We start from the raw sequence: 115,445 nt of genomic DNA on the forward strand, positions 1-115,445 counted from the left end.
ATAGTATAGTAAGGCTTTTTTAGCCCGAAAAAAACGACATAGTATATAGTAAGGCGTTTTTAGGCCGAAAAAAACGACATAGTATAGTAAGGTGTTTTTAGTCCGAAAAAAACGACCATGTATAGTAAGGCGTTTTTAGCTGAAAAAAACGACACAGTATAGTAAGGCGTTTTTAGGCCGAAAAAAACGACATAGTATAGTAAGGCGTTTTTAGCCAAAAAAACGACATAGTATAGTAAGGCGTTTTTAAGCCGAAATAAACGACATAGTATAGTAAGGCGTTTTTTGACGAAAAAGACGACCATGTATAGTAAGGCGTTTTTAGCCCGAAAGAAACGACATAGTATAGTAAGGCGTTTTTAGCCCGAAAAAAACGACATAGTATAGTAAGGCATTTTTAAGCCGAAAAAAACCACAGTACAGTAAGGCGTTTTTAGTCCGAAAAAAACGACATAGTATAGTAAGGCGTTTTTAGCCCGAAAAAAACGACATAGTATAGTAAGGCGTTTTTTGACGAAAAAAACGACATAGTATAGTAAGGCGTTTTTTGACGAAAAAAAAACGACCATGTATAGTAAGGCGTTTTTTGACGAAAAAACGACCATGTATAGGAAGGCCTTTTTGACGAAAAAAACGACCATGTATAGTAAGGCGTTTTTAGACGAATAAAACGACCATGTATATATAGTAAGGCTTTTTTTGACGAAAAAAACGACCATGTATAGTAAGGCGTTTTTAGGCCGAAAAAAACGACATAGTATAGTAAGGCGTTTTTAAACCGATAAAAACAACATAGTATAGTAAGGCGTTTTTAGGCCGAAAAAAACGACATAGTATAGTAAGGCGTTTTTAGCCAAAAAAACGACATAGTATAGTAAGGCGTTTTTTGACGAAAAAGACGACCATGTATAGTAAGGCGTTTTTAGCCAAAAAAAACGACATAGTATAGGAAGGCATTTTTAAGCCGAAAAAAACGACATAGTATAGTAAGGCGTTTTTAGCCCGAAAAAAACGACATAGTATAGTAAGGCGTTTTTAGCCCGAAAAAAACGACATAGTATAGTAAGGCGTTTTTGGACGAAAAAAACGACCATGTATAGGAAGGCGTTTTTAGACGAAAAAAACGACCATGTATAGTAAGGCTTTTTTTGACGAAAAAAACGACCATGTATAGTAAGGCGTTTTTCGTCAAAAAACGCCTTACTATACATGGTTGTTTTTTTGTCTAAAAACGCCTTACTATACATGGTCGTTTTTTCGTCAAAAAAAGCCTTACTATACATGGTCGTTTTTTTTCGTCTAAAAACGCCTTACTTTACATGGTCGTTTTTTTCGTCAAAAAACGCCTTACGCCTTCATGGTCGTTTTTTTAGTCTAAAAACACCTTACTTTTTTCGTCTAAAAACACCTTACTGTACATGGTCTTTTTTTTGTCTAACAACGCCTTCCTATACATGGTCGTTTTTTTAGTCTAAAAACACCTTACTATATATACATGGTTGTTTTTTTTCGGCTAAAAACGCCTTACTATACATGGTCGTTTTTTTCGTCTCAAAACGCCTTACTATATACATGGTCGTTTTTGGCTAAAAACGACTTACTATACATGGTCGTTTTTTTGTCTAAAAATACTTTACTATACATGGTCGTTTTTTTCGTCAAAAAACGCCTTACTATACATTGTCGTTTTTTTTCGGCAAAAAACGCCTTGCTATACATGGACGTTTTTTTTTCGTCAAAAAATGCCTTACTATAGATGGTCGTTTTTTTGTGTAAAACGCCTTCCTATACATGGTCGTTTTTTTTAGTCTAAAAACACCTTACTATATATACATGGTCGTTTTTTTCGGCTAAAAACGCCTTACTATAGATGGTCGTTTCTTTCATCTAAAAACGCCTTCCTATACATGGTCGTTTTTTTAGTCTAAAAACACCTTACTATATATACATGGTCGTTTTTTTGGTCTAAAAACGCCTTACTATAAATGGTCATTTTTTTGGGTCTAAAACCACCTTACTATACATGGTCGTTTTTTTCGGCTAAAAACTCCTTAGTATACACGGTCGTTTTTTTGGGTCTAAAAACACCTTACAATACATGGTCGTTTTTTTTCCAGCTAAAAACGCCTTACTATACATGGTATTTTTTTTTGTCTAAAAACACCTTCCTATACATGGTCGTTTTTTTCGGCTATAAACGCCTTACTATACATGGTCGTTTTATTTTCGGATTAAAACTCCTTACTATATACTGTATATACAAACAAACAAATCTTTTTTTCCCCCACCCATTTCTTCCTCCCACCCCTTGCGGTCGACTTGGGACCAGTTTGCTGGCTCCCGGTCGATTCTGATCGACGTATTGGGCACCCCTGCCTTAAAATCAGAGGTAATTCGCTGACTAGCTTAGCGCTTAGCACCGTTGTTTGCGCATGAGCGGTGATGCAGTCATCTGATTGGTTGGCCTCTATGTCAATCAAGTAACGGGATTGATGATAGCCTGACTAGCTTAGCGCTTCGCGCCGTTGTTTGCGCATGAGCAGTGATGCAGTCATCTGATTGATTGCCCTCTATGTCAATCAAGTAACGGGATTGATGATAGGCTGACGTTCTGTGTACTTAGTTCCTTTTTTGAATGGCATCGCCACTGACGAGGCGTTTTCGACGCTTGTCATGTGAAAGCCCGGGAGCCGCATTGAACCAGCCAAAGAGCCGCATGCTGCTCGCGAGCCGCGGGTTGGCCACTGCTGCCTTAGAATATGCTACAAACATCACCATGAAAACAACTCCCAAATCAAACACAAATACCGGGTACAGTTAAGAACATCCTTTTATTCAATCAAGTGTTGCTCTTTTCAAACTGTTTTTTTTTTCATTATTATTATGGAAAAGAAACTTTAACACATGCATTTCACCAGGGGCTCATGGAAGTGTGTCTGAGGATGGATTACTGCTTTGAAGGGTAGAGGAGGGGAAGAAGCACGCTTGGTGGTTAAGGTGGTGGTGGTGGGTGTCTGGATGCGGCCCCTCCCTCAACCCCGCTGACCTGGACAACCTGTGCCTCTCCAATATGGCTTCTTAACCGTGGTGCTTGATAATACTGCTGCTGCTGGTACGTTTTAAAGGTGCTTTTTCTTCCGCTTGCCCAGGTCTGTGTGTACACACCACTTTGGTCTCTATGTTTGCAAACACACTGCTAATTTCGAGACTCCATATCGCAAGGCGGTGTGTGACAATTTTTTTTTGTCCCTCTTTTGGTTGTGCTTAAAATGACCCTTTCAGCCTCAATGCCATGGTAACGGTCTGCTTATAAGGTGCTATTAAAAAATGGGCTTTTTTTTCTTTCATCTTTTAATTTTAAATTTTAAAGTGGTTTTCATTCAACCACTTGAAAGGTGCAAAATTGAGTGCAGCGTTTTAGTGCTGCCAAGGAAAAGCAGCTGCAATGGGGGGGGGGGGTGTCAATAATCACGTCCAAATGAGACTATAAAATAGACACAAATAAGGAATAATCTGCCTTTAGAAGCAGTTCTACAGCACATCTCCCTCATTTAAACCCAAATATGATTGCTTGTTGCCTCTCTACCCCCCCCCCCCCCCCCACTCCGACCCATGACAGCCCACCTCCATCCTCAACTCAGCCCAGAGCCCACTGGTGTAACTTGTTCACTTACATTAGCGGTTGAATGGAGAAGCCGAAGAAGATGGGTATGGTAATACAATGTGAAGCATACAGATAAGAATAACATGTGAGCTAACTGCATTCTGCTCAGACAAAAAAATAAAAATAAAATAAAATCTGGTGGTTTTTTTTAAACCCCAACATTCAGAGAAAAGTGAAAAACGGAAAAAGGATGAGTGAGGGGCAGCTACTGACTACTCCAGTGTCCAAGATAGACAGAAGACAAGATACAGAGGAAAGAGAAGCTTTTTTTTGTCCGTTTTTTTCTGCATTTTTCTGCCTTTTTTTAATTATTCAACAATAAAAACAGGAACTAAATCACACCAATTGCCTTTAGTACAATGTATACTGCTTTAAAAAGGAGAAGAAGAGAAACAAGTGGATATAGAAAGATGAAGGAGGGGACTTTTTTTGTTGTTGTCTTTTTTCCTTTTGAGACGGGATTTCAGGAGTATATGAGATGGAATCTGTGAACAAAAGGCACTTTTTTTTCGGGACAACCTTTAAGATGCTCTGACTCTAGGACACTACTTCACCAAACAAATATTTATATTCATTTACAAGTGGGTGACGGGCGAGAAGGGGCGGGGTTCACTTGAATGGGTGACAGCACCACTCGGAGCAAATACAAATTTTCCGACATTATTTTTTCTTCTTTTTTTTTTTACACGGAGTCAAACAAAACTCTTGCCAGACAAAAAATAAAAATCATCATTCATGGTCTTTTTGTTCATCTCCTAAATGGGTAAGAGCTGGTCTCTGTCCCATATTTGAGATGAGATGATACAATCCATATGGCGACAAAAGTTCATGAGGGGAAAAATGCCTTTTGTTCCAACAACCCCCCCCCCCCCTTAACAATGCCCACCTGTAAATACAAAAAGACAAGTAACACACGTTTCCTAAAATGAGCGTTTACGATAAATTTTGTCATCGTGTGTCGTATGATTGATGGAGGCCAATCGGAAAGGACAAAGGTCTCTTCGGGCCACACCGAAAAACAAAGCGTGACGATGAGAATTCCAATTCATCCTTTCCACTGTCCTCAGCTCAACGGTGATAACATTCAAACGTTTGGGTCATCAAGGTGTAAATTCTCTTCAGATTACAAATGTAGGAAAATGTCACCTTTTCAGGGCTACCAACATCATTCTACGAATGCATTTTCTTTTGGGTATGGCTATAACACTCGACGTGAGAAAGCACCAGTTTCCGAGTTGCAAAGATGTTCCTTCAGCCCTCCCGCATGTTCAAAACAAATGATTAGAAATGAAGTTTTTCTTAAAAAAAAAAAAAAAAGGACCACAAAAAGAAGATTATAAAAACAATTCCCCCCTTACTTACAAAGAGTTGGATTTTTTTTTTTCCTCCGCTCTGATATTTAGAGTCCCAGAGCATACGGACTTGAAACACAAATAAGCGATAAACAGAAACAAAAGAGAGATTTGTCCCTCTTGCAACACCCTCAAACAATCGCAAACAAACACACAAATCCTCTCCCAAGGCATTGCACATGGCTCAATCGACGCACATCATTGAGTTTCAACAACAACGCTTCCCATCAAAACAAGAACGAAAACAACTCAATGTAAGCTGATCTTTTGTGGGGTTTTTGTTTTAAATTCATCAACATCATTTTTTCTCCTTTAATTATTATCGTAGTGTCTGCCTTCGCTTTTCTTGTCTAACCTGCCAGTTTGTGCAATTGAGAGGCTGCTACTTCGCTCCGATCAGCCGTTGCTGAGATGCAACCTAACGCTGCCATGCTTCAAAAAATAACTAGACTGCCACTGAGCTTATATTGCAAATAAAAACAAAAGTAGCTATCTATAAATATATATATATATGTGTGTGTGTGTGTATTATATATAAAGATGCTTGCGATTGTCTAGTGAACTGTTCTCTCCCCTCTCCTGCCATAGATTTTTTTTTTGTTGTTTTTCTTTTCCACCATTCACTATAGCTTATATATGAAAAAAGAACCTGAATTCATGTTTGACAAATTGCATAATGGGAATACAGAGGCACTTCCTTTAGATTAGAAAAGAAATGACAGAAGCCACCGTGAAGTGGAACTCGCTCTCTATGAGATGCTTGGCCAACTATCGAGCAGTGAGGAAGGAACGTGGCCGGGCAGTCCAGTTATTTTGTGAGGTCCGGGGGGGGGGGGGGGGGGGGGGTGCTTTCAATGGAACTTTTCCGACGGCCGTCTGAGACTTAAGCCAACCGCTGGGGAATATGGCGACGTTCAAGCATCAAGGCCTCATCAGATTGTCGACATTTTAAGACTTCCCTCTTAGAGTTTACGTGGGCAGCGCGCGCGCGCGGGTGGGTGTGTTTGCATTTAAGACGCATGTGAACACTGCTTTTTAATCGATGATAGAAAAGTTTGGCTGGCGTGTGATTGCTTTAGTGCATTTTTTTTGTTTTGTTTAATCAATAAGGGCTTATCAATTCACAATATACAGGGGCTGACATTACCGGCGACCCACACCTCCTTAAACTAAAGACTAATCCTGTGCATTCCATTCTTTAAAAAAAATAATAAAATCAGCTTTAAAAAAGAAGAAGAAGAAAAAAAGTGGGCACATTGCGACTGAAAACAGAACGATATGTCACATATTCATTTTTGCTCCGCAGTGTGGTTCCCTCCGCTCTTGGAGCAGCGGCCCGTCTGGGAGTGTAAACAACAAGGTAAACGTTTTCGGGAGACCGAAAAAGAGCAACATTCCCAGTTTCAGCAACCTTTCCCTTCTCTTCCATTTCTCTGACTCCGACACTTCGCCATTCGAGAGGTGGCGGCCATACGTGGTCCAAAGGGTAAAACCGCTTTTGTTGACCAAACAAGTTCCAGATATGTTTTCTTTTGATTGTCACAACCTTCTCGTTGGAAACGGTGCAGTTGAACGTTTGCAGGGTTCATACACCTTATTGGGGGTGAACAAAAAATAAATAAAAGGATGTTTACGTTTTCACACATTTTGAGATTGGAATTGTGAAGGGGGGGGGGGAGGGGAGGGGTCATCTTAATTTTGTAAATGGGGAGATGAGCATCATGGATGAATGATTCCAAAATGTCTCTCCCGGTTTGGTCAGAAGGCACGAGGCCCGCTCATCACAATTGCCAAACGTTGATCGAAAGAAGCTTTGTCAATGGTACTTGGGCCTTTAGAGTCCTCATCTTAACGCCAGAACAATAAGGAGGGGGGGCCCACCTCTCCGAAGGCAGCGAGAAAATGTTTGTGTGGTTCACGTAAAACTGTGACACGAATCTGAAACGCAAGCTCTCCCCTGGGGAATTCGGAAGGTGACAAAAGTCGGCGTCAATTCTCTGTTCTGATGCGTTCAATTCCCGAGCCAGTTTGCCACACCTTCGAATGGATCCGGCTACGCGGGTGCTTGTCGGCATTTTTGCTCCTAAAAGGACATGAATGGGCTCAAGGTTCTCGAGAACTCTGGGGAAGAAAGCAAAAGTCCCCCAAAACGTTTGTATTGTTTTCAAATCCCGACCGTGGGCTCGGCTCGAACCGCCTCGCTAAAATGTCCGACGGTGTTTCTTTATAAGGTGCTGTCATTCAAATACAAAAACAATGACAAAATAGTACAAATCCCAAAGGAATTCAAAGAAAAAGAACATGCACGAGATACCGAAAGCAATCACCCGCTTGACAAGAGGGCCAAAGGGAGGGCGATCAATAGCTGCTTATCTAGATTGGCGCGCGCCGATTCGACGGTGTCGCTTTGGACTGCTCATCGATTCGCTCGCGACGGTTCACCGGACTCGCTTTGTAACGACGCATCGCAACTCCGAGAAAGAGGACGCCGTGCCTTTCGAAATGGAGACAAACACCCACATTTTTTTGTTTTTGTTTTTTGGGGGTCCAGACGGGACAAACAAGAGTAGCAATGTGTCGGCTTCTTGTGCCTCGTTTTGTTTCTCCGACAATAAGAGTCGGAATCGGCCGGTCGCGTTGACCTTGTAGTGCACGTCGATAGGATTGGCGTTAATCGATTCGGCCTGGAGGCGCAAAGCCTTCAAGCTATGTTTTGGCATCGTGTCTTTTTCTTTTGTTTTAGTTAGTAGGAGGGCGGAAGGGGGCCGTTTTTTTTTTTCTTCCTATTTCTAGAGTCATTCCGAGAGAGACACGGCGGTCAACGTGACGTGACCGCTTTCGGGTGGAGTATGAAATGCAGCTTTCACGAACAACACGATTGAGTCAATTCACGGCGTGTTTTGTTGAAGTGTTGGTTTACTTTTGAGGCCACCGCGTCCTTGCAAAGAACTCGGCGTCGTTGTCATCCTCGGGATCCTCCCGCGCGGCCGCTGGCTTTCTTTTCAGGAGAGGCGCGCGCCCGCGGGCTGGCCGCTTTGCCGCCTTCGCCTTCACCGTCCTCTCGTCCGCGTCGTCGCCTCCTTACGGCTCCTTCCTCCCAATGAATACGATGAGCCCAGAGTTCCTCCAAATGCTGCGCAATTTTCCTGCGGTGCTTCGTCGGGTTTTGCCTTTGTGAGTGCGATGCGATGTCGTGGCCGGTCGCCGTGTTGATTGGAGGACAATTATCTGTTTCCGATTGTAAAGAAAGATTTCGAGTTGCTGGTTTTCACACAGATCTTGTCAGAGGAACCAAGACTGAAAGAGAGGAAACACAGGAAAGAAATCAGATGTTGTCAGCGTTGAAGGTGTCCTCTTAACTCGTTCAGTGCCAGCCAATTCTAAACCAAGTCCGAAAAGACGGATAAAAACGTCTTTGGGAGTGAATGACTTTTAACAGAGGATACAAAACATGGGACGAACCCATTGGCGACCAAATTAGGAAAGCTTTGACGAGCTCGCAATACAAACCATCGTTTCCTGTGAAGAATTCGCTCACCTTTAAAGTGACTGAAATAAGATAAAACAGCAACTCGCTAAATAAGCGCATGCATTTAATTGTGTTGCAAGAATAACTTCACTAGTCCAAAGTCAACGAGCCCGTGACAAAAAAAGAAGGAGCCCAAAGAACATCCAAGATAGTTGACGGTTTCTCGGATTACGATGGATGTCGTCGTATGCACGAAGTCAAGCCGACAATGTTCCATCAGTTAGCGCATGCGGGTATTTCGACAGAAACATAAACTACTGCTTGGCGGTGGCATTGCAGCAAAGCAGTCAGTCGGAATCCCCATCTGGGAACCGTCAGCATCTGGGCAGAGTTTCACAGCTCACCCAAAGTGAACACAAATAATCTCAACTGCCCCCCTGGGGGGGGGGGGGGGCTTACTGCAGTCGGGGTCATCAATCTCTTCCAAGTTTGAGACAATTAAAGCTTGCGTTAACGACGTTTTCCCCAAAGGTCTTTTTAAGTACTTCCAAGGATGTCTTTTCAAAAGTTTTGCGGCGATGAACATCAGGTGGGCCGATTATTGTGCAGGAATGCCAAGAAGGGATGGAACGCCGTGTTTACAGCCCCACTTTTCAGTTCATGCGCATCCAACTTGCCTTCTCTTGAACCTTTTTTGGAGTTCCGTGAATTGTATGACGGCGAATGTCAACAGAAGTGCATATTTTGCTTTTGTTTTTCAGTCCGTGTGGCAGGCCGGATGGTTTGCGCCGGTCCAGCGGCAGCACGTAGCGACATTCTAAAAAGCCAGCCTGGCAATATCTTCTGATCCTCTCGGGAAGAAGCCTTCGGTCCGGTCAGGCGAAGAGGTCGCATGACGACATCTCCCTCCAGTCCCGGCAGACGTCAACCATGGCAACATCTCCCTGTTTACTCTTGAGTGGCTAAAAGTAGCATGCAAAGCAGAGCTTTGAGCCGGAAGGCTACGCTCCAGTTCTAATTTTGGCTGCGGAGGCTGACCCCGCTGCGCATAGCTTCCTTAAAAGCCAGTTTACTGTTGGCGCCGACGCCGTCTTGCTGAGACCTGTCTGCTGGGCTCTTTCAATTCGGACTTTCCAGGGGGTGACCCCGTGATGCATCAAACTCAGCATGCACAACAGATTGGATCGGGATCCACGGACCCCCCCACGTCTGACTGATCCTACTCCTGCTCTGTTCTGTATTTTGGATGATTCTAGTGGTCAGCAATTTTTGGAATCCATAAAGCCATCAAAATTTGCTGATGACCAGTGTTATTGTTGACTGTTTTTATAATTTCCCTGGAACAAAGGGGCTTTCATTGATGCCAACCTTCCTCCCCTAAATCCTTGACAGCAGAATGTGGACGGTTCCTTCTCTCTTTCTCTCTCTTTCTTTCTTTCTGTCTGCCCAGCCTTTCATACTGATTTGAGGCCCAATCACAAATTCGCGATCAGCTGGCCATGCATGCCATGATGTGTCTCTCATTGCCAGTGCTTCTATTGTGGGTAATTCTGAAGCCACTCGCTTATTTTGTTTTGGGGTTTATTTTTTTTACCTTTCCCCTTTTCTGTTACATATTCAACTTGCCACTAGATGGCATCTGGAACCCAGTCATCAGCATCTCTGAGTCTGCCTCTCTCTCTCTCTCTCTTTTTTTTTTTTTTTTTAAAATCAAATGTATGCCATGCCCTTGAGATTCCTTCAGGTAATGGACTGCAATTCTAAGTAAGACTCGTAAAACAATATAAGCTTCATCTTTGCAGCACCTACTGGGATATTTTGTCCCCGTGTTGTTGTGGGGACGGTTCAGAAAAAAAACGTAGCAAGTGATTAGAACGCATGGTTAAACCAACATGGGAGATTAGGGACAAGGTGTTAGTTGTGAGAGGAAATGCAATGCGGACAATTTGGGAAATGCATTCTGGGTTGGAAACTGTGAGGAAAATGCAATCGAGACTCGCTACAGGCTTGGGTCAGCCTAAAAAAAAAATAAAAAATCCTCTCAAAAGTGTAAGAGCGAGCGGGCAGAAAAGAACGGCACTGGTGAGGAGTGAAAGTATGGAAGGGCAGAGAAACAAGGGGAGGGAACGGCAGAGGAGACTCAGATGGTTTCCATGTGTTCGTGGAGCGGAGCTGGCTCCGGGCGGGTGTGGTTAGATACTAATAAGAAAAGTACTGCTGCTAATGGGGGTGGCTTATGACCGGTGGGGGAACCGAGACGCTCTCTCGCGAGCGGCGGCTAGGGGACAAAACCGGATTGAGCAAGGAGACCGTTTCCTCAAAACGTGCGGCGTCACACTTGACGTCTCACCTGCGTCTGCTGCGGGATGTTCAGAAAGTTGTTGTCCCGTGATCCGATGCCGACAAACCTGTTGGGAGCTGCGGCGCCTGGCGCGGAGTATGCTAGCGAAACAGAAGGGGACAGAGAGCCATCAGTGCGCACAGAGACACAAACAAGCAAGTGAAGCACCGCGTCGCCGATCCGGCATCGCCCTCTAACGGGGCTTCTCTACCTTGTCCATATGGAAGCGCAAACTATTGCATGACAACAAAGGCCATTTCGTCTTTATTTGTATCCAACGTGCACACACGTTTATCGGAAGTCGAACCTTTGCTCGTCGGCAACGCTATTCTTGCCTAATGACTGGCTACGTGGGAGAGATTGTTGTCGTTTCGATTTCACAGATCCCCCACCGAGCGACTTTTTGACGCGGTTGCCGATGCAGACCTTTCTTTGCAAGGCCGTCCCCAAAGCTGAAGAAAACTTTTGCGTATCCCTTTCACAAAGATGGCTGCGAGTTTAGGGGAGGAGCGGCGGTGTCATTTTGGAACACCCGGCGGCGGAAAGGAAGGCTCCTAACGGATTGTTCGGGCAATCTCAAGGTTTGAGATTTTGTCGAAAGGACCGCGAGGCAATACTGAAGTCGTCCACACAAATCGTCCGGTGACACGAGCGGCAAAATGCCATCCAATCTTAAGTGGATGTCCCGAGTGGTCAGCAGCTTTATGAGTGATCTAGACCGTTTCAGGAGCGGGAAGAGGCTTGCTTTGTTGATGTCTTTGCAGAGCACAACAGGCCCTTTGAGTTTCGGCAATACCTTGGTGGCGCACCAAACCGATGCAATTTATTTTCTGTGGGAGAATAAGTTCCCAATTTAGTGGCAAGAGCATTTAACTCGCGATGAAGCGCGGCGTCGAACGGAGAATATCGGCAGGCGTGTCTTTTTGGGGCGTGTACATCTATAAATGTCCTCCTTAGACTCGTTGAAGCCAATGAGGGCTGCAATCTCGTCGACTCAAATGCTCCACAATATGGTGCGAGTCCAGAGCCCCAGATCGCTCCCTCTGTTTAACTCCCGTGGATAAACTCGGCGCTGAAAGTACTTGGGCACTCCTAACACGAACACTGAGGACCATTCAGGGACATTTATAGAGCGCTGGCGTCCAAGTGTGAATATAGGGACCATTCAGGTAGGCTTGGGAATCCACATTTTCAGAATTCACAACTCGGTGTGGAGACTTCAGCTCAAAGACTAAACTGAATATGTACCGTACATGAATACAACAGAGAGAGAGAGAGACAGAAGGAGAAGGCTGAGGTTCAGACTAGTTCAATGGCATGGAAACGGCATACATCCGTTTAGCGTATATCGGGATAACATACAAACGACATAAAGGACTCTCAGACACTGACCGGGGTAAACACAAAGACTACATCTGGAAAACCCGTTCAATTAAAAAGGTGCTCCATCCAGTGCCCCTCCAGTCGCAGGTGAGGAAGAAATTCCGGCTTCACCAAATCTTCGATGCAGGTTCGGCCTACAGCAAACTAACAGAAATAGGACACCGACGACAAGCCACTTTCTGCTGGAATTTCTTTGAAAATCGGTGCCTTCCTCACACCCAAAGTGAGAACCGAGTTCTTGGATTTCAGGTTTCCCCTTGTTGATGACGAGCCATGCGGGGACTCGAGGCTCATTCCAACTGTTGGGACCGGGTAGTGAACCCTGATGCACACCACCAAGGTCACTGTGACCTTTCCTTGCTTGGTCTTCAACTTTTGCAGACGTTTTGGTCTACCTCGCTGCTCTCCACAGTTATTTTGTCGGGGCAGGCCACACTTCCGAGGGTAAAGGGATGCGAGTTGTCGGTCAGACATGAACAACGGTGGCACCGAGTTGGAGGAAGAACAATGGGGATGGGGTGGGGTCGGTCCCTAAAGGGGGCTGCTTGTGTCAAATTCTTTTTCCGATTGCTGTTGGGGTTTTTTGTGGTTGTTTTGTTTTTTTTAAACTTTGATTTGGGTTTCAAAATGGGGTCACTTACACGGAGATGCGGGCGATGAGAGTCCGCCGTCAGGGGGCGTGCTGTTGGGTTTAGAGTCGGGCATAGGGAGGGGCACTGGGCGGGCCACTGGGGGAGGTGGAGGCAGCAAGAAGGAGCCTGGCATTTTGCTCTGGCCGCTCCCGTTTGGCTGCAGACAACACAAATAGGGTCAGGAGGGCGACATGCGACAATCCGCAAACACGGGATGGAAAAAATTAAATAAAAAATGAATGGACGCAGCTCGGGATGCCAGGTCCCCCCGCCCCCCCGAAAAAAAAAAATCCATGACGGAGGTGGGGGGAGGGTAGAGGCAGGCGATGGTGGAAGGAGGGAGAGGAAGGTGGTGGATACAACAACCAAAGGGATGACGTAAGTGGACGGCATCTTTAATGGAGGGGTGAAAAATAATACAGTAGTCGGGACAGGGTTTGACGGGAGCGGGAGCTGGAGCTGGACGTGAAAGGTTCCACGGGGGGTGGTCCATGGTGGGTGGAGGAGGTGTGGAAGAGGTCAGCGAGCAAATTATTGAGCGCCATTCATCCAGAAGATGGCAAGAAATCAAAACCATGAGAGACTACGCTTGGACACAACACGGCACCATCAACAGGACCGGGACCAAAGAACCAAAGTCCAACTAAAAGGGCAACCACAACAAGAGATGGAAACAAAAAGACAACACGGGACTCACATGCCGGACGACGCATGTATCGTGAGTGACTGTCGGTGCGCTGATGGCCGCAAAGTGGGTGGAGCCAAAGGAAGCCCCCTCCCCCCCGAAAAAAATATTTGGAATGCCTTTGTTGATATCACCAAACGGCAAAATGAAAATGACTTTGACTTGACCCATGACCTCGTAAACAAGGCATGCTGTGGAATGTGTTCATTCTTCCGTTTTAAGATGAGACCCGAATGATGCCGGTCGATTCGAAAACAAATAGCCCTTCCCGTCTGTTTTCGCGGTCATGACGACATCGACTACTTTCGGTGACATGTAATTGGGCCGCACCGCACGGAGATTTCGTGTTCTTCAGGTCGGGAAGAGGCGACGGAAGCTTACCTGTCCGCCGGCCTGCCCCGGGCCGTCGGCGCAGACGAACTGCACAAACTCCTTCAAGGGATCCTGTCCAGGGTGGTGGTGATAGCGGATGGTCGGGTGGGTGAAGTAGGGGCTCGACTGCTGGATGATGGAGGGAGACGGGAAGTGCAGGGCCGAGGCAGACGCACGGGGGCTCCCTGCGGACGGAGAGCTTTGCGTTACACCAGTGCGTGCGTGCATGCGGGGGGGGGGGGGCAACAAGGGACAGGCGGCGGCTCGCGCTCATTCTTACAGATGGCAAAGATGAACCACGCATGAATCATGCCTGCACGATGACCGCAATCCCAACAGGAATCATTCAAGTTTCAGTGCAAATCTAAAAATGCAAAGCTTGTTTTCCCATGAAAAGCTCTTCATAGAGGTTCATAGCGACGGCCAATGCTCGCAAATTTTAGGAGCACTCCAGTGATTCTAGAAGGCTTGACAGAGGACGGCGTGCTCTCTCTCTTTCACACATGCGCACACAACACACGCTGCTTTTCTGATGTGGACGCTAACACGCACACGCACACGCACACGCACACGCACACACACACACACACCTTTTAGTCAGCAAGTTTCAAAGTCATACATGGTTCACACAAGCAGAAAACCAAAACGTCCACACATTCAGAATTAGACCCGCAGAGCTTGTAAAAAAAATAAAAAAAGCAAATGCACAAAGAGATCATTGACTGGGGTCTTAAATTAGCAGTTGTTAATGCCCACGCACCAATGAGCTGTTTTGAGGCTGGGATTCATTGCCATCGGTGCAACTTGGCGTTGAGATCCGAGAGCAATATTTGATCTGACTCATTTCTTTTTTTTTTTTTTAACGGTAAAAGTCAAATCATTCATATACACTTCCAAATAGGCTGTCTCAAATAGACAAAGCCTCCCTCTGTCAGAGCGATATCTCCATTCCTAAATCGACTTGATTTATACGAGAGCCCCATCCTTCCCTTAACTGCGCCGGTCTGACCCCCCCCCCCCCCCGCGCCCCATCCAAGCCGACAGCTGCCCACGTAAGGCTGCCAACACTCTCCTACTTACGTCTTATACATTGTGCGCCTGAGTGTACTTCGTGAGAGTGCCAACCCCGATGCATTGCCCCCCAGAAAGGGGGCCTCTCTGCCTCTGAGCCCAGCGACACCGCGCACCCATGCCAGGCTGCCCGCACCCCATCGGCGCCGCCTCCCTGTTCCTATCGTCCCTCTGTTAATCCCATTAAGGGCTGGGGGAAGGCCAAACTATCTGGGAGTAGAAGGGGGGTGGGTTGAGAAAAGGTTTATGGCGGTAGGGGCGATGATGACGGGATGGACTTTGGGTCCTGCGACCTTCTACTCAGCTGAATGTGGGGGGCGGGGGGGGGGGGGAGCAGCACCTTGCAGAAGGAGTGCCGTGGGAGGGTCGCTCGAATGTGCTTCTCAATCCCACTTCTACGTCTCCGTAGAGCCCTTTGGGGCATGTCTTTCATTAAAAAAAAAAACGGCGATGATGGGGTTGAAGCGTTACCCCTGCATGGAAACAGCACCGGATTGAAGACGACAAACAACGCTTCGCATCTAATTCGTGTCTGCAAATTTGAACAGGCCACTGAAAAATGGATGGCGGGCAGCAAAAGGCCCCGGTCCGTCATTTAGACACCCCTGGTATACGCGAATGAGCGGATTTGCCGGAGCTGCGGCCGATCGGCAGTTAATGAGCCACCTCATCGCGTCAAATTGGATGGATGACTTGATAAGCCTTTCATGTACCCAAACTACACACACACACACAAAATAAAAAGCTCCTGGACAATTATTTACAGAGAGCTTCGTCTTTGGCTGGATTCACACGCGTCCCCTTTCCAAATAGAAGAAGACCCTCCCCCAGCCGCTTTATCTGCGCCGTGGCGATAAAATGAAGAGAGCTGCAATTTATTGTCTGGACTGGTTTGGCTTTGTTTGATATCTGCCGTTATCACGAGCTTCTTGCTTCAGCGTGAGGGACGAGCAGCTGGTTCACAAAGCATTTCGCTCCAAGTGATATTCTTTTGCTTTTGCCAGTCCTCAATAAAACAGATGCGATCGCTGGATCACTCGATCAATCGGTGTTTCGAAAAAAACAAAAACAAAGGCACATTCATCAATATATGCATACACTTTACGTATGACGGGCAGATGGCCCCACGGAAGCAGAAGTCACACGTTGGACAAAAACAAAGGCGCATTCATCAATATAGTAAGCGGCGATCCATTGAGAGGAAAGAAAGTCGATAACCAGCGAAAGTGTGACATGACACGACATCCGTGGCAACGGCAGCCATTTTCTGAGGTTGAAATGTTTAGCGACTAGCGACTTGACGTAAGCATTCATCTTTAGTTGACTGAGGATGATTAGTAGATATGGGCAATGTATCGATATCCATCCAGTTTTCGGATAGAAACACCCACACACCCACACATCATATTGATGTATTTTCCAAAGTAGAGGATGTCATTGCTCATTGAGCGGTTCGAATGCTTGATGCCGACTTTCGCACAGCCGGCATCATTCCCACTCAATGCCCCATTCATAACCGGTGAGTCAAACCAAGCATGAAAATGGTTGAACGTAAGCTACGAGGCTTACTTTTGGGAAGCAAACACTTGACATCTGACGGGCAGATGGGCCCGAGGTTTTTCACGCTAGAAGACAAACAGCAGTCCCCAAAAATTCTGCGTTTGCGTCAAACATCTCTGTTCATCATCTGTCCCACCACCATCTACCGACAGAGAAGCGCAGGAAAGGCACAGGCCCGGAATGCCCAGAGCTGTCACCGGTGTGTCCGAAACCCTCCGATATTAGAAGAGACAGACGAGGAGGCGGAGCCAAGCGCAGAAGAGCTACCTGCCAGATCCGAAATTCCCAGCCGCTCTCATTTCCCTCGAACCACTGCTCCCGCTCTTGCTTTTGGGGGTGGGGCTCAAGTGGTGGGAGTGAGTATGAGGATAAGGGGGAGGGAAGGAGGGGGGGTTGATGGGGGGGGGAGGAGGGAGCGATTAGGGTCTGGAGCTGGGTTGGTCTCACCTGGTCTCACTCCCGCCAGCATTGGCAGTGGGTGGTGGGTGAACGCCATGCGGGGGGACCTCGTCTGGGAGGACAGGGCGCTGAAATCGAATTTCCCCGGCTTCTTAAGAGAACCAGGCGATGACAGTCCTGGTAAAAAAAGGGGATCAACAAAATGGCAGAACAGAGACGAGGTTTTAATGAAACATGGCTGCGGTGCTGACTTTGACTCTGTTAATTAGGAAAAAAAAAAAGTGTCGCTTGAATTTGATTGCGAGAATCCAAAGATTACGATTGACTGAAATCAATGTGAGGTCATTCGAATCATCGTTGATTTAGTCGAGTGGCTTCACAGACCGATGGCTCGATGACACTCACTGTCCATATTTGGGTAGAGTTGGCGAGCTGTCGCCCCGCTGTCAAAATGGGGCGTAGGATGCGGGGGATGGGGGGGGGGGGGTTGGTGAGAGGCCACGTTTGAAGCGGTCAGCGTCAAAGGGAAGTGACGGACGGACGGGGAGGGCGAGGATCGTGACTGGGCGCAGAGCATCAGGAGACGGGAGAGCTGGGAATTGTCGTGGCGACCCAACATTACCGCGAGCGCGGCCAAAGCCCATCTGATGACTCATCCTGAACCTCGACAAGCTCCACCCGCGGCAAAGGGACGCACGGGAACGCACGACACAAGCAGCAGCTACGTTTAGCCTCTCCAAACGAATGAATGAGATTCGGCTTGGCCGGCGGGATCGAGCGAGGCAACAGCAGAGACGTTTCAATTCCATCTGGCATTTTCTAACGCCGCTTAAAGACATGATGGGTCACGTTCAAGTGACAGCGCACACGCGCACGCGCACGCACGGGCTGTTGAGGCAGGGTGGTGAGCACCGGGCAGGTTGCCACGGAAGCCTGCAAGAAGGCTGCAGATGGACGCGAGAAGGATTTTCGAAACCGGCCGTGTACAAATATATTCAAGTGCCCCCCCCCCCCCCCCCTGGCTATAAACGTCAGCTGAGGTGGGGGACCTGGATGAAACATCCGGCATTTTGATTTTAAAAAAAATAAATAAAAAAAAGGGGCATGCTTAGTACAGGCCCAGCTGACCAATGGACCAGAAAAAGGGCCCAAAGTGTGAGCGCTACGGTCGGCGCACCGAGCGAATTGATTTGGATCGCGGAAGGGAGCAATTTCGCATCTCGAGCTTTGAGGGCCAGACCCAAAGGCCGTAGTTGACCTCCGCAGCGTTGACATCAAGTGGAAATAAAGCTCCGGATACAACAATCCGCAAAGCCGGACAGCAGTTTGGGAAGTCAAAGTACAGAAGAGGATGCTGATGGAGTCAGGAGGACTGCATTTTGTTTCTCCGGCGGCAAACTATGCTCATGTTTGGCTTTTACGGCATTTGCTTCAGAGGACAATCATTCCATTGCGCAACTCGTCACAAAATCAAATCTTCTCATCATCGAATGAAACAAAGATGCGTGGGTGCTTACGATGACGAATCGCAGGCTGGCAAAAGTAGTTTGAGCGAGACCCCCCCCCCCAAAAAAAGCTTTCCTGGGGATTAGCCCCAGTGCTCGAATAGCATCGGTACTGAGCAATCTCTATTGGAGTGTGACATGTCAACAGGCTGGCAACCACCCAAGCCTCCGATCGTCGCGGTACAGGTGCTTAGCGCGCACACACATAAGTGCAAGAAATAGCAGAAAGGTACTTCACAAACACTCACTCAGATTTGCAAGGGGGGGAAGGGGGAAGAGCGCCCCCGATGAGCTGACTCGCTTTCACATCATCGGCACTCTTAAATGGCAACCAAGGGACTGCACTTGAGGCAACGTAAGGACACCATGACCACATGCATACACCCCAACACAATTGTCAAAAGTCCACAAACACTTTTACACAACGGTTGAGCAGCATTGAAGGATTTTCCCACCAAAGCGGGCGGAGAGAAAGAGAGAGAGAGAGAGAAAGTCACGATGAATCACATGAACACCTTCAGAGCTTTTCATTCAGGTTGAGCGGTACACCTCGAGAGCGGGCCCAGTCCTTTCCCTCAAGCCCCCCCCCCCCCCCCCCTCCATCACTCTCAACACCGTCACCGCCACCACCGGAGCAGATGTCTGCCGTAACCCAGTAGCTCCCTTCGCCGCAGACACATGGAGCCGCCATCTGGACTGGAACGCGGCCCCCTCTCCAGATTGCCCGGTGCGGATGTGTGAGTGCGTGTCACGGAAAGACAGTGTGATAAAATCACGCTTTTGCACGTGCGCCTTTACAAAAGGCGCACAACGGTGACCGAAAAAAAAAAAAAAAGGCTGCCTCGGAGACAGAAGGCATCGCGCCCATTGATGATACATCTGGGGGGCCTTTTACTCGTATTTGGTCGGGGTCACGTGCCATCGTTCAGAGGCGGGTCTGCGGCAGGTGGGACACCCTTCCGCGGCTCTGTTTAGACAATCAAGAGCAGGAGAGTCCCAAACGCTCTCGTTCAACAGTTCTCAAAACACACCCGAAGCACTGAGCCTCATCTCCTTGACAACTTGGAAGCGACCTCTTTTTTTTTTTTGCACATCATTCAAGATGCACGGCGGCGTGCTTCAATCTTTGTTTGAGCTCACGGCAGCTACATGTGCAGGATACGGTGGGTGTGTTTGTATCTAAAACATGATTTTTTTTTTTTAAATTTACAGGTCAGTAACCCATTTAATCCCAAATTTTTCCCAGACATGTAAAAGTCAAAATCAGCTGTCATTGGTAGCTCTTTTAAAGAATCAGTCATAAAAAAGCCTGTAAATTAAATCATTGTTGTCCTTCACAAATGTGACCGGCGGGATTAAAGCCAACCGAGCTAGTAGTGTGCAACTACCGATCTTAAATTTAATCCGGTCAGGTTTGGTTTTTAATAATCAGTAAATGTGATGGGTTTTCGTGCACTGGTGTTTGTTTGTCTGTTCGTTCGTGTTTTTTATCCCCCAGATGCCGCTCGGACAGAAAGACGGACGGGCGCTGACCGCTAAGATAGCGGGCGACCGAGAGGCTTCGCTAAATCCGCGGAGGACAACAGCAGAAAAATGGACCCCGGAGCCAGAAAACAAGACGCGCGGGCGACGGAGAGAGAAGCGCTGGCAGAGAAACGTCATCAAAGAGAAGAGAGGAAGGATGCGAGGTGACGGCGGCGCCAGCACACATATGAAGAGGAACATGTACACAGTAGAATGTTTAATGTTGCTCTAACCATGGTAAGGAAACTGCACTCCATCGCTCTCATGCTTAATCTTCCTCTCCTGCACACTGGCCAAATGGTGCTGCACTGAAAGGCCAAACAGGGGAGAAAGGGAAGAGTTAACAGTGGAAGACGGGGAGGAGAGAAGTGGACGGAAAAGGAAACAGATGGAAAGAGTGAGAGGGGGAGAAAGAGAGGTGGTGGTTAAATCGTGGACATCGAGGGGATTCGCGCCGCAGGGCGCGGCGTCTTCGCTGCCGCGCCGATATCGGACGGCGGCGTGTGAGCAGGGGTGACAAAAAAGACAAAACAAAAAACAGCATTTGGAAAAAGACATCGCGACGAGTACAATGCGAAAAAAAACGAAATGAAGATGAAAAATAGGACCGACTCTTGGTGTCGACTTTCGGGACTCCCTAAAGCACCGGTCGAAGAAATCTATTCAAAAAAAAATCTATCGTCCAACAGAACAAACAAACAAAAAAGTCCCTTTACTGTAGGCCGACGTTGAAAAGAGGAGTAAAACGCACGACAAAAGATTTTCCAATTGGAATCGGAAAAAAAAAAGAACGATCCGAACTATCCCGCGGCAGGCACAGTGGCAGACACGGCGGGACCGGAGTCTTTGTCAGACTCGTAAAGATCGCCCAAATCAGGCAGGAGTCGGAAAAACAAGTTGGAGCGTCGACGGTGCGCCAAAGGCTTGGATGGGGAAACTTTTGGGTCCACTTCAAGTCAGTTCTTTTTATTTGAAGGCACAGCCTTAAACGAATCTTTCTTTTTTTTCCTTCCCATTTTAAACAACATTTTGGATCTTTTTTTTTTTTTTTACTGGTCTCGAACAAAATGGCACATTTCGGATCAATTCTATTCAGTGTTTCAAAACAAAACTAGCGCAAACCTGTCAGGCTTGTACTGCCCCTTTTCTTTTCTTCTCCAAAGAGTTTCAATTGGTTTCGGTCGAGGCTCTGGCCAGGCCATTTGAAAGCGAAAAATTCATTCATTCATCTTCCGAACCGCTTTATCCTTACTAGGGTAACAAGTTTTTTTTTTAACATGAACTGGAAGGTGGCATCCGAGACCGCCAACTACCTCCCCGCATAGACGAACGAGCCCTCCGCCAGTCTACCTCTCTGAACTTAAAACACCGGCTCTCATCCAACTTTCCGCCACGCCAAGGTAGCAAATAGCCCCGAGTTCCGCGCAAAACGCCGCCGTCTCAATCCAACGATCGATGGTCTTTTCACGTCGGAACGAAATCATTCGGACATCGTGACGGTGATCTGACTTGAAGCGGGCCTCGTGTCCAAAGCGCGACGAAGCCACGTCCGGTCAAGGGACGGGGACGGATTACCTGCATCGACGTCGTTGGGCCAACCGCTGGACTGCGAGCTGCTGCCGGCTGCCGGCGAACGGCCCGAGTAGAAGACGTCGTCCACCGGGCTCTCCATCTCACTGTCGTCAATGGACTTGCGCTTGTTGGAGCTGAGGAGGAAGAACGGATGAGGTGGCTTTGAGTCTCCGTTGCGGCGGCGAAGTACGGTATCGATGACCTACGCTCAAGTTCAACCTCACGCCAAGTAACGCGAGTCCCGATTTTGAGTGAACATGCCGTATCGCGTTTCGCCCCGCCGCGAGAAACCGAACACACGAGCCGATGCGATGCCGGGATGCATTCCGCGTGTGACCGCGCGTTCTTATCGGCTCACACGTCCGCCAACCATAAAATATAAGGCGGCACAAAGCGCACGGGCGCTTCAAACTGCGCGCGCGTGTGACGGCTTGCTTGGCTTTTGTATGAGTGCGAAGGAGGGATCTGTGTTGCGTTAGTATCGAGGGAGATATGCTGTGGTGAGCGTACCTCCGTGGGAGACTTGCGTAAAGCTCCATTTCGGTCCTGCGGCGTAAGATGAGCAGGAGAGGACGAGGAAAAACATGACGGATGGAATTGGTCGGTCAAATGAAAGGAAATGAGAAAGGATTAATGATGAAGGAGGAACAACGGGGAGGAGAAAGCACAAGTGAAAAAGCGGAAACAAGCCGAGCGCAAGAGTACAGCGGAATTCGCGAATGCTGAGGATCGATCCGCACGCTAGCGGCGCGCGCTAGCGGCGCGCGCTCGGAACGCTCGCTCCAATGAGATTTGATACCAAAGTACGGAATAACGCTTTTTACAGAAATAACAGGAACAGATATTGCCACAATAATATCTCATCGATGATATTTTGCTTTGGGTTTGTTTGTTTTTTCCCCTCGGGCTGTGAGGAAAAAAGACGCTTTCTCTCGAGGCCACTTTTATCCTATCTGGAGGAAATCAAGACCCGGATGGCCCAAAACGTCTTGAATTTCAATGACCCAAGTGACCTCGCACATCCCATGCTGCAGACTTGGCCCCCCCCCCCCCCGATTGTTTTCTTGTTTGCTGTCGTATGAATACTTGTTGCTCCACACGCAGCGCTTTGTATACAGCGGCGATTGTTTGAAAGCGCTTTCAAAATACCGTTGACTCAAAATACCGTTGAAAAACAACAAAAAAAACCAGTCGTGTATTTTTGCATCTACGTTTCTCATCGCATCTCATCCGGCGGTTGTGCCAACAAATTTGCGTGCGCGCGCGTGTGCGTGTGAGAGCAGCCATCAGTTACCTGGTGGAAGGAGTGGAGGTGATGGAGCGCCGTCCCAGGGTGACCTGGTTGATGTTGTAGTAGCCGGGACTGTCCAAGTCGGCCAGAGAGAAGCTCGGGCCGGTCGCCGTCGCGACGGGCGCTGCAGAACGCCAGCGCGCAGGTCAAATGTCAAAGCAGCTCACGAGAAAGGCTCCATACATACATTTGTGATAGCGGGGACAATATTTTTAAGATGACGGAAGGAACAATTTGGCTCTTGGGTAAGAAGCCAGATCGTAAAGCTTTCTCGTCGGCGCGGAGCTGAGTGCGGCTTTCAAGCGATCTTCTTGGCACGACGGACTTTTACTGCTTGAGCACTTTTCCACCTTGGAGGCACTCAAAAAGCGTCTCCGCATTCATCGCTTTATGCGCGGCGTCCGGGGAGTCGCCATCTCGCCGAAGGCCGCCTCGGAACGGTCGCGGGGGTGGGTGGGTGGGGGGGGGATGGCTCTGAGTCCAAGACCAAATCTCCACGTGTGGTTTTTCTCGGTGGGACGAGAGCACGCTTTTTTTTTTTTTCCCGCGCTTGCATCTGACAACTACGGCACTTTTTCTCACCGCACATCACTGTGACTCAAAGCGGTTGTTTGCCATCGGAGCGAGCTCCTCTTAGGAACGCGCGGTGTTATGATTGGATCGGTTTTCAGCGCAGCGCCCAGTTCGAGAGCGCGGGCGGGAATGGAACCAGTTATATCGGCTTTTGGACGAACATCTGAAAGCGGTTAGTGAGCTCGACCAAAAATTGTAATTGATGTCATAAATGCGCATTACTCCCCTCCTCCAAATTTTTACCAGTTGTTGTAAAGAGAGCGGCCGCTTTTGTTCGCTCGGCCGCAAGGGCGTTTGAGTGGATATAGTGCAGTGTGCGAGCAATGATAGCAACTGCGTGTCTCTCCGGAGGGACTGACGGGCTGAATTATAGTCGTGACTCACTCTGTGACACGCGGACCAGCTCGGCTACGTTCCACACGCCTGAAGTCACAAAGCAGTCCTGGAAACTCAAGTGGCCTGCGCAGAAAAGCAGAGTGAGAGAGTGAGAGGGGCCGCGTGGCGCGTCGTCGACCGAGATGCGCCGACGGACACGCGAGGCCCCCGTTTCGCTAGTCCGGCACCCGCGCAGCCGGAATACAAACGGCCGCTCGGCGCGATCGCGGCCGCGGCCTCATTTGCAGTTCAATTGTGAATTCGGTAGACGCGCTACGCCTTTCGTCGGCGTTCCTGCTAAACGGCTAAAGTGCATCTGCAAATTGAATTCGCAAGAAGCTAAAAACATCTGTTCCTTTTTTTTTTCCTCCTCTCCAAAGCCACCCATCACAGATTTCTGAAATTCATTCTTATCGTGGACGGCACAACGGCGTTAGAAATGATGATGGCCGGATTGCATGCGAGGGATGATCAGCAACCGTTTCAGAGGCCGCAGTAGCAAGCGCGCGGTAGAGAGCGAGCGCGAGACCCTCGCTAGCGCTCGAGAACAACGGCGCTTTTTCCTTCCTCCTTTGCCCGCTCCTCCGACAGACGTGAGGTACGATTTACTTTCAAGACATTGCGGTGAGGACAAAAACACAGCAGCGAATACCGAAGTGACCAGGACGAGGTCAGAAGAAAAGAAAAAAGCCAAGCCAGTAACTACGGAGCCTCGACACAATCGAGATTTGCCATCATTTTAAAAAAAGTCACTTCTTGAAATAAACACCGTCTGATTGTATGTTTTTAGCGTGCCGCAAAGTCGGTAAAAGTACACAATTGACTCATGTTAGCACCGCGGGAAGTACAAAGGAGTGAAAAGAACGACTCGGATGAGAAACGCGATTCGAGCTGTCCGAAGTGGACAAAGTACGGATGTCGCGTGTGCTGCTTTTATTCTTCCTCAATACGAAAGCGCGGCGTCCGACGGCGTTCTGGTAACGGCGGATGCGCGCACTCAAGCGGGCGAGTTGTGCTTGGAAGCGGTCTCGAACGGCTCTTCTTCATACGCGGGGGGCTCGATCTCATCCCGATATCGCCGCGGGCCCCCCGCGGGCCCCCCGCGTGATGCGGCCGCTTTCATTTCTTCCTTCCGTCCGTCGGCCAGCCACTTCGCTTTTCCTGCCGTTGTTTATCTCCTCGCGACAAGCCCCTTCCCGTTTCCCTTCGGCCCCCCCTCGCCCCTCGCTCAGTCAAGCACTGCCGGGGTTAACCGCGGCGGCGACAGCGTATGAGGTCAGCGCTGGGCTTGGCGGCGGCGGCCATGTGGTTCCCATCTTGGACCAACGTCAGTGTGATTTATGAGTGGCCCGCCGCAATCCCCACACCAGCCCCCCCACACTACAGTACCAGCGGCTCTCCTTACCATAATAAACCTCCCCCCCTACTCTGTTGGGACGCACTTGCTCTCCGAGAGGCCTCGATGTCCGGCAAAGTGTAGAACATGCACGGTGCGTGCGCTCGGATCTATACGGGCCCGCGCTGACATTTGCCATTTGAAAGTGTTTACGCGAGCATGTGCAACTCGTCACTAAACTGCGAGATCGGCGTACAAATGCATCGTTACCATTTGGCGGGGGCTTGACGTCCGTCTCTCCTTGCTGGTTTGAGTTGTCCGATTGCCCCGATTGTTCTGAAACGGGACAAAATCAGAACAAAGACAGAAGATGAGTCACGTGGGAAAGTTATGATCCGTCCCTTTCGGTGTATCATCGTTTTTTTTTGCCACACGCTTGACCGGACGTATTGATGCAAAGCTCTGTTGGATATCCAAGATGGGAATGCGCCTGAAAAGCACTCATTCCAAGTCAAAGAAAGGACAAAGCGACACAGGGCGAGGAGACGCATCATAACCGCGTTTGAAAGTGCGCATCCAATATTTACACGTGACCGCCAAGACTCGAGCGATGTAGGAATGACCCGAGTGCGTTTTACCCGGATTTACAATTGAAGTTGACTCTTTGCAAAAGGCAAATCTCATCCCCGCATTTCCAACAAATCAAATTAAAAACGACATTTTACCACGAAATATGCCATGATCCTCATTATAGTCTTTTTTTTTTTTTTTGCTTGCGACCCACAGTCTTATTATATTTAGGTCCCAAAGCAGCTCGGAGGTGAAGAACGAAGCACGAAGCCTCCCCAGAGGTGATTTGTCAGTCGAGGAATAATTGTGACATGTGCATTTTGGGGAATGTTTGGATTGTATTTCGTCGTCGGGTCATCTGAAGTTTGTCGTACTCTCAAGAAACACAAGCTTCCCCGATGCTCGTGTGAGAGTCCAAATGTACATTTTTTTGGCCAGTGGGAATTTGTCTGGAGTGTATCGCTGTGTGTTTATGCGAACTTGGATCGGGGCGGGCAGGCGGAGCGCCGTCTGCTTGGGCTCAGTTTGTTTGGCCTACTTAAAGCAGCCTCGCGGAGCTTTACGGGCCGCGCCGTTCAAGGCCCGCGAGCGCGCGGAGGCCGAGAGGGGAAAATTTGGCGCGCGGCGGAATACGGACGGACGGACGGCCCCTCGCGGCCGGGAGTCTGCCCCCGAATCTCAAAGTCCTCAAAGCCCAAATCGGTGCCTTGATCTTGGGCGGCGCTGCGGCTTCGCTAGCCAGCCCGCCGCGGCGGCGTTCGCGGCGGCCGCCCATCAACACGCGACAACAAAGAGACAAAGGATCCCCTCGTCGCTCTGGGTCAGGGAGAGGAAGCCCGGGGAGACCACGATGCCCTCCCGCGCTCCGACGCCACAACATTTTCCTCACTTCCTACCGCCCGCCGTCGTCCTCCGTTTTTCTTTATCTTTCATGCCGTCGCTCCGCAGCATCCTGGCAGCCATCTTAGCACTTGGCAGCCATCTTAGGTTTGGCGGTACCCGTGCATTCCTGCTCGCTGACGGCACCCCCGAACCAACACACAAACACACACCCGCCCCCACGCACGCATGCGCATGCTGTTTTTGTTTCACACAGACCCAGTGGTCTTAAAGATAAAAAGGATGGCATATATATATATATATGTATATATATATATACATATATATATGTATGTATGTATGTATGTATTGTTAATGGACTGCCCCATTTTGCCCAGCCCCCTCAACAATAGCAGAGATGCATTCTCTCTTTTTGTTTTTCCCACTCTGGCCACATGATCAAGACTTGGACATGCATAGAGCGGAACATTCTATATCTACAAGAATGTCAATGTTTTTTTTCCTGTCCACATCCCAACAAAGGGTTCATATTTGGTTTTGTGTGACTTTTTGGAACGCAATCAATGTTGACGTTGAGACACCTGTGCGATCGTCACACTTTTTGTTACAAACTGACCCCGGCCGCCGTCAGAGAAGGCAAAAGTTATTCGGCCCTCACAGGAAAAGGTTCGGGGAGCCCTGCTGTAGATGAACAAAATATTTCTGATGAGCTCGTGCGTTACGATAATCCTTGCACCAGCAAGAGGGCAAGATTGGACCGCCGACATCAATTCCATTCAAGTCGAGTCGAGTCAGCTTTATTGTCAAATGTGCTCCATGTACAACATACAGCACAGATGAAAATTCTTTCCTCTCAACCACAACAGAATAGCTTCACCAGGAAAAGCGTAGCCAAAGCCCAGACCTAAATGCAGCTGAAATTCTGTGAGAGAGTTCAGCAACTTTGCAAAGGCAAAGTTTAACATAGTTCAAAAAAAAAAAAAAAAAAAAGCGAAGCCGACATATATCAGTGATGTAAAACTTTCACGAGACGTAATGTCTGCCGAAGGAGTTTCGAATAGCACCCCCCACCCTTCCTGCGTTGCTAAGGTAGCGCTATTCAAAGCGGCTTTTACGATCTGCACAACTTTAAAGAGGTACAAGGAGAGCCATCGAGGGCTCCAAGTGGGAGGCGGAGGGTGCCCAGACACTCCTCTGTCCAGATGAACAATGTTTTGCGATGAGCACCTTGCTCCGGCGCGTGCTCTGTCCACCACCGGCAGGGGAAAACCACTGCCAAAAAAGCATCTCACACGCACTGGCCCGGTCAGCAACAATCACCTATTACACACACACACACACACACACAGCACGGAGGTGCATGTAACCCCAAGAGCATTTATTAGCACACCTTCATACACAACATGGATTCATTTCCTTGCAAAAAAAAAAAAAAACACTATCACACACACACACACACATATTGAAACACAGATGAATCACCCTTATCTAGTGCACACAGTCGCCCCGAGGCCCCCTGGTAATGCCCCTCCGAAGATAATACACAAACACATGCAGGCCACCAAATAGGCGGCGTTATCACGCTTACCACACACATTATGCTGCCCCGGTCAATACGGTGTACTCCCGCTGATAGACTCCTCCTCACACTTGTAAACAAAGGTTAACAGCAACACACGGCCAGACAATTTTCACCTTGCAAAGGCGAAAACACACACCTGGGTAAATGGATACCCCCCCCCCCCCCGCCCCCGCCCCTCCCGCCACCACAAAAACAAAAAAAATTGTCACGCAATGACACACAGGCGCCGGGGTAAATCATTCAGAGACACTTGAACAAACAGCCATCACTCACGGGCAGCCATTGTTCGCGCTAATGGAGGCATTTAGCGCGTTGGCGTTCATACGGTACGAGTTGCCGACGACACAAATGGCTTTTCATTTTTGATTGATTTATTTCTTCCCCGCGAAAGGTTGTCTTGAGTGCTTGCACGTCACAAGCACTCAACGCGCAAACGCACCCGTGAACTAATGCGCCTTGACGGTGGCAGCTGATTTATTTTTGAACAGACGACACGCGAGCGCAATCAAGGAAAAGACAAAGTATCTTCCTCTTGAGCTAGTTGTCCACGAGTGCAAAAAATAACATAAAAAAACAAAAAAGAGTGCCGAAATTGCGTTGCCGCTTTTGGCACTTGAACATGTCATGGCATTGAATTGGAATGTTTGTGTTGAAAGTGTTTGCAGGTTGGCCAAGAGCCACGCAACAAGCGTTGGTCGCTTCTTAGCGTCAACCTTGAAACAAGAAAGGTGTTGCGCAACAGGCCGGACCGTAAAATGATTGAGGCCGCGGCTTTCCGCGACATCAATATTACTCGGGCCGCACTTGGACGCGCGCGTTTTCTAAAAAGAAGAGTCGACGCAACTCCTTCAAGCCGGACCTTCTGACCCTGCTTCGCGCATCGGGGGTACGTCCCGAAAAATGACGGAAGTGCTGCCGCGCCATTTAGAAAGGGTTTACGCGAAGCCCTCGCTTCTCATACGCAAACGTGCAAACGGCGACTGCGCCTTTTGGTTTTGTGCGGCGTCATTTCGGGCTCGCCGTGCCGACGCGGTGGCGGTTCACTCGGCAGTCAAATGACAGGGGCCTCCACCTGCGATGCTTTCCTCCGTAAAGTCGGATCTTTTGACACGGCTTGCGCGTTGGGTCTCACTCGATTCTGCAAGTGTGCCGAATGAAGAACGCGGCGCATCACATTTATGCGTACGTGTCTCCCCCGCTTTCAATTTTCTCAGCCTCTTGAACACCCCCACCCCCACCCCCCTTCCCCCACCTACTAGCCTCTGGATAAAGAAACCCAAGCAACCTCCCCAATTGGGTTTCGCTTAAGAGGTTTATCAGTATGTTGCTAAACATTCTGACCCTTTTTTAAAATCTTTAATGCGCTTAAAATGTTCCAAACCCTCCTAATCCCCGCGGCTATCCCACACAGATGTTCACTCGGCTCTTTTATTGGACTTCATTTCAACATCTTTTTTTTTTTCTCCCCCCGCCCCCCCCCCCCCTTTTCCTTTTCCACCTCCTCCCTCACCCGCTCCACATCCGCACGCACGACCTCGTCTCTTCCCTCCCGCGGGTGCTACACGAGGATTCCTCGTTTCTAGTTGAGCAATGTTTCGGAGGACACTTTTTCTTACATTAGCTAGCATCCTCATCGGTCACAATCTTCCGCATCTTGTACTTTTCTACTTCGGTTTTAAACAAATGGCTGTGTGAAAAGATGCCGCGTTCTCTCCTAAAATACTTTAATGTCGTAATTTGAGGACAGACGCCGGCGCTGATGCACTAATCCCGTTTAAAAATCTTATCACAGCGATAAAATAACGACGGAACAGCGCGGTAACCCCTGGTGGAGGCAACGGCACATCTTCAAGTGTTCCTTACTCATTTTGGCAGGAGCAAAAGATTTTGCGGTCTATTTTTTTTGGTCACATCTGGAGGAAGTAAAGACGCTGAAGCCGAGCCACTGGCAAACGACTAATACGACGCTATAAAAAGACGACATTCCGGACTGATGGCTGATTTGGTATTAATGGTAGAAACAGGCGCAGACAAACGAAGACAAAGCCTTCCGAAATTTGGGGAATAAGAGCAGGATTTTCGACTTTGGTGCGGATTTCCCCCCTTGTACTACTTTGGGTGCTTTCCTTGAAAGCTATTTTGGCCACCGCTCCCTAACTATTAAACCAGCGGCTTCACATCCGAAAAGTTGCCCCCTCATGTTAAAGGAAACAAAGTGGCAATTATGAGCTCTTAACATAGCGAGGCCGCACGACGTAATCATGTCGTTGCCGTCGAATCAACAGCGGTACGTCTTTACGACGTCCCTGGAACGGCTGCTATGTGACAACACGACACCAAGGCGATTAATTGTTAAACGTGCTTCGGTGCTTTGCTCAAGTGTGACTGGTGTGGGGGTGTGAGGCTCAAAATATGGCGCTCCATTTACATGCATGTGATATTGCGTCTTATAGCTCTCATATGAGAGCGTATACGTTGAAGAAAAGAAAAAAAAAAAGGTCTGGCGAGCACATGCTGAGGCACAGTTGGAGATAAGCATGTAAACATCTGTGACCGAGGGCTGAGCGCTGGCGTGTGGGAGGGAGACGGTGATTTCCACCCCCCCCCCTTTTTTTTTTCTTTAAAACGCACAAGCATGTGGTCGGTGTATGCATGCTCCTCGCTAGCCTGTGCGCGCTTGACATCGGGCGAACACCTACACGGTATGTTTTCCTTTCTTGCCGCACATGTATGAGTATGCGCACGTGCACGGCATCGCCCGAGCCCCGTGCCAGCAAGAAGCAGGTGTGGGGAGGCAGCGCTTTGCATTGCCCGTTGCCCATCTGCGCGGCCGTCTGTGTGCCGCCTGCGCCCTCCCATTGCCAATGCCACAGAGTGGGGGGAGGCAGGGGGCGAGAAGGGGCCAAAAGGGAATCAACCATGGCAGAGAGAGACGAGGGAAAGGGATGGAAAGATGGAGGCTTGAGTGTGTGTGTGAGTGGAGGGGGTGGCTGGCTGGCTGCCCGTGATCTTCCCCCCAACACACACATACACACACCCCGTTTCTTTTATCTGTGCCTATGCTGATGAGCTGTGATGTACGGGGGAAGCTGGACAAGGGGAGGCTAGGAAGGGGGGGGGGGGGGGGACCGTCTGCTTGTTCTCATGGCTTTCTGTATAACATTGATGGATATAATCAAGCTTGGCTTCTCGGGCACATACATGGCACACCATGCTTTGTTTTCACGAAACATGCCATTTTTCCAGAACAACAATTGCACCTTTCTCCTGATTTTTAGCTGATTTGAAGCTACTTTACAATATTAGATGAGGTGAGGGTGTAATTCTGCTCGACGGCCAGCAGATGTCCTTGCTTAGCAACGAGACACATGGCAAAGACATACGAAATAAATCAAACTGCACCGACTAAGTTGTGGGACAGATTTCAGGAGGGTGGGGGAGGGTTGTTTTTTTTGGGGGGGGGGGGCATATTTCACTTTCGTCCGAACAAATATTCGTGGTGCCAAAAATCTCCTAAACTCAAATATGCCAAAGTAAACCTTCAAGTGTTTGTCAAATCTGACATGTTGGACTTAGATTTCCAGGCAGCTAAACTTAACTACAGTATTTATTCAAACGGTTTTGTAAATGATTATTGAATGATTGTTATGTTACTGATTATTTCCTCTGAACTCTCGCGGTACAATGGTGAGCAGAGGTGAAAAATACTGGACTGGTCCAGCGTGTTGTTCCATACAGAAAAGGGACCGCGTCCAAGTTCGACGTGTCAGTGTATGCGCACGTCTGTTTGTGCGAGGCATGGTCTGGGCACAAGTGGAAAAGAAGATCATGTGATGCCAAGCTTTGCCAGGGAATGTGGGGAGAGAGGCTGAGAATGAGGGGCGGGGGGGGGGGGGGGGCGCAGCGAGGGAAAAAAATGGCGGCAGAAAAAGAGGGAGTACAGACAGACAGTATAGAGAAGGAGAGACAAGAAAAAGACAAAAAGTGGAATGAAAGCGAGAGGAAGAAAATAGGGTGGTGGGGGGGGGCGTGGGGGTTATTGTGAGAGCTGTGGGAACAGTTTTGCCCCGCCAAGAGAGGCAAAGAGAGAAGGAGAGAGGATAAAAGAAGGAAGGAGAAAGAAAGAGACTTGTTGGCAGAGCAGTGGAGGAGGGCAGGGGGTGGAGGGTGGGGGTCGATGCGGAGTGGGCACCGCTCGTATGCAGCCATTCGATCAGCGGCATCACATTGGGGGGCAGAGAAAACCAAACGCGCAACACGAGAACGACGACATGAAAGAAATGCAGACGCACAAAACGTGGCCCGAACGTTGGCATGCAATTTCAGGTTCGCAACTGCGTGAATATCTCAGGGAAGCGGACCTTTTGGTGAAGGGTTTGCACATGATCATATTTTCAAATGAGGAATGGGTGCAAAAGAGTCAGCGCGCACATTTCGGCAAAATATCAACAGATGGAGAATTTGCTTTGGAATCACACTTTTTTTTTTTTTTTTTTTTAACAGCCATAGGGCTTCAGTGGAGTCCAACCTGAGCCAGAAAACACTAACAATTTATTTTGGGTTTGTGAACTAAGCAAATAAACACTCCCAACTCTATCTGGAGCTTGGAGGACATCTTTAACGAGGGCCGTAAAACTCCGCAGAAACACATAAAGTAGGCCCGTAAAAATAATGTGGGCGCTGCATAAATGCTCATTTGGACTAATGAATTGGGGGAGCGATGAATGGCGGCACATCCTCCCCTTCACGAGTAAGATGGAGGCAAAATATCCGATATGCTATCCGAGTACACCCTTTTCCAAACATGCCTTCTCATCGTATCAAGAACAGCCCCGGTGGGCAGGAATACAATTGCTTGATCGGCCTCATTTTTACATTGACTATGATTTAGAAACATGCGCAAGCGCAACACGTGGCTCACATCCTTCAAATAAGGAGGGAAAATATGGAACTGAAGAAGAGGATGGGCGCGTATCGTCACCAGGTATCGGTATTGGGCGGATACTGGCCGAAATGCCGTTTATCGAGAAGGCCACCAAGACTTATTCATGCTTATTCTCACTGAAGGTGTATTATTATTATTTTTTTAATCTGACATCGAGGAAGTCTTCTTCGCCACTAGCTGGTGCCACATGAAAACAGTCTAACCCATCGGCGAATCATCGTGCCTGTCAGAAAGACAGAAATGTCTTTGTTCACAAGTAGCTGTCATTGTGTTCATTGAAATGTTCTGCATCAAAAGTATTTGTGGTAGAGGAAGTCGGCATACGTCAGTATGGTCTGAACATCTCTACGAACTCATCGGATTGAGACTGAGGTGGCAAACGTTGAAGCATCTTGTAAGGCAGACCCTGATCCACACGACTATAGTGAAACACGAACCACCAAACACGGCATGTAATCAGCATATATCCTGCAGAGATGGGGTGAGGGGGGGGGCTTAAAAAAAAAGCGCTCCAAAAGCAGTCATTCTGGGAAAGGGAACTGCCAAATCTGCATACCTACAGCATGAACTGATGTTATATGTTCTCAGCAATAACCCACAGAGAGTGGCTAAGAATGACAAGGGAGAGACGTGAAGACAGGAAAGAAGCACGGGAGAGAGGATGAGGCCAGAAAGGGGGGGGGGGGGGGGAATAAAGAAAAAGCAAGCAGGCAAAAAGAGGGCACAGATCAAACGTCAACTCTTTGACCAGCAGCTGCCTGGAAGTCGCCACCCGACCGACCGCATTTGTCAGTCAGTGTCCCCACATGAACCCCCGCTCCAAATGTCGGCGGCTCCCGTCACAGGCCAGCGTTTGTGTGGTTCGCCTGCGCGCGGCCGCGTCGCCGTGTTTATGTGCGGCAGCTGACGGCTATGTGTGTCAAAGCTGGCTTTATCTCGCGGGGAGATAAGGTAAGTCAACAGCTGCCCCCCCCCCCCCCCCCCCCGGCTTCTCTTCCCTTCCAGTCTCTGGCTAGCATGCTAGCCAGCCTGCAAGCTGTTCAAGCTCGTCGCCTCCGGCCCGCAGCACGTGCTCCCCCAGTGTCGGGTCCGGGGCCCACGGGAGCAACGAGTCAAGCGAGTCCCCGGCTTCGGCTTCCCATCTTACAGCTCGGGCCCACAAAGCAAAAAAAAAAAAAGATCAATGAAAGACGGCGGTCCGGATGCGCCCACAGTCCGGGGCCGGGCGAAGACGTGAGCGGACGGTGCGAGTGGATGGAAAAGGCTCGCCATCCGTGGTGCGCCGCTGAGGATTGGCCCACTTTGGCCAGCTTAAGGCTTCGCTCCCGGGCAAGCTGATTGGAGATTTATTCTTACATCTATCAATCCATCTATTAACTTATCAAGCGAGATAAAACCTTCCCTCCGCCCGCTGGTGGGAATCCGAGCGACGTTGAAACGCCGCCAATCCACTTAACGGGTTACAGCACCTAATGCGGATAAACATATTGATTATAAAGCCTCCCAAACGGCCGCGTTATCTGACGACGGGGCACCCGTTCCGATGAAAACCGAGACGCGCACGTTAACGTCAGATCAAAAAGTGAAAAGCCAAGGCAGCTTAGCGGGAAGCGTACGCACGCAAAAATCTGAAATAGGTAGTTAAACTGCCCGTACGGCGTGTGTGTGTGTGTGAAATGGCCTCGCGGAGAGCCAGAGTTATGAGTCACATCTGGGACGAGCCTCAGATGTACCTTTGCTGTTTTTCATCCGTCCGTCTGAAAACAGAGAGACGCGCTCAAAGAGGCTCCGCTCCGTTGGAAATTTAAAGCTGATGATGCAGCTCGGGCGATTATTTTTGCAAGCGGCATAAAAAGCGTCAGCCCCTCACGGGAAGCCGCACGCGAGCGCACTCGGGCCAACTGCGCTTTCTTTCTTTTGTCCATTTTTACAACGGGCGTCGTCATCGCGGTCCTCTCACACGAAAGCGGTGAGCTTCGAACGCTTTGAAAATGTGTTCGCGAGTTAAGGCAAGAGTTCAAAAAAAGAATCTGAAGTGGGCCCCCGTGACAGCCTAAAAGACGTTTTGTGTCTCATTAGGAGCCATGAAGAACATGAATTTTCCCAAGCCTTTTTGCCATGCGCTAACGTGCCTTGACCTCGACAGACCTCGATTGTTTTCAATTTGGCTTTTTCCTCCTTGCGGCCCGAAGGAGCCGTCGTGTCGGTTTTTGAGGCGAATACGAAAGGACCAAGCCCGAGCCAGACGCAGCTTTTGCCATTTGTAGTCTCTCTTTGTGCCCGATGGGGCCACATCGCATCCAGTGGCACGACATACGACAAGATTACGACTTTGACGTATCATTTCGAAAACCCGATGCTAAAAGAGACGACGCTCAAGTTGAGGGGCAGAGCGGAGGAGCCCGGCATCTGTTTGGCGCTCGCTCAGAGACGTCTCGCGTTTCATACCGCGCCTCCGGGATCGCGGGGCTCGCTCGGCCAGAAGTTTATGAAAAACAGAGGAAGCGGGAATGAGCGGGAACCAAACGACGGCGCGGCAGCAAAAAGCAGAGAAGCCAAGCAACCGCGTGACGCGCCAGGACAGAAAATAGAGAGAGGTGGAGCGGCTGATGTGGTCTTTTCCATTCGGCCTTCGGTGTGTGTGTGTGTGTGTGTGTGTGTGTGTGTGTGTGTGTGTGTGTGTGTGTGTGTGTGTGTGTGTGTGTGTGTGTGTGTTTGCCTCTGAGCGTACTGTGTGCTGGCTTCTCCTGAGGCCCCCGAGTAGCCTGGGGGGCCCTGCTTGGACGTGCTAGTGAATTCAGGTGTGAACAACAGGTGCAACCTCCAACTGGTCTGCAACGGCATGGGCCAAAACTAGCGTATCCTTGACTGAAGCAATGAAGCCACAGATTGTGTGCATTTGCCCCCCCCCCCCTTACGCTTACGCTTTGGAATCAATGACAACATCCAGAAGACATTCTGTGGGAGATTGCGGCGCTGTGCGACAATGCATAGTTTTACTGTGGTCAAAAAACAAAACTACAAAAACAAAAAGGATAACGAGCGTCACAGTGAAATCTACTGCACGTTTCTTCACATTCCCGCACATGAGCACATTCCAAAGTCATCTTAACGGGAGAAACAAAAAGGTCCAACCATAGAATCGCTTTTTCCACGAAGCGTAGGAAAAGTGCACTTCCGCTTGCTCTGCGAAAACACACGATAGCATCCGAATACCCGGAATAAAAGAAAGCGTTGACGATGAACCCAAAGAATTTAGAACGCAATTTCCCCTTTCGTCTGTCCGTCAAGCCCCTCGACCCAACGCGAATGGAATAATGCCCGCCCCATCTGGTATCGACCGAGGCAGGTCGAAGCACATCTTTGCATTTGCGTATCTTACACGAAAATATTTGATGCGACTTCTTTCATGATCTCATCGGGTCTCGCTCGATCCCTTGAATTCCCTCAGCCAATCGCAGGACAGTCTTCCTCCCGGCACTTTTGCTGCGCTATTACGAGACCTCATTCATTGGCGCCGCTATCTCCAGCCATCCCCGGCCACTTTGCGCTGCAAGGTTTGCGGCTTCGGCGTTTCAGCGACGGTTCAGACAAAGGCTGAAGTGACGGCTGACGGTTTTCACTTTTCGCCGAGGAGTCGGGGGTTCTGGCCCCGCGGGGAAACGAGGGATTGCCGTATTGCTATTGAAGGTAACCAATCATTCACACAAAGACATTTGCATTGGGACGAAGTGGGGCTTCATTCCTCTCGTCAAGGATCCTTTGACAAGATTCCGAGGATATGAGAATGGAAGCTTCAAGTTCAATTTCACCAGACCAAAGTCGAGCCATCAAACTAGACTCTGCTTGAGCTGACTTTTAATAAAAAACGTTTTGATTTCCAATGAACCTGTTCCGATTGCGGAGGAAGCTGTTTTGGACCCGTTAGGTGTCAGTTTCCTGACGCAACCGATGGAAAACTCAACAAAAATCACACGTTTTTTTTTTTTTTTTTTGTGAGCCGCGTGGCTGAAACAAACTTTTTTTTTTTTAAAGAACATGGGGGCGCGTAGTGGGGTGGGGTGAAATGGTGTCTCAGTCAGAGGAGGGAGAGACTGCGATGTGCTGACTTTCTTTACGCTAATCAAAAGCAGAAGATGCCTACAGTGGAAAAAGACGACGAAAGACGACGTTTACACGAGCTAAAGGCAGAGGGGGAGTGGTTAGGGGGAGGAGGAGAGGCGGCTGGGGGGGGGGGGCAAACAAACAGACAACTACTGTTGAACAGCTGCACGGAGCGATCCAATGGCAGAGGTCAAAGGGAGAAACAAAGAGGAATCGGGCACCCAGAGAATCCCCTCGTTAGACCAATGAAAAGCGCACGCAGGAGGGAACGGAAGTCTTCATTTCATGCTTCAAGCGTCGCGCCCTTTTCAACCGTCCCCTTTCCCTCACCGTACTCGACGCAGCCGCAGCGGGTTTCAAAATGCCTTCAAACGCAGAAATAACGGAGGAGGGCGGCTGACGCAAAAGTGTGACAATGTTGTTGCGAAGAGGCGCAAAGCAAAATCAAAGTTCGAGCCACTTGCACGCCGCACCAGAGCTGCCCGACCTTTTTTTGACCCAAGAACGACTTTTCGGGCAACCGATCTCCCGCACGAGCACGCACGCCATGATGAGCAACCATGAACCCCCCCCAACATGAACAAAGCTGAACAATAAAGTCGACACAAGAGTTTGGGAGTGGGTGAAAAGGAAATTGCTGCCTACCCGAGCGGGAGACCTGACGCGGAGGCACGCGCCGCACTTTTGCACATCACGCAACACAATCTTGAGAACAATGGCGCTCTGTTTTTGTTTTGCTTTGTTCTCAGCACTCGGTCACTTTTTATTACGAGGAACAATAGTAAGAGGGGGCAACGTTTGGGTTTCCCTTTCAGTCCGTTTCGCTCCAAAAAGTGAAGGATCTCGGTTGCATAATCGAGCAACTGCAGCGTGTCCAGTTTCATCCATTTGCGATGCTACCAAAATGCTTCTGGCCTGAAGAGACGTCGCCCCGAAATGATTTCATGATTCTTGGAATCCTCCAAACGAAAAAGCTCGTGGAACAGAACCGCAGCGCGCTGCTTGGTGACGCAAGCAATTATGAAAGCAAAGTCGGTGGTCTTTGTAAACTTGCAGGGTTCAAACTTTGCCCGGACTTTGCCCCCCCCCCCCCCCCCCCCCGCCTCGGCCATTCCTCATTTTAATCGGCCCGTCATCTTGTCCTCATCCCGCCGTTGCGTGCGCGCTAAGAAGCGACATTGGCGGGCGAGTGCAAAGCCCCTTGTTGACCGTCTGAAATTGACAAGCAAAGCGGTCAGCGGCCGTCTCTTGGAGCGCGTGGGGGCTCATCCCGTGTCGTCTCCTCACGCGGGGCCTAATCCCCGCGGCTTTACATCTTAAAACTTTCCTCCCGTAAGCTCAGGACAAGACCCGGAGAGAAATTAAAAAATGCGCCCTAAGACGCCGAAGGAGTCGGCTTTGGAAGGCAATATTAACCCGGCTGACGCCACGCGAGCGCATCGGCGCCCGTCGCGTCTTCACCTCGTGCAAATTCCCGTCCTCAAGTCACATTCCGACACGGTGGTGGTTTCGCGCCACCCACGACACTGCTCGGCCTGTCGGCCGGGACTAAAAAGTCAACTCAGGCCAGGTAGTTTGCGACTGCAAATTTACGAGCCGTCTGTTTGGCTTGCCTCGAGGAGGAATAAAATCAGGCTTTGGTTGGCCGATGTGATCTGGGGCCAAACCCGAATTCCGGCCCCCTTCAAATTCTTTTCACAATTTCAGATGAAGTCCTATCATCTTAAATGCGGGAAATAAAATACGGTCGAAAAGCGTGTGGCCAAATGTCTGCGTGAGCGAAACAAAGACGCGCATGAATGCAAGCGCAGGACGGAAACGTGTGCAAACTTGCCCGTCAAAGCCAAATTGCCTCTCCGCCTTTGCTCCAGAAATAACTGTTGCCGGTGTTCCTCGCTGACCGACGCCCACTCCGACGGCTCGCTCGAGACCGCGCGTTCTCCGCCTACCTTTCGGACACAAAAACCAACCCAAAAAGACGCCAGAGTCGCCCGGCGGACGACGGGGGAGCGGAACCTCATCTGGCAGTCGGCGCGAGCCGCCGGTCAAGGATCTGCCTCTCGACCGAGCTCGAATAACAGACAACACCGCCGCCGAACCGAGAGAAGGCCCCATTTGAAACGGCTCGGGCTCCAATCCTAATACAAAAATAATGACGCGTCGCCGTATGGAGGCCTTCAAAAAAGGCCCTTTGGGGATTTTCAGCCATTTGAAAATATTTTTAAGAGGCCCGATTGCCCCCAGCTCAGCGGCTCAGAGAGGCCTTAAAACCCTGCGGCTAAATCCTGGGGTTATGTAAGGTAAAGTCCTAAATCTCACCAAGCCTGATGTTACATATTACTGTAATTGCGAATGGAAAAAAAAAAATAAAAAAAATACAGGCCTGGCCGGGAGTGAAGACATTTGAAGAAAATTGACTTTGGGGGCCGGTGAAAGGAGGAACCGAGAGGAAATGAAAAGGAGGAGGTGCCAGAGGATGGATGGAGTGGTGGAAAAAGGAAGGGGGAACTCCAGCGAGGGAACGAATGAGACGCGCGACGGATCTCCTTCAACACCGCGTTTCTGTTCTTTGCTTTGGCGATGGTCTTCCCTTCAACAACGGCTTGCGGGACAAAAAAGGACCCACGTGGAAGTACAAAACTCTCCCTAATTCATCGTCTGTCCAACCTGAACCTCCCGAGCCAGAAAGAAACGGGCCCACGTATCAGAAGCAAATTACAAAATGCAACCCCTTGAGAACACTCACCACAAACGCACCACCGTTTTTCACGTCTCTACACGTTTTTTTTAGTTTTTTTTAGCGTGACTGTTTTCTGAGCACAGCATTTGCATGTATGAATCTAAAAAGGTGCGTGCGGGCGGATGAAACATGTCGTGATCACGTTGTATGATGCAAGGCCACGTCGAACCAAGCAAACGGGCTTTACAATTATTTTCTTTTTTTTGGGGGGGGGGGGTGGAGACAGAGCCTTTAAACAGCTTGCAGCGCCTTGAGCGTGTCTGAGACACTTGATTGCGACAGTAAAATACCTCGTTAAATGCCCAAATGAGTGTGTTTTGTCTGCCGGTCGGAAACGGACATCGATTTCAACTTGTTTCTGTTCTATGGAGTAAGTCGCCTTCGTTTTGACATTAGCCAGGAAAAAAAAAAAGAAAGTCAAAAATAATGCCGTCGTTAATCAGCGCACTTGTGTGGTGCGAGCGCTTCATGGCAAGAGCTGCACACGGGGAAAAAAAAAAGCTCGTTGAAGGCTTCGAATTCCCCACTGAGCCCGCCCCCCACAACAGCACCCACACGGCCTCGCGGCCACGGAACCCGGTCCGCTGCTACGCCCGTTAAACATCACAATGAAAGCGAGGCTGGGCTCCAAACTGGCAGCGGCGATTGGATTATACCTCGCTATGGATTTAGAGTGCTGTCGGCAGGAAGGGGAGCGGGATACGGCGAAGACGAAAATGCAGAGGTTCAAGGAGAGGGGGGGCGGGGGCTAAATGCTGCGGATGGCTCACATCGTCCATGTCGTTGGCTGCCACCCAAGTGGGGGCCGGCCCACAAAAGGGACTGTGAAAAAGCAGTCACGGCAGGTAAAATGAGCTGGCGTCAGGGAGAAGTCGGGGGGGGGGGGGGGGGGGGATCAACGTCGCCTTGTGTCAGAAGGCGGCCAGGGTACAAAAGACAGAATCGAGTGATGGTTCCGAGGCTCCCTGAACCCAATTTCGAGCGACCGGTTGAATTTCAAAGGCACCGGATAACCGCTCGGCTTGCTGCGCTCTTGCGTTTTGCGACGACGTTGTCGACAGACGACAACACGCGCGTATCGCTCGGTGGTCTGCGACCATTCCGATGTCACTGTCATTTTCAATGAAAATTACTTTGTATTAGGAGGTCCTGGCAGACTTTGGTGAAGCGCCATGACAAATTCAACAATTCAAATTCCCAACACAGCCATCAAGTTATCCGCTATTATTATACCCCGACCGTTGTGAATGCTGTACACCAAATGAAATGCACGATCACACATTTCAAGTCGAGTGGAAAGCTTTGTCTCCGGAAAAGAAAAAAAAAATCATTCTGGCCAACACAGATCCAATCTTGCCATGAGTCAGCACCGTCAAGATAACATAGGTCCGTCATCTGAGCCCAAACGGCATTTTCGATCGCTCCCAAAGAGAGTCGGGTGCCGTCAAGGCATCGCGAACGGGATCAGAGCGTTGCGAGCGCGCTGCTGTCAGTTGTCTGTCATCTCGCTTTCCCTCCGGCTCATCCTTTCACTGCATTTATGAGGCCCGCATCTGTATCAGACATCATCCCCTCAGTCAGGGGTCAAACGATCACAAGAACGTTTGGATAAATCGGCCCAACGACCGGCTGTGATGTGGGATTTGGAAAATGAGAGCAAAACCATCTATTGCGGGGATGGAATTTCACCGAAACGAGCAACGCGCCGTCCTACCCCCCCGCTACAAATGCTTAAAACTTAGCGGGGAGAAAGATTTTCGCTTTTATGATTCATCCCGTGAGGGAGAAGACGGATGAATTGGACAAAACAAACTTCAGTTCAAGGCCATTGTCGATGCCAATCACCGTTCAGAAGTGAGAAAATTGGAGTGCGGATCGCAGCTGACTTACTCACTATTGCTATCGTTGGTCGGGCTACCAAAAGCAAACAATAAAAAAAAAAAAAGTAAATAAAGAAATCAACCCCCCCCTCCCCCCAATTATAAAAAAGTGCGCGGCTGAGCTATTCGGAAAGCCGTCCAATGCTGATTGACTGCTCCCCAGGTCATTTCGGTGAGTACTTCCATGCCAAATTTTTATTGCAGGAAGTGTCTCACCAACACGAACCTCGCTGGGATCGTAAGATAAAATGGAAAAAAAAGGTGTGTGTGTGGGGGGGTGGGGGGATTACTTCAAGCAAAGGACACGGCACAAGAGGGGAAATGATGACTGGGAAACGGCTGCAAAAGCTTTCTGCAGAAACTGGCCCCAGCCAGAGTTGTTGACACTGCTGCCATCTGAGAAAGGTTCCCAACGCGAGCTCTTTCTTCTTTTTCCTTGCTTGCTCTTTCTTCGACGCTTTCCTTCATACTTGGAAGTGTGCTGGCGCAAGGAGTTCTCCCCCCCCGAAATATGTGTCGCCTTCATTTAGCAGGGGGCCAGGGAGGGGGGGGGGGGGGGCGAAAAACCGAACATGAGAACCCTGGGCCCCGATTTTCCTTATTACAAAGTTAAGTCAGTCCTCTTGACAAACGAGAGACGCAAAGATCCGTTTCAATCACGGCATTTCATTTGTTTTCCACGTGGGCTCCGGTGTCCAGCTTAGCAAGACAATCGTTTGGGTTAGGGGAAGGTATTGGGACCCAGCCCCCCCTTGATTGGGACTTCGCTCGCCTCCGGTGGCTCCTCTCTGCAAAGGTAACCGGACCCGTCTGGCATCTGCATGCCTCATCAGGATTAGCGGAAGCTATAGAAGATGGATTTTGATGGAAGTTTTGTGTGCAATCTCAAGAAATCAAATTGAAATGTATGCAAAGAATGCCTCATTACAACAATTTTCCTCGCGGTATAAGACATGTTGAACACGCTGAGCTTTATAAGAGCATTTTGGTATTCGGTGAACCAGACAGAGGCCCTATCAAGTCAAGTTTGGGGAATTGGCGGGAACAGACTGACTGCAGCGCCCAAAGCCCCCGACCTCAACCCAAAATCATTTCCGAGAGCGACGCTAAACGTTACGTTGCGTGCATGAAAACAAGTCGTGTCTTTCCATCAAGGATCATCCAATTTCCAAGCGGCCATCGTGACCTCAGGCTGAGATGGTGCCCCCCCACCCCCCACCCCCCAATCAAAAAGCACAATCCAGTCTTTTAATCCAGTACCATAATCACGAATGCTCCGACCCTCAGAGCTCCGTGCAGCGCGTGTAACAGGGCACCCTTGCATTCCAGCAAACGAATATCTCCACTGATTAAATCATTAAGGAGATTTTTAGTTATTTATTTATTTTGGGGGGGGGGGGGCTAGTCCCACTAAAACCCTGTCCTTTAAATTTGCTCCCAGCCCAGAGAGTTAGCGAGGGGGGTCGTGAGGGAGGCGGGTTAGCAGCGGCAGGGATTAACTTGTTTGGGCTGTCCGCAGGCTCAAACACTAAGCGCTCAATCACTCAATCACCGGGATCTACCCGCTCACAAGGACTTAGCCTCACAGATCCCGCTGACATTGACCGTGGTTGGAGCTGCTCTGGAGCTGACCTCTCCAGTCGCTGATGATCCTGTCGCCCCCCCCCCCCCCCCCCCCTCTCTGCGGTGACCAAAACTGCAGCCCCATCAGCAGCGGCTCGCCATGAATGACGATATGATTGCGGGGAGGGCAGGGTGCCGGGACGGTGACATACGGCAAGTCGCTACGGTATTGCGAGCTTATAAAAATGGACGTAGATAGATAGATCTCTCTCTCTCTCTCTCTCTCTCTCTCTTCCCACTTGATTAATATCACCTTTCTATCCACCACAACTCAACTAAATGGAAGGTTGCAACTTTTGTGTATGTTGAGCAACAAAAGGAAATCCACTACCGATGTCCGTAGCGCAAAAGGCCAAATGAGAGCATGTAAGCCTCGATGGGATTCGAAGCCAAGGCATGTCAGACAATACAGCTGCGTTTCCATCTGCTGTCTCTGGACAGTTTATTTAAGATCGACACATCGCAACCTGCCTGAGATTCAAGCGACTGGTTGAGAGACGGATTCGATTCATAAGTCATATGATCAATATTGGGTCAATAGCCGTATTGGATCGGGAGGTGCGGAGGAACACAGAAGGGCCTGTCTGCGATAAGCGCCCTACTCCATCATGCGCTAACACCTACCCGCGGAGCTGATTGTAATCTCCGACGGTGCCTCTGGGTAAGTGCACTGCGCACACGCACACGCAGGAAACATCAGGCAATGATTAGGCTAATGTAGCGGGCTAACAAACACAGAAAAACTGAAATCCATTCAATTGTGTGACGGAACCTTCTCCTGTCCAAAAGCCTTAATGTCCAGCGCTGAAGGAAAACCTTGAATTGTGAATTGTTGCTTTGGGGCCCAGGCCAACCAAACGCAGCGCTCGAGCCAGTCGGCCTTTGATTTATTTTTACAATATTAAGCAGGCTTATTACGTTTTGACTTTTAACAAGTCAGACTTGGGGCTTCACCGTTTTTGTTTTTTTCAACCTCTGAATAGAAATGCGGCAAACGTGCCAAATACTAGCGACGCTTTTGCCGCAGATTGCGGCCAACAAAAATGACCATTAACACCTCTCTTCAACGGATGAATAAATAAGGTAAAAAACATGTTAATACACGGCACAATTGTCCCCGGTGTACAGTTTTATCTATTAGCTTACAGCTTTAGAGCTGTAATTAGCGATAATTATTGTTCATCAGAAACTCAGTCAGAAGTTTGGCGCGTTTCTGTCATTCTTTCAACGGTAGGAACACTACAGACCAGTTCATCGTTGCTTATGTACATAAGGCCTAATGTGCTGATCAACAATACGAAAGAGAAAAAAATAAAGGAGAAGCTAAAGCTAGCATGAGGCAGGGCACGTTGGAGAGCCCAAAGGTGAGAAAAGCAGAAGGGGTCCGGGTAGGAGAAGGAACAAGAAGGAGCGGCGCGGCGCTGGTGTCTGTTTTCCCTCCGGCTGGTGATGGGCGACTGCAGCCAGCATAAACACATGCCTTCATGGCTCACACATTTCCTGCTTCACTCCACATCCCAGCGCTAGGCCACACAGGCTCAGGGGCACTGCTGCGAGGTGTGCGCGCACGGAACAAATCGGGATTTATTATTTGTGTATGAACATGCCTATTTGGACATGAGCAATCTCACCCCCCCCCCCAACAACAACAACAACAAAATAAATGATGTTTTCACAGGTTTTAATTTGCGTTCTTATTGCTTGCTAGTTTTGGTGTCCCCCCCCCCCCCCCCCTCGACGGATGAGATATTTTAACGCGTAGTGCCTTCTTCCTGCTTTATGCAACGCTAGCGTGTCAAAGTGTACGTTGCATCATGCGGTTATTTCAAAGGGGATTGTCGCAGCAAGGTTGTCGAATGCGCCGATTCCACGCCGCCGCTTTCATCTGAGGAAGGCTTGTTTTTCTTCTGAAGCGAAACCTCCTACTTCAAAAATCAGGTGGAAAGAGAGATTTAAAAGACAATGGCAACGGGTAGAGAGGGCCAGAGGAGTGTGGGAGGCGGTAAAGATGCGGCTTCAACTGAATGACGACAAGGGAGAGCGGCCCAGGGGGACGACGCGAGGGTCCTTCGTGATTTATCATCCTTCGGAGACACTTCAGCAAGAAATGTGGCCATTTTTTGTGTGTGGTACAGTCCAATGCGCAGCATAATTCTGCTGTTAGTTGACATTCCCAGCCAGCTCCAGCTGCATCCTCTCCCTACCACATACTTGTAGTCACACAATGATTCACATATGCTTAATTTTAGGTGTTAATTTGCTAAATAGCAGAAGGAACTCGTGTTCTCGCTCAAGGCTGTCTGAATTTAAAGCTAAGGGGTCAGTGAGGCAAGTCGGTCCCCGCTCCGTCCCGGCAAATGGGGTGTAAAACTGTTGTAGTGCACCCGAGTCCAGAAGGAGATGATTATCTGGAGCTAATTTCGCCCACAGTGGGGCTCCGTATATCCCTAAAGGATAATAGAGGGGTATTTTTACGGCAGGCACTAGACTGGATAAGGTGTCCCAGAAGAACTCTCGCAAAGCGGTCATCCAGCCGTTTTGGCTCCTTGAAGTCAACTCGGCTAATCATAAATCCAGATAAGGACGAGCGAGCGGAACGTGCGGGATGTTTAGAGTTAAAGCGGACAGGAAAAAAAAAAAAAACGTCAAGGATGCATTGAAAAACTCATCCATGTGCCGCGCGGAGCCGAAGCTCTGCTTCGAACTGAGACCGAGGAGCAAGTTCCACCGTGGAAGCTCATCTTATAACACTAACTTGTTAGCCAATAATAAAATTCCAAGGCTGAGACCTGCACATGTTCTGGCGAGGTCTCACCGCGCTGCGAAAAATGCACACATTCAAGCACTGACGCTGAACTTGCGTTAACTTGTTCACAATGTGGCTTAAGTTGCTTTGCTGAGGTCACCAGTGCACACGTACGCACACACACACGAGGAAACCCAATCACCAGCGGCCCGATCGGCTTCCTGGAAAATTAATATGTGTGACATCGACTTTCTCATGTGACGCTTTCACCCTGCGCCGAGCCCTCTTCCTTTCTCTCAGTCTGCTTTCAGTTCTGCCTGCAGCCTGCTAACAGCTCAAGTGAGGTCATTCTTTTAGGAGAATGTACCCAGTAACCTCGAGCAGTGCGTCTTTGTGTGTGTGTGTGTGCATTCATATCCCGCATCTGCACATGATGTGAACCCACAGAATGCAGCGCAACTTTTCAGGGGCCAGGCGAACGTGCATTTGTTGTCGCTGTGTGTGCGTATAAGCACACGATTGCTTGGCCAGGGCATTTGTACATTTCTGTTCCGCGGTGCTAAGGGTGAAGCAAAGAAAATGGATGAGAACTCCAAATGACAGAAGAAAAAGCGAGAAGGGGTGACCGCTGTTCGTCCTTGGAACGTCTTAGCGAAACTAGAAGATGTCTCAAGCTTTAAGGCAAGGTTTGCCAAACTTTTACGTTTGAAGGCTGCATTCGCAACAGTGCAATGATGCAAGGCCCATTTCAAAAGTCTTCAACTTTAATTCACGAAACACGCTAAAATCAGACAAGCAGTGGCTAGCCGTGCCAAATGTCATTTGGGCCGCAGAAAAATGGACGGCGGGCCAAAAATGGCCCCCGAGCCGCAAGTTGGAAATTTTGCGCTTTAAGGCTTATAACTGATGAGAAAGCTTTCATTAAAGAGTCGTGAGAGTAAAAAAAAAAAAAAAAAACGACTAAAAGCACGCAAGCACAGGTGACTTGACTGACTGAAAGGAGCAAAGGAGCAGCGTGCCCGTGCACAGGGAGACCACAGGCCGCAAAATCCGGCAGTCCTGCACTTGACATCCACCTCAGCAGTGGGGAAAAGGATTTAGCCCCAAATTTGGAAAGCATCAACTTTGGCCCTGTCGCAGCGTGCTGGGTTTTCCCTGTGCCTCTCCGCCACAATCCAAACGCGAGATATCGCGATTCAAAAAAATTCCACTGCACTCTTAACTGCCGTACTTAAATATAGAAAACGGGTCTCGTAAAGGCAGCGGAACACGACGCTGGCCACGAAATGGCTCCATGTTGAAATACACAAGACAAGAGCAATAAAATGAAACTTTAACGTATTCATTCTTGAGGGGAAATAAGAGCCCAGCAATCAGAGCCCGAACCCGACTGCATCTGCACGGCCATGCTGGATGCATGCAGACGTCAAGAGAGAATCCCAGTTAGATCGGTGATTCCCAACCACTGTGCTGCGGCCCATTTGGGCGCACTCAGAGATCGTCGAGTGCGTCGTGGGGAAAGGGCCAATTTCAGTATTTCCCCATTTCATTTTCACAAATTTACAAATCTCCTTCCAGGAGAGGGTACAATTAACCCCTGTATCTGATCTGTCGTTATTGCTAACGGCAGAGCGATGGCTTTGTGTTCACCTCACGGGCCCAGATTTCAAACCGAGTAAGAAAAAAAAAAATTGCCAGTCAAATAAGGGGATGATCAGGATTTGCATAAAAAGCAACCCAATTTTCAAACGAAAATCCAAAACGGTCCCGTGAGCTACGGCCTTGTGTGCCCGCCTCGTTACCCGCCTGAGCGGCCACGGCTAACTAAGCTTTCAAGCGACGGCCCCTTCCTGCGCCGCTCATCTCCACTTGTCTCATGCACCGGCTATCGGCACCGCCGGCGTTTGTTGTCCGGTCTCCCAGCCGCGAGTGTCAGTCTGTTCGCCCGCCAGCTTGCCGCTCCCATAAAGACGTCGGAATGAGGGACCAATCTCATTAGGGGAAGATTAGGCCAACATCTGTTTGCTGTCCCGATGCCACTGCTGCGGCGGTGGAGCTGTGATGAGCGCTACTGCCGCTACCAGGGTCTTGTACGGTGAACGCAAACGCGCCCGCAAACGCCACCGTCCGAAGCGCTACGAGGCGCGAACCTCGTCGGCTCACAGTGCGAGAGTCAGCAGAGGCCGGAAGAAGCCGACGGCGTGGCTGTGGCTCGCCCCCGCTGTACGGTCGTAAAACCCCAAAAGAACCCGAGAGCAAATAAGGCCCAGAAAGCAAACATCTACCGTGCGATGAGAGGGCGAGAAAGAGATTGAGGCAGGGCGAGGCCAACACGCGGGGGGGGGGGGGTTTAAATGCAACAGAAGGTTTATTGTGAGCAGATCTTCGAGGAGGGCGAAGGGGGAGGAAGGAGGTGATGGGAGGAGGAGAGCAGGAAGACAGAATGAAAGGCAAGACTGGCAAAGTTGACTTTTCAGAAGGAGAACATTCTATCATCAAGGAGGAGCGAGAGAATAGCTCAGAACGCCGCCCGCATGAAACAAACTGCGTACACCTCCTGGACCAAAGTCGCATTCTTCGAAAGAAAAAAAAAAAACCGAGACTCTCTGGGCAGAATGACAAGAGGTACGTTTAAAGGAGTTAAGGCGCCAAAGTGGAATACCCGGAGAAAACCCACACAGGCACGAGGAGAAAGTGCAACAGGAAGGCCGGCGCTGGAATCGTACCCTGCTTTAAAAAAAAAAAAAAGAGTAGCATGATATAAACTGCGCTCGTCAAGCCTGTATGAATAATTTTGACCCTAAAGCGGAGTACAAAAACAAATGAAGACGTCATCGCAATTTTACACTCGATGAGTGGGCTTTTTTTTTTTTATATACTCATTATGTTAAAAAAAAAATCGCAATTCGATTCTTTTTCAGAATCATTCGGCCCCGACTTATTTGGTCAAATGACCGCGGGAGGTCTCCGAAAAGATTGCACGGTTGACGTCAAAAATGTTCAATCTGTTCCGGGGTTGAGGTGCGAAGACGGAGTCGTGTAAATCCCGCGAGACAGCCAAACACAACGCCCGCAACCGAGACGCACTCCCGCTTCTCATTCATCGGCTACAGATGAAAGGCACACCGCCAGCGTGCACACTTCACCGTGAGAAGGATTTCCAAAGCACAAACTAGCCAGATGGCTGGCAATCTTCTTGGCAACTTTGACAGACTTTTTCAGAGGGAATGTGCTTTTTGGCGCCATCGCAGAGAGGCGATCCATTAAGCGCGAAGCGAGAGCCAAGAGGTGATTAGCTTAGCTTCAAGCAGAGGGTGAGCCCGATCCTCTTCATAAAATATATTTTGCGCTCGCATCCTGCTCGCTGTCATCTTTGTAAGATTCCTCAACTAATTCTATTTCGAGAAAACATCCCATTTGACGGACTCCTTCCTCCTCCTGATTGTACAGAGATCTGATTTTCGATGGCCGTCAAACTCAGAACACACGAGGCGTGAGGGAAAGTCATCACGATGAGTTCAGACCGCTATCGACCGTTTCGGACGGGCTCCGGGCCGCCCGAACGAAGAGAACACGTCAACCAATGATGAATTGATTCCGTACGAGGGTCTCAACGAGCTGGCGCTCAAAAGGTGACCAACATGATGTCACTAATGGCAAGATCGGCTGCATCCATGCTCAGGCGCAACTGCTCCGAGCGTCGTTTGGCTCAACAAAAAACTCACACCGAAACGGGAGCGCAGAACATTCAGCGAGTTCACAGTGGTTCCAATTTTCTCCTGCACCGACTCATTCTCGTTTTCCATCTCTGACGGCTTTTACGTCAAGACGGGCAAACAAGCAATTATTTCTGGCCGCTGTGGCTGCTTCTCCCGTCCAAAAGACACGCAAGAGAGGGGGTGAAGGACTTGCGTTAATTCACCCTCGCACATGTGCATTAAGTCAATATTCAATGATACCGAATGTGTTTATTTTTGACTTTCAAAAAAAAAAAAAGTAGAGGGGAACCAACTCTCAGCACATCAAGTGGTGACTGCTGCCCTTCCCATGACAGAATAATTGCGGAGATCATTATTAATACAGCGGCATTTTTCACATTTGAATTTCCTCGTACCCGGTTGCTTGCTTTTCTTGTGTGTTTTTACGGGTCTCAGCAATCCGTGCGGTGCTAAAAAAATATGGACGTAAAAAAAACAAAAAAACGGCCGAGCTGTCAAATGTAGAATCTTAACACAAACCATCTGGTGGAACGATGGAGGTAAACAGACGCAAACAGAACTGGGCTGAGAGCAAGAGGAGGGCGGAAAAAAAGGAGGCATTTGAGGGAGGAGAAAAAGACGCCGGGGTCTTGAGAAGGGGACGTGGGGTGGGCGAGGCCCGAACGTTAAGGAGGAGGAGCAGGAGCGACGGGAGATAGGAGAAGGAAAACGAAACAAAAAAAATAAATAAGAGTTTAGATGGAGAGACAAGGGAACGGAGGCGCACGGGTGAGCAGGGGGGTGACGGGGCTGGGGGAGGGCCGCTGGTGCTGAGGGTGGCAAATGTTGTCTGTGAACAAATTAAGTATTGGAATGGAGACTTGACAGAAGGAGAGGAGGAGTGGGCGCTTCAAACGTTTGTCTGCATGCATTATTACAGACGGCAATACAATCGCGAGGCGGGATTCCGACACGCGATGAAAAAAAAACAAAACACAAAACACTCTGAATTGGAGGCCAAATTGACATTTGAAAGCTGCGCTTCAGGACGCAGGGTGGGACCGGAAAGGTCGGGTCGGCGGATTGTCTCTTACCTGTTGGCGGGGAGGCAATCGCAGGAGAAGGTTTGGAGCACCAACATCGAGGAAGACAAAAAAAGAAAGAAAACGTCAATTAGCACCGATGTTTCGGAACACATCCATTGGCCTTTGCTATCCTGCAATGTCACAAAGGATGAAGGCCAACGCCACCCGAGATGCTTTCTTGGATTGACAAGCATTCATATGCAAGCAAACAAAATGAAACCTTGAGAGCGGAGTGAAATTAGGATTTAAAAAAAAAAAAAACAATTTATCAAGTCTAACTTTCCTTTTCATAGCCCCGTGCGTGTGTGTCGCCTTCACCCTGCAATTTATGCCTTTTGTGTGTGTGTGTGTGTGTGATACGAAATGAAGCAATTGCCCTGATCGAGGGGTGCAAACCGTGTCTTCCACCACCCCACCCAACTTCGCCCCCCCCCCCCCCCCCTTCTCTTCACTGTGTGTTCGTCCGTGCGGTGGCATGCCCCCTTTCCGGCGACACGGGAGCTGATGAGGCCAGACGTAAGGTCAGCGACCTCACATCCTCCTCTAATTGGCCGTGTGATAAATAATCTCCTTGCTCTCTCTCGGGACTGCGGTACACCGGGGTAGAGTAACTAACGAGGTCTTCTCTCACTCAAGCATTCGCTAATACGCTAATTCATTTTAAGAGTCCGACATTCCCTCACTGGTCCTTACTGAAAACAGATGTTAAGCTGAGGGGGGGGGGCAACGGCGACAGGGGTCGCTCGATCCTTTCGTGTCAAACATAGACTGGGACGCTGAACGGATAAGACTGAGCAACGGTCAGAGTCATCTTGACGCCTCTTTTTCTCGGAGACGTGAAATGAACGACAAGAGTCATTTCACAGCTTGCCGCACGGTTGACAAATTCTCCTGCCGCGACCGACGGCGCGCACAAAACATCAACTCTTGGAAAGCGACACACAAAGCGATAAGACGTGAAAACGTGGGCTGCACTAACCAAATAACCAATCAGCTCGTCATCATCAAATCAATCCCAAAATTGGAGTCATTTTGTCGGGCGCCCCGCATCCCAAAATATGACGTTCGGTTGGAGTCATCGCGGGTGAACGAAGATAAAACAGCTCGAGTGTTCGATCTCGTGAGTGTACGTGTATACAGCGGCATGTTTAGTCTACACCCCCCCCCCCCAAAATAAAAATAAAAAAGAGAAACAAAAAAAACTGAGCATTGTGCCAAATACAAAAACGGACGGTTCGGAATTGGGTTGCGGCGAGCGCAGGCTAACGACAGCAAACGGAATAACGTGCAATTTATTGTCAAAAGTGTCGGGCAGATCTGGAAGCGACGTGTGATCTCGAAAATAGTGGGCGGGTGGGATGAAGCGCGCACGCGTGATCCGGGGAGGCCCGGTTGTTGTAACCTCTGACCTTCTGGCACGCTCCAGGGCCTCCCTAAAGCCACTTCAAATGCACTCGGCCTGGGAGCCCCCCCCCCCCCCCCACAGACGCCACCCCCCCCCCCACTGTGCCACGGCAAGACGAGGAAAGGAAGCAGCGAGGAGGCAGCTCAGCTGTCATTGCTGTGATAGAAATCGACTCACAATGGATTATTATTATGATCAAATCATTGTCAAGTTCGACTCATGCCTCAAACTTGGGCCAAAACAAATGTTTGTAATGACTCGCAAATGAGTCACTGGCCAGTCATTGGGATCTACGGGGTTAATTCTTGCCAGCGGAGCGACAACTATTTCCACACTTAGCCATCAAACACTGTCACAGAAAGACTCAAGATCAAGCACGTTCCTCTCTCCTCCATTCCGGCCCGGCGGTTGGAAACGCGGGAGGGGGGGCATGCCAGCATGAGGAAACGCGATATCATCCGCGAGCTGTCAACTTTTAGCGACAAAGCAGAGCCGGAGTGCCGTTGCCGGGCCAACATCATCTCGGGGCAGTCGATTTGCCTCCGCGTCTCGTCACTGCCGTGACGAGCCGACATAAAAGCCACCTGGCGGTTGACGGCGACCTGTGATCAATCATCATGATGAAGCGCCCGTTCGCCCTGCGTCAACATCCGGTTGAGCATAACGCCCAGTAAGTGTTGCGACGAGCGCTCAGACAGGAATTCCCTTCAAACGCGAGTCTCCTGCCGCACGAGCGCACACTTCCAAGACTGAGGTTGGAGGGAGGGTTTCGCATTTATTTTGGCCGCCCAAACAGGCTAGCGTAGCCAGGCCGGAGTCTTCCCGGGTTTCTTCTGGCCCGCGAAGCAGAAACAAGATAGCGAATGCCGCAAAGAGGGAGAGCGCGCGACTCTCTCGGGATGCCGCTCTCAGAATTGCGACTCTGGGGAGACGAGCCCTTCTCAAGTGCGTCCGACAATGGACGCCGATTCGACCACACTCACGCCGCGGGACATTTTACAGCGTTCCCTTCGCCTGCCGTGCGTGTTTTCGAAAACCCACACGGGCACGGAGAACGTGCAAACTCCACGCAGGAAGGCCGCGGCCGGAATCGAACCCCGCACCTCCGCGGTGTCAGCCGGACGAGCTAACCGGTAGACCGCCGTGCCGCCCAATCGTGTCTTATTCAACAATATTGATCATCTTTATACCGTATTATGAAAACCTTTGAATAAAATATGGCTTCCGTTTCCAATATAAAATCGGAATATTAAACGTTGGAAAAGCAAGAATGTGCCGATTTGCGCTGGAAATTCGTATCGGCCAGTATCAGTCAACTTGAGGTGGCCCTACGCAGTCGCGTAGTGGCCTCGGGCCGCTCTTATGGGAACATTTTATCCAGGCAAAAATCGAAGCGGCACGACTTGAGTGGGATTGTAATCGAACAGAAAGTCAGCGATGAAGACCCGAGTCCTTCGTTTCCCTTTGAGGAACGCTTGAGTATTCAGCAATGTGCTGCGAACAACTGCTGGCCATATTGCAGATCACAACTGGCAATATTCTCCGTTTTGGGGGCGGGGGGCTGACTTGATTTTGGGGGCCAGCAGATTGAGCTGTGATAGCGCCCGCGCGTGTATTTGCCATCGCACATGTTCGAACTGTCATCGCGTTCGCCTGCTCTGAGAACTCGGCGTACATTGGACACGTGCGTACCGGAGTGAAATATTGACGCGAGCTGCTGAAAGCGGGACGATAGCGCGCAGCAAAATGCAGGAAATTCCGACCGTTGTAGTCATTCAATCGATATCGACGCCGTGCGGGTTACGCCCGCGTGCCGCCTGCCGATGCCGACCCGCCGCGGAGGAACGCAGCTCATCCCGGCGACCTATCTCGACAGACGTCAACGAGCCTGAGCGAATATTCAAAAAGCCAGCCTGTCTCCGCTGCACCCCCCCCCCCCCCCCGGCCGCCGGGGCCGTTGGAGCAATTAGTATCACGAATGTGGTTTTCGCTGCTCGGTCATAGCACGCCGCATGCTAAAGCCGCTCACTCTCCCCACATTCAGGCTATAAATGCTTGGTTTCATTACAGTACAACCCCCCCCCCCCAAAAGAAAAAAAATCACACTCCCACTTGGTTTTCGTCTCTCTTTTGCCTCCTCAACTCCTCCAGCCCTCCTTTCCGCTCCGTTTCAATCTAAACAAAAGACACATCTGGTCTGTCTCCTGCCCCCCCCCCCCCCTTCTCCACTCTCGCCTGCTCGCTCTTTCAACTCTTTCCTTGTTTCTCGTCCTTTTCGACGGGTTCCATCAGCAGAAGAGGAACTCTGGGTTGGTGGGAGGGGTTGGGGGGGGGGGGCGGATTTGCCGGAGGGTCAACCGCTCAACTGGAGTCTGTTGCCGGAGTCCCTCAAGCTCACGTACGCAAAGCGCTCGCTGAGCGGACGTTTGTTTGGCTTGTTTAGCTAACGCCGGACTTTGAGACATTTGGTGAGGTCATGGGGGCAAAGCTCGGGCGCTGCGGTTCCAGTCGCCCGAATGCGGGGGGAAACGAGTAATGTCGCAGCTCAAGTATCGATTCCTCCCTTTCCTCATCCGCTGTGCCTCGCCGAGCCCTGAGGGAGTCTCGGGTCGCAAACGGCGGCGCGGGGCTTTCACGGCAAAAAAGAAAGGCCAACCATTGACGCTGCTTTGAGTCGTTTGCCAAAGCCAACTTCTCAGAATGAGCCTTGGTGAGCATCCGTCCTTCCAAGTCAAGTGGGCCCCCCCCCCCCAAAAATTGCACATCACCGGTTTGACGGCTTCACATCTGGACCCAAAGCGTGATGACTAAACCACCCCCCCCCCCCGCCCCTGCCCCTAACTTTGCCTTGTCTCAATTTTTGTCGTTATTTTCCCCACCATAGAGGACTCTTTTCTCTCACTCTCCTCCAATCCCCCGCCCCCCCTCCCCCCCGAAAATGTGATACAGAAAAACATTCCTGGTGTTCCACACGGTTCCAGTGAAACCTGGTGCTTATTTTCTGTGCCCTAAATTGATAGCAAATGTGAGGAGAGATCTCTCCTTTGGTTCGCTCTTTGCTCCCTTCAGTCTAACCGCAGCTCTCCGCCCCCCCCCCCCTCCTCCTTTTTTTTTTTTTTTTTTTTTTTGCCAATAACAGCGAGGATACGTGGAACATTTGCATGACCATACTGAACCCTGCAGTTTTATGTTTTGAAAGGTGTTCTACTTTCTATGGAACTAGCGTGTGTTTTTGGGGCCATTTCGTGGGTGAGGACGTTGAGACGGAGTCGTGGACTTTTTGTTTTTCAATAAGCCCCCCCCCCCCCCACCCCCCCAGCCCCAGCCCCCTCACTGCACTATGCAGGCCAAAGCCGGTCAGCTTCAGCCGTGGTTACCCACAATCCAACGCTGCGTTTGTTTTCTCATTTTGCCCTCACATCACCCCTCCCCCCCCCACACACACTTTTTTTTCTAATCTGCAGCTTGTAGATAGAAACCCGAAGTGCTCCCTTCATTTTCTGTGGATTTGGAGCGCTGCTGGACCCAAATGCTTTCCATTGGTATGGATGTGTGCCAAGGAGAGAAAGCTCAACCTCAGAAATTGCCCCTCGCTCGGTAAGCCTGATAATAGCTCCATTATACACAACAGGAAGAGCACAACCCCAACTAAAAACGTGACCCCGCTACGCGCGGTTTTCTCGAGTCGCCCAGGACGACGCATGGCTCGGTTGCGCTCCTGCGCCGAAGACGATCATGAGGTCGCGCGAAGCCTCGCGAGCGGCGCGCGCTCATCTGATGCCGTCTGTAAAGATGGCGCAACTTCAACTACGTTTCAATCGTGAAACGCACCGACTTTGCCGGACGCGATTCGCCAAACCGCCGCGATGTCTTCCTGCATTGAATAGGACTGGAACGCTCGCTCCCCTTTTGACCCGACGTTATTACGCCTTGAAAGCTGAATTTGTTTATCCGCCCCTTTCGGGGCTGCACGTCGCGTAAAAAGCAAAGCAATTGACCTTCTACTGGCTGGCGGTGGGCTCGCCGGTGGTTAGCGAGCTGCGCACAGATGGAGAGCCAGGCCTGCCTGTTTGTACTGGCCAATTTTCAGCATTCCGCATGTCCTTGTGATTTTTGTTCCCTGACCTCAGGAGACCCTCCACGCTACTGTAAGTTACACTCACAGCAGGAGAACAGATGGATTGCGAGACAATACCGGAATACCATTGGTCTTTTGCTCTCTAAATAAATGTCCTGGAAACAAAAAATTATTTTTTTTAAAAACCAAGAACAAAGACTCACTGCAGCTGGAGCATCGTAAACATGGGTCAGTCTGATACAGGGGCGAATACAAGAAGCCCTTCACGGTATACGCTGAACCTCCACCGTTGAAAATCAATCCAAGCCGTGACAACGCTAATAGTACACATTGTTCTCATTTTTGAAATACACTTCAGGATCACTTTACAATCATCTGCTCCAGAGCAAAACTCTCACTCAGAAGTTTCGCTCGTTCAAGAATTTGTCAAAATAACATCCCTCCATGAGGACTCACCAAAAAAAAATAAAAATAGGAAAGCCACCAACATGGACATCGGGGATTTCGACCTGGAAGTTGACCTTTCCGTAGGTGCACTCACAAAGAACACACGAAAGCCAAAGACTCAAAACACTCGCGGGAGGTGAAAATCCTTCAGACGCTCATTTCGGATGAAGCCCCGCGAGATATGCCGCCGTCTCAATTATCTGTAGCTGCTTCGTGAGATTGCGAAGGCTCTCTGACATTTGCAATTTGAGTTGCATTCCAAAAAAACTCTCGGGCCAAAGTGCGTCACTTTCTGCTGGCGCAGCCGTGTCGGTGTCGGTGTCGGTGTCACCTCGCCCTTCTGCGTCACATTCGTCAACTTTATTGACCGTACGGGCTGCGCCGCGAGATAACAGCGGCAAGAAAGCAAAGCGCCGACGAGTTTCTGCGCGCGCGCTAAAATGAAAAATACGGAGGGAATCTGGCACGGTAGCCCCAGACATCAGCGTGCGGTGGGCGCTTGCGCGAGATTAGGAGGCTTGATTTAGGTTAGACCAGAGAGGGAGGGCTGCTCAGACCCAAAATAAGAAATGAGCACAGCCTCGGGCCTGATCCCAACAGGATTTACCTGTTGCCCGCCCGCAGTCGCCTCGTTTATCCGACAGCGCCGCGAGGCCAAAGAACCCAAACACCTTTTTAATTAGCGCACGGGCTGTTGCGGCATTTATCTCCTTCTGCACCTTTTCCAAACTCGGGGTCTTAAATGATCGGCCCTAAAACGGAGGCTCACGAGTTTCCACCGGCACTTTTTAAACGTCGACATATTCTTCGATTCGTCCCGCGTACTCGGTGGCCGCCAAAGGTAAATCCTCAAGGGGGACAACGCGCAGGAGCACAACGTGTTCCCAATCAGCACACGTTTAGGGCACGTACGACAAGTCCTCGACGAGAGCCCGCGCCAGTGCAACGGCGGACAAAAGGGAGACGCGTTTCGTTCCGACGGGGCGGAATCGAGCGATCCGGGCAGAAGATGAATATAAGAGGAGAGGAGAAGGGACCATTGTAGTCACAGAGAGTGAAAGTGGTCCTAAAACCAGGCCGTGCCACCCACCGACCACATCAAAGCCTCTTCTTCATAAACAGACTTTGCGGGCACACGCCGCTCCCGACGCTGGCGTGCGCCGGCGTTTGCGCTGTTCTGTCGGAGCTTCGGCTGGCCAAGCGAGACGATTCTGCTCGGCGCGGACATGCGTCAAGCGCGTTTTCCATATGACAAAGCAACACTCAACGGGCGCTTTCAAGCGACACGTACAGTTGGGCGTGCTAGTTTTGGCCGTTTTCTTTTGCGGCCGCACAGAATCCAAAAGATCGGATCTTGAGCCTTTAGTCTGTTGGTTGGCCGACAAAACCTAAAGGCGCTGTGAAAAATATCACAGAGGAGCCTATGACTATTTTCGTCCACTTGTTGGTCGAGCGCGGACAAAAATTGAAGTCGGTGCGGTCGCGACCTAGCCGCCATCCCGGCAGCTACGTCGCTTTCGACCGCGGAGAAAATGGCCGTTCTGAACAGAGGGATTTCCCTGCTGGTTTTTGAACGGCGGGTCTAAAACAATCTTGCGCTCTATCAAAAGATGGAGGGGAATTTTTCAAGGCAGGTATCCAAAACACAACACTCGGCTTTGTCGTCATCACATTAGCAAGTTTGTTTAGGTCGGGCTGAAGGAAAAGCACTTCAGAGCGAGGGAGACGGGAAAAGGGCTCCTTGGCCGTGAATACCATCTTGTTTGGATTCGCTTTACAGTCGCGGACCGAAAAGAGAGTCAAGACGGAAACAAAAACAAAGAGCAAAGTCTGGAGAAAACACGCAGGGGGATCTTCCAGATCTTGGGGCCAAAACCAGCCATTCAAATGGTCATTTTTGTTTTCTGGCTCGTTGTTCCAGCATCATCGTTTGTAACTTCGTCGGCCTTGCGCCCGTTTCTTTGGAAATCAACGCTTTCAGATGGGTCGCAAGTGAAAGCTTTTACGTCGGGTCAGGAGCGAACTCGCTTTCCGTCACAGGCAAAAACAAGTAGGGACGCATTGCAACGGCAAATAGCGGAACATCAGTGGCGCGAAAAACAAAGAAATTCAATTTCTCCCTCGTTGAGCGGATAATTTCTTAAAAGGATTTTCATTTGATACATTTCCCACGTCTCGAACGATTTCCACTCGATTCGTGACCCGGCGCGGTTGCAGATGGCCGATGCGAGCGCGTGGAGAAGCTTCGCTTGCAAATGGGGGGATTTTCTCCGTCTTGTGCGGAGGCATCAGCTGCAAAGTGGGTTCAGGTGGCGGCTGAGCGAGGGGCGGCCCGGAGAGGACCATCACGCGCTCCGATGCAAAGTGTTTGTTGTTGGCGCGCGGGAGTTTCCGCTTCGGCGTGGCGGCGCGCGCGACACCTCAAAGACATCACTTCACACGCCGCGGATTCAAGAAATGAAAGCGGGGAGGACGCGGGACGCTAATTCATCTGCGACGCGCATGCGACGGCAAGATTAATACGTCGGCCGTGAGAGCTCCGACCTCGGCGCTCAACGCGGAATCTCTTTGGGACTTGAAAGGGAGCGGCTGGGGAACGCCGATGAGAATTCTGAACTCTTCATCGTGGGGATATTTTGTTGCTGCGCAAATGTTATGTTTCGTTGGTCTTCCATTTTGTGTGTCATTGGTTTGGTTTTCAAACAAGAAAAAGAAAAAAAAACAAACAAACAAACAAATGAGCTTTTTATCGCCAGTGCAGTTCGATCGTCCGGTACGCGGCCGCCAAATGCGTTGCAAACGACGCGGCTCGCCTCATTTGACTTTGGCGAAAGGGACGAAAGGAGTGGCTTTCCGTGGCGCGCGCACGCTTTTCGACGATTTGAATCGCGCAGCCACAAATGCTCGCAATGGATTTTGGGGGGAGGGGGGGCGGGGCTTGGGCGATTTCTTCTGGGCTCATTTAACGCATCACAAAACCGTAAGTGGGCACGTCCGATTAAAACGCGAACAAGGGCGGCCACCGAGCGGCTCGCCGAATGGAAAACTCCGACGGGGACTTTTCGCGCACGGGGTATACTTTACAGTGCGGGCCTTTATTGCATACTGCGATTCACGCTGGGACGAGAGCCCCCGCCCGCGCCAGCCCATATATATTCGCTCTGTTATTTCAGCAAACAAAAGCCGGGCTCTCGAGGCCTTGGGTGGATCCGTGAAAAGAAGAAAGGAGTCCTGCTCCTGGTCCGGCTGAATGGGGCCCTTTCACACTTGGAGAGGCCTGTTTACTCTCCCCGAAGAATGGCTCTAATTTTCTGATCGTTATTGAGTAATTCCATCCTCCCCGCCAAAAGCCGGCCGGCATTTAGTGCGTTCGCCCATCACTCACTGCCATCTTGTTCACACCCCCCCCCCCCCCCCCCGAATGATTGGCGCTCCCATAATAAGCCGCGATTCTTCGGTTCTTGGGACTCCAGCGGGCACCTGTCCTGCCTATTTTGCAGTCACACGAGGAAACGTTTAGAAAACAAAAGAAACTGGAAAAACGTGTGTGTGTGTTTATATATATATATATATATATATATATATATATATATATATATACACACACACATATAACAGAGCCAGTAAAAAAAAAAATTCTGTACTGTATAATAATTACACAAAATCTGTGAATTTACAAATACCTGATGTGTTGTGTTACTCAGTCCTCATTATTATTATTAAAGGGCGGAACAAAATGTTGATATGTTCCCTGAAAACCAAAATATATGTTTTTCCAAATATTTCATGCGTTAATCCTAATTTAGGATTCGGGCCAAATTTGACCCTTTGGGATTTAAGTGTAGCTTCTGAGTAGCAGAATTTATAGGGGCCAAATTTGACCCCGGTGCGTTCGCCAGGGTTAAGTTGAAATCCCGCCTTTGACTCTCTGCATTTTTTGAGCTGGGAAAAAACAACAACCTTGTTTTCATTTACCCGTTTACGTCTTTTAATACATTGCTGTGCCATGTCATCGGTTTAGGGGCACGCCGGATCACTCTAATTGATGGCAGGACATTGTCTTCTGTTCTTTTCGTCAGGCTTTGTGATTGAGACGATGAAACGCAGCCAATACGAGTCGGAAACCACCGCTTTTACACACACACACACACACACACATACACACACACACACACAACACACAAATTCACCATTTTGCAATGTTCTTTTTTCACTTTTGTTTTTTTTTTTCCCTGTCCTGTGAATCAATGCTTGAACCTCCATTTTGTTTTGGACCTGAATATGAAGCAGAAGCATTGCAGTGTGCTTGGATGGGGGGGGGGGGGGAAGCAAAGGGAAATAGGAAATATGCCTGGCTATGAGAAGTGATTTTTTTGTTGTTGCACAAAACCTGAACAAAATATTTGTTCCAACGTCCAGTCGCTCAGATTTCATGCAAGTCCCAAGGTGGGAAAGATCCATAGGACAGATCGGAAACGGCACGGGGGGGTGCACATAGGGGGAATAGGTACAAAACGTAAACAAGGCGACGGCGGGGAGAAGTGATGAAATGAGAGGGAAGGCAAGCGAGAGGGTGAAAGAAAGAAAGGATCAGAAAGTTGGCAGAGAGCAGCGCGTGCGGGTTTGAAAAGCTGGCATCTTCTAAACGGAGCAGCGGCGTTTGGGTGCCAAACGCTGCCAAGCGACGCCACTAGCCTGAGTATCTGCCCTCCCTCTCCCTTTTGTTTTCAGCGTGGCGTTCCGCGTCGGCTTTATGCCGAGCTTTTCTTTTGACCCGACGATTTGCGCTCGGCGTCGTCCTAAATCCAATGATGGACGTTTACGGCCGTTAAGATGGAGAAATGAAATTTCGGATTGCTCTTTATTTGGATGATTAGATTTGATCGGTATATTATGGCAACTTTTTTTTTCCTGGATTTAAATTTTGAAAAAAAAAAATGCTAATAATAATAATAAATCAAATAAGAAGAACATAAGAGCATTGGGACCCGCACCAGTTAATGTGACAGCGCCGTTTTCTGGAGGCAGAGGAGCCGGAGCCCAAATCCCGGGCTGTCTCGTTTCAACGCTCTGCTCCAGCGGACCGGGAGAACAAGGAGAGAGGGAGCCCCATCAGAACGCAGCTGCCGGGAGACGGCGCTGGGCCCCGGCCCCGGCCCCCGCTTTCTACTCGCCGGCCATCCCCGCCTCGTTTGCCCTCTCGGCCCGACAAGCGGACGAGCCCAGCCGCCCCTCCGGCACGGGGTCGGCGTATGTTTTGAGCGGACAGACGCATTCCGGGAGAAGACGAATCATGCAAATTCCCACGCGGCGGAAAAACAAAGCAAACATTTTGCCGCTGTTCTGTTTCTTCGAAAATCCAGACCGCTCGAAGAAATGCGGCAAAACCAACGAAGACAATTTGCGTTCACAATGCGGTAAATAGATTGAGCGACCATTTGGTGACTGAGTTGGGGGAGAAAAAAAAAAGGGGGGGGGGGTACTGCAGATTGGTGCTCCAAATTGCTTAAAATGTGCATAAGCATCGAATTTATTCATCAACTTTAATTATACAAACAATTAGAAACTACTGTACAGTGAAATGAGGAAATAAAGGGAGTCCAACAATCACTTTCTGCTAGGGCGGGTTTTTCTACTTGTGAAACAAAAACGTGACCTTTGTTTCTAAATGTAATGGAATGGAATGGAACGAGATTGCGCGCGGCCTTCCGTGTACGGTGCCGTTCTTCTTTTATTCGCTAAACCAGAAAATGACACGTGAAGCGGCTCGGGGTGCCGGCGCTGCGTCGAGCTGTTCCACAGTCAGACCGGCGCTCGATTGGAATGGAATGTTGGGAGAAGGGTGCAAAAAAAAAAGAACTGCTCAGAAGATCGGACCGCGCGAGCGGGCACACGTGGAACGAGCCCCCTTTTTCCAAAGATTTATTCGGGGGGGGTGGACGCAAGAATGTGTTGAGCACGGCCTCCTCATCCAGCGCACATGCCGCTCTTTTCTGCCATCCTCCCTCTGCAACCCCATTGATGGTGCCTGACGAGCCATGCCCCCCCCCCCCCCACACACACACACACATCGGGGCTGAATATTGGCCCCAAAGGCGCCAACACTCTTCACATCTCCGTGTGCGCCCTGAACACACAACCGTGCCTGAATATTGGCAGCACAACCTCATCTAGTTTTTGGGCTCAGCATACGTGCAAAGGAAGGTTTCACCGTTCACGCTGAGGTGAAAGTGTTTTGTGTCTCAATCTTTATGCAGTCAAGGATCATCTCTGGGCCATTTGCCGCGCTGCGAAAAATGTCCTGACAACATCCACGGCGATATGAAACCAACACCTGGGGAGGTGGTGAACACATGCGGGCATGCGCACACTCCCGGCGTGGCTTTCGGGATGCAAAGACGCCACCTCCTCGGTGGAAGCGGCGCCGGCTCCCCGCAACATCTTTTTATCATAACGGCACAAGTCATGAAAGTCACGCGAGAGGCGCTCGGACTCTAAACGCGACTAATGCTGGAACTCTGCGGATGAGTAAGAATGACAAATACGGAACGCTTTGCGCGGAGAACACGACCTGATCTGAGCCTCCGGATGGAAGCGGGGCCAAAGCGGAGTCCGAATGTTGAGCCAAACGTTGGTTTCCATCACCGCGTTCAAAGAAAAAGCTCAGCCTGCCTCCCCCAAAGCTCCGCCCCTCCTCATGTCCTACGCTTCACACATGGCAGAACTATTCTCTCTCTTTCTTTTTATCGCCTTCAGATGCAAAATAAATCAGAAGAAAAGAAATCATTAGTGGCTGACAATATCTGTATTCATCCGAAGAGCGGAGGAGCCTCTTTGCTCGTCTAAGGTTGCAGCTGCGGCGCACAAGTGCCGATCCAAATGCTGAAGCTACTTTCATGTGTCCCGTCACGCGGGGTGTAACGTCCTAGCTTGGAGAGCAGGAGTCTTGACATTTGCAACAACAACAACAACAACAAAAAGAAGAAGAAGAAGCAGACACACGGTGTCCAGCAGAGAAGCGGCCACAGATGAGGGCTTCGACCGAGGGAGCATCTGCTGTCCTGTCAATCATCCCACTTGAAAGCAGAGCCCCCCCCCTGCAGCTGGCGACAGTGACATCAGTAGGACAAGAGTGCCCAAACACTTTCGGCATGTGCTGGGGGAGGGCGGGGGGGGGGGGGGGGGGGTGAGACGGATGCTTCCGTAAAGACACCCCGGGAGGAGGGGCTGAGAATAAAAGCCTTCAACTGCCGCAGCAAAGGTTAAAATGGCCGCAGGTTTCATCGGTCTGCCGTCGACTCCGGTATCACCGCGCCGCACAAAATCAAAGAAAAGTGGCGGTTGATTATTTGAGTCCCTTTCCGCCGTCGTCGTCGGCGCAAGGTGCCAACGCAGCAGCCGGCGCTTGTGGAAAAGCAGGTCGGGAGAGGATGCCGACACGTTGCGGCTTGCTCAAACAAGGGCAGGGCAAAATAGTTCTTCCGAAAAAAAAAGCGCCGAGGACGAGCCGCCGAGCTCTTTATCCAACCAGATACCTACGAAGTACATTTCGCGCTGGCGCGAGACCAACTCAATTGCGGCACGCGCGAGCGAGCGCCTTCCGACTGGCTGCTGGATTCTGGCAGACGGGTAAAGAAAAGGCTTTTACTCGGAGGGGCGCCGGGCCGCGCCGGGAGCTAATCGGAGCCGCGGGAAGAGGCGCTCGCGGGGGCCCGGCAAACTCAAGCGGCGTTACACATTGGGCTGAAAAGAGCCCGGCATGGGGCTCTCGCTCACAGAGGAAGGCCGCACCTCCCTGCCAAGAAGAAGGAAGGAAGGCCCGGTAACTGGAGGCCGGTCGGCGCGCGATCAAACTGCGATGAGAAGAAAAGGGCAGAGTGGGCCTGAGCGCGCGTGTGTGAGAGGGAGAGCGGATACAATTTGCACAAATGTCGCACACGTTTTAAATAGGAGACCAAACGTGCGCATCAAATCCAGATTTGCTGCAATGCATGATTGAGTTTATTTTAACAAGCATCCATAAAGGGAGCACAATCGATTCCTTATTCCATTCAAAATATCGCTCATGATAGTTTGGATTGTGGTTTGAGCTGCATGTCTCGAGACAAATGCAAGCGCCACCCGGCTGGCATTTTCATGAGCCAGATATTGCTTTTTCATTTATTTAGCGAGATTTTCGCCTTTTTTAGATGTGGGGGGGGGGGGGGGGGTGTACGAGCAATGCTTACATTTTCACCAATTTCTACATCGGTAACTCATTCATGATTTTGGATCAGGTATTTATTTGTAGCATGAGTTCAGCGGCAACATCGACGAGTAAATAGGAGGAATTGCATCGCGCCGATTCATTTTCCTCACAGTGGAATTGCTGCAGATCCCTCCCCTGAATGAACTCCAACTTGCTCACTCCAACACCAAAGCGAAGCCTCACCAACAAAATCAAGTCTCAACTTGCTTGCACGATCGAAATGCAACGATCAATGTCGGAGTCTGGTTTGGGCATCCGAAGGAGAAGTGTGCTGCGTGTGTGTTGGCTGATAGAGGAAAAGAAAGCTGAGCTGGCTTCATTCAGTCCGAGGATGCAGACAGGCGGACTCTCCCCGTCTCTGAAACTACCTGGGATGGAGCCAGCTGTCACGCCCCCCCCCCCACACACACACACAAAAAATAAAGAAGCCACGCACGGCGCACTGCTACCGATACACACCAATCTCATCAAAGCAGTCCCATGGATTCTAGAGCCATGTCCTCGTGCCGCGCGCGGGCACGGCAATTCAGCCATGCGCGCGCAGATAAACAGGTCTGCAGATGCTCATGTTTACAGATGGCGCCGCCGAACGCGCACGTTTGGATTTAGACAAATTTGCGCGCAAACACTCCGACAAATGTAGTGACGCAAACACATCCCTTGGTAAACGGCGCTTTTAATCCTCGCTGTTCATGTCCCGGAATCTCTTCGAAGCGGAAACGCGCGTCAATCTCAGGTACGCGTCGAAGACGACCCGACTCGGTCGGCGGCACGTACCTGGCGTGTGCACGAAGTAGGCCAGGTAGAGGTCCAGCTCTTTGACCGTCACTCCAATGTGGTGCGGCTGGACGCACAAGCCGTGGTTGGAGCACTGGGGCGACTTGACCAGCCGCTCCCCGTCGGTGCTCTCCAGCGGGCTGCCCTTGAACAGGATGACCATCACCAGGTCCAGCCTCCACACCTTGTCGGCCTGGCGGAGGCAGTCGATGCGGCGGATCTTTCCTTTCTGGTCGGGATTGGACAGCACGCAGCAGGGCGGCTTCTTCCCGGTGATGGTGAGCACAAAGTCCTCGCGGAACTCGGGCCGGATGTCCTTGCGGAGCTTGGCCAGCAGGCGCGAGGCCCACTTCTGCTTGATCTCGGGCTTCTCTCCCAGCAGCTCGTCCTTCACCGCGCGCTCCTCGTCCTTGGTCATCCTCTTCTCGTGCTTCTTGAAGTACTTGCGCTTGCGGGCCTGCAGGTTGAACCAGGTGTACGAGAAGGCGCGCACGTGGGGGAGGAGGGCCTCGATGAAGGGATGAAATTCATCCTGGGGAAAGAGAGAGGCAGAGGGGTTTCCTCGCGTGCCGTTTTCAAACAAAGCGTGCTCGAACCGACGCGTACAAAATTGAAACAAAGAAGCGTGCAAATGCATGAAGACCATTTCATTTCCAATCAAACACTCTCAAAGAATGGAAGCAAAAATAAAAACGCTCATTATTTTCAATGGGAAAAAAAAATCATCTCCTTTGACACAAATAAACAATAAAGACGCAAATACAAAACGAGTCACTTCAAAATCGGGAAAATGTGAGCCGGTGCCAGTTTGCGCAGAAAAAGAGAAGTTATTCCGTTCGCCCGTAATACCTTGACTACATATCTCTGGGCAACAAAGCCCAGATCTCGCCACGGCGTTCCCGTGCCAGGGTGGCCACGCGGCGCTCGCTCACCGCCGCCAAGTTTTGCCGCCGCGAGAACACCGTTGAAATGTGCTGCTAAAAGATCAGCCATGGCATTCGCTGTCGCCGCTATCATGCAAAGGAGCTCCGAGCAGACTCGCATTTCCACAACAAACTGAAAGCGGACAGAAATTGTCACAGAATACCACGCGGCTAAAAGAAGACAGACGGCCTGGTAGTTACCATTTTGCACTCGCATCATAAATTTGGCACAGCGTTAAAAGTGGAGAGGAAAAAAAATCTGCCGCAACAGTTTTTTTTGTTTGTTTTTTTTCCTCCTGCGGTCCCCGATGTAAAGCAAGTGCTGCTTTGGCAAAGAGTGGAGAATTAATGGCAAGAGAAAAAAAAAAAAGGAGGGAATGTCAAAAATAATTAGCAGAATAAACTGCTCACTCAAAGAAGCGGGTTGGATTTTTTTTTTTAAGAAAAAACAAAATCAAAGAGAGGAAAAAGTTCAGGTTTCGCTGGAATAGGAACTTGGCCAGGAGGTCATTCGGCAAAAAAGCGGAGAATGAAAAAAAAGTGTCCAGCAAAATAGAATTATTGACAGTAATGCACCGTGGGGATTAAAAAGAATAAAAAAAATTTAAAAAAAACAGAGATGATGCACTTAAAAATTCAACATTCCGTTGTGCTTCCCCCCCCCCCCAAAAAAAAAAAACCTTGGAAAAAAATCCTTGGCAAGAAGTCATTGGAAGTGGTGTCTGTTCTGATCCCTGGGCCCGGTGCAAGACTCACATACACATACATACACAGAGAGGCGGAGGGGGGGGGGGGGGGCAGGGAGAGCAGAGCACAGACTGGGGTGGAGGAGGGGGGGAAGGAGAGTCGAATCAATGTTGGACGAGCGCATACGACCGCTGGCAAAGCCGAGTGCCGCTTCTTTTTTCCCCTTTTCTCTTTCTTTCTCTTTGCGTTTTCCCGCTCGCCGTCTCTCGTCGTCGCCGCGCTCTTTCCCCAACCATCGCTTGAGCCTTTGCCAGCGCCAATAAGGCCCACCTATTTGGCAACGCCGCGCCCGCAGCTCAGCCAATGCCTTTGCTTCGAGAGCTGAAAGGGAGGGAAGAGAGACAGAGGGAGAGCGCGGCGGTGGGAGAGAAGGAGGGAGGGTGGCAATGAGATGGAGAGAAGGGGCGGGGGGCGGGGGGGGCTGCCAGAGAGTATGCAGCCTTGTCCAACGTCGAGCAATTTGCCAAATCGACAAGTTCCACTCTGACACAGAGACAAAGTTCAGGGGAGTAAGTCTTCCCCTGCACCAACCCCCCCCCCCCCCCGCAGCCCTTAGCCTGCCTCCATCTTTAGTATGGCTGCCATCGCGCCCCCCCCCCCCACCCGCCTTGCATAATGCCACCTTGGCAGAGGATGGCACGGAGACGGACGCACAGCTTCAGAATCCCTCCAGACCAGCACCACCCGCAGCTGCTCGTGGGTTTACCACAGCAAACAAAGAGGGGGGGGGGGCAAACCGAGCCGACTCTGACTGTGCGCACACCAGGCGCATACGCATGAACGGCGAAATGATTTCAAGGCACCAATAGTCGGGTGGTGGGGGGGGGGGTGCGCTAAAATGCAGAAACGGTCACAGATTTGTGAGAGAAAGGCAACAAGGGAGGCAAAAAGAAAATTGCCTCAGCTGTTTCCGCACGAGGTAAATGCTCAGCAGAGTGTGATGTGCCGCCTCTGAATCCTAAAATAACACACATCCTTCCAAAGTCCCATGACAATTTTGGGAAAAACCATTCTGCAAGCGGCGCCGGCTGCCATATTGCCTCATCGCCCGGCAAGTTGCACCTGCACTGCGGACAGCGACTCCTTCAAACCTCCTCATAGATGAGGAAAATCACACACACACACACACACGACATATATGCTTCATCTTTCAAGAGCTGCCATGTTTTCCTGTCCACTGCAAAGACACAAACAAACCAAAAAAAATGGTCAACAGACTGCTGGAGCCAATAATTATGGGGGGGGGGAAAAAACCATCTGATGTTACAAATGGTTTCCTGTTGATGTCAAAATGTCTCAAACCGCTGTGATTCATTTTCATTAGACTCTACCAACTCTTGCAAAAAAAATAAAAATAAAATAAAATCCCCACTGAGGTCACATGCTGTGACTTGCATCAATCTTGAAATTCTAATCTAATCAATGAAAATGCACACGAAGCAAACACAGGAACTTATCGACACGCGCATGCACAATGCGAGCCATTGTCCCACGATTAAAAGCTTGCCTCTTCCAATTCCAAACAGCAGAAGACCCGATCGAGCGTCATCACGGGGCCACAGAGGCGACACGGGCCTGGCGGAGAACTGACCGACTCTCACTCATCACACCTCCTCCACATTCATCCTCACTCGGCTTGGGCTTCAGTCTCAGATGACTTGATACCAAATTAGACAAAACAACAATAGAAGCCAATGCAGGAAAAGGGATTCATTCACAAGTCTCATTGTGCTTGTTTCTGTGTAAATGCGTGTGGCGTGACCTCAGAGTCAAATTTATATTTTTCTTTCTTTCTTTTTTTTTTTTTTGGACGGTACAAAAATCCAGGAACTCATCGCCATGCGATAAACTGACACTTCTTAAATGACGGCTTTCCGGGCGACCCTGCCAACATGCAAATACCCCACCATTCAAATGTCATATAAATTTGACTTTGAGGGGGTTGCAGTCAGTCTCCTTCGTTATACGAGTTGCCTGAAAACACCAACCAAGTACAAATCTTAAACTGCCAATTCTCGTGGGAGGAAAAAGACAAAGCGGAACCCTCCGTGGGTGAGCAGGAGATCGGCGTGCCTGCTTTTCATTTAGCCCCCCCCCCCTTACTTAAAAAGGGGAGATTCACTCAATCGGCTGCAATAGAAACAACACATGCAAGGTGACTTGAGGTCAATGTCTTTACCTGGGAATTACATTCGGCCAAACGCAATGGGATTGAAGATTTAATTTCGCAAAGTGATTTTCCACCATGATCTTTTTCTTTTCTTGAACTAAAATAACGCGACTGCTTATTTTGATCTCATACACGACTTACTTCCGGTTTTGCTTCGCGTTCATTTCACACACACAAACACAAAAAACAAAACAAATAAACACTCAAAACGTAAAAGTCATGAAATCAATTTGCACTCATTGCAGCTGCGGGTGTGAGTCGAAATAGTCCGGGCCCACTACCACCCAAAAAAAAAAAACATTCGCCATCTATGCGAACGGGGACACAATACCGATTTTTTTTTTTTTGACAGCTCATCATCGATTTTTCTTTTTTTTTTCCGAGACCCACCGTTTTTGCAAGCGATCCATTTGTGCAACGACACGGAAGCGTTGTCAGTCAGCTCGTCGCGACGCCCCGGCAATGCCAATGAATCGAGCTTTCACTTTCCGACGCTCGCTCGCCGTGCTGCGTTTGCCAAGAGCAGCCGAGAGCCCTCCTTTTCCAAAACCGCTGCGTCTCAAACTGAAATAAAAATACATATCTGCATTTGCTGCGGATGGATTGCTACGCCGTATGTTACGTCCAACACACATTTTGTTACATTCGTCAGAAAATTCATATTTGGTGGATTCAAAGCGTCCGCGAATTTCATTCCAGACGCGAGGTGATTTCTTTTCTTTTTTCGCCCCTTTTTCTTCTTTTATTTGAAATTCACTGCACGTCTGACCGAGACAAGGGTGCCAATTCGGGATTAACTCTTTCGCTGTGAAGAAAAAAAAAAAGGTCCGACTGCGTTTGTAGATTTCATCGCAGTCACCTTCTCGTTGAATTACATCGTTCGAATCTGTCGCACAATGTTTTGCATTGTTCGCAAATTAATGTGTCTTTTTTTTTTCAGACAAAGTGAAATATGAAGGGGACATCCTCCGCAAATAAATGACATGATTGCATTTTTCACGAGTATAATACGGAAAGACTGTAATCAAAATATGTTCATATTATTGTTGAAAAAAACCCCTCTTAACCTCCTGACTACCAGGAAAAAAAATGTTGCCCAATCACATTTATTTTGAAATTCCCCAATCAATGTGAAGTAATTGGACTACTCCAAAAGAGATTTTTGAAATCCCACTATTTTTTAAGCAGGCTCAAATACACTTAAAACAACTCAAACAACACTTTAACGTGTTCATAGGAGTCTTATAATTAAAATGCCAACAGCATTTCAAGACAAAATGTGTTTGATAAAAAGTATTACTTTTCCCCTTCCCATAAAAAGTGCTTGCACTGAGGGAAGCCATTTTCTTACTTTTTCTAACCCCTACAAATTTGGTATCATTGGAAAGCACTGACTGTCCTCTTTAGAGTAACTGCAACTCAGGAGTTCATGCGATTGGAGGCACTGGGTGGGAGATATTTAGGTTCACAAATGTCCTCTACAGAGGACAAATTTGAACTACTGGTAGTCAGGAGGTTAAGAGCATGCCATTCGTTCAACAACAACAAAAATGTTTACAAATAACGTGTGCCAAATACTAAAGCAGACCCAAATAAATGCTTTCAGAAATTCCTCTTTTTTTGAGGGGGGGGGGTGTTTATTTATTTCAAGTGTGCTTTTTCTATTCTAACCTTGACGTTATATTGAACCATTTTAGAATTTTCAGATCAATTCAGAGCAATTTTCTCTGTCATCCTGGTTTTATTTGATCAGGCAACTGTAAGACAGTTTAAAAAAAATTAAAAAATCAATCTTGCAGCCCATAATGCCTCACTTCAGGTCTCGACGCCCCGCTTTGTCTCTTCCTGTATCATCTGACCGGCACTGAGGTGGCGCTGCATCTCATTAGACCAATTAAAAGGCAGCCCGCATGAGCAGAGGGCCCAGCAGACGCCTGGCCCTTCATTCGCGAGGCGTGGCGCTGGTATGGCTCTGCCATCCCCCCCCCACCCTCAACTGAGTGTCCCCGACCGTGGACAAGGCATGACACGGCATCCCCTTAGCCTGAGCTCAGCCGACGGCAAACCGTGAAAAGAAAATAAGGTGGCAGAGGAGACCGGGATGGAGTGGAGATGCGCAGCTGGTGCACATTTCCACAAACTATTCACTTGTTTGTTTTTTTTACTGGTTTTCTTGTGCATCAAGTCCTGCGTATTTACGGCCGGCTTTACCACCACCACCACCACCGCTACTACTACTCTGGTTAGTCATCACGTGATTCCATTTTCAAATTGGGGGGGGGGGGAAGTAGGCCAGAACAAGCCGCGCTCTTTGTTGCTGTGGCAAGCAAGTTAGGCATTTACATCCTGAATGGCTCGTACTCATCCGAGTTCAGAAAAGCCGCACCTTGCTACGTGTGAAAAATCTGCAAGCGATTTGCGGTTGTCTGCATGTTAACTTTGCCACGGGGTGGTCCGCGGTCCCACCGACGGAGGAAGAAGCGCGCGCGGCGCATTCCGCTCCGACAGAGAGGCCTCGCCGAAAGCTCTGGATCTCACATTCCTACTTTGTCCTACTTCCTTCTCCATCAAGCCCAGTGTGGCATTTTTGCGGCAGGTTGCGCGTCGCAGGGCGAAGTCAGCGACGTACGACTTCAACCCAGACTTACAGTTGTAATGAAGTGAACATCAACAGTGAACATCAACCAAATCAATGAATGCCTTTTTCTTTTTTTTGGGGGGGGGGGGGGCGGGGGGGGGCTCTTCCTTCTGTGAAGAATGACAATGTGTGTCTATGGAGTACCTGCTTGGTTTGTGGAGGGAGGGTGCGGCTCGCTATCCACATTTGCATTCCGATAGCCTCGCGAGGCAGTTCCTCGGGCACGACGGATGAGCGCCAACGCTCATAAAAAACACGGAATTTTGGTCAAAACGTTAGAAAACGGATGAGGACGCGCCGCTGTCCTACTTGTCTCGCGGGGTTGATCAAAACCGAGGCTTGCCATCTTCGTGCTTGTCTGAATCTCGTTTCTATGATCCAGAGAGCGTCCGGGTAAGCTGCCCGGGCGATGGCTTGTGCCCGCATGGCCGCGCATTGCCGACTGGGCGTCACTCAACGACAGCCATGACCGTTTTCTCAGCGCGCCGGCCGACAGACCGCCGCTCTCTCGGCCGCCACTACGCAAATGTGATGTGTTGTGCTAACATTTGACATTTAAATATAACGCTTGTGAATTGGGGAGGGGGGTGGGGGGGGATACTCCTGGCTGTGAATGAAAAGATCCAAATACGAATCCTGCCAAAGTGGCTGTTACATGTGACAAACTTCCAAAGCCACAGCCAGCTTTTAGCAAGCATTTGGCCGTCAGCGGACGTTCATTTTCTACTCCGCGGAAAAGCAGCTGTGCAATCGCTAAACACATTGCGGCTGACCTGCAACAAAGAAAGGATTGATCGTTCTGATTATTTATTCCAATGTCCCCTTCTGAACAAACGTTTTAATAAACGCTTAAGTGTCAGAAGCTTGTGTCTCTATTTATTGGTAGCTTTTACTACAGGGGTGGCAAACTTTCTTTTTTTTTTTTTTTGTCGGAGGCCAGCGTAAACGGGGGGTCACAAAATGATTGCGCAACGCCAACGTTATTTCTTACACGTGACAATCGGACGTTTCGCGACGGATTTTAGCAAGTTGGAAGTTGACACACGCGATTTGCTTTCGCGGGGCACGTAAAAAGACACGGAGGGCCGGATCTGCCCCCCCCCCCCCACCCCCAGGCCTTGGTTTTGACATCCGTGCCGAGTGTCAACTTGCTTCGGAAGGAAGCGCCCTTCGCTTTTTGCGAATGCCAACGTCACCCGCGCCGTTTCAGAAGGAGAGTGCACCCACTCTCGCCCATAGCTCAAGCTTCATCCGGATCGTGCGACGTGTGGAAAAAGCCCACTTGAGCCTTTTTAAATGAGCAAGGCGGCGGCGTTGTCTCCACCTTTCCGCACTCTGGAGGTGCGCCGCGTTTGACTGATTTACGAGCGAGCATTAACGCCCTATTAGCACGACGAAAAGACATTACACCTTCTTTTTCCATCGCGTTGATGGATACTTAGCGCTCGCTCTTGCTATTGGGCTTCCCCCCCCCCCCCCACTCTTAAGTACAGCTTTAACGTTGGAAATGCTTTTCCTCATTAAAAGTTTGTAACTGTACATTCGGCAGTTTCTCGTCCCGACCGTGACCCCTTAAAAACTTAAAACTACTTAAGCCACTAAAAGCCACCGTTGCTGAATCTCGTATTTTGTGTCATCCAAGAGTCATCAAATCCGTTTTGGGTTACTTTCAAGTGATTTATTAAGTATGACGAGAGGAAGAAGTTGCTCAAGTGTGCATTGAGGCAGCCACAGAAGCATAAATCGAGGTTGGAATGAGTTTGCGGTAGGGCGGAACAATTAATCGAATTCAAATCAACGTCACAATGTAGTACGATGTCATTTTCTAACCGCAAAAACTGCGGTTTTGAAAAAAAAAATGCTTATTTCCGTGGCTCGGAATTTTTAAATGATTTTCCTACGTGAATATTTTATTTATTTCGAAGGCGGCTAAGTTCGTTGGCGTGCTTACGAGGTGCCGTCCACGTGCGTACGGTGGTCGTTTCATGAAAAGTCCAATGGGAGTCGATCAATAAAACTGACAAATTGATGTGTCCCATAAAACCGAGACATTTATGTCAAATGAATCTGATGTCTATCGCAAGATGGATCGCTTGCGTTTGCGTTTGCGTTCGAATCGTGCACGGTACATGCATTGCCGACCAACCTCGGGGCAACCGTCAAGTCCGACCAGACCCAAGAGTCTCGGTTACGAGCGTAACATCTGCGCGGGCCCTGCATTCAGAGGATCTCGAGTCGGCCGCCTCTGCGCGCTCGTCCCGAGCTCGGCATTTCTCCGTAGGCCCCCCCCCCCCCCTCCCTGTGCAACTTGTCAACGGTTGAAAGAGACCTTGGAATTATTTTGCGAACCTCATCAAGACGCCGGGGAGCAGACCGGATGCGGCAGGCAGACAGACTCGGAAGTTCTCTCGGCGATGCCCGGTGCGCCGATCGACCGTAAACGCAGAGACGCACGCAAAACCGCAATCGCACACACGCCGAGGCGAGAGATAGAAAATCTCTCTCGCCTGAATAAAAGCCCGCGACCGAGGCGGCGTCGAGCGCTTTGCAATCAGACAAATCGAGGGACGATCCCGCACGCAATCCAACTCGAGATTTAGCCTGCGTTCCCGCCAGCAACGAGGGACCCTCCCTCTCTCCGAACAAGGGAGGCACTATTGACGACACCCCCTCTTTTTCTGTCTTTCCTCTGTGCCGGTCTGAAAGGCGCGACGCCAGCCTCGTCCGCCGCCGGGCACGTTGCCCTGCTCTTTATGCAAATGCCTCTCTCACTCGCTAACCCTCCGCGTCTGCGCCGCACGGCCCTCCTCTCCGAAGGCGCCGTTCTATCGGAGGCGACTCGAAAGCGCCGGGCGGGCGGTCGTTCGTTCAACCCGGGAAGCATCTCGCCTGTCGCCTGTGTGAATCTTGACTGAAGCGGGAAGCCAAAAGGGAAGCCCGTAGGCCTTCGCCTGGTCGCCCTTCCCTCCGCGGGGATACAAAACACCAACCGGGGGCAAATATTTAACAGAGGTGTGGTTGCATGTGTCTGCACGAGCCCTGGGAAATCAAATGAAAGGAATAGGCCAAGAAAATTGAAAGAAAGAAAGAACGTCGTCGCTAACACATTTACCTTCTTTTTTTTTTTTTTTAAAGCTGTAGTATTTTGTGATGTCTGTTCACGTCAAATTTTATTTTATTTTATTTTTTAAATTTATTTTATTTATTACCAATAATTTCAACGCATGTATTGGACCATATCGGTATCAGGCAGTACTCGGCTGGCAATATCGGAATCTTCTCGGAAATGAAAAAAAAAAATTCGTATTGGGACAGCCCTACTGGCGATTTCAACAAGATTGTTTCAGGATCCACATTTTTTTTTTTTTTTTATATGGAGCAAGACAATAAATGAAGAGAAAATGGAATTTTGGCCACTTCCGCCAGCATAATCACTCATTGCACTCATCTCACTGCAAGTCTTCCAATGTTACCCAAAAATTTGAGAAACTTCACGATGACATCAGAAGCAATAATCAGAGACGGCGAAAGAAGAATCTGACTCCGCTCGAGAGCGTATTGAACATCTGCGCCGGTGAAATTGCACGTCCGGAAAAAATATCAAACGTGTGCCGAGGCGCACGAATTGAATGGGGCCTTTTCTTGCAGAAGGGCTCAAGATCAGAGCTCCCTAACGATGGGATTTGCCGCTGTTGCCTTTCTCCCCCCGGAGGGAGTAATTAGGTTACGGAGGACAACCGCCGCATTGTTTTAACAGAGGAGGGATTGTGCGGGCCAAAGTCCCACCAGCAACATGCGTCCCTCGCAACCAAAAATGCCAAACGGCTTCTGCAGAGCGAGAGACGCACACATCCAGACGCGCAAACAAAAAGGCAGGGATATTTTTGGGGCCGGTTGCTCCCCCCTTGTTAAAGAGGCCAAAATATGGCGACTTTATTCTGTATTCTTTTTTTCGCAGCAAAAGCTTCGGTACTTGTGTGTCCTCTGAAATGTCAACCGTAGTCCAACAGTGTCAGGTATCATTGCGTGCGGCCCGCATGCAGCACGCCGGTTTCTTTTGTGTGACTGGTGGAAATTGAAGTCTCGCCGGTTTTAGATACTTTGGAAATGCGTCGAGACACGTCCTACGCCGATTGATCGAGAGTAAATCACACTACTTGTGCGGCAAGAAACAAACACAAAAAGAGATAAAGAGCGGCCCCCCCCCTGTCTAATTTGATTACGGAAACGAGTGCGCCTCCCTTCTTCCCGCCAATCTCTTTTCCCCGAGCATAGCAAATAAGACAGCCGTTTTTTGTTTTTTTTAAGCTTCGTTTTTCCACTCCATTCTCAAGGCCTTCAGCTCCTCCAAGTATTAAAAAAACATGCACCTTTGAATTCCCGCCCACACGTCCCTCGATTCACTTTCATCGTAAATCTCCAAAATCTGGCTGCAATATACGGCCAATTTGTGGTTCCCGCGTGACTCTTAACTTTTCCTTCCTTCCAAATAGTTTTATTCAGGTGTGGGCATTGAAAGGGGCGGAAAAACAAGCCGAAAGCCCAAATGGACGAGCGGCTTACATATGCGCACGTGCGACGGACAACCCTCCATCCGCAGGTGCCGGATGATGATGATGATTGCGCTTATTCCACATGATGACCATAATGAGCCCACTTTCGGATTTTATCTCAAGATGTGGCGGTGGAGGCGACTGACGGCGGCGTCACCCGACCTTCGTTGGACCGCCAACCGCGCGGCCGCGCATTTTTCCTCCGTTTGCGCGTCGAATAGGAATATTATTCTCAGAATTGGGAACCCCCCCCCGAAAATCCACACCGGTTGACTTCCCAGTTGATCGAATCTACATGACATAGCGTGAAGTGAATCAATGTATTTGTCGCGGGATTCCATTTTCACCGGGGATTTTTTTTTTTTTTTTTCGGTAAATGGTCTGATTGGGGGCGGCCCGGTAGTCCAGTGGTTAGCACGTCGGCTTCACAGTGCAGAGGTACCGGGTTCGATTCCAGCTCCGGCCTCCCTGTGTGGAGTTTGCATGTTCTCCCCGGGCCTGCCTGGGTTTTCCCCGGGTGCTCCGGTTTCCTCCCACATTCCAAAAACGTGCGTGGCAGGCTGTTTGAACACTCTAAATTGTCCCTAGGCGTGAGTGTGAGCGCGGATGGTTGTTCGTCTCTGTGTGCCCTGCGATTGGCTGGCAACCGATTCAGGGTGTCCCCCGCCTACTGCCCGGAGTCAGCTGGGATAGGCTCCAGCACCCCCCGCGACCCTCGTGAGGATCAAGCGGTACGGAAGATGAATGAATGTTCTGATTGGCTCTGGCCAAGGTTTGTGCAATGATTGATTGATTGATATTCCATCTATTCTCGTCTTCAAAACTGCTGCTTCTTTGCTCAAAAAGCTCCCCGGTTATCAAGATTGTCACACCATTTAAGACAAAGAAAATCAATCAATCAATGGTGATACCGAGCACCCGCATTTGGTGCCATTTATTGTTTGAATTCTTGACGTCAAAAGCACCTGCCAGTCAGCTGTTCCAATTCTTTTGCTCACATGGAAAATCGGTGTCTTTGAAACAAAAGGCTATTTCATCTCAGTGGCGGCTCCGATGATAAATACGGAAAATGGAAATGAAAGCTGAACGGCCGATCGCTCCTTCCAAGTTCTCTTTTGATGGGAAACCCAAATGTGTTCAGTCAACGGCCCAAAACAAACGAACAAAAATCCCCCCCCCAAAAAGGAATCGGTCTCACTCGTGTTTAATGCGGCGGTGTCCAAACTACGGCCCGGAGGCCGTGCGTTTTGCCATGGTATCAAGACTAGCCCCAAGTACTGGCAAGTTTCTCTGGGCCGAGGTCTCGCAAGACCCGCCGATGACGAGCGTGACTTTGGCGCACGACGACTCTTCACCTCACTGTGACAAGAGCAACGGCAGAGTCGCTTTGGCCGAAGCTCAAATTCCGGGACGCTCGACTTTGGAAGTTCCCGCGTCCATAAATAAGAACGGTCGGTAGCCGACGGCGGGAAGTGAAGCAAAATCCATTGACTGTAATGAATGATCGAAGCAAAGACTCTCGAGATAGAGATAAATCCGATCAATCTTGGTTTTCAATCTCGGCGCTGCTGCCAAATTTCCATCGCTCGATACAAGTTTCCACTGAGCTTTTTCTTTGGGCCTCAACGCTTTCTTTTGTGAAGCGGGGTCGGAGCGCGACGGTCGTGAACGGCCGCCGCAGCCAAAGGGAGCGGGCGGGCCGCGCGCAACCCCGAGCCCCGCTCGGCCTCCTCCGCGCGACTCCGATCCTTCAAAGAAACAAAACGAGGGCCGATTCGGCGAGTCGCGAGAACCCTAAAAGCAACAATGCAAATGCCCAACAAACTTCCGCAGGCACGGACGGGCATGATTGAACGCTGCAAAAGGTCCCTTCTGGACCTTGCGTTTGCTCGCAGCTGCCCGGGTCTCCTCCGAGTTCACCTGAGGTGAGAAGATATTTTGTATTACGCAACGCGGTATCGATTTTCCACCCTTGGCCCGATGCCAGCTTCCTGCTCCAAAGAGCCGGCGCGAGCGCTTCGCTCCCTGGGGTGACAGCTCGTCTTTACGCCGACACGGAGCCGAGGTGACATGGAGAGAAAGGCCGAAAAAGCGACGGTGGTGCGCGTGATTCTTTGCCCTCCCTTTTTTTTTTTTTTTTTTTTTGCCTTCCCTTTACGTCTCGTTTCCCAGCTCTCCAAATCAGGTCACAACTGTTTTCATTACTGTTTGACTTGCGGGTTCATAAGCCTCCGAGCGTCAACGTTCCTCCGCCCGCCCCCAAGACGGGAAAAGATTTTCCCTTCGTACATTAACCCAATAAATGCCTTCCTTGGAGAGTCCGCCGCGTTTGGCTCTCACGGCTCGGGATGAAAGAGAAGCAAACGCCGAAGAGCCGAGCGAACGTCAACTCAAAAGCTGTCAAGGTCACGTGATACCAAGCGCGTGCGGCGCGCATTCAAAGGCCTGCACGTGCGGCGCCGCGCGCCCCCGGGCCGCCTTTTGGAACGGACGCATGAGGTCATGCGGGACGCGCGGGAAAAACTTCCGCAAAGTCCAAACGCAATCAGCGAGCCAATCAATGCCTCTTTCGCCAACCTCAACTTCAACTTGGGAGTCAAAGAAGCGCTGAAAAGACGATGAACGCTTTGACATTAATGGGTGGCCTCAACGCGTGATGTCATCCTGCCGCGACTTCCCCAATCGAAGGCGCAAAACGATTGCAACCGCCTGTGCGGGTTTCGCCAGGTGCGCAGAAAGTCATCCAACCGCATTGTCGCTGCTTTGGGGAGGGGAAAGCAACTCATTCGAACAAAAAAGTTGACAAGAACATAACATGGTCCGAATTAAAAATATATATAAATAAATAAATATTTAATCTATGTTTTATATATATATATATTTAATAAATAAATAAATAAATAATATTAATTATAAAAAATTAATATGAATTATTATATTATATATACATTTATATATTTAGATATTATAAATATATTATATATATATATATATATATATATTATAAACATATATATATTTATATATTATAAATATATACAAATATACAGTATATAAATAAAAATTTGTACCGCGCCGAGCATTTGAACGTCGGCGCAATGCCGACTTGGTGACGTGTCTCCAAAACTAGAATGTTGGCGCCTGACTTTCTAAAGCCTGCAAATGGCGACCTCGACGGTAAACCGGGAGACGACGGCGTCGTTGCGGAGGAAGAGCGGGAGCCGACTTTGACGACGAGGCACGGCAAGGTTTGAAGAGAATTCAGCGACGGTCGGACCGTCGGAGGCGAACTGAGCTCAGATTTCATCCCGACTAATCTGGACGCTTTGTAATGTGGGGGTCTACTGGATGTATATTTAGCTGTTGCGGGGAGATCTAGGTCAGACAGACAGGCGGGCGAGTTTCGGGCCAGACAACGCGGCCCGTTTGCCCGGGCTCAAGTGACCTCGATGAGCCGCCATTGATTTGAAACAACGCCGCCATCTATTTCTGTCAACCTGCGGCAGGCCAATACAGCAAGCTGCCCGTTAATGCACAGGCCAACCTTTGTCTCAATTGCGGGCCTGGGGGGGGGTCTTTCAAATTCAATGACGTGCACCTTGTCAGAAATGCGACGGATTGAAGAAAGCGCAGAGGGTGAATTACTGTCAGCATTTGTTCTCAAAGCCAGTGCGGCTGTTCACAGGCTGGATGCTTGCGGAGTCAACGAGGGCAAGTTTGGGTTGTTTTTCTGCGGGCCGTAAATGTCAACACAAATAGGCGTGGCTCGTAAATGTTAAATAATGCCCAAAAAGGACGAAATTGCAATTTGGAACGTTGATCTGCCATGTTAATCCGGCCTTAGCCAAAGACTTTCTCAGTCGCGACTCCGGTTAGCCACGAAGGACAAAACAAAATGGCGACATTAGAACTAAATAAAAATTAGTTTTGACCTGGTTCACAAACGGAGATAAAAAAATATAATGACCGGTAGGACATCCGAAAATATTTACTACCGTCTCGACAATAAACCAAATCAATACATAAAATAAAAACATGCGAGAATGTACAATTGTTTTTGTAAGAGAGAGAAATTCCAATTTGGGATGGAGATGGAATTTGTTTCTTTCTTTTTTTTTCCAAAGAAGATTATTTCTACACGCCTTTGAATGAGAGCGAAGGGGACGACGGCCGTTGCCACCACTTGGTTTTATGACACTCCAATCAACTTTGATTTCAAAGAGAAAATCATTCGACGCAAAGCGATTTCGTGCTTTTCGGGAATGATTCTCATTTCCACTGTGATTTCCATTTGTCATTCCCAATCGTCTGCCTTTATGTCAATGATCATTGGTCACGCGGCCAAAGATGAAGACGGCTTTTCCAGTGTTGGACCGCGGCAGCTTTCACGCTCGTCGTCGTCTCCCAGCTTCCGTGTTCACTTTCACAGCGAGCCAAATTTTTTCCGCACAACTCACGAGCAACTACACTCTCGCTTTCGCTTCGGACAATAAATTGAGCTCGAGAGAATGACACATGACTTCCACTTCAGTCTCACACTTGCAAGAAAAAAAAAAAAAAGAAGGAAAGAAAGACAGGAAGGAAGGCAAAGTGAAGCCCTCGACGACGGGGGGGGGGCCTTTGTGGCTTCCCCACTGAAATGTGAGCACGTGCAGTTGTCCCGTACCCAAGCCCCCCCCCCCTCCCTCTTTCACACAGCCACGGATGATTCCATCCTTCATAAACAGCACGTGCGCGTCGCCACCAGCACCTTGTCCTCAGTCGCCCCGTCGGATCGGACGTCTCGGCGCTCCAAAAACGCGCATAACGGCCGCGCTGCTATTTAGATTTATGATTCAAAATCTGAGGAAAGAACATCCTGTACTGGCGGCGGCTGGGGCTCGCTTATGACGAAGCGCTCAAATATTCACCGCAGAATTTCTATTTTCTGGTACAGGGCCGCTTTGTGAGTTGACGCCCCTCCCCGTTTTCGCTCTTCCCATATTGTGTACACCAACTATTTCGTCGTGCCTCGTATATGGTAGCTCATTTATGTCATTTAGCGCTCGCGCGTATGTGTGTGTGTTCTGTTGCCATAGCAACGGCACAACACGTCACCGAGACCGCAGAACCTCACTGGGCCTGTGGGCAGCGCCCGGGATTGGGCCAAAAACTAATCCAAGCCAGAGGTGACGGGAGGAAAGGGGAAGGGACACACGTGCAAGATCTCTCTCTCTCTCACTCGTGCGCTCGCACACAAACACAAACAGACGGCGGTGCGAGACTACCTCCGTTCAGTCGCAAGCACACAACGCTGGATCTCCTCCCATTCATTTTGGCTGGAGCCTCCCGTGGCAATAGCGGTAGGAATCCATTCTCCACGGCCGCCGGGACAGCTGTGCCGACACCGAATTAGACGCAGTCACTTCTTCTGCCTCACCATGTGTGCAGCTCGAGATAAATTTAAAAAAAAATGTAAAAAAACGACACGCTCCTTTTACGAAAGGGGCATTTATCGGACGGACGCGAATACGCAAACGCTACGTCATCGCGCGCGGCTGTTTCAAATTTAGCCAGCGATGGCGCGGATGGTGCGTTCGCTATTTCAAACCGTGACGGCGCACACCAGAGTTTAGTCGGCGTTGCGAGGGCTTCGCCGCGAAAACTTTTACATGGTAACCGGCAAAATATCCCGTACAAAATAAGGTCATTTATGTCAGCCATCCATTGTTTGATTCCCTCATCGTACGATGAAGTGTACGTAACGAATGGACGGACTATTCGTTTGGGAACGATTTGGAATTCAATTAATCATTGCATGCGATATGGATTTTGCACGGCAACCTGTTCTGAACTCCCGCTTCCGTGTATGAAGCGGCATAACGCTCCCCGCTGGAGCCGCGTCGCGGGAGAGTTAAGCTTCCCCGAATCGAGTCGGCCAACTCCTCGAAAAATGACTTTGCGGCATCTCTGCTTGTCGCAATGGGTAATAACAGAGTCATAAACAGCTCATTAATGCCACAAATAATACAATCCATTTTTTTACAAACGTTCCGAGTTCGGGATACACGGCAACACGACGAGCGCCACATCTGAAGCGTCAACGGGCAAGAGTCGCTTTTAAATGCGTTGATCTTTGCCGGAGGCCGAGTGCAGGCTGTGGCGCGAACCTTTTGGTGCGTACGAGGACTCGGGTCGAACTCAAGCAAGCGGCGAATTATTGGCTATTTTCCCGCGAAGACGATTTTCAAGCAAAGCTGGAAACGGGCGGCCAAGGCGTTCGGGGGGCATTTCATCAAATGTTTTCTGTATGTATGTGCGGGCGTTTTATTCGTGACCATAAAACCTGAAACAAAAACCACCTTGTGCTTTTGGAGCGGGAACGTGAAATGGGCAGCGAATCCGCTGACATTTGAGAAATTTAAAAAAAAAAAAGTCATTCTCAGAAGCGCGAAAAAAGGGCTTATTTCCTCCATTTGAATTCACTCAAGAGCTGTTAACTTCTTTTCCAGGTCCAACCGGCAACTGGCTGGGTATTTGACACATGTGAAAATATCTTTTTGCGAAGTCCACCATGTGGATTATATTCCTTGAAATGATCGGAAACTACAGCTATGTGTTCTCATGCTTTCTCGGGCCGGCCACTCGGAATAATGTTTTGCTGTTTTCTTTGACAACATTGCTCTCGAAAAAGGGGTGATAACGTCTGCCGGGGGATGGAAGAAAAATACAATGCCTCCTCTTGGAGCAGCGCGCAAGCGTTTGCCGTAGGCTGGCGCCGTACAGTAATCTCAGTTCTTCTCTCTCGCTCCACGTCAACCGTCGATATTTCAAGTGCATACGCGACAGCGCGCGCTACATAACGAGAAGCCGCGCAGGATCGCCTTCCAAGTGAATTTGCATCAATCGTCCGATGTGAATTCAACGTTTCAAATAAGAAGGCCTCGATTGGAAATTTTAAGAGCGGCATCCAATACAACCCAGGACTATAAAAATATTGCTTTCAGGAAGGAAATAATGTCTCGCCAAAATATGAGCCGGTATGATGCAATACCATCGCATACCAACAAATCATCATCATCATCATCCTCATCCAATGCCTTTACGATCGTTCCAAAATTGACCGGTGCTCCACGGCGATATTTTATGTACGTATCACAGAGCAAAGATGACTTCAGGGCCATGAACTCCATCCCTACGGACCATGTGAGAGGACCGCTTAGGTTTGATCCTGTTTTGGACCCCGATGAGCCGAAATTGCAACGTGCGCCGATACCAAGTGACTGGCCAAAGCAAATTCGGACAAAACGCGAGCGCTTTCGTGCATGAGCCGATCATTCCTGCTGCAGGTCAGCATGTCCCGAGAGATGATCACACACACACACACAGGCACACACATACACGCACACACACACAAAAAACAAAAAGACATTAGAAAAAAACAACAGAATATTTAAAAAACAAAAGCAAGAAAAGACGAATGCTGAATGAATAGGGACAGGACTTACCACTAGGGCATTGTTTAGAAGGTGAGTAGGATAATACTTTAGTGTCGAGAGGGTGTTAAGAGGCGAGGAGAGCAGGGGGTCAGCGTCCAGGCGGGCAGAGGGGGGCAGAGGGAAGGAATCAGTTAAAAATGTCGCAGCGGTGAAAACAGCGTGAGCATGACAAGCATTACAAATTGCGCAGCCATTTCGACGTGCGGCGGCATTCCGGCCGACAGCTTGGGGAAAAAAAAAGTCACACACGTTCAACGGGGAAGGCAAAAGAAACGGCAGCATCACATTAAAAGTACTTGATGGAGGCCATCGTGTCGTGCGCGGTTGCTCAGAGGAGGAGATTGTCGAGAGGAATCTCACACACACACACACACACACACTTAAATTTCCCAGAGCACAGCGAAGCAGCACGTGCCCCGCTGTCCAGCAAGCAGTCATCTCTGTTAATCGTTAATCATTCATTTGTTGATGACGACTGCAGCTTGACTTCTGAGCTTGATTTTTTTCTTTAATTATTAACAACAACTGAATTGTCAAAATGCACTGATGTGTTTGCAAACCGTACTGGAGGGAAATTCTCAGAGGGTGAGTGTGTGTGTGTGTGTGTGTGTGGGGGGGGGGGGGGGGGGGGGGTGCAAGCAGCAAATTTATAGTTTGAAGGAATATCACACGTAGTTAGTTTTGAATCCGGCAACAGTGAATACAGTATCTCTTTTTTTTTTTTTAAAGAAACAACATGCGTGTGAATATTGTCATTTCCATTGAAATATATAACATGATACGGGCAAGAGATAAATACGCCATTTGGAAATTATCCTCAGAACACACGTTTGATAGGCAATAAGTATGAAAGTGCAATCGTTCCATGTCTGTTTTCAATCTCCCAAGACTCTCCCCTCTCTGACTCAGTCAAGGCGGCGAAGCGGCTTGAATACGATTCACGTTAAAAGGGAATCAACGTTGGAAAGAGAAATCCCCTTTCCGTTTTCTGGCACCGCCGCGAGGACAAAGTGTCGAATTAATATTCTCAAGTGGAAAGCAGACATGAGCTCGCCTGCACGACAAAGACGCCGCGGAGCGCATTCTGCCACCTCAAGTAGAAGTTAACAGTTCATTTGTTTGAATGACACCACGGGAAAATCGGGAAGGAACACATCGCAGGCAACGCCAACGAGGGACAAACAAGCCGGGCTTCTAAATTCCTCCTAAGAACAGCAGACGGATGGGCGCAATCGTTCACTCCAAGCAGAAGATGAAAAAATGCGATTCCATTCTGGATTCTTTATTTACTTTTCACATCACACGATAAGATGAGATAAGATGACCTTTATTTGTCCCACACTGGGGAAAATTGCCCGTCCTTACCGGGACCACAGTTTCACAACAGACAACAGTCATATACTGTATGACTACTATAATATTTTGTGGAAGAACGACGCGAGATCTGCGAGGAATGTTGGAGTGGACTGTCTGTCTGCAAATTGTGCAAAAACAATATGAATGCTAAGAATAGTCAAAAGTTTAATACATTACAGTCACTTGGAGGTTAACTAACATGCAAACACACACACACACACACAGACTCCTTGTGTAAATAAATAAAGAAATAAATTTTATATATATTGTGTATATATATATATATAAAACAAATGCACCGAGCAACTTTTTTGTGGGGGGGGGGGGCGGTTCACACTCCTTCAAGGCTCATAAAACTCGGCTTGGTGGTTTCTGCGTAATCTTGGGGACTGACAAGCAAACCAGAGAGGGAAACCTTCCTCGCAGATGTGAACAAAACGATATTTTGAATGAAAGTGTCGTCTTTGACGAACAACATCCTTTCCCGCGTGAGATAGCTACACGCACACGCACACACGCACACACACACACACACACCCGCACCCGCACACACGCTCACACACCTCCAGTGCGAGACAAAATCGTGAATTTGATTCAGTGCGCGTCAGATCACGTGTTGCGTTCAAATGTTCAAAATATGCAAATTAGCACAAGCAGTGTCCCAGCTGAAGGAAAACTCCACATACCAAGTAAGAGGATGCAGACCGACTGTAAAGCTATGTCGAATACACCCGTCCGCACGCGCGCGCGCGCGCACACACACACACACACGTCCACACGCTTTCTCCCGCTCACGGTCACGCACGCTTCCCTCGCGAGTACCGCTAATGTCAACTCCCCCCCCTCACCCCCCAAAACCGAGCGTGCGTATCCAGGCGCTCGGTTCCCCTCCTTCTTATTGTATGAAATACATTTGGGGATAAGCGCCATTTTCTCCCCCCCCCCCCCTCCCACCTCAAATAAAAAATAAATACGACGAATGCCTCGCGACAAAAGGGAAAGTATTGCAGCCCAAGTTTGTGGGAGTTCGACTCAAGCAGAAGGCAACATTTTTGCCAAATAGAATCTAGAAAGCAAGCGCGGAGCAGAGCCGGCGTGCCCCGTTGAAAACGACGGAAAAGCGAGAGGAACAAGAGGAGGCGGTTTACCTGTGTCAAGCAGTACGGGGAGTACATGATGATTTTTTTTGTCACACGGAAGAAGCGGGGAGCTTATTTAAATTGGATGGAAGCTCGGCGTGGTGCTGCATCGCAATCGCTCGGCGTCCTGTTACTCTCAATCCATGCTGCAAGCTTACAGTAACCCCGCCTCGAACGCTTACACAAACTTTCAGGGGGAAAAAAAAAAGTTTGCCTCCCACCCTCTTCTCGTCTTTGCAGGACTCCCGACGCTGCGCTTCGCACTTTGTATTCGACTCCAAGATTCAGTCGGGAACACGGGAAAGGACACCAATGTCATTTGGTGCGTTTGACGAAATTCGTCATCGCTTCCTTACATGGTCGCGACATTCACTTTCGTTGCGTTCAATGACCCTTCGGATTTGCAACACAAAAACCAAAACGGTCAACGGACAATTCTCAACAGAGCTCCCTCGACGAGTATTTGACGCCGACTTTAAAATATCTTCCCTTTTTTGTAGCGCATCGACTTTTTGAGATTTTGTTTTGGTTTGACCTATTAAAAATGTGCGTCGTACGCATTTTACCAGGCGCTGTAATTTACAGCTCTGACGTTCCAGAGTTCAACAAAAAAAAAAAATCCGCCTGTTGTAGAACCTAACCCACAATTCATAAATACTATGAAATATATTACACATCATGCTATCGGTATTAAATTATAATATGAAAACCTGGACGAAGGCAGCAAAATAAATAAATAAATAAATCTAAAAATTTTACTTGCATCTCTGATAAAGCAAACATTTGTTGACCAGTGTCATCTAATCACCTGATTTCATGCTAAGCGAAGGCATCGGGAGAATACTTGCACCGGCTGCAAGGCAAATGGGGCTGATGTGTGTGTGCGTGGTCAGAACAAATCTTCCCAGTTGATGTGGTGAGAACATGGATTCACACGCTAGCCATGCATTCTGTCCAATCTGGCTTTCCGCAGAAATGTAAAATGTTGCTCTTCAACTGTTCCGTTGCGGCCGCTGATGCAATCATTTCACCCGAGCTCCATTTCGCTCTGGATTTAACACCTTCATTCATTCGAGGGCGTGTGAATAGATGCATTATTTCATGAAGCGAAGACTATTTATCCACTGAACCATTTTTCACCCCGTCCGGAGGCCGCATCTGGACTTTTCATGTGAAGCCAAGCCAAACAGTCAGCATTCACTGGAGTTGAAAGGGGAAATAATGCCAAATGCCGAGCACAGACGTATAATCGAGCGGTATCAAAATACCATCGAGTAGAGTAGAGTGTGTATCGTTTTGTCACGCGCGCACACAGTAGCGACTGATTCATCCCATAAAAATAAAAAAAAAAGAAGAGAAAAGAACAGAGAGTGAAGTTCCTTGGATAAGATCCCATACGTAGGATGGAAATTTTGGGTGGGAGAGACGTCTTTGTGATAGAAGGGAAGCTAATTTGGGGCCTGACACTGGAGTCCCGCAGATTTATGAGACCGACCGCGCAGGTCGAACAAACAAATGTGGATTCTGTATGGCCACGCGACATCCACACAGGATGCCCCCCCCCCCCCCCCCATCGCCACAATAACAACAGGACATCATCTATACCTGAAACCGTTTCCTGCAAGTTCCGAACAGGTTATGAGAGCGACTGAACACAGCCAATAATCCTTCAAATGAGCCCACTTGCACAAAACACGTGTAAGCTCTCCTCAAACGAGCCACGCATTTCGCGGTCGATGTGAGTAAATCTCTCATTAAGGAGCACATGCTAGAGCCATATGCTTCCGCTCGCCAGGCCTGCCGCGCCTCGGCCTTGTCGCGCAGCGCAAACGCGCATTTTTTTTTTTTTTACGGCCGCTCCGGAACAGGACGACTGCACGTTCCGCGACGGCGTATGCAAATGTTAAAGTCGAGAAGACTTGGGTTGGAACTGGTTGTTGAAGGATGGGAATCGCAAGTTTGCCCAAACGCACCGTTTGACATCGCAGGCCGTAATAACACCACACCCAGCTGTCGCTGTGGTGCGAAGGGGAGAAAGCGAGATGTGCGGTTGCGGCGGCTGGCTCCAGGTCGATCTGGCGTTGCTTTAAGTGGCTCCAAATATAGAAGTCATGACCTGCCAAAGACTCCTGACCGGTCAGAGGATCTGTCCAAAAGCTGACTTCTGAAGCCAATTGTATCTGCAAGCCGGAACGTTTTCTCACTAAATGCACGAGGTGCGTCAGAAAACCAGCACATCAACTAAAGGACGCTGCTATGTTCAGTGCACGAGAAGAGGTGAGAGTTGAGGCAGGACTCGTGGCTGCTTCACCATCCTCCTTGACTGCATGTGCTTCCACCAACACAAAATGGAGCTCGTGGTAGCGCTAGTTCCGGGCCAGTGCCCAGGTGAGCGCCGGTTCTTTCTTTTTCCACCATAGCAATTGGCTCTCGCTCTCATACTTGAAACCGGTGCTTCAGCACATCCGTTTATTTCTTTACATTCTATTTCTATGCTTATATTGGACGGCGCTCGAGTGTTTACACCTTTGAAACAGTGCTTGAGGTGGATCTGATTCGATGTGAGCGAGTTGTTATGGCGTTGCTTCCGCTTGGTGTCAATTAAAAAATTTCAAAACGTATAGCCTCGCTTCCAATACGTTTTCGCTGCTTATTTCATATCAAACGGTATTCTTTATGTCTTTCAAACGAACATAGAAATGCGAGATGCAAAGTTTCGACAACAAATCACGATGATTGTTTGGCTTGGAACTTTTCTTTGCATCGTGAGCCAGGCCAGGACCTGCTAAGACAACGCTAAGATATTAGCTCTGAGGCTCCATCTTCTTCGTAAGTTCGAAACGACCCGACGCACACGCGGCATACGCGCGAATCCTGAGGCGTCGAAGCATTCAACCCACGGTGACGAGCATTCACTCATCCGGGACCGATTCCCAAACGCTGAACTTTTTTCCGCCGTCTGGTCAAAGGTAAGCTAATGGACATAAAAACAATGATGTCACAGCATTCATTTAAAAGCTGTTGCTGACGTGATCCCTATGCTGCTAATAGCCTCTAGGGGGCATAATTGCATAATAGCCCAAAATCGCGAGGACGCTTGGTGATGAATGGCTAAGTGTGAGACTTGACGGCGGCGTGACCTCACAAAGTTTGCTAGCTCTGTAGATGCAGATGATCGTGACGTTTGCTATTCTTTCATCCGTTAATTGATTTCCTTCATCGGCATTACAACGGCATCAGCATTTGGAAGCATCCGGATGAACATTTTGAGGCAATTGCGACTTGTTGCTCAATTTGATCGTGATTTATTACTTCTAAAGAAAATGCACAGTTTTCCTCAGACAGTTTCAGGGGCCCAAGACCCTCAGCTCAGTGCAGACCTCCTCGTGAAGGCACAAACCCCCCGGTGGATGTTCTTGAACTCACTGCCCCTGGAATCCAATAAAGCCACATTGACGACCCCCCCCCCCCAACCTCTACATCCCACCCACCAAAAAAAAAAAACGTTCCAAGCAGCCGTGCACCTCAATTACAGCCATCATGCTTCATCTCTGTACGCCGGGACACATGATACTCTGTAGCAAACCATATTCTCTGTGAGACTTGGCGTGAGTCTCCAAGTCAGTGAAAACAAAAGACCTCGGCCTAAAAAACTTGCGGCTCCCATCTCATTAGCAATCGCAATCCCAAACCTTCACTCCGTTTTGCCCGTTCGTGGAAATCGACTCTTTTACGTCTTCGCTGTTCTTTTTGCATTTTCATACACATCATTTTCATTCGGGGGCGGGGGGGGGGGGGGGGGGGGTTGTGAAGTTGCATAGGCCCCCTCTTTTTTTGTTGAACGTGCGTGTGGAAATAATGAGTGTAATGGGTTGCAGCTGACTTACAGTGCTGTGAATGACGTTCTAATTGTGGCAATTACCAAAAGCGTGAACACCGACTGTCCGCCATAGTAATAAAAAAATCATGACTCACAACAACAACAATAACAACAACAATAATAATAATAATAATAATAGTAATACATACCCTGTATGAATCCGATACAACAAAGCATTCAGGCATCCCAGGGCCTCTGGAGGGTTCTTCATTCAACAGAAAGCTTTCGGTTGCCTGAAATAACAACACAACAGTTATTTCTTCATCAACTGACAGCTCTGCACACATGTGCAAAAGTATTAGGCCACCCCTCGTGTTGTTTTTTTTTTTGAACAGGAGCCATTCTGCCATACACTTAGAAACGATGAAGGTGCTTGCATAACATTGCTCGGTTTAGGTTAAATAATCTGATCAATTGTGGGTTCATCGTAGCGTCAGCTAAATCAGCAGATCTAATGATGGCCGAATATTTTTGCATAGTTTTTTTTTTTTTGCAACATTCAACAGCTGTTTGTGCGGCAAGCGTTAAGCTGTTGTCTGTGGAAAACATTCTGAAGAGGTCCCAGCACATCGAATCACATATCACTCAAATAATGACATGAAAATGGGGTTGACATTAAACATATTGGCATCTCTCTTTCTCTGTCTCTGTCTCTCTGTATGCTGAATGGTGTGTGTCGCCAGCCTGAGCCCATGTGCTGCGCAGGCCAGAAGCCCAGCACACATTGCAAACTTGAATGGGGAGCAAAATGTTTAGCTGTGGTGGCAGTACACAATACTCCAGCACAAAGGCATTTCCTGTTGCGGCCATTTCACCTGCATTGCTCACTGATTCAGCAAAAATCATTCACACGCACACACGCACACGCACACTCATGCACACACCAGCCACGTGCACAGGCCATGTACGTCTAAGCTATAAATACACTCAGACCCCTCAAAGACATTCATGGTGGTCGCAGAGTCACGCAGTTAGATAAAGTATCCAACAGAAGCATTTGGCACGGGTATTACAACAACAACAACAAAAAAGGGACACTATTTTTATCATGTTTTTGAAGCATGTATGTTGCAGATCAATCATAAATGAATGCACATGTTGATCCGTCCTTCCCCCCCCATTCCACCCTCCCCTCACACCCACCCGCGCTCGCCCCCCAAATTAATTTTCAGTGCTGAAATTGTCTTCGACTGCATTTAAACGTTTTTGCACATGTGTAAGCTAGTAATTGGTGTTCTGCGAGATGTGTCAGACTCGGAGTCCGACTGAGAATCCTTTTTTTTTTTTTTTTTTTTCAATTGAAGCTGTTCAGTAAATGCACAAGTTGCCAGGTAAGAAAAATAATTCAAGAAAAAATGAACCTTAAATTGGATTGAGAGGAATCTTATTGACCGCAACGTACCTTCAACACACAAAAATACGTGCGCAACACCGGAACAAATACAGGTCGGTATGCAGTATCTCATCGCTAGCAAGTTATGCTGCTTGAACTGGCTTGTCACGTAAACTTTTTTTTTTTGAGGGGGTGGGGTGGGGGGGGGGGGTTGGTTCAAAACAGACATGAGGTCATTTAATCTTTTACATATGCAGAAGCACACGCATATGCAAACTATGACATGGGATTGCACTTGAACAAATACATGAACAGACACATACATAAACACACAACTATAATAAGTCCCAGACTTTGGCCAAGCGAGCTGCGGTTTGAGAGCGAGAGACACAGGCTATTCATATCCGGCTGAATGAGAGGTTATAATAACTCCAGCCATTCCCTCCAACACAGGAAAGGCATCTCCTTGTGTGAATTTATTCCGTCGGTCTGGTAAAAAGGGGTCAACGTGGGTTTGGAGCACAAACTGCGTCGCTCGTAACGACTTGAGCGCAAGCCGCGCCGAGTAAAAATTGGAATCATCCAAGCCACTGCGAAAACATTGCTCGTGGCGTTCGGCCTCGGCATCCATCCTCTCTTGTCATCATCAATTGGTGGGGCAACACTGGAGGGAAAGCGTTTGAAACCATCCGTCCCACTAAATGGCGCCCTTGTCGACTTCTCCGGGCTTTCTTTTAAGCTTTTAAAGCGGCCGGTCCAGCTGAGGGATATATTTTACTCCGTTTATAATCACAGAGTAGCTGAAAAGAAGGCAGAGTGGCAATTCCGAGTGCCTGTTTCTGTTAAGAGTTTTAACACTGAGAAATGACTTGCGCACAACAAAATCAGGTTCAAGACACCAGCATACATGAAAGGGGAAAAACGGCAATACTTGAGCAAAGCTATATATTGTTTGTTTGTTTTTCTGAGACCATCCGGGGAGCACAAATTGCCGCAGCCCGGGACCGAGCCCGCGATCCAGGCGCATATAAAAGGTGTTGTAATTCCGACACCGTTCACCTGATTTGGATTAGCGCCAAATTCAATGAGCGAACCTTTTGCAAATTCAGCGAGGATCGCATCCGGAGTCGCGCCGCACTCATGGGAATCTAATACTGCGCGACTGCCGCTTCCCTGAACGTGTGGACTATTTTGAGTTGTGGTTATTGCAGTTGAGCAAAGTGGAGGTCCTCGTTAAAAACTGGCAGGAGGAACAGTTGGATTCGGTGGGAGAGAAATTCACGGGCACCCCTCTGCATGCGCATGATCTGGCGCACTTGGACTTTGTAGATTTCAAGGATATCAAGTTTGTTCGGGTTACTTCAACGATGTCATGTGGCGGTTATTGTTCCAGCGCGTCAAGTTTGGCCGCCTCATTCGAAGGAGAAGTCGTGCCATGCTCAAGCGCAATTTTTCCAGTTGCGCCAAAGCCACGGAAGCGCACCGTGCTTGAGCACGGGCTGGAATATTCATTTTAGACAAATACGGACCCGCACGGAGCGGATTATCAAACGACAGCGTACCCGAGAAGGGAAGACTCATATGTATGGCCGACGAGCCAAGCACCGACGGATGTCCCTGAAAAGACGTCGCTTGGATCACGGGCGAGCCGGAGCCTATCGCGGGCGTCTCTGGGCAAAAGCGGAAACTGGTTGCCAGCCAATCGCACACAGAAGCGCAACCATTCGCACTCGCTCTCGCAGCTAATTGAGAGTGTTGCGTGAACCTGCCACGCATGTTTTTGGAACGTGGGAGGAAACCGGAGCACCCGGTGAAAACCCGCGCAGACACAGGGAGAACGAGCAAACTCCACGTAGGAAGCCCGGAGCCGGACTCGAACCTTGCACCCCTGCGCTGTGAGGCGGACGAACCAACCGGTCGCCCGACGAGTCGACCGGCGTTCAGGCTACTCTACATGCCTGTGCAATAGATGGGGGGGGGGGGGGGGGGGGGGATTTCACCGCAGTCAAGTCAGTACAGTCAAGTGTGGCGTATCAATCTGGGTCCGCGGAGTACCTCATCTGCCCGCCTGTTATCTCCACCTCTCATAAAGCATGACAGCTCTTAATAGGGATGCTGAAGTTGGCCAGGTTTCATGGCGCCGGATGAATCAGAGCTTCGCCGTCGCTCAGACTTCACACAGCAGCTCACAAAGCACCTGGGCCTCCACGGTCCCGAAGCCATCACGAGAGGCGGGCGCCCTTACAATTAGCAAACAGCCCTCCGATCGCTTTGCCGGCGTTTGGAGGCGACCGGCATCAGAGGCTCGCCTTCCGCGAGGACGTAACGCGCGCCTCGCCTCGTCCCACTTCATTCCACCTTAATTGCGTCCTCATTCTTCACCTGCGAACAAAGCGGCGCAGATGTGGCAAGCACATCAAAGTATGGGAAGGATGGGAGGAGGGCGTTGTTTGTCGAAGAAAAAAAAAAAATGAAAAGGGAAATCGGTGTTGTGTGAGGCCGAGCCAGTGCCACCTCAGGGAGAAATGCTGGAAAAATGTGATATTTTAACACCTGCATGGAAGGGCTGAGCAATACGAGGCGGGGCGCAGCCAGGGAGGGGGGTAATTAAGGCAGAGAGTGCGCGTGTGGAAAAGGATTGTTACGATGTTTCTGGGCCTTGCCACCGGTCGCGCTTCAGCATTCGGTTGGGTGAGACGACGCGCTTGATGCCAAATGATTGAAAATGCTAAACCTGGTTATGAATGCTTGGGGGGGGGGGGGGGGGGGAAGAAAAAAAGTGGTGGAGATTAAAGCAAATATGCTAATATTTGTTGGGGTGATAAATAGCTGGCAAGCTCCGTATCGTGAATGATGCTCTTGGCCCTAATTCCTCATTAAGGCCCCGAAGAAGAGAGGCAAAATGCGCGCATTGTTGCTGTGATTTGATTTCCAAATGAAAATGACACAGCGGTAGATAGCGACTCCTTCCCAAATGAAGTCGATTCAAATGAGCGTGTCGCGCAGCCGCGGTGCCGCCTGGATGTCCCGTGAAACCAATTGATGGGAGAGTTACAGTACATCTTGACAAAGTAATTGAAGCGGGGGGGGGGGGGGCGGTGAGAGAGCCTCAAACGGGTTATCGGAGCGGGACCAAAGACTACTCGGCGCTGCTAAAAAGAAAGAGTTGACCTGGCTGTCACTCGTCCCTTCACGCCAGACCTCCTCATCATCTGAGCGGCATCAAGTCAAAGCTTCTGCTCCCACTTCCTTGCGCGCTGCTTTCGGTGTCATCAAAGGGGCGTGTCATTTATCTTGCAAAAGGTCACCGGCGGCGTCCCCCTTCATTCGTCTGACTTGTCATTCGGCCGTCGTGCAAGATGCAAGCGCTCGCGTGCTCCGTGACTGACTGGCAACCCGTCCGGGATGCGGCGCCAGCTTTTGCCATCCCGTGAACCGGAACCGGATAAGCAGGATAGAACATCGCCAACCTCTGTACACCCAAGAGATATTCGACCTGGAATTTCTATTTCCATTCGACCCTTTGGCGGAAAGGTTCCGAATGCGAAGAAATCCCCGCTTCCTACAAGTGTCTCATCTTGACGTGCACTGAAACGGGCCAACATTTCAGACCGACGACGTCTACTAGCAAGTCGTTTGAGCTTTTCCGAATGTAAAATGGGCGCCTTGGCTCGACAAAGACCGGAAAACACGTATCTCGTATGAATTCCAAGCGCCCTCAAATGAGGGTGTATCCCCGATTAGGTGATAGTGATGTCATGGGGGACGGGGGGGGGGGGGGGTCTTTGAAATGAGATTCAGACATTTAGTACAGAAGCCGACATTAAGACGGTGTTGTAACAGTAAGGACCGCGGGTTGGGAAATACGTCGCGGGATGCATCTGCCTTTTAAGCTCGAGGTCAGCGTTGCAACACCGACTTAGCGTTTCACTTCGTTTTCTGACTTCTGATGTGGTTTCGGCAACGCTCAAAGACAAATCAATGAGGCCTCTCGGTTTTCCCCTCGAAATTACATCTTTTGCCTCAAACGTTTATTTTTGCAGCGCATTTTGTGCGGTAATGAGTGACAGCCAAAACAGCAATCGCACTGCACAAACCGCTAATCACCGAGCAGGCCTCACACACACACACACGCACACACACACACACACACGCATGCGCACAGAGATATGCCCCTCAAGTCATACAATTTGAGGTTACACAGGAACAAACGCTGTCATGTAAGCCTACAAACAAACGCCTGGAGCCCACCCCAGCCGTCTTCAAGCGGAAGGCGGGGACACCCTGAACCGGTCGTCAGCCAATTGCCGCGCGCGCGCGTAGACCAAAAACCCTCCACACTCGCACTCGGGGACAATTTGGAGCGTTGACCTGCCACGCGTGTTCTCGGAAACACAGTTTGAAGTGGGGACGGACGATGGGCATGATTTCCGAAAGGGCAAAACCAATGTCCGACCGAAATACAAATAAGGTTTGTATTAAAGTGTCGCAAAGTGCGGTATTCATGACGCCCCCATGGCCCATCCTCCGGTTCGATCGGAAAAGATGTCTCGTTTGTCTTGTTTGGATGCTCAGCGATCATCTCTTGAACGAATATTTTTTGAGACAACCCTTTTTGAGGGCGACCGGGCAACTTTTTCAACATCCCATTTGGACAACTCACGATAGTGGCGGCTATAAATCATCCGAGTGGTGCGTGTGCGAGTGTGTCACTCCAGAGAAGCTCGACACCTCACCGCACCGCAAAGTTACTCGCTGCGAACTTTGCTGTTATTTTAAGAATAAAACGGCTTGCTGGAGAGGAGACTTGCGAGTCAAGACAAACCCACACGAGGCTTGTCCTGAATTCTGTATCCTTTTTAACCGAGGAGCTTTTTTTTGAACGGCTGCCACGTTAGCTCGGATTCTTGTAAACAAATCATTATTCATACTAATAATCTGCCATATTCATGCGCAAATAAGATGGTTTGCCGGAACTTGAGAAGCGCCGAGGTTGTACGTGGGAGGTTCCCCTCACGACTGGCTCAAGTTCAACGTTGGAAAAAGAAGAAAATAGAACTCATCCGAGGGTCAACGATGTGCGAGTTGTAGATCACAGCTCATCTGTAAACGGCGCACTTTTTTTCCCCCCTTTTGTTTTGTTACAGCGGCTGACAGTCTGTGGCAAGGTGTGGCATCCGAAGGCTACGTTTGCCAATTTCAGTCAAATCGGGGGCATAGATGGAGGATTTTAAGATGCTATTGGTAATATGAGTGTTCTCACAAACTTTTCTTTGTGGTGTGTGAAAAAGTAAATAAATCAACCAATCACTGAATTGCACAAGTAACCAATATACAGAACGGACACATTTTGCATCATCATACACACACACACACACACACGCACACACACACTTTGACTTTGCAAGCACTTGAACAACAACCTTTACACAACTTGCGGCTTGTCTGGTTACACCGTATGATATGAAAGTGCGTATCATATCTGTAACTATTAATAGTGTAGGGAGGAGGCATATTAAGACTTCACTCATCAGGACAGCTCAGAGCGACGGAGAAAGCAAACAGGATATTTTCTTGACAACACAGCGGCGTTATTGAAGATCATATTAGCTACAATTTTTAAGAAGTGATATAAAGGTGATGTGGTGGGACCTTGGCACGATATACGCACAGACATATTAGAAAACAAAACAAATTAAATGCATGCGCTGCGACAATCACGTTTAAAGCTGACTGCACAAATGAGCAAATTATTGGTTTACACAGCACGTACCATTGTGGTGGAGGGAAAGATGCCAAAGCCCTCTCAGGGACCCATTTTCCACTCAAAAAAAAAAAAAAAAAAGTTCGGCTTCCCCCCCCCCCCGCAAAAAAAAAAAAAAAGTTTGTGGGGGAAAAGAAATGGCTCGGTTTGTCGTTCAGCTTCGCCTTATAATACCGGAAGCAAATACGGTCTGATAAACATTGTTGTCGATTTTGAAACGACAGGCTGTAATCCAAGTCGTCTGCTTCTTGACTTCTTCATGCAAGGTGCGTCATATTTCCACGAAATTCGCCCCCCCCCCCCCCCCCCCCCACACACCCCTGATTTATGAGGCAGCGCTCTCTCCGGCTTCTAGCGTGCGTCGTGCAAGTCTGGTCAGCCGACCCGCTCACCGATTCGAACCGGCCGCATGTTTTCACTCTCAGTGCGGGCTTCTTCGCTCCACGTGCGGCGAAAGTTGCGGTCGGGTGTCGCCCAGGCGACGACACGCCCGACGTGCCTCGTTGGCGGCAGCGATGAAGTGAGTTGAAAAACAAACAAATAAAAAGAAGAAGAAGAAGAAGAAGAAGAACCGCGCGGTCGCTGAGCGCACGCAGAAGCCGGAGCAGGCGGGCGAGGACGCGCGGTCTCCTCCCGCGGCCGCGGAGCGGAGGGCGGCTGAATTATTAATAACCGCAGCGGCGCGCAGTCTGTCGCGCTCAGTGAGGAAGCAGGGCGGCAGCTGGGGGTTTAGAGGAATTAAATAGCGGCTCAGAGGAAAGCGCGGACGCAGGAGGGGGGGGGGGTGGATTAGCGAGCCCGCACCGGCTCCGGCGCAGCTCGGGGCCGACGCGCGCACTCGGGAGGGGAGCGGGGATCGGTTCGGCTAGCCGCGGTGCCGCTCGCGGAAAACACTTTATTTTGGACCGGGGGTGGGGGCCACGAAATGCGATCCAAGAGTATCGGGAGCTCTTCAAGTCACGTCGCTGATTTAAAATAAGCAAATCCTAAGGAGGCACGGGGGCATGCCATGTGATCGGCAAGGACGCGATAAAAGCTCCGAGGGGGGGGGGGGGACTTGTTTGGATGATGTTTTCCACGCGTACCTGAAATTCACACTTTACAATCCAAACTCTAGCCGGGTCCGTACTCGGTGACGCGTAAGCCTGGGTGACCAATTTCCTGAATTGAGACGCACGTTGTCGTCGTGGATTGATGGCAACAATTCCAGAACGTTTTGGGGGCCCCGTCAAAGGCAACAAACGGAGGTGCAAAGGTGCGGAGATTGGATGGAAAACGTGAGGCTGTTTTTAATTGGCGACGATTCCGATATTTTCGGGAATATTTTTGATTGTGTGGCTCGATGAAGTCTGCAAAGAACGACACGTCACTTTTTTGAGCTTCACGTCTCCGAGGTTCTTGGGTGTAAAATAAAACAAACATCGTTTGTTTTATTTGATCGAATGTAGTTCTCCTTGCTGTTGTTTTGTCAACAAATAAAATGTTTTGGCCAGTGTCGCTTTCTGAGTGAGGCGAGAGCCATTTGGACTATTTGCCCATTCTGGAATGTGTTTCTTTTCTCTATAATTATTTCTTTAAAGAAGGAACTTTTCCATCAACGTATATTTTTCCTCAAAGCTAATCGTATTGAATTTAAGACACGAGCTGCTTTGGCTCCTGCTCCGTTGTGAAGTCTGATCAAAATGATTTGAAACGGCCCAACGAAAATCAAAGCAAATTACAAGCAAACATTTTAATATTTTGTTAAATAACGCGATGAAGTAGGAATACAGTCAACGTGTCCATCTACGCCCCGTTGTACAAATCCCTTTTGAATAAATCTGCTTAAGAATTTAAATAAACGGGTTGTAGTCGTGTTTTTTTTTTAAATCTCTATTAAAAAATAATTCGGCTCTCAATATTAACGTAAGCGACGGCGTGGCCAGCGCACACGCATGCGAACCAGATTATTGCCGCAGCACGTCTGCTAAATGATGTTCTCGCTAAAATGAACGAAATAGGACAAATAAAATATTGGGGTTGCACCAGATTATAATCTTAATCAAGAGCGAAAGGACTTAATTGGCTTGATTTCGGACTCAATTTGACGCTTAACGCGAAAACGCTCTTCAGCTCGCTCTCATGAACATACGGCCCAAAAGCAGAATATGGCGCTGGCATAATCTTCTTAGCAGCGAAATGCCTCTTAACGGATTTCAGATGCTCTTCCACGCGAAACGGGTCAAAAATTCGTTGTGTCAAAAGGACGGTCGTTTGGCGCCGTTACGTAACGGCCCGACAACAACCTGCCGAATGGCCCGCTGCATTAACAAGTCCAAGCAATCGATAGGTTGCAATTGACCTTCCTTCCTTCCTTCCTTCCTTCCCTCACGCGCAGGCCCTGTGACGCGGGAACGTGAATGCGCGTGCACGCGGCAGGCCCGTTTTGTGTGGTCTCGGCTTGGGCTTTGAACGTCAACTTTCCGAGACAAAAGATCCGCTTTCGGAACGTCGACCTTGGCCGGCCCACCCGAACCCGCCGCAGCCGCGTCTTTTTCTCTGGTTTCTTTTTTGAGAGGGAAATGCTCGCATTCGGCCCGCGTTGAAGGTGGAGCGGCAGCCGTGATGGTTGGGGGGGGGGGGGGGGGGGGCACTCAGAAAATGTTTTAAAATACTGTACAGTGATAAATGAAAGAAGGAAAGAAAGGAAATTGCATGAGCACTACTTTTCCAAACACTGCACTTCACTCCGTTTCCCATTTACTGTTACGATATCAACTCAAACAAAAAACAAACAACAACAAAAACACCATCTGATATTTTTGCTAAAAACACTGTCTGAGCTAGATGAAGATGACATCTCATTTTATGCAGAAATATGACTCATTCCAGATAGTTCCCATCATTTTTCTTGCAAGTGGCTGTCTGCCTTATGAAATGAAGCGTTATGCTTTGCTCTGGTTTTAGGCCCGGTCCATACCACCAGAAAATGTCATCTGTGGGGGAAGGAAACGGGAGGACTTAAGAACGCATGAGTCCACTAACCCTCCCAATATCCTCCACCCCCCCCCCCCCCCCCCCCACCACCACCACCACCAACACCATAGGAGAAAGCAGAGCTGGTATAAGCTCCCTTTTTGGCACGACATGAAGGAGAGAATAACAGCCACAAGGGTCTCGGTCCACTTGGACGTGCCGCCCCTCACCCCAACGGTCGGTCGACGTGCTATCGTCTCTTTGCCGCTTTTTTTCTGCCGAAATGGCCCTCGCTTTTCCCTATGCCTCATGCCCCTTTCCACTTGAGCGTCAAACACTTTTTCATTTCCGGTCTTCTCCCAGCTTTGATCGACGGATGTATTTTCTCATCGTGACGACATGAGCATCCCCCACAAAGGTTCTTACTGCTGCTAAAAAGCACCAGTGGAGTTTCGTCTCATGGAGCTAGACTTGCATCCTTGGGCAGCCACCGGGGTGGCCGGGGCCCATCTCAGCGGGTACACAAAACACAAACTTGGAAACACGTTATCAACAATCGGCATCCGAACGGGGGCGGTAAGGCGGAAAATAAAATATTACCGAACAAATACCCAAAAGTCAATGATCTGGCCTGGCACCTGGGGGGGGTCCGAGCATATTTCAGGGGGGAGAAGGGGCAATGCCCACAAGCCCCCCCCCCCCAGCTCTGCCAGTGGAGGTTATTAATCCAAATTTCAACACATTTTTCTCAGTGCTGGCTAAAACAATTGAAAAGCAAAGCAACTGCAGTAATTTGCACTTTTCAGACAGCTCGACCATGACAATGTCAGTCCATTATATTACATTTTAACCCGACTGTGAGCTGAAGTAAAATTCTCAGGAAATCACTCATTTTTGTCAACTCTTCTGCTCTGGTGATGCTTTTTTTTTTTCTGTTGAAGTCGAGCCTTGCACAATCTGACAATGAAAACATTTCCCCCGGCCTTAGTATTCCAATGCTAGACTCATATGTCATCCCGCACGAACCAGAAAGGAGCTCGGTAACTCACAAATGGACAGACGGTGCTTTTCTTCATTTGAATGTACGGTATTTGTCTTTGCCATTGGAAAGCATTGCCCCGACTCAAGAAATGAAATTGCTATGTCCCTCTCAACTTGACATCATCCTTCATGTACCACATGCTGACATGGCCTTTTTTTTTAATGTTCGACCCGAGAGGCCGCGCTACCCTGTGGCGAAAGGATGCCCCCCCCACCCACCCCCCCCATCGGTTCGGGAGAATCGCTGCTCTTCCGTATTCTCCTGCCGCTACTTCCTTGTGTCTCATCGCTTTCCTTTCAGTCTCCGTGTCAGCTACACTTTGCGCTCTCTTATTTTTATTTTCCATGGGTGGAGTCTTCTCTGTGTTATCACTTTCGTTTTGGTGGTATAGCCAAAAGATCATGAATATTCATGGCTAATCCACTCTGTGGCTTCTACTCCCCCAACCCCAAAACACACACACACACACACACAAACTGGGCACTGCAGTCGAAGGCAACACTTGGTAGTAACACATGGCGAGGCAGGTGTTGCAGGCCAAGCCAGACATCTGTGCGGTTGCAGCGCACGAAAAGAGGAGAGTCAAGGGGGAATAAAAGCAAATGATCTGCGTTGGTGCAAACAAAGATGGAGTCGCGAGAGCAGAAGAGATAACCGGACACCGGTACCATGAAATAGGGATGACCAGGACCAAAAGTGGTGGGGGTACCCTCGATCTGGATGAAGGAGAACCGGACAGACAGACAGACTCTCTGAGGATGCGGTGGGGTCAGCTGGGTGAAAGGAAAGGGACGAGCCAGACGGGAGGGAAACGGCCTCCGATGGGAGGGTCTGTCTGGGGGTTGAGAGAGAGACAGCTCGAGAGATGAAAGAGAGTGAGACAGAAACGGAGGGAGGCATCTGATCATTAGAGCTTTAAAAAAAAAAAAAAAACCTTCTTTCGGAAGGACTGCAGCAAGGTTCAATATTTTTTAAGGGGAGATGGATGACAGGTTCCAAAGCAATAGAAACTGACCAACCTTGCACCCGAAAACAAACAAAAACAAAGACCAGCGCAGACCTCATTTGCCACTTTTCAAATCAGTGAGTGATCCACCTTAATGCAGGACCTTCTTCGTAGCTAAAAGGAGCTTCGTTTTCTTAAGATCCAGCGTTTCTTGTGTCATGTAATAAGATCCCGCATAAGCGTGACAAATGACAAGCACATCTGATAAGATTTGTCATAGATATACAGTGCGTGTGCCTCAACATGTTCTATGGGATTTCATTTAATGGCTACCAAATGTTGCAATTTCGATCAGATCTGGCAGAAACGTGTGCTGAAAATTGCAGCTTGCCTGAGATAAGATTTGATCACCATTTTTTTTCTTCCATTAACTATCACTAACCATGATAAATGACAACTGTAATGACATCATCAATTTGAGAATTGGCTAAGTGGTGGTAAAATGAATTCTTGTGGCTGCTGATAATATTCGGTAGGCAGTGTATTGCCAACAGACAGAACGGGGAAAATTGGAATCCTTCAACATTCCGATCGATAAGAACACGTGACATCTCGAGATCATCTATCAAACTTCTTTCAGGCCTTCCTCTTGCTCACTTGTCTAGCAGCCCCTTCTTCATCATCCCACTCGACTTGGGATAGAAAGAATTTGCAAAACTAAAACAAAAAAAAAAATCAAAAAAAACAATCTAGAATTGCTTTCTTGACTGACTTGAGCACGTTTCCAAAAGTAGGCCTGTCATCCTTCCATTTTTCTGAACGCGGGGCCCCTCCAACGACAAACGTTTGGACAGCCCTGCTCTACACCGTGGCTTGGCGCGCGCGCCGTGCACATTGCGTACATCACGGAGCTGAGGCATTGAGCGGCACAGATGGAGGGCTGCTCTTTTTTTGCCAGGCTGCCCATGCCCAGCCCGTGCCCCTCTCTGTGCCTCCCTAGCACCCTGTGACCCCTCCATTCCTCCTCCCCGCTCGCCATCTCCTGCTTCCCCGCATGGGGCCCCAATTTTGGCTGCCAACCCTCCATGACCCCCCCACCCCCACCCCTTCAGCCCTCATCTCTGCCACCCCCCCCCTCCCACCCCACACGCACATTCCCACCCATCCAAGCGGAGGGGTCTACTTCTGCCCTATATAGCGGCGAGCGCAGCAGGCTGGCACCGAGAGGAACCCGCGGGTTTACAAACTGTGTCAGGCCTCGAGACACCTCTGTGATCAACACTGCACGTTGCGCGGATCATAAATAAAAATTATATATCAAGAGATGGGCATGACCGATGTTATCAATGTACCGCAGAATCTGGGATAATTGACCGGAAGGTCCGACGCAGAGACGGACGGGACAGTGACTGCGCAATCAACGGTGTACCATATGCAAAAGGTAAACACAAGATCAGGGCGGGGCTGAATCTGGCACAACAGGTAAGGTTCCTGGTTCGAAAATGTGGACCAAACACGGAATTAGGTCTCTTGGCCTGCATAAAATCCATTTCCTCCTGTGGGTTTAAATTAAAATCTCACATCCTTGGGGATCAGACCTAGATATGTTTGATGTCGTCAATCATTCATGTCTTCTCTCCAAAGTATCTCGTGAGCAGATTTGAGGAGAAAGTTAACATGATGGAAAGTGTCTCACGGTAAACAAAAACGAAACCACCATCTTTGGCTCAGCGTGTCGTACGCGTTAGTTTTGGAAATCGCTAACCGCGTTTCTCATTTCATCTCCCATCGCCCTTTTTCCGTGCGCACGGGGTGCAAAAGCATTCAAATGAAACGTTCGGACATATTTTCCAGCGAGCGAGTCGAAAAAAAGACACGGGGCGCAGTTCAGGTCAAAAGAGAGAAAGAGGAAGGCAAGACAAACGCGCTGATCGGTCATGACAGAGTAAAGGAGAGACAGGAGGCATCCGTCCTACCATGCGCCATGACCTGGCAGAGAAGTCATAACACAGCTGCCACCTTTCCCACGCCATCCCGCGCTGCCACAATCCTCTTCTTTGGGCCGCTGATAAATAGACGCAAATGTCAACAAAGTCAACGGGGGGGGGGACACCGTTTTAGGAGCTACGTGTTCGTCGGACGCGGCGACGGCTTGAGCGCTAGAGTGTGCGTGTATGCACGAGCATAAACTGTAAGTGTGCTGTGGCGTGTGTGTGAGTGTTTGGCGGGAGAGGGGTTACAGACACAGAAATGCCACAGAGCCCTCTCCAAGCAGCTGTGCCTCTCGCTTTCTCTGCCATGGGCACGCTTGCCGAGACGCCATTCTGAGGTCCCGGCGCGCGGATGCGTGCCGCAGCCCGCCTGGTACCTGCGACATCCTTTGCAAATTGTTTTGACACAATTGCGCGAGTTGTCGATTTGCCACGTCCGACGCTGACACACTGGAAATGCTCCAGAAGGCAAGAGCCAAACTTACGTGCCAGCCAACTGACCCAAAAGCTTTTTTCTTGGAAACCCCTTCTGTAAGTCATGGAGGGGGGGGAAAAAACTTTTGGAGCCACCTATGAAATTGTGTATAATTCCTTTTTGAAGCCAGGGGAATTCTGCTGAGAAATGACGTGGCTATCCAAAAAATGGGAAGTTTGTAATACCCATAAAATTCCTTCCATTATCTGATGCGCTTATCCTCACGAGGGTCACGGGTGTGCTGGCGCCCATCCCAGCAGGAGACACCCTGAATTGGGCGCCAGCCAATCGCCAGGCACACATCGACAAACAACCGTTTGTGCTCACACTCGCACCTAAGGACAATTTAACGTGTTCCATTAACCTGCCACGCACGTTTTTTGGAACCTGGGAGGGAAACCGGAGTACCCGGAGAAAACCCACGCAGTGACGGGGAAAACTTTTCTACACTCCGCACAGGAAGCCCGGGGCCGGAATCGAATCTGCACCTCTGCGGCGGACGTGCTAACCAGTCAACCACTGTGCCACCCATTAGATAGATATTAGAATAAATACTTCATAAATAGAAGTAAGCAGCAGATGATTTGCACATTTAAAAGAGACCAGAAAGTTTTGACAGTTTGGGTTGAGTTCAAGAATTCATTGATTTAACATGGCTGCTTTGTTTGTTTGAATGCTCCCACTCTTAAGATGTCAAATGCCATTGACAGCCAAATTTGACCAAATCAGCCCTTCAGCCTCCAGTTGGCTCTCTTCTCCTCTTGCGTCTATGCATCCAAAGTGTAGGGAAATCTGTTGCTCATAAAATAATACAAACAAACAAAAAGTCATTTTCTCCAGCGGTTGTAAACAGTTGGCGGGGGCACACATGGCCTCCATTATTGTGGAATTGATTTAGTCAAGCCTGTTATAGGAAATAAAGCAGAAATGTCCGAGCGCCGAATTGGCCGGCTCCTTTGTTTGTTTTTGTGTGCGCAATCCGATCGGTTTGGCAGATTTTATCGAATGCATTTGATCGCGCTCGTCGGCGCGCGGGCCTCACTGCCCGACTTCACCCTTGCGCCTCTCCCGACGCACCGCTGTATGTTTATGTTTGTCGTCATTAACAGACAGCTTGTGAGGAGAGGGCCGTTATCGTCGGATGTATTCCCAAGTGCAGAGTACACGTCGCGCCGGCCTCCGTGTTGTACATCGGCGGCGGTTGACGAGAGGCGATGAAATGTGTGACGGGCGGCAATTAAAAAGGACGGTTACGGCCCGATAGCCAGCTCAATGTGCCACTTTTGGCACGGAGTCCCCTTTTTAAAAGCGCTCGATGACCTATTGCGCGACCCACCCCATTTCTGCGCCTTTTCCTTCACACTTCCCCATCAGTCTCGAGCTTGCAGCCATGATTCAGTGCCGTTTTTAATCTTGCTCGGCCTCAGCGGGGTCGAAAAGCGCCGGGATTGGCGCCGTGCCCAGATGACCGGCGGTAATATGGAAATGGATGGATGCAACCCCACTCACTGCCCCCCCCCCCCCACGGACCCGCTCACTTACTCACACCAAGGCACAGCCATACATTAGCTCACAGATACGGACCGGCCAGTTCATTTGCAACCGGAGCAATTTCATCTAAAAGTATCCTCTTTCCATGGAGCAATTTTGTACCCCATCATGCCGCCCCCCCCCCCCCCAGCCCTGCAGATGCGCAAGTCCAAATTGTGTCAATTTACCACAGCTGCATTTAACCTGTGATAGTATTTGAAAAGTTTGCTCGTAATAAAGATGCAAAGGTTTGCAGCGTTCAATTACGTTCAAATTTCTAATCACGCAGCTTCGTGTTTCCACTCAACAGTTCATTTAGTTCCAAGGTGCAAAGTTTTCCTTCTTCTCTGCTCTTCCTCACCCACACCCGCCGTAATTTGTCTGCCCGCTGGTTTCACTTATTAACTTTCAAAAGGTTTCCGGGCAACGTGGCTGGAGAAAGGGAAAATAAGGCACCATGGCATTTTTTTGGCACACAGTTCGGTCTGTCTTGCCCAGAACGAGGTTACCATGGCATCGGCGGGCACCTCATAAAGCAGACCATTGTTGGCTCTCCTGCATGTATGTGTGTGTGTGTGTGTGTGTGTGTGTGTGTGTGTGCGTGTGTGCCAGATAGAGTTGCATGGCAACAACTTCTGGGCATCACCACCAATAGCAAGAATCCCAACTCCTGCACAGGGCACAGTCAGACATCAACACACGTTAGATTCTCTCTGTTTGGATAACCTGTCTGCTCAAAATTCTATTTTCGGATCATGACCAATCATTCCCAAAAACACACACACAAAAAAAACAAAACAACAAAAAAAAGAGACAGATGTTAGCAAATGAGGAAATACTTGGTGTGACATGATTTAAGTGCACACTGATTTTCTCCAGGGCTCAACAAATAACTGAAAGACAACACATGCGACAAACGTGGTCACCGCAATTAGCAAAGCAGGCCACGAAAAATAACTTTGGGGAAGAAAACCTGAATCCTTTTCTTTTTATTGATTGAATTCGTCGAATCCATTAGCTGGGAAAGGGAGTCATGCATGTTTATTTGTAATTGTTTCAATTCCAAATATTGGAGGCCATATCGCCAAGTTGGCTGGCATGCAAATCAGGGGACAACTTGTGTTTACTGCGGGGGCCAAATGCGTCGCGGACAACAAAAGTGTTCAATCCGACTTGCTGCAACCTTTGTGTTGGCTTTTGGTTTGAGCGTGTGCAGTCTTGCTGCAAGGAGCAAAGGCCAGACATGTGGGTGCACTGCTACACTCTGCTGGTGCCTTTTGGAACACTCACGCAGTCACGCGCCCCTCTTTTTTTTTTTTTAATTTTTTTTTTAAATACAATTTAATCTTGTCGTGGGAAAACAAAACACAGCCTTAACAGATGGATAACTAATGAATGACCTCTGATGATTCATGAGAGCTTCATGAAATTAATTACACAGACATGGAGCCATTGTGGCTGTATGATTAGTTTACATGTAATGAATAATCAATCAATGATAATTAAAGCACACTTCGACTACACGTTCATAATCTCACAAAATTAACCGGAATACGGTTATGGAAAGACACGGGTCCTCGTAGGGTTTCAAACAAAGTTAAGGTTGGGCAACACATCTTAAATCTAAAAATCGATCAAGACGAACGAAACCACCCAAAACAAATGATGTCAAGAATGCAAAACTCTTTCATCCAAAGTCGCCCTCGTGAGGACCAGCGCCACAAAAAATGGAACCATTTCCAACAAAATGGCCGCCAACTCCGATGCATAATACAGTATGAATATTTATAGATGTAAAAACATGGAATACGGTATAACCACATCAATTACAAATACGTGTATATGAATAAAAATGATTTTATAAGACAAGAAGAAAAAAACCGTAGTGTTCCTACTTCACCTCTGAAAACATTCCGTGGGGCAACCGCCAGTGCCGCCGACGTCCGGGAGACTCCCTTTCCGAAGTGAGACACCATTTCAGCCAGCACAGGCAGCGACATTTGCTTCCGTTTACCGGACGTGTTTTCGGATCGCGTGCGCCGCGCCACGGGAAGTGCAACCACGTACGCGTCGATCAATCGTGTTGCTAAGCAACGGGGGGAATCTCGCGCTGTCCATTTTGTCGATAAGCAAGGTCGCGGCGGCAATTAGCTTCCCCCGGTTCGTCGTCACAAATGCCTTTTCTTCATTTTTGGGGGAAAATCTGGTTGTTATAATGAAGTTTACGTTCTCAAGGCGTTGGTTGGAAGCACAACGGGCAAATGGAAACTGAATGACGGCAAATCGGGACTTGGAAGTGTGAACGTGATAGCGGTGAAAACGTCAACTGGGGTAGAGTACGACGAAACGAGGTTCGACTGTAATATGAAAGACTGCGAGTGCAGCGGTCTTGAAACGTTTCTCGCATTCCAGCTGCCTGTATGGAAGCAGTTACCTGGAAGAGACGCCTTCGCTTGCCAAATAAAGGCCATCTTTAACCCGGCCCGGTTTGACTGCCGTGTGTGAACGTATGCATGATACCTTGGTTCTGGGGGCTGTTGTGGAGCATGTGCCCCCCACAGATTAACACTTGAAATGAGGCTCTTTTGGGTGGTGAAGGCCCCCTCTGTTTGCTTACGCCACCCTGGTGGGACAAAGTGGACGCATTTAAAATCGGTTGTTTTTGTATCCTCTCCTCTTCAGAGGGGCGCATCCCATTATGTCTGAAAAGCTCAAGGAAGGCATCGTCACAAAAGGTTCAAACCTGGGAGTGTCTTATTTTGGCATCATATGAACTATAGTCCCCCCCCCCCCCTCCCCTTTTCTAAAGACGTGGAAAATGGCTCCAAACAGATTTGAAAGTAAAACAGGTGCCAGCTCAGCCATCTGCTTTCAGTTTTACCTCCCTCTCCGCTTGCTTACAGGCAATCTTTGAATGATCCCAATTCATCCCGCTCTTATTTTCCACTTTCCACCAATCAGACCAGTGTGACCCGATCACGCACCCTTTAAGTCCCAGAAAAAAAAAGTGTCCAAAAAAAGAAAGAAGGATCTTAACTGTAGGTATGACATCTTTATAGGACATTGGTGATTAACTGTGGTGGCAGATGGATTGACGAAGTGGCCAAAAAAAGTCCAAGTCCAAGGGGGAAAGGGGTCAAGGAGTTCCAGAACGAGACTTTGAAGGGGCTGCCAAGAAGATCAGCTCAGGCCTCATCATCCCTTCCTGCTCTTTATAGCCGTATGAGCCTAGTTTTCCACAGTAACCTAGCTGAACACACACACACACACGCTGAAATCAATATTAGCATAGGACACCATAGTTCCTTTACAACTACCGAATGACCGCAAAATATATTTTGAATCTGATTTGATTGGCCTAGTCCAATTTATTATCGCATTGTCGCCTACCAGTTCAATGTCAACTCTTCAAAATAATTGTGATGATCACGCTGCCATAAGTATCCATACACGAAAAAAAATGTATTGAATTGATTCAGTTTTATTTTGTTGTTTGCACAAAATAAAATCATCTGGATCCAGTCACACTTATTAAGTAGACTACATCTATTTCAAAAATGGATCTGAATCCAGATGATACTATTGTGTGCAAATACATTAATGTACAATACAAAATCAAACTGAGTAAATTCAGCACCTCTTCATTTCTCAAGTGTAAATTTTGAATGTGGTGAAAAAAAGATACAGAAATATGATATGTGATCACATAATATTACATCGTGTCAAACGAGAAAATACACCCATTTTAAGCAATTCATATTGACTTTCAGTAAATAATTTTTCTTATGTGAAACAAGTCAACCGACTTCAACGTCTAGAGAAAAAAAATATTCAGCATCATGGAAAATAGGAAGATGTTATTGTCCTTGAGAAGTCCATTCAATTCCATGTCACCTCTTAGAATTCCATTTCATGATCTGGATTAGATTAAGGAGACGCTTCATGCTATAGTCGTAGATCGTCGTCGGATGGTACAATTTGTTTTCCATTTCAAATTTCAGTGAACCGAAATGACATCTTGCGACAAAATGATTGCGGCTTCACGGCAGGCTTCTTTTCGTCCTTGAGGCTAAGTGACTGCAAAGCACTTCCTTTGTGTAGTGAGGATTTACTCAATAGAACGGCGGGATATTGGATATATTTGGTCCTGAATTTATGGGCATCTCCAATTTTCATAGGCAACTGTAACGGACTCAAAGCGTAACAAGGAACGCAACGCAAGTAAGTAAATGTCAAGTCCCGGAACCGCTCCAGAAAAAAACACACACACATTGAATCCCAAACTAAGTTGCCGAGTGTGCATAAAAATGAAAACATACTGTTAGCTGGTCTCTCTGCATCTTCCTCCGCAAAAATCGCGGCCAGGCCTCATTTCAAAGTGCGGCAGCGCCGGAGCCGGCTCGCTCGCTCGCATGGACCTTTAAAACCCGGTGGTGCTGGGACGAGCCGACTTCTGCTGAGCCCATTAGAACAAAGATATATGTGAACAGAGCGGAAGAAAAAGCCAAAAAAAGTCGGCGACAAATAGCAAGCGTTGGGGTAGGGGCGGGGGTCCTTTCTAAGGCTCGGAACTTGTCTTTAGCCTGACAAGCGGACGCGGTTAAAGGTTGTAAAGAGTTGTTGAGACTGGAGTTTCAGACTCTTCGAGCATGCAGGTGCTCTTTTCAATGGATGGTCCGCTGCGCCAGACACTTCTTGGCTCGTGCTGAATGCTCTCAGGGTGTTTGTTTGCCCTGTTTTTTTTTTTTTTTTTTTTGTATACACTCTGTGTATGGCGGCTTGCTACCAAACACTCTAAAATAGTGTCTCTATCATTTTTCTTTCACGCTGACGCAGCATTGAAATCTTTTCTTCTGTTTTGGCGTGCGATGTTTCAGCGTATTTGGTGCACATCCATCAGTGTGTCAGAGGGTTGTGCCGGGCAACGGTGGCGTGTGGTCAGCGCCCGCTTGTAGACACAACTAGCATCCTTACGAATTCAGCCCCAGCAGATGGCGGGGAGCTTCATGTACGCGGATGTGTTTTTTGTGCTTAAGTGTCGGTCGGGTCCACTTCATTGGAGCGGCAGCTGTGGCAAAGCGGCATCCAGCTTCATGCCAGTAACAAAAACAACTCACCGGTGGGAAAGATCAGAATGTTGCAAAGCTTTGACGAGAACAGAAAAAAGGCACAACACAAACCGGTCATTTCAGCAGTGTGTAATACTGCCGATTATACCCGAGCGCAATTTACTACAACAACATGTTCATTGTACAGCAGCTCAGCACCCGATGGAATATATCGAACAAGTCTTGAGAACCACATTGGTGAATAATATACATGGACAGCTTGTAGCAAAACTGTCCACTAGCTAGCAATTGTTGGAGGTTGAATGTACGACAAAAGCATGAGGGTGCAACCAACTGCGATTGAAAATGGAAGAAATTATGGAACTCTGATTCAGTGGAAATAAGGGCTATACACCAATCCGAAACAAAATTACAAAGACATGCAAATTAAGCCAAGAATAGCACTGAGCTTCTTTTGTTAAGGACACACTGCATAAACATAAACTCCCTTCACAACCCCCCCCCCCCACCCCCATCCAAAAAGTATTTAAGTTTCCTATGGTCTTGTGGATGCATAAGTCAACAGGCACACTCAGCATCATGTAACACAGGGGTGTCCAAACTTTTACGTCAACGGAAGGATGAAAGGGCCGCCTCAAAATTCATCAACTTTTTGAAATGCGCTTAAGTCAGTCCAGAAAGCAATTTGAGATTGTTTGTGCTCTCGAGTTCATTTCATCAGCTTTGCCTTAAAAGTGTCAAGGCAAAGAATTGATCATTCAAAATCCGGAACTTCAGAACTTTGAGGTAGGCATACTAAGCACTGCCGCAATTCAGTAGTATCACGCCGAATTTGCGAAATATGTCAAATATGCTAAAACGTCAACTCCAAACTCATATGCAAACGGTGCGTATTGGAAAAACAGGATTGAGTGAAGAGCCCTTTTTTTGGGCAGAAGGCTTCGCAATGAAAGCAGGAACAAGTGGAAAGAAGCTACCAAGCCGAGACACGACCAACTCGGGGCAAATGATAATTCGGCTCTCGGATGACACGGTGACAACATTGCCGCAGGATGCAACCATGTATCTAATACGGCTCTGCAATCCAAGTGATTCACCACGACGCCATCCGTCTAATTGGTTTTGTTCTGGTGAATCACTCCAGGTTTCCCTTAATAGAAAAAGCAAACATACTGCTTTAACATCGGGTGACAAGGGCACCTTGGGTGTGCAGATGTTCACGCAGATGACAGATGGCGGTGGCATGGCGAAGGGAGGAACGGAAGGATTTCCGCACCAGGCTGGTGCCACATGCACCCCTTAACTCTTAATTTCCCCCCGTTGTAGTCAACAGACCCCCACCCCACCCCACCGACGTAAAGTCTCCATACAGAGGGTTGTGCGATGTCTTTATCTGTGTGATGCAAACATACGGTGACTCAGCACCTGGTGGTCAGGAAAGTCATTTGATACAACAAAAACACCATGAAGAGCCCACAGGAAGCTCCTTGTATGACAAGACGACAAGCCAGTGAATATATCCATCCACCCATCCGTTTTCTGATCCGCTTCTCCTCAGAAGGGTAGCGGGCATGCTGAAGCCTATCCCAGCTGTCTTCGGACAGTACGCGGGATACCCCCCGAACCGCTTGCCAGCCAATCGCAGGGCACACATAGACGAACAACCGTCCACGCTCACAATCAGACCCAGGGACGACACACCCGAGGGGAGAACACGCAAACTCCACAGAGGAAGGCCGGAGCCCCAATTTGAACCCCTGACCTCTGCACTGTGAGGCCGACGTGCTTAACCAGTTGAACACACCTGATGATAAATGTTAAATATCATCTTGCTTGTCGTCTCAATCAAAAGTCTGTATTGAGGGTCGTTTCATGGGGTTAATTTATGGAGAAAAAAAAAAATAAAAATAACTTTAATGATGAAGAGAAAATTGCAGCGTTGCAACAGGTGCCTTGACTATGTCAAGTGTTTGACAGCCCCTTTGCTTCACTCTCGTCTGCTGGCTTTGCTCCCTCTGGGCAAACCACTTCAGTCAAGCAAGAATCACTTGAAAAACACGATTGGTAGTCCTAGGATAAAATAAACGACTGAATGATGAAAGAGGGAGCAATAAGTCAAGTAAGAAAAGAGAGGAATAAGTACCACAAGATTTAAATCTACTCTAATCATAAGCATTGAGATCAAACCTCTACGGTTTGTTTACTTGTCATACTGTCAGCTGACAATTACCAACGTCGACGGCTTGGGATGGTTGATGATAGCCCCCTGGTGGACAAAAGACCAACTATTAAGATTGCTTCCTTGGTGCACATCATGATGTTGGGAAAATGGGCTCACAACTCTAAAAAAGCGATTCACATGAAAGTTGTCTAAATCGAGGGTCGCGAAGCTGTTTGTCTGAGTTTGTTATGCATGATTTTCACAGAAGTAAAAAACAAAACAAAAACATTCATGTCAATAAGATTTTTTTTAACTGAAAGAAGAAACTTTTGAGTAATAATAATAAAAGTCATAATAATAGTAACAATAATAAATGTTTGTAATGTGAAATCTTAACATCCTGAAGAGGATTGAACATTTTTTAATTCAGATCAATGGAATACTCGAAAGAAATATGAGTCGTTAGAGGACAAATAAAGGGCGGAATAACAATGTACACTGCATTTTATGGTAGAATATTATGCTTCAGTCTTCACACATTGAGATCGAAAACAGGTGCTTTGTCAATGCCATAAAAAAGTACCACTAGAAAAAATAAAATAAATAAAAAACTAATATAATGCAATGGAGTGCTACACACAATAATAACCTTCATGTGATTAACCAACATTCACTCTGTCAATTATTTAATAGCTAGCTAGCAAGCTATATATATATATATACACTGTATACATATATATATAGCTTGCTAGCTACCTATTAAATTATTATTTTTTTAAAACTATAATTATTATTTAAAAAACTATTAGGAGTGTGTCACGAATATAATAATAATAATAACAATCCTGAAATACAACACCACACTGGAACAGATGTGTTAGGGTATTTGTACAGCATTTTCCCTCAAATGCATAACAAAAACAATTGTATTGAAAGAGTTGAGCAATTGGGGATAATTCATCAGAGGTAGTAGTTTAAAGAAGATTTTTTTTTTTTTTTTAAGTCTGCATTTTGTGCAGACGGTGCAATCGAGACTGGATGCCCAGGAAGCCGGGGAGAAGAAGAGGATTGTTCGGACCAGGTAGAGAAGATAATTACCTTCATTCATCTTCACGGCACCCCGGCATTGTTTTCTGATGGGGGCAGGTGAGGACAGGCCCACTTTGATGAATTTCCCCTTGAATTAGCGGTCACCGGCGGATCTCGAGCCTCCGTCACTCCGGGTGCTCTCATTCATCATCTCATTAGGACCCTGGGCTGGGCTGCATGGGTCTGTGGGTTCCCAGGGACAAAGGGGAAACTATTAGCTCCATAATCACTGTTTACTAGTCTCTCTCGTTGGGCAAATATCGATTCTTTCATTACATTCTGTTCAATTCCCGAAACCACTGGATCATTCAAAAGCTAAAATTGTCATGCAGGA

The 115,445-nt window shown here is 48.9% G+C and overlaps 1 protein-coding gene and 1 long non-coding RNA gene across 14 annotated transcripts; both read right to left on the bottom strand.

Annotated features, from left to right (window-relative positions):
* Window positions 1-2,812: 2,812 nt before the first annotated feature.
* On the bottom strand, window positions 2,813-97,925 carry nfixb (nuclear factor I/Xb). 13 transcript variants are annotated; one of them, XM_086132183.1, is made up of 15 exons: window positions 97,863-97,925; window positions 90,906-90,989; window positions 84,391-84,426; window positions 65,873-66,404; window positions 25,375-25,440; window positions 23,778-23,852; window positions 22,824-22,944; window positions 22,040-22,075; window positions 21,533-21,663; window positions 20,191-20,265; window positions 16,977-17,105; window positions 13,908-14,083; window positions 12,851-12,998; window positions 10,836-10,927; window positions 2,813-8,313 (listed from the first exon to the last, which is right to left on the bottom strand). In XM_086132183.1, the coding sequence occupies exons 1-15, from the start codon at window positions 97,863-97,865 to the stop codon at window positions 8,299-8,301; spliced, it is 1,719 nt and encodes a 572-aa protein (XP_085988309.1). In that variant the 5' UTR covers window positions 97,866-97,925; the 3' UTR covers window positions 2,813-8,298. The 13 variants fall into 13 exon arrangements, with proteins under 13 accessions (XP_085988309.1, XP_085988310.1, XP_085988311.1 ...); XM_086132184.1 differs by lacking the exon at window positions 84,391-84,426; XM_086132185.1 differs by lacking the exon at window positions 22,040-22,075.
* An 11,904-nt stretch (window positions 97,926-109,829) lies between these two features.
* Window positions 109,830-112,289, bottom strand: LOC147192310 (uncharacterized). Its single transcript, XR_015103227.1, has 2 exons — window positions 111,112-112,289; window positions 109,830-110,042 (listed from the first exon to the last, which is right to left on the bottom strand). It is a non-coding gene; the product is annotated as an uncharacterized LOC147192310 (long non-coding RNA).
* Window positions 112,290-115,445: the final 3,156 nt, after the last annotated feature.

The sequence above is a fragment of the Hippocampus guttulatus genome, chromosome 16 (assembly GCF_054856545.1).
Source record: "Hippocampus guttulatus isolate MCC_2025c chromosome 16, RoL_Hgut_1.0, whole genome shotgun sequence".
In the NCBI taxonomy this organism is placed as follows: domain Eukaryota; kingdom Metazoa; phylum Chordata; class Actinopteri; order Syngnathiformes; family Syngnathidae; genus Hippocampus; species Hippocampus guttulatus.

Coding starts and splice junctions, on each gene's coding strand:
- nfixb (XM_086132183.1), bottom strand. Junction 22,945..23,777: donor GCTGGTCCGCGTGTCACAGA/GTGAGTCACGAC, acceptor GGCGTTCTGCAG/CGCCCGTCGCGACGGCGACC. Junction 21,664..22,039: donor TACGCAAGTCTCCCACGGAG/GTACGCTCACCA, acceptor CTTCCTCCTCAG/CTCCAACAAGCGCAAGTCCA.